Source organism: Panthera onca, chromosome C1 (genome assembly GCF_046562875.1).
Source record: "Panthera onca isolate mPanOnc1 chromosome C1, mPanOnc1 haplotype 2, whole genome shotgun sequence".
Classification (NCBI taxonomy): Eukaryota; Metazoa; Chordata; class Mammalia; order Carnivora; family Felidae; genus Panthera; species Panthera onca.
The window spans coordinates 80,790,945-80,935,123 of NC_138346.1; the positions used below are offsets into that span (position 1 = coordinate 80,790,945).

At 39.0% G+C, this 144,179-nt stretch overlaps 1 long non-coding RNA gene and 1 pseudogene across 4 annotated transcripts; one reads left to right on the forward strand and one right to left on the reverse strand.

Moving 5' to 3' along the window:
- Positions 1-12,033: 12,033 nt before the first annotated feature.
- LOC132673729 (uncharacterized) lies at positions 12,034-98,593 on the reverse strand. 3 transcript variants are annotated; one of them, XR_009608172.1, is made up of 6 exons: positions 98,504-98,593; positions 93,508-93,639; positions 85,122-85,243; positions 83,866-83,909; positions 57,694-57,827; positions 12,034-12,254 (listed from the first exon to the last, which is right to left on the reverse strand). It is a non-coding gene; the product is annotated as an uncharacterized LOC132673729 (long non-coding RNA). The 3 variants fall into 3 exon arrangements; XR_009608174.3 differs by lacking the exon at positions 12,034-12,254 and adding an exon at positions 34,180-34,270; XR_009608173.3 differs by lacking the exon at positions 12,034-12,254 and adding an exon at positions 36,823-37,266.
- On the forward strand, positions 89,809-98,508 carry LOC132673728 (ribosomal protein eL42-like; annotated as a pseudogene). Its single transcript, XR_013557299.2, has 3 exons — positions 89,809-89,995; positions 95,804-95,917; positions 96,461-98,508. The product of XR_013557299.2 is annotated as a ribosomal protein eL42-like (transcript).
- Positions 98,594-144,179: the final 45,586 nt, after the last annotated feature.

The window sequence follows — 144,179 nt, forward strand, 5'->3', positions numbered from 1 at the left end:
TGCATAACCCAGCCTCTGGAAGGAAGGAAGGAAGGAAGGAAGGAAGGAAGGAAGGAAGGAAGGAAGGAAGGAAAATAGTGACCAAATCCTCAATACTTTTTTGGTTTTGGCAATAATTACAGGTCAAACGGAGATTAGACTATTGAAGACATTCCATTATACCCAGAAGAACAGGATTCAGTAGGCTTCAGACTCATGGCTCCATCTGAAGACTAGAAATTTCCCTTTACATCTCCCCCAATTGAGAACTTCCAACTGAGAACCTCCTGCATTAACTCAAGAGACAGATCTCATTTTACCCCTCCTGTTTCACACACTCAGCTCGCAACTTCCACGTGCATGTGTAGGCAGGAACTAAAGGGAAAGACAGGGTGAAGTATTTTACTAGACTCCTGTGGACATGTTCTGATGAGAACACACTCCAGACCATCAGAAACACATGCTGGACAGCTGCTCTGAGCTCACACACCCAGGGTAGGTGTTAACATGCATTGCATGGTCTAGGCGTGGATCCATGGCAGTTGTAAACGTGTAGAAATGGCACAGAAGCCAAGAGGGGTGCAGGCACTCACTCTAGTATACACAAAGTAAAATCTGGTGCACAACGATGCCAAAAAAAAAAAAAAAAAAACAACTTCCCAGAGGTGTGTCGTTCTTCTTTGATAATCTCAGTTCCCCTCTGACAATTGGAAAAAGGTAATTTGCTCTAGTTGTGGGTTATAGTTTCCATTTTCCTCTGGGAAGCGACTCAGCACGTCTTACATTCCATTTCCATACCTCCTTGGCTGATATGAGATCCCAGATGCGGAGAGGGGAGAGGGGCAGGGAGGAGGGAGGAAGCTCTCTCTCCCTGCAGAACAGCAGGAACCACTTTGGGTTGTGGTTGGTGGGAGTGAAGAGACAGTGTTGTAGGACTGATTCTTGCTTGCTTGCTTTGTACTTGCCTTTGCTCTACCCTGGGCATTGATTCTCAACTGGCAAGTTGTCCTGGGAATGGGAGCCAATGAGCTCTAGTGCAAAAGCCAATATTAGTGAAAGGAGGGGAGGCGACAAGAGCAGAGCATGAAACTCCTCAAGCGTTGTATTCTATTTATTTATTTTTAAAGTTTATTTATTTATTTTGAGAGAGACAGAGACAGTGCAAGTGAAGGAGGCAGAGAGAGATGGAGAGAGAGAATCCCAAGCAGGCTCTGCACTGCTAGCACAGGACCTGATGCAAGGCTGGAACCCAGGAAACTGCGAGATAGTGAGTTGAGCCAAAACCAAGAGTCAGGCGCTCAACTGACTGAGCCATCCAGGCACCCCTCCTCAAGCATTTTAATTTTCCATGGTGATATATTTATTAGAGAATTTTGAGAAAGGATTGATTCTTCCTTTTATGTGAACTTGTCCCTACAGATGTAAAAAAGGGGTCAGTAAGAAATCAGTATTAACAGCCAGGATACGTAGTCTGATTCTATAGTTTGATTCTAATAATATATGGCCATTTCTATGCCTCCCACCACCATTCTGTCTTTCTTTTCCCCCAATTCTGTGCACCATGTTTTAGAACTGTGCTGTTTCCCTATTCCCTGTGTTGTGTATCTAATCTGATTATCTTCCTTCTGGAGCTTCAGGTCCTGCTCTGCCCTGGCCTGGCCTTTCTGGGTCTAGAACCCTTAACCATAGACCAGTGGCCAAAACCCTACCTTTGCACTAAAAGAAGGTTAAGCAGGCAAGAGAGCCAAGCACATTACAGATTTTGAGTATTTACTATCTGTACCCTGACAGCAGCACCTGCAATTGAGATAATCCATATTTGGACTAGTTGTTCCTCCTTTGGGCTGACTTACAGCTGGATCAGCTCCCTTTATCTTTTCTCCTATTCCGCTTTCTGTTCTGTCTCCAAACCCAGCCTTTCTGATTCCAGACCTGATTCTGCTGTTAACATTGAAGACACACAGTTCCTCACCTTGAGTACCTCTATTGTATTAATGGACCCAATGTTTTTTTAAAGTCCTTTCTGTGTGTAAGAAACAAACAAACAAAATCTCCAAAAAGTGTTTACAAGACAAGCATCGGGATGAAAATATTATTTCATAAAGATTTCACAAAGATTCACAGACCTCAAAGATTATATCCATGCGAACATGGATATTGTAAATTGTATTTAGCAAATCAATTTTGGGGATGGCCACATCTGTTTCTGGAACAAAGTGAGAAACAGATGTGGAAGCATCAGGAGACAGGAAGCTTGTCAAATGTGAAAACTGAGCAAGCTATCTGAATCCAGAAATCAGAGTAACAAAGGGTGGTAAATCCAAAGGAGCTCTTGACGAAACCATGCAGTTATCTTTGGGGTGCTTTTTGGTACAAAGAAATAAGAATGTTATCAATGGATGTGATTTTAGCAGATGTGAAACAGATCTCATTAAAATCTCCTAGGTTCATTATGAATGAATAATAAAAGAGGAAATTTAATTTAAGTCCCTAAGACAGATGTTTTACATAAGGAAATGTGTTGTATTACTGCAGCTCCCAAGTACTCATCTTCTTGGTTGTCTTTGCCCAAAGAGAATCTGAAGATAGTCTCTCTACTGAAGTATGAGGAGCGTAGTGCCATCTGTCTCCCAGGGACACTTCTGCCTGATTTTCGGGACTTTGTCAAAGGTTTGTGGAATGTTGTGGAAGGAACTCTCTGAAGTTGACATGTAAGAGAGCACAGGAGAAAGAAGCAATCCTGTGGATAAATGAGCCACATGTGTCTCCACTGAGTCACACAAAGTCTCAGGCGTCTGTCCAAATTCAGTATCCCCAAGGACCTACTCTGAAGCTTTTTCCTGTGTTTTTCTCAGAGGTTCATGGAAAACTGTCAGAATTAGTGATTATATAAAAGTTTCTCTAGAGTCTGAAACCATGGAAGAGGCCTTACTTCCTTTCATGCTCCAGGAAAACAAAGAGAAAGGGGCAGAAACTATGCATGTCACTTTATTTCTACTTTAATTCTATTCCCACAAATGGACACGGCATGGTTAGAGCTATTTTCTGTGGATATTTCTCTAGCAAACACTCATCTTTGAATACGGTGGAAAAGTGTGTCAGATTCACTTTTACATGGAAATCTACATAGAGATTTCTGGATCATATGGGAGTTCTATTTTTAATTTCTTGAGGAACTTCTGTAATGTTTTCCATAATGGTTGTTCCATTTTATATTCCCATCAATAGTACACAAGGATTCTGTTTCCTCTACACCCGCCCCAACACGTTACGTTTCTTTTAGATGGCTGTTTTTGACAACAGCCGTTCCAACAGGTATGAGATGATATATCATTGTGGTTTTGATTTGCACTTCCTTAATATCTAGTGATGTTGTATGCCTTTTCATATAAATGTTAGCTGTTTATATGTCTCCTTTGAAAAATATCTATTCAGACCCTCTGTCCATTTTAAAACTATTATTTTTATATTTTTGCTATTGAGTTGTATGATTTCCTTATATATTTTGGATTTTATATACCCTCATCAGGTATATGATTTGCAAATATTTTCTTCCATTCCGTAAGTTGTCTTTTTATTCATTGTTACCTTTGGTGTGCACAAGCTTTTTAGACCTAATTCTATATTTTTGTTTTGGTTGCTTATGCTTTTGGTGTCATATCCAAAAATCACGACCAAGAGCAATGTCATGAGCTTTTTCTCCATGTTTTCTTCCAGGAGTTTTATGGTTTGAGGTCTTACATTTAAGTATTTTTAATCCATTTCAAGTTCAGTCTTTATATATGGAATACTTTTGACATGCATTCCAATGTGGTTTTTCCATACCAAGTCTTAGCAAAAGAGGAAAGTCTGCCTGTTGCCAAGTTGCGTAAGGCTTACAATATCCTATGTCAAAATTTTAAGGACTCTGTCATCTGGATATAAACGAGATTCACAAAGTTGCTCACACCTAGTTACATCAAATAAAGACATTTGGAAAAAAAGTTTGCAGCATTTCAATAAAACAAGAGAATCTTTATTCAGACACATATGAAGGGTAACTTATTTCTTTACCTTTCAATTCATATTTCAAAGAAATTAGAGATCATTCAGAGAAAAAAGTTAAAATGAAATAAAAGCAATACATAGGAGCAATAAAATCAATAGAAATTATTTTGACTTCAGAAAGTAAGCTGCAACAAAACCTTTTTTTTCAAATCATACCAAAACCAGTCACTTCTTAAGAGGAAATAATAAAGTTTGAAAGGAAGAATTAAAGAAGTCCTTGAATTATTTGGTAATTCCATTGGTGAGGAAGAGGGAGCCATATGAACACATTGTTTTAAAGCTTCATATTATGCATCTGACAAAAAAGTATCAAAAAACATAATACTTATCATTCCACAAAAATGAGGACATTGGTGACAAACTGGTTAATGAATATTACCAACGCAAATAGTATTTATGGTTAGTTACTGTAAAAGAAAGTTGTGAAATCTTTCCACTTGTCCAAGAGAGTAACAGTGAAGAGATTTTCTCCCATTTGACAATCTGAAAAACACAGCATTACCAACGTGGAGTCATGGAACGGAAACTTTTCTAAGCTATCAGTGAAAACAAAATCGACCATGTTAAAGGTAGAATTATCTACTTGTTTTTTGTGGTTTTTGTGTTGTTGTTTTTTTTTGTTTTTGTTTTTTTTTGTTTTTTTTTTTTTGTTTTTTTTTTTTTTTGTGGTAAGAATATGGGACTGTTTTCTGGTCCTCTCTTTTAACAAGGGCAGATGTCCTGCCTCATCACAGGCCTTAGGAAGAGACAGAACTGGACACATTTATACTCATCTCAGCAGAGACCAAGACAGCAGTTTGCACCAAGACATCTCAGTCTTCAGTGCTTTTGGATTTGGACTTTGCATCTACATGGCTACAAAGACTGGCTAATGTAGTGCCCCTAGGAAAGAAGGAAAGATCTACCACATGCCAAATTTTATTTCAACAACAGGATGCAAAATGTTATTTCTCCTGCATTAACCATTTTTAATTGTCTAACTTTACTCTACTTCATGCAATAGAAAAAATACTCTTGTCAGCTTTAAAATAGTAGTTTGTCCCTGGTTCACACTTCAACTATTTTTATGAACATCAGTACAAGTAAACATTGAAGTCTGGGCTCAGGAGTGGCTTGGATAATGCTCTTCAGATCTCATTTTCACTGCACTCTTGGCTAAACTCTGGCTGGGTCTGCATGACTCCACTAAAGTTTATTTCTGCCGTGGTCAGATGTTTTGCACTCACCCAATAACCGGCAAATATCTGAGTCAACAGGAGCAAAACAGGACTTGCAGAGGAGAGCTGTCTAAAAACAAAACCCCACCGACTCACTTCAGCTAGATCTGGGGCTCATTTTGTAGAGCATTTGCCCTGGGGAGACATTCACCGTATATGGAAGTTGTGGGGTCCCTTGGCTTTACCTCACTTTCTATACTGAAGGAAGTGCAAGATGGCTAAGGTCTTTTGGAATGTTAGGTTCATTTTGGACATTTGCCTAAACCATCTGAACTGTTTTCATGCTTTCAAATAGTCATATCAAAATTTGATTTTTCGGGGAGGGGGAGCACATCTCTATTTAAAAAAAAAGTTTATTCAGGAAAATTTCTTTTTCAGTAACATTTAGGCAGGCCATTCATACTGTGCCAGGCACGGTATGTATGTAGCCAATGTATTAAATCACTTGATTGTTATAATAACTCTATATGTAGTAACTGTTAATATTTCTATTTATAGATAAGGCACAGAGAATTTATGTAACTCACTCAACATCAGATAGTAAGTGGCATAAAGCATAATTTTTCAGAGGTAAAAAATGACTCTCAAATATATGGTGAGAACATATAAATGATATATTTAATTCATTAATGAGGAATCTGGCAAAATGGTTCAGTGGATTCAAAAAAGCATTTGATAAGCAGGTTTTATAGTTACTCGGTTGACATAAGCTTGCCAAATTAGAGACGAACTAGTTTATGACTTAGAAAACAATAAACCCACTACTTTGGGGTTGTGTTTTCTACCCCACAGAAATCATTTGTTACTTTACTGGACCTACACGCTGACATCTAAGTCAACAAGTCTCAAACTGTGGTCCATGAACTTTTGCAGAAACAGCCTTTTTCAGGGGCCCACAAAGTCAAAACTACTTTTACAGTAATAATGACATATTATTTGCCTCTTTCACTCTTTCGCATTAATGATACAAAAGCAGTGGTAGGTAACATTGATAGCACGAAACTGTAATAGTCTCTATGAAATCCTTGATTACTAGATAGTCACACATTTAAAAAATTAACAGTTTCTGTAAGATGTCCTTGATATAACAATAAGAGTCGTATTAAATTTCAACCTTTGAGTACCTGTCTTCTTAACATCCTTTGTGACAAAATGTGCACTTCTACTGCCTAGAGAAATGCCATGGTAGTCTTAAGGAAGCACACTTAGGCAGTATTTTGTACTGTCAATTGAACTAGCTAACTTTTTTTCATGAAATGTCACTTGATTTGAAAAAAAGAGGAATAAACTATTGTTATTCTGACTTGAATATTTCACAGGGATTTTCTCAACTATAAACAAAGCAAGCATAATTGTTCAAGAAAAAAAGAGCTAATAGTATTTGTTGACTTGATAAAATTAGAGCTTTCAAAAGGTAAGCAAAGCTGGAGGCATCACAATTCTGGACTTCAAGTTATGTTATAAAGCTGTAGTTATCAAAACAGTAATGGTATTGGCACAAAAGTAGATACATGGATCAATAGAACAGAATAGAAAGCCCAGAAATGAACCCACAACTGTATGGTCAATTAATCTTTGACAAAGCAGGAAGGAGTATCCAATGGGAAAAAGTCTCTTCTACAAATGGTGTTGGCAAAACTGGACAGCAACATGCAAAAGAATGAAACTGGACCACTTTGTTAGACCATACACAAAAATAAATTCAAAATGGATGAAAGACCTAAATGTGAGACCTGCAACCATTAAAATCCTAGAAGAGAACACAGGAAATAACTTCTTTGATATAGGCCATAGCAACTTCTTTCTAGATATGTCTCCTGAGGCAAGGGAAACAAAAGCAAAATAAACTATTGGAACTTCATCAAAACAAAAAGTTTCTGCACAGTGAAGGAAACAGTCAATAAAACTAAAAGGCTATCTAGAGAATGGGAGAAGATATTTGCAAATGACATATCTGATAAAGGGCTGGTATCCAAAATCTGTAGAGAAATTATAAAACTTGACACCCCAAAAATGAATAATCCAATTTAAAAAGGGGCAGAAGACATGAATAGACATTTTTCCAAAGAACATATACAGAGGGCCAGCAGCCACATGAAAAGATGCTCAACATCACTGATCATCAGGGAAATGTAAATCAAAACTACAATGAGGTATCACCTCAAAAATGTCAGAATGGCTAAAGTCAACTAGAAACAACAGGTTTGGCAAGGATGTGGAGAAAAAGGAACCCTCTTGCACTGTTGGTAGGAATGCAAACTGGTACAGCCACCGTGCAAAACAGTACGGAAGTTCCTCAGAAAGTTAAAAATAAAACTACCCTATGATCCAGCAACTGCATTACTAGGTATTTACCTAAAGAATACAAAAATACTAATTCAAACGGATATGTACACCCTAATGTTTATAGTAGCACTACCTGCAATAGCCAAATTATGGAAACAGCCCATATTTCCTTGATTGATGAATGGATAAAGAAGATCTGGTGTATATATATACACAATGGAATATTGCTCCACCATAAAAAATAATAAAATATTGCCATTTGCAATGAAATGGATGAAGCTAGAGAGTATTATGCTCAGCAGTATAAGTCAGGGAAAGACAAATACTATATTACTTCATGCATGTGGAATTTAGGAAACAAAAACAAATGAGCAAAAGGAAAAAAGAGAGAGAGAGAAAAGGCAAACGAAGAAACACACTCTTAACTATAGAGAACAAACTGCTGGTTTACCAGAGGGAAGGTGGGTGGGGGAGGGGTTAAACAGATGATGGGAATTAAGGAGCACACTTGTTGTGATGAGCACTGGGTGTTGTATGGAAGTGTTGAATCACTATATTGCACACCTGAAACTAATATTACACTGTATGTTAACTAACTGGAATTTAAATAAAAACTTAAAGAAAAAATTTAGAGCTTTCAAGCTAAGATTAGAATTTTTGAAAAATTGCATCTGCACCTGTGAACTTGGTAGCTTCCTGATATTTAAAGGCTTTCCTGATAAGATCAATGGTGATATTAACAGATGTAATTTTTTGATATCATATAAAAATGTGTTAGCATTTGGGATATGTGCATAATTCAATGACCCAATACTTTCCAAATGACAGTTCATCTTGTTACAAACTATGCATAGGTGAATAATCCACGTAAGCTGCAAATATACCAGTGCACTTTAACTAAATGGAGTACAAAACGTTCACTGATATAGTTTCAAAGTTCACATTGCAACTAACCTTTAAAAACAACCCCTGGCAGAGGCACCTGGGTGGCTCAGTCAGTTAGGCGTCTGACTTTGGCTCAGGTCATGATCTTGCGGGTTTGTGAGTTTGAGCCCAGCATTGGACTCTGTACTGACGGCTCAGAGCCTGGAGCCTGCTTTGGATTCTGTGTCTCCCTCTCTCTCTGCCCCTCCCCCCACTTGTGCTTTGTCTCTCTCTGTGTCTCTGTCTCTCTCTCAAAAATAAATAAATACTTAAAAAATTAAAAAGACAAAACAAGCTCCTGCAGAGTTTTGGTGTATAAACAAAGGAGAATATCCACAATTGTCAGAAAATGCTGTTAAAGACTTCCCTTTCCCAGTTGTATATGTGTATGATGACAAATTTCTTTACATACTTGAAACAAACAATACATAGGAACAGGTTAAATACAGAAGATGGTATGGATATCATTCCTCTATTTGGCCCCAAATTAAAGTCCGAAAACGTAAGCAATGCCATTCTTCTCACTTACTTTTTTGTTTGGAAAAATATAGGTTTTTTAATGTTATTTTATTAACATGTAACCAGCTCTTTGTTCTTGTTTCCTCTTATTATTATTATTTTGCATGAACTAATAGATATTTTAAATTTTTCACACTTTAAATTTATAATATGATAAATATCCACAAATATATCTACACAAACAAAAGTTTTTTGCTTCTGCCATAATTTATTAAAATGTAAAGTGTCCCGAGACCCAAAGTTTGAGAGCAGCCGATCTAAGTTATAAATGAAAGTACATTCCTTAGTTAATTAAATAATTCTTGGTTTATTGTCTTTTAGACAATAATATGAGGCTGAAAAATCATTGTGATCCTTTTCCCCTATCTCTCATAATTATTATATATAATAATTACATAGTTATTCTTATTGGTAGTGGATCCAGAATTTGAATCCAGGCAATCTGGCTTTGGAGTCCATGCTCTTAGCCACTAAGTCATGTTACGTGTAGAGGAAACATATAAATATCAGTGAGTAGAATCATCAAACTCAAATATAAAATGCTGCTTTCCTAGAAAACATGGCAAACAGAAAGGTAAGTTTAAAAAAACAGAACAAATTTCGCCCAGGGGTGAAATTGGCTCCTTATCATGGAGCCAATGAGTCACTTTGGACTGCTTAATTTTTGAAATCTCTGGCATTGAAAAAATCTTATTAAGTAAACCCACTAATAGAACATTAACTAGTGATTTCAACCCCAAAGAAAGAAATTCTATTAACATTCAAGTTTTCTCTTTGATGGTAGCAACAGAGTTCTCAGAAATGTTCAAAGGTAGAAGAGGTTTCTCATAAAAAGTACTTTCCTACCCAGAGAACTTTGCTTTAACAGCAGAGAAGAAAGATACTTCAAGGAAGAGTGGTATTCATTCGAAGGAGTGTGAAAGCTTTTGACCAGTTTTGTGGGGTTATCCTGTGCTACTGCAATGGGATGGGGACAGATTGGTGGGAGACTAATCCTTCTTGACCTTTTCAGTGTTAAGCCTACAACCTAACACAGGAAAATGAACTGCACTGAACATGTGTTAACGTCTGGACATACAGGTCACCAAATTTCTTGGCTTTTTAAGTGGAATTAGCATAGAGGCAACCTTTAGTCATGAAATGGTCTTCTCTTACACAAAGGCAAAGCCAGAGCATTTGACACTGAAGCCTCTACTCAGATCAGTGAATTCCACGGCCACCCCCCCTTCTTCTCAGGAGGTGGTCAAAGAAGAAAAGACTTCCTGCAGTCTGTACATTCTCAAGATTATTGGGCTTTGCTAAGAAACAAAAAACATCCAGGATGTTATCAATTTAGTCATCAAAATTAAAACAACAAATTAAAATTGTTCCATGTACTGTAACAGGCATTGAAATTAAAGGAATACATTAAAAGACCAAGACACAGAAGCAAATACATAAAAGCATTTAAAGTATGATAACAGTGGAACTTTAAATCAGTAGGAAAGGGATCTATTATTGAATAAGGAGTGTCAGGGCTGTTGGTTAATAATTTCTTGGAAAAAAATAAATTCTATCCAATAAGTTACATCACAGCACAAAATATAAATTGGCTGGAGGTTTAAATGTAAAAACAGTGGCACCTGGGTGGCTCAGTCGGTTAAGCTTCTGACTTTAGCTCAGGTCATGATCTCACAGTTGTGACTTCAGCCCCATATCCGCCTGTGTGCTGACAGCTCAGAGCCTGGAGCCTGCTTCGGAATCTGTCTTCCTCTTTCTGCCCCTCCCCTGCTCATGCCTCTGACTCTCTCTCTTTCTCTCAAAAGTAAATAAACATTAAAAAAATTAAATGTAAAAACAACATTTAAGTGAGTATTTATATTCTTTGTATCAGGGAGGCTTTGTAAGCATGAATTCTAAAATATAACCGTAAAGCAACTGCTTGATATAATTGACTTTAATACAGAAAGGAAGGAAGGAAGGAAGGAAAACAAAAAAGAAAACAAAGAAACAAATCAAAGCAAAAAAGAAACAAGTTTTAAATCAAACTGAAAAAGCATTGGATATTTTGTGTTATAACACAATTACAACAAAGTGTTACTCTTATTAATATAAAGAGAATTCTTTCAAATCAAATGAAAGACGTAAATAATAATAGAAATGGACAAAGGGTATAAAGAGATTATTAACAAATGACCAGTGGGAAAGAAATGCAAATTAAAATAACAAGGAGGTAACTAGTTTTTTTCCTTTTACAATGGCAAAGATTTTTTTTAATTTTAAGAACATAATCCTAAATTTTGAGGAAAGTATAAAAAAAGACCATGCTCTTATAATGCTGGAAAGTGTATAAAATTGCATAGCCATTCTGTAGGGAAATTTATCAATACATATTAAAGCCTTTAGAAAGAACATACCCTTTAACTGAACAAATCTACTTGCAAGATTTTAAACTATGAAAATTCATTAATATGCCTACAAAGAGTTTGGAGGAGAAAATCTAAAATTTAAATATCCTTCAATAGGGGGATCGGTTACATGAATTCTATTACAAAAGTACAATGGAAGACTTTATCACATTTAAATATTATAATAAAGATGTCTATTTTTATAATGGATTGATATTCATAATATATTTTTATACAAAAGAAGTAGATTCAAAGTGGTACATACAGTATGGTCCTAATTTGGGGAACATAAGCATATAAATGTAAAAGGCCATACCCCCAAATATTAAGTGGTTAGTTTGAGTATTGGAATTTTAATGGTTATTTTCTTTTTGCCTATAATTATTTTATAATTTTTGTTCATTGACAAGGCGCTACTTATGTCCTTTTAAAACATTAAAGGCTGACAAATTTTAACTCCAATAGTAATTTCAAAAAAATAAACTTTATTTTAGAGAAGTTTTAGAATTTCAGAAAAATTATAACAGTAATCTGTACAAAGCTCCCCATATACTTCACACTCAGTTTTCCTTGTTGTTAAAAATATTATATTACTATGGTACATTTGTTACCGTTAATGAATGGCCATTGAAATAATATTACCAAAATCCATACTTTATTCAGATTTCCTTAGTTTATACCTAGGGTCCTTTTCCTGTTCCAGGATCTTTCTAGTATGTCACATTACAGTCATTCTTCATGTCTCCTTAGGCTCCTCTTGGCTGTGGGTCTCAGATTTGCCTTGTTTTTAACGATGTTGACGGTTTTGAGGAGTACTGATCAGGTATTTTCTAGAACATCCCTTCTTTGGAGTTTGTCTGATGTTTTTCTCATGATTAGACTGGGACTTTGGATTCTGGGGAGTAAGAGCACAGAGGTTAAGTCCCATTCACATCCCATGGTGTTGATGATACATACTATCAACATGACTTCACTGTCAACATTCACCTTGACCTCCTGTCTATTGTAGTGTTTGTTGGATTTTACCACTCTAAACTTACCCTCTTCTCCCCCTTTCTGTAGCCTTTGGAAGGAAGGGGGGAGTTGTGCTCCACCTCTATGAGAGTGGAATATCTACATAAATAATTTGGAATTCTCCTGAATGGGAGATTTGTGTGTTGTTGTTGTTGTTGTTTTTAGTTTTTTTTACTTATTTTGATAGAGACAAGACAGAGACAGTGCAAGCAGGAGTAGGGCAGAGAGAAAGCACGCGCGCGAGAGAATCCCAAGCAGGCTCTGTGCTGCCAGTGCAGATGGGGGGCTCCAACCCATAATCATGACCTGAGCTGAAACTGACAGTCAGTGCTCAACCAACTGAGCCACCTAGGTTCCCCTTGTCTTTTCTTTTCTTTTTTTTGTTTATCTATTTAGTCACTTATTTATATCAGTATTAACTCACAGATATTTATTCTATACTTTGGGTTATAATCCAAAACTACTTTTTTTTTTTTTTTTGCTCAAATTATTTCAGTTTTGGCCTTTGTGAGGTCTTTCAGCTGGCCGTTTTATCTCTGTGACATACTGTGTGTGTGTGTGTGTGTGTGTGTGTGTGTGTGTGTGTGTATAAGCACTTCCTTACTTCCTGACACAGAAGGATGTTCTAGGTTTATTTTTCATGTTTATTGCCCTAGTTCTATAATCAGACATTTTTTCAAGGAGCCCCCATTCCTTTTACTGGGACATGGTGTTAGAAACCAAAATGCAGGTGCTAGTATGCCTGTTGCTACTGGGATGTTATTGCTTGGACGCCACCTCAGCTGACAGAGCAAAGAAACATATTTGTTCCATCTTGAAGCTTACTGACCCTTTCATTAGCCATGTCAAGTCTGCTGGTAAGCCTGTCAAAGGCATTTTCTATTTTTGTTACAGGTTTTTTTATTCCTAGAATTTTCTTTTTGTACTTTGATCCTCCATCCCTGTTTATATTGCCTATCTGTTCTTACATGTTGTCTACATTTTCTATTAGAGTCTTTAACATATTAATCATAATTATTTTAAATTCCCTGTCTAATAATTCAAATCTTTGTTTTATAGGTCAGTCTGGTTCTAATAGTTACTTTCTGTCTTTAGAATTTTTTTTTTCTTGCTTTTTGGCATGGCTTGTAATTATTTGTTGAAAGTCAAACATGCTGTTCCAGGTAGTAGGAAATTATTAAATAAGCCTTTAATGTGAGGTTTTCTGTTAATCCGATGAAGAATTGGATACATCTGATGGGTGGCAGAAGCTTCACATTCTTCTAGAATCTTTGTATTGGTCTCCTCCATTGACTTCTCTAAGTATTTCCATTCAAAGAGAGTCTATTTTACAGCTCTTCAACTGTAACCCAATGTAATTTTACATTGATATGGTGGTAAAGTATGGGAAAGGGGAATGTTCTCTAAGCTTCCAATTAAATCTCAGTCTGTTAGTGGACTGTGTCTCTGGACTCTGACCTTCACAAGTTGTTGCTATTGTTGTAGCAGAACCCTACCGCCTGTATTCACTTTGCCACTTCCTTAGCTGCAGTATTCCCGATCTATTTCCTTGAGGAAGTAGAGTTCATGACAATGTTCCATTAACTATTTCTTGACTACGTTGCATTCCTCCTTTGGTGAGACAGGAGGGCTGGTAGGGGATGGAGTGGGAAGAATGCCCTTTCCATGGGGGATAAGGTTTTGAAAAAGTCTTTTCCTTGGAGAGTATGCCTTTGTTATGAAGAAAGCTCTGGTTGTATTTTGCAATAATTATTCTTCCTCTCTGTTTGTCAGAGCCCTGAGATCTTAGCTCTTCACCATGAGAACCTAGCAGGTTCCAGGAGTTAAAGTCCTCAAACGTATACAGCTCCCTAATACAACAGCCCCAAGAAGCTTCTCACTCTCAGAGTACTTCTTCTCAGCCTTCAGCAAGTCATCAAAATTACCATTTAAGTGTCTTCTCAGTTTATGAACTCTAGCTTTTCCTGTTCCTGGTCAGCAGATCTCAGCTATTTTTCTCTCTATGTAACTATTTCTCCCAATTTCAGGGTGTTCATTTGCCCTAGAACCTCAGTCTTCTGATGGGTTCAAGAAAAATTATTGATTTTTAATTTTTCCAGTTTTTTCTTGTTGTCAGGATGGGAGCGACCACTTCCATGCCATTTACATTTCAGAGATGAAACCAGAAGTCTCTAGTAACCATTTCTAAAAATTATATTCACAGCTACCTTCTTAGAAAAGTAAGTAAAACTTGAATTATAGTTTTTTATCTCCAAATAATATTTGGCATCCTTTTTTCAATACTTAGATGTCATTTCAATATACTTAGCAGTTGGTTGATGTAAACCAAAACACCTTGATAAATATATATATTTATATTATATATATATATATTTATTTATATATTTATATATTTATAAATATATATATTGAGGTGAAGAAGTTTCATGCTGTATTTTTGACTACTGGTTTCTTACTTCCTGCCTCTGTGTGAGTTATAACGATGATGATGGTGATGACAAATCTAAACTAAATGACTTGTCAGTACTCTTCTGAATGACAGCTCCACCAAGCCAGTTATATTAGACCTGCCCAGAACTAGCAGTTAGCTCCTCATAGCTCCTCAGGGATCCACTGAGGACCCCACAGACACCAGAGTCGTACAAGGTGGAGCTGAAGAGGCAGAATGTCTCTGAAAGATTTCCTTCTTCTTTTTTTTTTTTTTTTTTTCAACGTGTTTTTTTTTTTTTTATTTATTTTTGGGACAGAGAGAGACAGAGCATGAATGGGGGAGGGGCAGAGAGAGAGGGAGACACAGAATCGGAAACAGGCTCCAGGCTCCGAGCCATCAGCCCAGAGCCTGACGCGGGGCTCGAACTCACGGACCGCGAGATCGTGACCTGGCTGAAGTCGGACGCTTAACCGACTGCGCCACCCAGGCGCCCCAAGATTTCCTTCTTCTTAAAGAATAAATATGGGATTAAGCTTCTTGCTCAGCTTGCTTGGGACCCCCCTTTCTCTCCTTTGCTGCAAAATATCAAACCGATAAATGTTTTCTCACTTCAGAGCTGGAGTAGGGGTCGAGTGGGATGGAAGGGAAAGTAGAGAGTATTCTGGCATTTATCCACGCCTCAAAAGGCTGTGTTGCTGGAGCTCCACATTCAGACACTAATGAGTCTCTGCAATTGAATAGCTTTGGCTGTTTTTACCCTTTCCTTTGTGTCTGTCCAGAAAGACTGTTGGAAAGCTCTCTCATGGCCACCACCACCACTCCAAATATGACATTTCTTCTGTGAATAGAAGCATTGGCTACTGTAACCATCACCTGTAATCCCCCGTTCCACAATCTCTGGAAAAATAATAATAATAAATATATTTTTTGACACATAAGAATTGGCTTTTTAAAAGGCACGCCATTTATTAGTTCTTTGGGTTTTATTTAGTCCAATGAGATGGGGAGTTTTATTTGTTTTTTTATTTTTATTTTTTCCTCCTCCTCTTCATTCTTCAATAAATACTAGGATAGTCCAGAAAATCAGGAAGTCACTCCTTTATTAGAGATTGAATTTATTCAGTTATTTCACTTTTTTTTCCTGTGAAACTTTCAAAACATCAAGCTAATTAATATCTAATGCGTGGGATAACCAACAGGATAATTCTATCAAGATATTTTCTGGTATTGCCTAAAATGTGAAAGAAATTTTCAATGAATGTATCTATTTCTTTCTCTTCACTTTGCTCTTTTGTTATACTGTTAACATTCTTTTAGGAATATGCAATTCCTGACATTTTCAAGGGATCAAATAGCCTTCAGATGTTTTTGGGGGGTCTCCACTCTGCTCACACTGTTACAAATATCTTATGCGGTGCACACGGCTCATTTTCCACATATTGGTTACTACTTTTAACAAAAGTATCCTTAATGAGCAAATGTGGATTTATGTGTGTGTGTTTCTGTGTGCAATTTATGTGTGCGTGTGTGTATGACAGGGAAAGAAATTAGAGGTTAGAAATCCCTGCCTTGAATACTTATTCTAATGAAGTTATGACTGTGTATGTTTGGCACACATGGGTTATAGTCATGCTGAATAAGAAGCTATACAAATTATAGTTTTGCATAAATGAATAATTTCATATATGTTGATAATTCATGCACTGTCAAGTGATCTGAAATACACTGATGCTTTCCAAGTTGTTTTTTTTTTTTCTAAAAGGGACATGATTAGATACTTTCTTTGATAGGAGAGGCAAATAGAACAAATGCCCCTCCTCACAAGCTTGCTACAACTTGACAGACTGTAGAGTTGACCTTCAAGATGTGCCTGCTTCATGTGTCTCAGCAGAGCAGAATGCCAGTTATTTCTTCTCCTCCCTAAGGAACCACTGATAAATGTTATCTAGATGAAGGTAGAGAAGATTCTATTAAATGGGGTCTTCAGCTAATTCTGCCAGGCATTATGATGCTTTAGCAAGAAGCAGCATCATTCAAGTTTTCCTGTAGTCATTTGTCCTCCAGGGCTCACCAAACTGGACCTCTCTGCAACATGCAAACTCAGAAAGTTATTAGCTTAGTGGCCATTGATTCAGAAAGAGAAGCAAATCTTTTATATCGTATTAATGTCTTCCTCTTTAAACAAAAGTGAGCATTTGGTAACAAATTTTATATAAAATGACAATTCCATGGTTTATTTGTCAGAACTTCCAGTTTGGTTTGGGGACAGGTCTTTGCATGTCTGATTAACCACTAGCATGGACCAAACAGAAGCTGTGAGCTCAGAAGCTGGAAGATCTTCCCAGAGAATAACAGTATATTGAGGGAAGAAGGAGTTAGGCACTGGGGCACTGAGTCAGCTACAAAATCATATTTTTGGGGTTCTGAGCTCAATTTGATGGCTCCTTTGTAAACCTGTGCATTGCTTGATGCAATGGTTACATGTGTGGATCCTAGGAATAGACCTGGTAAAACAAAACAACTCAAAATTGAGGGAGCTGTTTCACCAAATACCATAATACCTTGGAGTACAAGAAGTACTGATTTGAGTATTTAATAGAATATGACACAGAATAGGGAAAAAAGCCATACTACATCATCACAAAACACTGTTATTCAGTTTCAGACTTTTTTTGAGCACATTAAGAAATGGAGAATTGGATGCACTTTGGCACGTATTCATATTTGTGAGCATTCATAAGACTCCCTTAAGGACACCAAAAAATATATACGAGGGACTTTACAGAGGTCTAGAGTTCTCATGACAGCTAAGGTAGTGCTAATTGAATCATTACTTTGTGATTTCATTAATTCCTGTAGGATAGTGAACACTGAGAAAAGACAGGTTATGTTTTTATATTTGAGCTACTTCTAATCAGACCCTCTGATCTCAATGCCACCTTAAATATTTGCCACTGGCTGAGGAAATCAACTTGTGTGCCTATGTTTAAAACAAAGAATTTCTTAGCCCTGATACATATAAACTGGAAACACCATAATGGAGATTGTAAAAAACGAATTGAGGACAGGAAGCAGAAAAGAGTAGGGAAGATATGTAATATATTTTAGAACAATGTATTTTCCTTAAGTCTATCTACTTGATTTGGAGTATTCTATGATATTTCAGAATTATGTTCACTATGTTTAATATAAATTGTGCCCAGACAAGCAAAACAGGGGAGTTTCTGAAGGAGGATTTAAGCATTTTTAAATTTTTAAATTCCCTGACTCTCTAAGAATTTAATCAGCTAATGAATCAATCAGCTAATAGTTATCGTGTACTTTTAGAGTACTTAGTCCTGCCCCTCCATGTCCCATCAAGTGGTAATAACTGGTTTCTCCTTCAGTTTTGCTTTTGTCTTTCAGCTCTGCAGTAACTTGTATAAGATGTCTGTGCAAAATGTATCCAGCTGTGATTGAATTCCTGGCTTCAGTGCTCTGTTTTTGTTGTGTTGTCCACCCCACCCTCTCCTCCAGCTCAAAAATTAAAGGCAAATTTCTGTGGATGGAAATACCTAGAAAATTGTTACAAATGTAGATAGCTCCCAAAAGGCAAAACTTTAATATCATACTTTTAGTTAGAGTCCCAAATGTTTAGAGACTCTTTCTAGGAGCACACTAGTAACTGTTATCTTTCCAACCTAATTAAATACTTGACTTCATGAATGGGTCTAATTCTTCCTCAGATTTCTTGGGAAAGGCTCTTGAAGGGACTGCTTATAGATTAAAATGAATTACCCTTGTTTTACTTGCTATATTGGGCTTTCTTGCTACAGAGAGAGAAAAGATTGGGAAAAATACAAAGTCTGTATCATATTCCTAGAATTTAGGGCCACCTAGTAGCTCTCTGCTCCCAATATGGAAATTGGCTTAAAAATGCAGTAAGAATCACTGCCACCAAATTCCTCTCGATTCCTCCTTCCCGTCTAACAGATCTTATAGTAATGTACAAGGAGAAGAGAAATGTATATGCACCCTCCCAGCTTAACCCATAGAAAGGTAGGCTGTTCTCACATTTAACTTGCTTGAGTAATCAATTTCTGGGTCACAGTCTAGGAACGGTCTCCATCCTGCCATGGAATGGATTAATGTATGTAAATCCATTTTCCCATAAAGAATATTTCATTTTACCAGGCTTGCTGCTTATAACTTGTTTGCTGTGAGTTGAAGGACTGAGTTTAAATACATTCAAGGTTTATCTTGGTGCATTTCTTGTTCACAAAGCCAGAAGCACATAAGAGGTAAAACAGCATTTTGGCCAAGTCTCCACTACAAAAATACATAAAGGTTTATTGTAGCAACTGACTAAATAATGTGGGCCAAAGAACCACCAGCTTTTAGTGCTAATTATAAGTGCTTTAGACATATTTTTTTCCTCACTAAGAATTAACACTTATTCCAATATATGCTTTCCTGGATTAAACATGTGAATGGGCATGACTGTTTCTTTTCAACTGGCAGCTGAGCTGTAATGCCATTTAAAACTCTAACAAGTTTTTCTAATACCACTTCCAGTCTTACAATTACCAGCTGGATCTTAACTGGAGATTGAGCCCAATGTTTAATTGAAATTAGGATATCTATCAAACTTGAACTTCAGAGTGCACATGTTCCTTTCTTATGAAAAGTCCTGAGGCCTTTGGCCCCATCTGTGCCTGTGGAACTGCTGTCTGAAACGTCAATGGGAAGAGATACTTGAATGGCACCCTGTCCATCATTCTGCATCGAATAATACTCTGAGTAATATACTGGTATCTCTTACATCCAATAGCTTTGCCTTTTGAGCCCAACAATATTTATTCAAGTGTTGGACTGGCTGAGTAATTGAGGCTTGTAGACCAGTTCTATTGGGATTAAATAACCAGTGAGAAATTTCAGAAAAAAGGAAAGGGAATACAAAGAATCAAAACTATTTTAAAAGAGAGAGGGAAAGAGAGAGTGAGAGAAAGGGAGGGAGAAGGGCATTAATTAAAGACAAGGTTGCTTTTAAGATGACACTATTTTTGAAACCCATTTGTAAACCACCCTTAATAGTTTTCAGGTTCTACTGTCTATTAGGTTCATATTTGTTGAACCTGCAGGTCTCAACCATCTGTAAATTGCTAGAAGTAACTTTTGAGTGAAACAGGATCTGTTTGTATTTTAATGTCCAACAACGTAAGACCCGAGAAAGTTAGGATACATTCTTTGATTTTTTTAAAATACAGATCTAGTGAAATAGATAAGAAAAATGTTGACTCGGATAATTATAGATTTTGATGCTTGATGAAAAGGATGAGTCTAGCTCTGGAGGCACACTCTGTGTCCTGAATCCTGCTTATGCCACATGGAATGGGTATGTAAGACTGAGCAAGTCCCTCCATGTCCCTCTGCTTCAGTTCTCTTACGTGTGACATGGAAAGAATAACTGTATCTACCACAGAGTATGTATTTCAAGATCAAAAGAGTTCAGATATTAAAACCCTTAGTTTTGGTATAATACTAAGGGCTTACTAAATATCAGTTATTGCTATCGTTATCTCAAGTTATGAAATGTGATCATTCTCTCACTTTTAGAGTAAGCTATGCTGAACTGGTTGGACCTGTAGGAAGGAAGGTGACAAAAAAAAAAAAAGGGTAGCTAAAACACAAAGTGCTAGAAAGTGGAGTTGAGAGTGCATCTTGGGCGCCAAAGTAAAATAACTCCTTTAGGCAAATATCCTGATAATTATGCTCAATGTGCCCTTTCGCGAAAACTGAAAATTCATTGAACTTTCAGCAAAGATGTAGGCATTCCCGCTTTAAATACAGTCACAGGGGGGCGCCTGGGTGGCTCAGTCAGTTGAGCATCCAACTTCGGCTCAGGTCATGACAACTTCCGCTCAGGTCATGATCTCGCAGTTCGTGGGTTTGAGTCCTGCATCAGGCTCTGTGCTGACTGCTTGCTCAGAGCCTGGAGCCTGCGTCAGATTCGGTGTCTCCTTCTCTTTCTGCCCCTTCCCCACTCACGCTTTGTCTCCCTCTGTTTCTCAAAAATAAATAAATGTAAAAAAAATTTTTTTTAAAGAAATAAATAAATACAGTCAAAGGAACACACAAATAGATACATACAGGAGGGAGATAGACTGGGAGTCTCCCAGTGCATCAGTGCTGTATTTTATTTCATGTTTAGAGGCATAGCAATAGATCCCCAGAAGGATCTTATAGAAACAATAAAATATTTTCCTGTGAAATAATTCAATGAGGAAGTCATTGGTTCTGTCTATCCTGTACCAAACTGACTTTGGCTAAGGGTTTTAATTTTGTTTTTTAATGTTTATTCATTAATTTTTTTTTTTTTTTTTGCAGGGGCGCCTGGGTGGCTCAGTCGGTTGAGCATTTGACTTTGGCTCAGGTCATGATCTCACAGTTTGTGGGTTCAAGCCCCACATCTGGCTCTTGTGCTGACAGCTTAGAGCCTGGAGCCTGCTCCACATTCTGTGTCTCCCTCTCTGTCTGCCCATCCCCCTCTTGTGCTCTGTTTCACTCTCTCTCTCTCAAAAATAAAGATAAACATTTAAAAAAATTTTTACATTTATTTATTTATTTTTAATGTTTATTTTTGAGAGAGAGTGGGAGTGAGAGAGAGTGGGAGAGAGAAAGGATCTGAAGCAGGAGCCACGCTCTGAGCTGTCAGCACTGAACTTGTTGCGGGGGCTTGAACTCATGAGACAAGCCTTAAGATCATGACCTGAGCCAAAGTCAAAGGCTTTGCTATCCAGGCTGAGCTATCCAGGTGCCTCAGGGTAAGGGTTTTAAAAGAATAATAGAAGCACTGAAAAACTAAAGAGTGTATTAACTAACATACAGTTAATTCAGTTGCAAAGGTAATGGAGACTGTGCTCCTCTCTTCATTCCTTCCTGCTGACCACACCTTTGTAGTTTCCTTCACTACTTCCTTTCCACTATTTCTTTATGTGCAAGCCTTCCAGGAAGTTCCTAACCCGCTTACGACTGTCCATTCTATTTCAGTAATCTAATCCACACTCACAGCTTCATTATCAATAGCTGTTTTCCAAAAATCTATCTAGGAATGGGCAATTGCCTGATGGATCTAGACCTTCCTTATGAAGCATTACTATTTTATCCTCATAAAAACGAATATCCAAATACACTAGCTTTCCTCAACCTGGAGCCTTTATTTCAGGTCTGTATTTCTTACCATTTCAATCAGAACGGTGGCTTAGGAACTAAATGTAACCTTTAATTCTTTATTTTTCGTCCCTTTCCTCATTCAATCCACTATCAGGCCTATAGAATTTTCTTTCATAGTATTTTCTCCTCACTTCCTTTTTCCCATTCAAATGTCATCATTCTAATATAAGCCTTTATGGAAACATTTGTAATAGCTGTGCCTCTTGGACAAGCTGCAGTGAGAGAGCTGATAAGATATTTGATTCAATTTTGGTAGCCTCTTAATCTGTTACCTTGTTCCCAATCTGATCACTATCAAATTCATATTCTTGTGGTAGTTACAAGAACTGCCACATTCATGGTGGTTAAAATAATGTCCTTTCTTTGTTTGAAACCCTTAATAACGTCTTGTTGTTTATCTTAGAAGTGCTAAAAATGTTACCAAATGCCACACATTGATATTACAGGTTCCCTCCAGTGATACATGTCCATGTACTGTTACAGGGAGAGTACTATACATCCCTCCCCTCTCTTCCCCACTCAAGAAAACAAAGCCAAATGCAATTCACCCTGTGAATCCTCCCCCAGCAAAATAACAATTTAACTGATAAAAGTTTAAAAGAGAAATCATTAAAAGTCTCAAGAAATTTTCCCAAGGGTACACGGCATATGGAGAAATACTCATTCAAAAAAATCTGCTGAACCTTAGTGAGAACAGCAAGAATCCATGGCAAGAATCCAGCTGTAATTCACTCTGTTACTCTCCAACACCCCCAGCTCTGTGATATGGACAGAGTAGGACAGGGGTCTTGCTCAGGGTAAGTGTGGTCAAGAAGACAGAGGCTGCTTCTCCCTTCAGCTCCTAGTCTAGGGCTATAGTTCCATCATGGGAGGGGCAAACTGCTAATATTTCTCATCTCCCCCCAGAGCCCTTCACCCCCATCGCAGGAACCCTATTCTTGTCAGGCACAGCCAACTGGACCGGGTTTCTCTTGCCCCACCCAGCCCTGACTTGCTGATCTATCCCAGGCACGGCAGGCTGAGTACAGGGCTCCTGATTGCTCCTGCTTCAACTCCCTAAGTCCTGTGCTTAAGGATAAACCAATATAACCAAGGGCTGCCACTCCCTTCCATGCCCATTCACCAGTCGGACGCCACTCTTGAAAAACCAGTCTCCATTCCCAGCCCCAGGAAAGTGATGCAGGATTTCTGTACAAGAGGAAGAAGTCAGGCCACAAGGGCAACAAACTTCTGCCTGTAGGGAATGACTTTATTTGGAATAAAAGCAGAACTCCATTCTTAAGGTCATTGTCTAAAATAATGGAGATTTTTGTGGAGAAAAATGTAAAGGTTAGTTGATCTGATAAATGCAAAATGTCGGGGCATCCAAAAGTTTAACAGAGGGAAGCAGGTGATGAGACAGTCACGAACAACCTTCCTAGGATCAGATACAACTTGTAGTTCGTGCCCTGGCACCAGGCTGCACCTACTCAGGGCCAGTGAGAGCAGGATGTGAGACCGACTTGAAAGCATCCTCCAAGCCACACATAGACCCACAAATACGAAACAGAAGCTTCACTGATACAAGAGGCTTAAACACAACATATGACGAAACCCTGACTGAACAGTAAGCTACTCTCACCCAGAAGCGACTCCTAGAACGTGAGCTTAAAAATATTATCACGACCTGATAAAGGACATCTATGAAAAACCCACAGCTAACATTATACCAAATTATGAAAAACTAAATGCCTTTCCTCTTCAGACCAGGAACAAGACAAGGATATCTACTTCTGGCACTTCCGTTTAATATTGTATTGTATTAGAGGTTCTATTCAGGGCAATTAGGTAAAAATAAATAAGTTATATATATATATAGTATCCAGATTGGAAAAAAGTAAATCAATTCCTATTTGCAGATGCCAAGAAATCCTAAAGAATCCACACCCCTTCCCATCCCCCCCCAAAAAACACAAAACTATAAGAACTAATTAATAAATGAGTTCAGCAAAGTTGCAGAACACAAGATCAATATACAAAAATCAATTATATTTCTATACACCAGTAATAACGTTCTGAAAACAAAATTAAGAAAATTCTCTCTTCAAGGCAAGGGCTACTAGTTGTCTCATTTTATAAAGGAGATAGTTGAGATTGTGGGAGCCATAATGGCTGCCACTTATGCTGCTGAGGGACTTGACTTGACTGTTTTGTTACTGTCTCTTCATGGCTCAACCCAACTTTGGTGGGAGCCATTCTTTGATTTGGTTTCCTTTTTGCCCTGTGGCTTTGGCACATTCCCTCAACATGTCCTGTTTATTTCATCCATATGGCAGTTTTCATTTGATGTCACACAGTTTGCCATGTTAGAGGTTGGTTCATGTTTGCTTTTTTGCTTCACTCGAATAGGTCAGGGTTCTGATATCCACCACTTAGTTCTCCCAGTGGGGGAATAATCAAGGGGCCGTGGGAGAAACAGGGATTCTTACCATTGGCCTCTGTGGTCTTGGCTGCTTCCTGTGTGATGAAGAGTGAAAGCTGGATTTGATAATAAAGAGTCTCCTTTGTGTTCTTTCATTATTTATGCCACATCTGCCTCTCAGCATTTGTGTCAATGAGTCAGTATAATTACAGCCATTGGATAATTTCCTTCGCTTTCCACACGTTCCCGACTGTGTGAGTGCCACATCAGAGAAAACCAACCTTCACACCCCAGCAAGGTCCACTCTTCCTGTGGGCATGGTGAATAGCCAAGTCAGAGGAGATGCATCTATGCCTCTCACCCTACTTGAAAGGGAGGGTCTGTGCAGCTTGCTGACTGTGAGATCACAAAGGACAGAAACTTCTTTTTCTATATAAAAGCCAAAATATTGACCCAGAATGTTGCTTTAAGATGATTTGCATAACAACCAACTGTCCCTGAAAGTAGGGCAGGAAGGAACCTGGAAAATCATATCACTCTCCCCTCTCTTGACCAAAGACGTAACTCCCCGATCATCTAGCAAAATGTTATGAGGCAAATATCTGGTTGGATTAAATATGAAAGGAATTTCTGAAACAAAAAAATAATTATGCAAAAAACTACACTAAAGGTGAAGAAAGTTCTATGTGTGTGTTCAGCTCATCCACAGCATTACTGCCTGGTCACAGAAAGGGCTGGGAAAGGTGGGCCTGGAGCAGAAGCTCCCCCTTGCCATAAGGCAGCATCCATCATGTGATTCTCCTACATTACAAGAAAATAAAAAGACCTCAAAGACCTCATACATTATGGTTTTCTTTTCTGATTAATGCTGTGGATGTTCAGGGACTGAAGCACCACATATAGTTTTGTTTTGTTTTGTTTTGTTTTGTTTTGTTTTGTTTTGTTTTGTTTGTGATTCACTAGATGAAGTGGGTGACATTGTAAATGAGCTCTTATTTAGTTGTGTTTTATTTTTTTTAAGGAAAACACAAATTTCCATTTGTACCGAGATCACTGTATTAAAGCAAAGACTGTGCAAAACAAACAGGGACACAAAGAAGTGGGAAGGGAGGAAAATGTTAGATATCTTCTATGATAACAGAGAGAATGCTTTCCTTGTTGCTACTGTCTCAGCAACGTTTGTCTTCCTACCTCTACGCTGGGCAGGCTGGCTGTCCATGTGATTTAAGTTCACATAAAAACTAACTGACCGTAAATGTCCATCCTTCACTTCCACTGTCTTAGATCCACAAGGTTAAGGCATTGCCTCTAGAATGTCATTGTGAAAATTCTACCTGGAAGGACTCGCAGACTAATGCCTACATTTCCATTAATATGGATAACTTTTGTGACTTTCCAGCTTTTCTTTTTTCTAAAGCAGAACATTTGCTCAAAAGAAAGCTTACAGTAGAACTCTAGTATTATAAAATACAGAAGTAGGGATGCTGTGTTTGAAAAGGAAAAATAAGACTGAAGTGTTCCTCGTTACACTGAAGAAATACTTCCCAGCAATGACCCTGAGACCTGTCCGTGAACTTTACAGCCCTATGGAATGAACATTCTTTAGAAAGCAATTAATGATTGATTTGAAAAGGACACCTGAGCCCTGTGGGAATGCAAACTGATTGGTTATCTTGTGGTAGGGTCAGAATCAGGTAGGGAAGAAAGAAGGATGAGGAGTGGAAGCTGATGGCAATGGGGCAGTTCTCAGTGGGAGCTACCATGGGGCAGCTGGAGCTGGCATTCAAGCATCATTGCAGATGTAAGCAGTGGAATTTCATTTAGTGTCCTAGCAGTCCTTCAGTGTTTCCAACTCTTAGTGTCATGTCCAAGTTTTGGATGTCAAAGATCTCCAGTGTACATGTGATCATCTTCTCAGGGTTCCGGGTGACCCTTTTTGATGACCCATGCTTGGGGAAATTGAGACAACAACACAAAAAGCCTACACACCAGGGAGTATATCATAGAGCAGTTTGAATGTGAGCTATGCCAGTGTCACGATACGCCTTGCTCACAGAGAGGCAGAAAAGCAAGAGAGGTATGAGACATTAGGCCATACGTAGACGACTCTCTGTTGAGGTGGGAATAAAACCTCAGGAAGGGTTCTCAAAGCCCCGAGCAACTCACAGCATAGGCCTGAAGTCTACAGACCAAAATCTTTATTTGTTAAGTGAAAGGTATCAGTAAACACTTACAAATTACCAGTAAATGAAAACAGTGAACAAATCATTTTTTCTCTCTTTCAACATTGGTTTGGCTTTTCTTGTTGGAAGCTGATAAAAGCCTTCTTGTGATCATCCTGTTGTAGGCAAGAATTATTTTTCATGGTTAAAAAACAAAAAAAAAAACTGTTTTAACTGGAGCAGTGTTGACAAGCATTGCTCCAAGCAATTTTGTATAATAGAATTTCAGAGTAAAAAATTAACTACAAATCACTGACCTGGCCCATTGTCTTTCTCAATACTACAATTTTGCTGCTGAAAAAGAGGATTTGCTATTCAAGAATGCAAAAGTGTGATTCAAGAATCAAGCCTTTTCATCTCTCATGGGATATTGTCCTTTATCAGAGCATGCTTGGTGGATAAATATGTAAATTATTATGCAAAGCAGGATGGAGTAATTCAAATTGACAGTTGCCCTATTTTTAAAAAAAATTAAAATGTGAAAGCCTCGATAATGTGTCTGCTGACAACAAAGGAAGTTCTTGTTAAGATCAACATTATTTGGTATCATTTTCATATATTTTTCAAACAGATGAATTCTTCTTGCTTTACTTTCTGTTTTGAGTTTTTTCCCCACCAGTGTATTTGATAAAGATGGTTTCAGTGGGAAAATTTACATTATATATAGATATAGATATAGGTTATAGATATAGATATCTATATAGAAAATAAGATAAAATATATAAAATAAAATATATCTATATAGATATCTATATCTATAATCTATATCATCTACATCTGTATCTACAGAGAATAGATGATTTTCTTTACTATTTTCCTATTCTCTTGCTTTATTGGAACTTTATAAAGAACATCTACAGCCAGCCAGTATTTACAAAAGAATCAATCGTTGTCTTTGAGAGAGCACACCATTACAATTTGCTACTGAGCTGCCACTAAGTCGGTCCATTTTCATGCTAGTAGTTATCAACTCTGCCTTTCCTACTGTAACAACTGACGAGGTGACACTGTTCTTACCTACAACAAACCCTCCATTTAGGCCCTGGATTCTTTCGCCTCGTAACTTGGTCTTTGCTTTGCCAGGATTCCCTTTTTTCTTTAGTATCTTTCTTTTCTCCTTAATTTTTGGATCATTCCCACAACTATGAGTCTAATATCACCTAAACACACAATACACTAACTTCGCTCTGAACCATTACGTTTCTCTACCCTCTCTAGCAAGACTCCTAGAAAGATTCTCTATATACTTGCTGTTTCCACTTCTTTACCTCCTGTTCTCTTACTCCCATCCAAATCAAGCATCCAGCAATGTGGCTCAGTTTGTTGAGGTCTCCAATGATCCACATCCTGCCCAAACTATTGGTTTTTGTCTTCCTTTTACCTGGTCTCTTGGCAGCTCTTGGCACTGGTTTCTTGGCATTCTCTGCTTTGATGTGTTCTTCTTTGGGCTTAAAGAAAGCCACGTTTTCCTTCACCTTCAAGGTCTTTCCCAGCTGTCTAACCATGGATGTCCCCAGACATCTCCTCTTCTATTACTACACTCACCCTCTGAGCTATCTAGTCTCATGGCTTTGCAAATCATCAATTGAATATTTCCAATTCTGACTTCCTTGATGAATACCAGACTCACATTTAACTGCTGACTTGACATCATCAGTTGGAAGTCCAGTAGTCACCAAAAACTTAATGTAGCCAACAAAGAGCCATTGGTTCCCTATCCCCTCACCCCAACACAAACTCCAGAATCCTTAGCCTACCAAGTCTTCAACATTTAAGTAAATGGCAATACTATTCATCTAGCTCTAGGGTCAATATCTTATCTTTAATTTGTCACTTTTCCTTCCACATCTAATTCACTAGTATAACTTATTGCTCTACCCATAGTATCTATTTTTTTTTTATCTGAACACTACTGTTACAACCAGAGTCAAGAATATCATCCATAATCTGGCCTTGGATAACAGTTTTCCTGACCACAGTCTTTTCCACCTCATCATAATCAGAATAATTAAAAAAAAAACTGTTTTAAACCATGATCTGCTAGATACATGATCTGGCACTTGTCGACCTCTCAAGCCCATCCCCCTGTACTATCTCCCATATCTGTCTGCTCAGCCACAGTAGCTTAGAGCATTTATTCCCCAGCACATGATGGCTGCTTCTCCAAATTCAAGTACCAATTTAAATGCCACCTCCTCAGAGAAACTTTCCCAGACCAACCTGTCTAAAAAAGAATCACTGAATACCCACCCCTGCTTAACCGTTTCTCTTTCTTACATTATTTTATTTTATTTGTAGCACTTAAACATTACCACGGAGTACATTTTTTAAATATTTCATTTAATTTTATTTTTCCCTTATCTACTTCCTCATATATGAATACAAACTTTTTGGGAGCAGAGATTTTGCTTTGTTTCCTGCAATCTGGGCGAGTACCTAGCATATGGCATGTGATCAATGAATATTTGGTAATGGATATTGACAGACTTAATCATTCACACTGGAATTTCACCTCTCTGGTTGTGTCTTTTGTACCTGAGTGAGGCTCACTAAACCAAAGATAGTAATTGGATTGTGTTAGATTCTTTCTCTCCCTCTCTTTGTGTGTGTGTGTGTGTGTGTGTGTGTGTGTGTGTGATTTCAGATAAAAATAAGTAGTTTTAACTTACAGCAATCTTTAGGAGCCAATATTAAAATGCCCTAACATATGTAAGTGAGATCTTTAGATGATGTTTATCTGCATAATAAATGAAGGTACACTAAGTAGATGAACAAATAAAGTAAAACAGCTGTTAGTAAATTTGAGAGATGTTGGATGCAGTAGATAACGCAATTCAGCAATGTGCGGTTTATATCATGACAACGCGAGTCATGTGGCAGACGTTGAATGGATACCTAAGTGACTGGTAGGTGACAACAATGCTGCTGTTGATACACTGCCTTTACTTCTTCCACTCCCACTCTTCTCAAAGTATATATGATACTTCTGCTTACATTCTGTCACCTACAATTAGAGAAGCCAATGGATAAAGATGGTGGCAGGCAACACTGTTATTGTTTAAGATATAGGGGAAAAAATGCAGTATTCTGAGAGGATTCAGAGAAAAATAGCTACCACTGACTAAGAATGAGCATAGAAAAACAGTGGCAGCAAACACAATCATGAAATTAACTGTGTCCATATTATGGGGAAGATGGGATATTATATATATAAACATATATGTACATATATGTATATGTACACACACATATATGTATATATATACAAATATATATATGTATATATACAAATATATATATGTGTGTGTGTATATACATATGTATATATATATACATGTGTATATATATATATATACATATATATATATATACACATATATATACACATATGTATATATATATATATATATATATATATATATATATAAACCAGGACAGTTTCTTCTAGGCAGTGGTGAATTGGGACAAATTTTACAGAATGTTTACTGTTTCCAGGAGGAGCAAATAATTTTAGAAGGTGAAATATGGATTTTCAATGTTTCTTGAACCAGTTTTCAGGAATAAAATTGGACCCATTTATCCACATTATGTTGAGACACCTCTTTCTTGTCTATTTCTCCTCCCTCCTCCTCCTCTTCCTCCTCCTTTCTCCTTCTTCTTCTGTCAATACTGCTGACTAATCCTGTAATTTTCTGAGAATTAGTTTTTAATTGTATCAAAAGGTAGAGAACAGAAATGTTCACAGGAAATGTGGGAGAGGGGAAATCTTAGAAGGATTCTGCAGAGTATTTAAATTCATATGATTTTCTTATGTGAGTGCAACAGCAAAGCTCACACACGGACTGCAGAGCCCAGCTAGGACCCATTATGCCTGATGATATAAGTAAATCCTAACAATCATGCCATGATACTTATTTTGTTGTTCTCTTCTCCCTTTGTATGGATAAACCAAGGCAGATCAGGCGTGAGAACAGGCTACTAAGTATGCCAGAATTAGTTCCTGGGTGAGCTACCATTATCTACTTTTTAAATCACAATGCCAACCTGTTAATCACCTTCCTGTTAAGCCCTTTGCTGTAAGTGAAAAATACATCAAGTATGGTGTATATGCTAAATACCAAGCACATGCTGTATGGGCTAGATGTCTGCCGAATGCCGTGTGGGACCTTCAGGTGACAGAAGACAAAGTGGGCTCTCATTAGGACTTCAGTTTGGAGGGTGGAAGGAGGATGGAGAAGTACCTACTTAAACACTAAGAATAAATATTTATAGAGCATTTTAGAGATTTGAAAACATTTCTACATATGTTATTTCATAAAAACATTAACACAAGACATCATCCAATTAAAAACTAAACTCTGTAGTACATTTTTATTTCTCTTAAGTTTATTTATTTATTTTGAGAGACAGAGAAAGAAAGAACAGGGGAGGCGCAGACAGAGAGGAAAACAGAGAGAGAGAGAGAGAGAGAGAGAGAGAGAGAGAGAGAATCCCAAGCAGCACAAAGCTTGACATGAAGCTCAATCTCACAAACCACGAGATCACGACCTGAGCCAAAATCAAGAGTTGGATCATTAACCGACTGAGCCCCCCAGGTGCCCCTGTAGTACTTTTGTAAATGGTTAGAGAGAGAATGAACTGAGGTTGACAATAAGTGGGAAATGAAGTAGCTAGAATTTATGAGGCTTAAGTTGTAGGCAGGAAACTCTGCCTATGCATTTAGAGCTGAGAGAAGGGTATGGGTGGTCCAAGGCAGGTTCAGAGTACCTGAAGTCAGGCAGTTCATCTCTTCAGGTACAGAGATGTCACACGATACGAAGCAGGACTGCCACTGGTGGAAAGTGACTCAGAAGGATCTCTCGGCTCTGCAGCTGTAGAAAACTTGGGATCAAGGTTAACTGTGATAGGGAAGAGTAAAGTGGCATGTAATTGTATAGATGAATCTATGCTGGTTCTCTTACTGAAAATACTCTGTGCTCGTGTTCTTGTGTATGTGCGGGAAGGGATGGTTTTTGTTTGTTTCTCAGAAAGATTGCTATCAAATGTTTGTTATGTCTTGAAATGGAGGACATGTTAGAATTGAGGAAATATGGACTGTTTTTTTTAATTCATGATAACTAGTTTAATCTAACCCCCTTCTTTTTCAGTTCTGCACTCGGGAGTACCCACCAGACACTGAATGACATGTTTGGCCTTTCCGATGCACTGTTTAGTGTTCTTGAAAAGCAGTTCCCATATAATTTTTCTGGAGGTGAATTGGCAGCAGTATGACCCTTCTTGGTAGAGAAGCCACACGTACTCTGGTTACCTGAGGGGTATATCTGAACTTAAGGATGCCTCCAAAGTGGCCCAGAGAGTCAGGTTCAACTCAGCACCAGCTTTACTTCCCATTTCCTTCGCTTGTTTGTCAAAGGGAGCCATATTTTACTTGGGTGGCTGTGTTTTTCACATTATTTCCAACAACCAATTCGTTGCTTAAGCTATCATTTGAAAAGAGGTGACATTTTATTTGCCATATTCAAATCTTTGCTTCCAAAGCTGATGCAAGTATCTGAAAACAAACCACTGTATGTCTTTATCATAAATGTAGTAATAGAAAGATAGTCTCAATTGAATGGTTAATAAAAATACATATATAGTGAGCCTTCTGTTAAAAACAGGGTATTGGATCATTCCTTAAAGTGTTTGGGAAATGATTTTGAGCTAGACTATGTTTTTAAGTTTAGAGCGGAATGTGTTTAATTTGGATTAGCCTGGGAGGAATTCCTAAGTAAAAATTTGGCATTTTTTCCTAAGGCAGGCAAATTTCCTAAGGAAAGAGGAGAATAAATTAATGTTTGGTGTATTCTTCCAGTGGTGCGCAGTAGCTAGCTCTCTACTTCCCCTCAGTCATAAATAAATCATCGTGTTTGCCCTTCTATACTGTGCTGTTTTGTGCTATAGTGAGTTGTGATTCTAATGATGTACAACTGAAATCGGGCACATACGACCCCTTGCACAATAGGACAGTAGTCATTTAATTGCACGTCTTTTTCTATTTAATTTCCACAACAAAATTGGCTGCTAACACCCCCATTTTACAGAGGGGACACTACGGATCGGGAGCTAAAGCATCTTGCTTGTGGTCATATGACGAGGGGGAGGCAGAACTGAGATGCAAGTATTATGTGCTCTCTCCAACGCCGAGATTCCCAGACCTCAGAGAATAGGTCTGAAGGACTGTGGGACCCACTCTGAGAAATGCTGTGTTATTTTATACACACCTTGATTGTACCACAATTAAATATTTACTTTTCTACTTCTCCCTCTAAATTCCTAGGTCCCTGAGTGACAGGCATTCTGGTTTCTTTGCACCTAAGTTCAGAGCCCAGTTCAGCATTGTTGAATTAATAAAGTCATTTAGAGACATCTGGGTGGCTCAGTCGGTTGAGCGTCTGACTTCGGCTCAGGTTACGCTCTCACAGTTCCTGAGTTCAAGCCCTGCACGGGGCTCACTGCTGTCAGTGCAGAGCTGGCCTCCTCGGATCCTCTGTCTGCCTCTCTCTCTGCCCCTTGCCTGCTTGCTCTCTCTCTCTCTCTCTCAAACATAAACAAACATTAAAATAAATGAATGAATGAATGAATGAATGAATAAATAAAGTTGTCTAGCAGGCCTGAGAGGGCTCCTCTAGATTTCCTTAGAAAATATTTATTACCTCCTTCCTAGCAGATCAAAAAGCAGTTAAGAGGTAAGAAGTAAACAGAACACAAACAATCAAGGGTCAGTGACCTGAAGTCCATGAAACAAGAAGGTTGTTCTAGGGCAGAGAGGTGTAGTCTTTTCAGAGACACTAACACCAAAGGCTTTTTGACTATTTGAGCCTTGAGTGGATCTTCTCCCCGGGAAGTAACAGGGTGAGAAATATGCCCCCAATCTCTCCTCAGCCTGTGTCCCACTTTCTTAAGAGCAGTTCCTGGGATGCCTGGGTGGCTTAGTCGGTTGAGCGTCTGGATTCAGCTCAGGTCATGATCTCGTGGTTTGTGAGTTCGAGCCCCGCGTTGGGTTCTGTGTTGACAGCCCAAAGCCTGGAGCCTGCTTCAGATTCTGTGTCTCCCTCTCTCTCTGCTCTTCCCCCACTAGTGCTCTCTCTCTCTCTTTTTCTCTCTCTCTCAAAATACATAAACATTAAAAAAAAAAAAAAAGCACTTCCTAACACCTAAAGAAACTTGGTGATGTTTCTTGAATAAATAAGTAAATGTAAAATGAAGTAGGTGATAATCCAATCTGTAAGTTGTTAACCACATGGGATTGGCACCCAGCACCTGAGAGCAGAACCCATGGAGCACACACCCATGGACTGGGCTCTGGGTCATTTTGGAATCCTCCTGAGTGGACCACATGGGTCAATATGGCAGCCTTGAGCAGATGGGCCCTGGGCCGGACTGTGGGGTGAACACAAGTGTCCCAGTGTGTCCACATAAGAGACACAACACCAATGCCAAATCATTGGGTGTTATTTGGTGAGGAGAACTGGATGCCCAGGAATTTATCCTCTTCTCTGGTTTTAAGGGGTAGAGTCCTGAGAGGCATACTATGCTCTAGGAGGCAGCTCACACCTTTTGTTTTACAGTTGCTTCCAGCATTCTAATTTCTAAAAGAGAATTTTACAATTACAAAAAGTAAATTCTACCATGTGAAAAACTCTATTGTTTGCCTCCAGTGACATTATAGAAATGAAATCCACTCCCCCTCCCCGCTTAGAGATCTGCATACATGGCTAGACGAAAGTGACAGATATTGTAATTTAAATACAATTGTTCACTTAGCAACCCCTTTGGAAACCTGTCTCTTGCAACTTGCCTTTGGGTAGAGTTCTCAAGACAATTCTCTAAGAGAACAAAGCCCAACAAGATTTGAAAACAGAAAATTATAGTGGTCTTATCAAACCAGTCTTCTCCAAACTTCCCCTCCTGCCCTTCTCTGTTGTCCCAGGCTCAGAATCCTGTGTCAGCAAAGTCAGAATCCTGAGTTTATCCATACATAAGGAATAGTGATGTTCCAAATTTTTTACCCGTGGAACTAAAGAAAATATGCACACCTCATCCATTTTTCATTCTTAAATCTCTGTGTTGTCTTCAGGAGAACTGATATTTCTTCCTCTTAAATAAACTATCTTCTTCATTATACGTTTAGCAAAGCCCCTGAGTATATCCACTGTGAGCTTTCGTCACAGATCACTCTGGAGAACAATCTTTGTAAATATTATTCTTTTGTCTTCATGAGACACCTATTATCTGATTGGCATAATCCTTTGCCTAAATACAAAACAAGATCACTTCCCCAAAGCCCACCCATCTTTTCAGGTGGCCTGTGGATAGCTGATGAAGGGATGGCTGAGGTGTGGAACAGTGAAACTCTAAAGCAGAGCTGGGAGAATTAGGAAAAACCCAGGGCTTTTGTGTTTGGGAGGCTGGGGGTGAAAATACTCTTCTGTAAACTTAGAGAAAAGTCCTCAAGTCATTCCTGAATATTTTCGCACCAAAAATGTTTGTAGCTTTCATGAAAGCGATTTATGTGCAGGTGTGCTGTGCTCGGATAGCTCCGTTGGTTTAGTGTCTGACTCTTATTTTGGCTCAGGTCATGATCTGACTCTTATTTTGGCTCAGGTCAACTCAGTTCATGAGTTGGAGTCCCGCATCAGGCTCTGTGCTGACAACTCAGAGCCTGCATGGGATTCTCTCTCCCTCTCTCTCTGCCCCTCCTCCTGCCTGTCAGAATGAATACACAAACTTTTGTTTTTTAAGCAATTTATGTGCATGCAATAACCTGTCTTTTCTTTACTGGAGAATCTCAGAAGCTTGATTCACTTTGGATAATCCAAACAAGGTTAAATACATTGGGCATCTTTTTTTCTTCAACTTGCCTTGATTTGTGTTTGAGGACTATTATGTGGGGCCAAATGACAGATAACATTCATTCTTGCTTCCCTTTAAGATAGGCTCAGTCTTTATACCAAGGGATCTTTCCTCAAGTAGTACACGCCCCTCCCCAGCCTGTGACCCATCTCTAGAGACTAGGAAGGAACAGCAGCTATTTCACACATTTTTATCTTTGAAAGCTTGAAATCAGAGCCTAGGGTGTAATGCAAATAAAGACCTAAGCACGTATTAGGGAAAGCAATTTGACACTTTAAGAATTTCATCTCCTTCAAGCCAGCTCACACACAGATTACATACAGAGAGGAACAGGTTAATACTTACATAACTGATTGAAAATTGGTGCTAATTGGCTTGAGGTTTAAATGAGCAAGCTCTGTCAGACAGCTGGGCTAGTGGAGGTTCTGTATATGAAAGAACTACACAGAAATATAATTGATCTCTATGTAATGATGTTTATTCTCTAAAAATTAGGTTAAAATTGAAGAAATCATTTCCCTCATCTTCAATTAAAACAAATAGCTAACATTTAGCTCAATTTTAGTCTCCCTGGCCTTCGAGATGAATCTCCTCCATTTTGCAAGTAAGTCACTGCCTACATTTTGCTGGGACGAATGGCCTGGAGGGTCAGAGTATTTTTTAAAAGGTTAAAAGAAATTGTACCACATCCAGGAAGGCTAATTTTCATGCATCAAGGTTCTTTGAGCTGAATTTGTGTAATGAGTGCACTGGAAATTGAAAGACGAGATTAAAGTGCTGTTTGTCGTGTACAGAGATTTCAGAAATGCTTATCAGCCCTTCGCAGCTGAACACAGCCCAGATTAAAAACCGATCTGACAGAAAGGGAAGCTGACTGCAAATGTGGGGCTTTACATCCACACTAATTACAAAGTGCATATTAAACATGAGGCCTATGATGAGAGCAGCTGCAAAGGTCTTTATCTATATTAAGAGACTGTCCACCTACATAATAAGAATAATTACCAATGAGAGAATTCTTAAAAAGAAATTGCATTTAATGACACATCATACAATTTCTTGTAATTTCAGAGGTCTATTTTACCATCCCCCAATAAGGTATGACTTTGTCTTCTCTCTGGAACCAGGTGACAGATCAGATTTTGAAGACAAGATCCATTCACTTATATTTCTATTAATGCCAGCCCGATTGCTCTGAAAAGTGCAAGTGTGGAAACTCTTATAGAGTCCCCAGTCCCTGTCTCTAATGAACTGACAGGGAAGCAACTACAGTTTTTCCAATCCACTGGAATTTCTTGAGGCAAATGATACCTAAAGCCATTTTACTCGGAAAGTTGTCGATGTCACCAGAACTGGATGCCATTATTTTTTTTCTCACTACTAATATATGGTAACATCAGAGCTGTAATCTGGGAGCAATCAAATTGAAGGGCTACAAGAAACTCTCCTGGAGTTTCTTTTCCCCTTGGTAAAAAAAGAGCTCCCATGGTTTGGGGAAATAAATCTAATACTTGAATGAAACCATCTAGCATGCATTGAGCACTCTGTACATAGTTTTATTCCCTTAAACCTTTCTCTACCTTCTCTTCCATCTCTTTCTTCCTTTTTTCTTTCTTCATCCTTTTGGGCTGATATAAATCTGAGTTATACAACTGCTGCTTTTCAATATCTCATTTTTAGAATAAAATAGTTACACATTTTCTCTTTGCTTCTTATAGTTGCTCCTGAAAACCTAGGCACATAATAAACAACTAAAATCTAATAAATGATTACTGCAAGATACCAAAAAAAGCACTCAAGAAATTCAGCCTGTTAGGAAAGGTGCAGTGAGACAGCAAAGGTCATAGAATTTACAGAAATATGCTAATAAAAGACATGTTATTTTTGTCTTTATTATTATTAAAAAATTTTTTTTAATGTTTTATTTTTGAGAGAGACAGAGCGTGAGTGGGGGAGGGGCAGAGAGAGAGGGAGACACAGAATCTGCAGCAGGCTCCAGGCTCTGAGCTGTCAGCACAGAGCCCAATGGAGAGCTCCATCCCGTGGACTGCAAGATCATGACTTGAGCCGAAGTTGGATGCTTAACTGACTGAGCCACCCAGGCGCCTCTGTCTTTATTATTATTCATATAATCCAGTCAAATTCTTTAAAATTTTATACAGAAATTCTAAATATTAAATAGCCATTTAATTTCTTACAAGGCTCTAAAAATATGAAATAAAACATAGTTGCAAAAATGTTTATAAAAACATATGTATCGTTCACCAGTAGTTGAAAGACAAATACTCATGCAACCCCATCCAGGATAAGATATGGAGGGTGATGGCACCTAAGAGGCCAGCATCTCTTGTATGTATCCCTTCCATGAGCCCCTTCTTCTTCTCAAGAGTCACCCTCTCATGAATTTTATGATAATAATTTCCTTGCTTCTATAAAGCTTTTCTGTATGGTGAACTGTACTTTCTCATCCTGTATTCTAAATCATCTCATGTCCTGAATTTCACCTGTCATTAATGGAAATAAAATGTTGATTCTTAGACTTGTTTTCTTGAAGTTTCTCAACTTCAATTCCTATCTCAGTCAGCTTGGGCTGCCATAATGATCACCACAGTCTGGATGGCTTAAACAACCAACATTTATCTCTTATGCTTCTGTAAGCTGAGAAATTCAAGATCCTGATGCCGGTAGATTAGGTGTCAGGTGGCCTTCTTCTTTGTTTGCCTAGGGCCTTCTAACTGTTGTATCCTTACATGGTAGAGAGAAGAGAGGGAGATCCCATGTCTCCTTTTTATAAGGGCATTACATCTGTTCCATCAAGAGGGCCTCAACCTCAGGACCCTATCTAACTAATTATCTCCCAAAGCCTTATCTCCAAAGATCATCCCATTGAGAGTTAGGATTTCAAAAAGTGAATTTTGGAGATACATAAATATTCAGTCCATAATAGTTCCTTTATCTTTTCCCTTGATGGCAGTAGGGGTTAACATTTCCAGATGGGACCTTGCTCTATTCTTGGATGGTTTTAGTAATAGTTTAAATAAGACCCCAGCAAAAGGGGAAAGTAGAAACTTTGGAGGATCTTTCTCATCTACCAATGTCTGGGATTCCTATCTCTCATTTCCTTTCTGTGCCATAACAACCATAATAGCCAGTGGTACAAGAAGAGAGACAAATAACTCCACCACAAAGAGAGTGCACTGTAAGAAAGGAAAATCTATAAAAAAGAAAAACAAAGGGGAAAAAAGGAAATCTGGCATAGGAAAGGAAGTCTGGCATAGGAGTATTACTGGGAATTCTTGAAAAACTCTAGCCCTTAGAGAAAACTTTATTTCAAAGACAGCTTCACACAGACGTGTTTGAAGAGAAATTCACAGTGTAGCTCAGCATTGCTCCTAGACACCCTACGCTTTCCTCCCAAGTAATAGATACAATTTTCCTAATGATGATAAATGAAACGATGGTAGAGTGTTATTCTTTTTGTAGTGGCTAAGAACAGGTTGTGGATTGGAGCCAGTTGAGATGACCCTGCTATCCTAACCCACTGACTCACTACTGGGGCCTGAGGATCACAGGCAGTAGTTACCAAAACTTTTTCCCACAGTCTGGAGGGGAGGCCAAATCATTGTTTGGCAATAAGAGGCCAAACGGGACCCTAGAGAAGGTTGGTGATGGTTGTAGTCCAAAGAAAGAGCCTTACCCTAAGGCTGACCCACCCTCCCTGCCCTAATGGGAGTGAATGCTGCTGCCCACCCAGGTCCTCAAATACTCTCTCAGGTTTGTCTTCCAGACCTACCACAGATGAGCCCCCTGCCCCCCACCTCCAATCCAACACCTCCAGTGATTAGAACCATGAACTTGTTCCTGCCATGCCTGTCCCATGAGAGGACCCTACGGAAGCCAAATACAGTCATTTTAGACTTTGGCACATTGAGGTCAGGCTGTCTCTCCCTCCTGCCAACTTATGATTTAATAAATATATTGTTAAATAATAATAAGTTTTAAACATATATGTGAAGTTGTTTTCTGGAGGTGGTGGCACAGCACTAGGCTGGCTTGATCTGAATGACTTGGGATTTAGTCACTAAATAATTTGTGACTTTGGAGAAGTTTCTCTGTCTTTACAATGAACAAGTTGACCGGATAGTCTCTAAGATATCATCAAGTCAAAAAATTCTATTCTATTTGTAAACAGTGTTTGTCTGGATCTTATATTAGAGATTTTTTTTACATGAGTTTTATATCATGTATTTTTATTTTTATGGTGAGGGATTAAAATAACATAATAAAGGGAATAATCAAAATTATTTTTTAGAAGAATGGAGACCTTGGGAATAATCAAAACACAATGATCAAACAAAATGCAAACAAACATAAAACCTTCATATTTATCCCTGCCTGCATTTTTCTCATATATGGAGTGTGGGTGGTCTTAAATATTTCAGGGTTGCAAATTTATACACTCTGTGCCAGGGATTGGGCTAAGTGTATCTGTCTTCACAGATAATGATATTCCCTTTCAGAGACAAGCAAATTGAAGATCAGCTACTTAAAACAAGTTACCTGGTGATCAGGGGCAGAACTTCCGAAAGTGCCCCCCACCCACACACACGTCAACATCCTTGGCAGAACCTAGAAATTTGGTACAACTGCAAATTCTGAGGCCCCACTCAGACCTACTAAATCCAACTCTGGAGGTGAAACCCAGAGATGAGTTTTAACCCTCTCTCTAGCTATCAAGTTTGAAAAACTCTGACCACATGAGTTAAGAAACAAGTGATCCATCCTAGATCTGATATCCAAACCTGAACTGTTTGCAACACCCACAGTTATTATGGAATTCTGATTTGCCTGAATTATCTCTGATAGCTTTTCTTCAGCTTCTTTTCAAATGTTTTCCAGGTAGGGAATATTACAGTCACCTCTTTACCAAGTCAACTAGAGGCAAATGGGAGTGAAAACAAACTCATTTCAAGTTTGGGAGACAAAAGGAAGGCAAGAATTTTTAAGAAGACTCATGACAGTAGCGTATGTACTTGTAATTATGTCTAGAGGCAAGGGATGACTTGATGACCTATGAGGTCCCCCTCATTCTATACGTTGTCTGATTTGCTTTTAGAGGTGACTAACCACTCTTTTGTATTTATAAGTTTATAATAGTATGTGTCATTCAAGAAATGGATCTGAGAATATGTTACAATTTTTAAATCTCATGTGAAAAATAAAGCAAGAGAAGATTTTACTTACTTCCCCAGCTCCAATTCCATGGCAATTGTTAGCTGTGGGATCTGCACAATATTTACTGAACACATAAAGTTAGACCTTGAAATTATTTGGTAATTCCCCTTTCACTTTATTTATTTTTTTTTTAATTTTTTTAACGTTTATTTATTTTTGAGACAGAGAGAGACAGAGCATGAACAGGGGAGGGTCAGAGAGAGAGAGACACAGAATCCGAAACAGGCTCCAGGCTCTGAGCTGTCAGCACAGAGCCCGACGCGGGGAATCGAACCCGCAGACTGCGAAATCACGACCCGAGCCGAAGTCGGCCGCCCAACCAACTGAGCCACCCAGGCGCCCCTACCTTTTCACTTTAAATTTTATATCTGTTGATATAAAATTAGTCTGTATGAGATTGAAAACCTAAGTCAGTTTGCAATGGCTTTGCCGTACAATTACATGTGTAAACAAGGAAACTTGTGACCTCAAACCTTCAGTTCTTGCCAGAGTCAAAATAAGAAATAAAATTTTACTTTTCCTTTCTATTCTGCTTTCAGGATAAAAGTCTACATGTTTCCTACATCCTTCTTTGTCTTTTTCCTATACAACAAATCGCTTGGAGAGTACAGCTAATACTCATCACATTCATCAGTCCCATAGATGACAGGTCTAGAATTTATAAGGAGAGAAGGGGTAGTGATGGGGTTGTAAGTCTTATACATTTAAATTAAAGTTGCATAGTCAGTGGCAGTGAAGATTTGCTCATCACCGTGAAATTTCCAGTGCCTTTGCAAGAACTAAAGTCCAGGTGGGCATATAGGCTACGAGGGTAGATCAAGTTCACATTTTCAGAAATCATGAAATTTGCTACTTTTCTTGCTGAAATTTCTTCATAAGGCAAATGACATTTATCCAGAATTCTGAGCTGCCTGAAACCATCTTTTATTTACTAAAATATGTTACTTGACTTGCAAATGTCTTTTAGACTAACACATACTCTAACTCAGTCTTGTTATTGTGTTCACCAACTGCTGTTTTCTTTTCCTTTCCCAGTTATCAAGACTATCAGGGAAATAGAGGCATTTGGGTTTCATGAAGAGGTCTCATTACATAAGAAGTAACTTTAAGATTTTTGTAAATGTTTATTTATTTGAGAGAGACAGAGAGAAAGAGAGAGAGAGAGAGTGCATCAGGGGAGGGGCAGAGAGAGAGGGAGACACAGAATCTGAAGCAGGTGCCAGGCTCTGAGCTGTCAGCACAGAGTGAGACGTGGGGCTCAAACCCACGAACCGTGAGGTCATGCCCTGAGCTGAAGTCGGACCCTTAACTGACTGAGCCACCCAGGCTCCCCCTATAAGAAGTAGCTTCATACGGAATGCTTCAGAGAGAGTTTGCAAACTTACAATGCTGCAAAGTATTCATCCAATCATGTATTTCCTCTGTATAGCACAGCAAATAATATTTTCATTATTCAAGCTTTCTTGTTTTTTTGTACTGAATGTATGTGAAATTTGTTTTGGGGGTTTAACAAGATATTTGTTACACAAAATCACAAAATAACTGTGATCTAATCAGTTGGTGCTTTTTTTAAAGACTATAATGAAAATCGCCTCAAAACATTTAGTATTGGCTGATTGACACACTGGGTGTCAGTCAGACAGTCATTGGTTCACAGATTACTTCAACCACTTACTTGCCAGCTATTGAGATAAAGTTATGTAACTTCCATACCCCACTTTTCACTTCTATAAAATAGAGATATAAATAGGATATATGCATGCGTAGCATGTGTAAGAGAACTAAATTAGACAATCCATGCAATTTACTATCCCAGTGCTCACACCTGGTTAGACGTCATTATTACTAGTTTATATAGTGTTTTAAGGAAACGCTAGAACAATAAAATATTTCTAATCTAAATATATGACTAAAAATAGCCCAATAAATTCTGAGCACAAATTAAATATAATCTCAGAATGTTAATCAGAATGATGCTTGACCTAGGAAGGAAATACCTCCAGCTGGTTCTGGAGTTCTATGATTCCTCCCTACTAAGAGCTTGTCTTGGAATAAGAAAACCCTGGTGAAAGACTGTTGCTGTTTCTTTATACTTTAAGTAAAGTAACACTTTTAAAAAGAACATAGTAACTCCAGGTTTGCAGCTGTGAGGAATTCCCTTTCTGGTTAAAAGGTCACTGAGTGTTTGCAAAAGGAGTTGTTAGATACTGTTTGCACAGTGCAAATCAAAAGGAGTTGGGAGAAAGTCCATAGGTTAATGAGAACATTAGACAGCCTCATGATAGGAGGTGGAAAATGTGCTTTCCTTCTCCGTCCTCAGTTTTCTATCAAGTTTTATGTAAAGAAGTTGCTTAGGTAGACAAGGAGTCTCAAAAGCAAGCAATTGGGCAGCAAGCAACATGGATTTTCCAAGGAGTTCCATTGCACTATTAAAATTAATACTAAATCTTGGTGAGGCCAATTTAATGCATCGTTGCTTCTAATTGTGTGCTTAACATACACTCCTTTGAACATTTAGCCTGGGATGTAAATAAATGTTAACATTCACACATTCACACATCTAATTAATTTCCACCGGAAAATTCATTATAATATTACACCATATGGACTTATCGTCATTAACTGTAATGGAACCCTTTAAAATGAAATGTTTCCTAGAATATCATATGTTAGGCAGTGGTAATACAACAGGCTAAAAAAATAATAACAAAAAGCAAGGCTGTCTTAAAAAGAAAATTCTGGAAATTTCATATGGATTTGTAATTCAAGTCTCACTTGCTTTGATTATAGAAAAAAAATATGTAATTGCATAAGAGATGTATAATGTAATATACATCATAGTTCATAGGCAATCTTCCAGAAAATCATCAGTCTCTGATTCATCTGAATCTGTAAACACCTTTTAATTTCTAGCCTTGCTGAGTGTTTACTATGTCCCAAAAAATTTTAAAGAACTATGGTGCAATTTTATTTTAAGTTTTTTTTCTTTTTTCTTTTAGCTTTGTATGATGTTTCTTTAAACCATATGTTAGTGGTTATTCATTAGAAGATGAAGACCTTAGGGGCGCCTGGGTGGCTCAGTTGGTTGAGCATCCAACTTCAGCTCAGGACATGATCTCACAGTTCGCGAGGTCGCTGCTCTCAGCGCAGAGCCTGCTTTGGAACCTCTGTCCCCCTTTCTCTGCCCCTCCCCCGCTTGTGTGCTTTCTCTCTCTCAAAAGTAAATAAACAGTAACAAAAAATTAAAACAGAAGACAAAGATCAAGACCTACTTGCACAGGATTGCATTCTGCAAATAGAACTCAGGAATGACTTGGAATCCTGCGAATATCTATAATTCAGGATTTCTTTAAGTTTAAGCCACAATGTTTAGCTTCTATATCTCTTCTGGGTAGAAAATTCTATTTGACAAAGTACCACTGAATTGCAGCTGGGACATACTTACAACTCAATAAAAATAGTGTGACTGAATGCCATGCCTTCACTTGAAGGAAGGAACATGTCTTAAATGCAGGCTTCTCCTGAATGCTGTAGACGTTGTGTGTGGTTTTTTTAATTCTAAATTAAATTTGGAGGCATTTTCATGGAATATAATTTAGATCATGAATTTAAAATTATTTTTTTCCCTTTAGAAAAAATGTTCATTTTTCTTAATAAGTCAAGGTCATTTTTTTCTGTCAAAATTCACATTTTCTGCTATACACACAGCTTAGAAAAATTGCAAGATGGTCTTTGAGTATCATCTCTAAATCTTGCATCAAGCATTTATTCATAGCATGCCACATTTTTTCTGTGCTTTTTATATTAACACATTTTCATATATATTATATTTTATTAAGTTCAGTTTAAAGCCAAGTGTTGAGAAAGAAAGAAGGACAAGAACTAATGTCTTTTCCTGTTAGCATTTATGTGTGGGGAAATAAAACATACCTTCATCTAGATAATTCTAAACCATATATAATCAAGGTAGACAGTGTGTGGTAATCCTGTTTGCTCTGCAGAAATATAAAGCATTCTTCTTTGTTTACTAGAAGTACACAAGTTCCCACAGTCAGCACTGTCTTAGTCTAATATTGGACAAATTGCAGTCCTCGTATGTGAAAGAGCAGCTACGCCTAACCGGCTGATCAGTTGACAGAAGGATTAAATATCATATTGCACATGCCTGTCCTATGATAGGCTCTTAAACATTCAATTCACAAATCTTAATGGCCCAGCAGGTCTTTCTTGAGAAAGTGAGATTTGAGCAGAGACGTGGAGGGTGAGGAGGATTATCAAGCAAGGGGAGTGTGAGGCAGTGTTTCCAACAGAGGGATGTGCAGGTGCAGAGAGCCTATGGTGGGAGGAGCATGGCTCTGCCCAGACTCAAAAGGAAGGTCAGTGTGGCCCATGCAGGTTGTTCTGGCCAGAGGGCCTCAGGTGAGGCTCTATCAAGAGGGCAAAGATGGGGCCATGGTGCCATTAAGGAATTCAGTCTTTATGCAGTGAGAAATCAGAAACTATAGAAGGGTTTTAAACTGAGGAAAGGCATTTTAAGACATCTTTGCTTAGAGTCATGACCTTTCCTAAGTCACTGAGAGAGAAACTCAAACTCATAAAAGCAAATGAGGAGAGCTCTTATTTGTTGTTGATTGGTCCTTTTTTTTAAAAAAAAAATAACATTTATTCATTTTTGAGAGACAGAGACAGAGTGTGAGTGGGGGAGGGGCAGAGAGAGAGGGAGACACAGAATTTGAAGCAGGTTCCAGGCTCTGAGCTGTCAACACAGAGCCTGAAGTGGGGCTTGAACTCACAAACCTTGAGATCATGACCTGCGCTGAAGTTGGACACTTGACTGACTGAGCCAACCAGATGCCCCTAATTTGTCCTTTTTTAAGTTTTAAATTCATTAAATGTAATTTCATAAATATAGTCCTCAGCACAATATGTGGCCCATTGCAGGTATATTTTTTTCTGAAAACTCATATTCATCTGAGCTCCTCAGAATTACCTTCTTTTTTTTTTTTTTTTTTTTAGAAAGAATGTTTGTTTTTTTTGTTTTTTTTTTCAACGTTTTTTATTTATTTTTTTGGGACAGAGAGAGACAGAGCATGAACGGGGGAGGGTCAGAGAGAGAGGGAGACACAGAATCGGAAACAGGCTCCAGGCTCTGAGCCATCAGCCCAGAGCCCGACGCGGGGCTCAAACTCATGGACCGCGAGATCGTGACCTGGCTGAAGTCGGACGCTTAACCGACTGCGCCACCCAGGCGCCCCAAATTACCTTCTTTTTTTAAACGCTTATTTATTTTTGAGAGACAGAGAGACGTAGTGTGAGCAGGGGAGGGGCAGAGAAAGAGAGAGACACAGAATGTAAAGCAGGTTCCAGGCTCTGAGCGGTCAGCACAGAGCCCGACGCAGGGCTCGAACTCACAGACTGTGAGATCATGGCCTCAGCTGAAGTTGGATGTTTAACCGACTGAGCCACCCAGGCACCCCAGAATTACCTCCTTAAGCGGTTCAAATACCAAGTCAAATTGTTTTGGAAAATGTAGTAATTTTCAGTGACAACGATCACTGACGTTTCTACGTAAGTTCAGCAAAGGTCTATTATAAAAATTGGGCATTGAAGAAGTGGTTTTAAATTGCTCTATTCAATGTCAAAATACAGTCTGTGTACAATGTGTGGAGAGTCAATACATTACGATCTTTTTACTTCCTAAGCAATTTAGTTTTTCAGTATTTTCAGTAATATATTTCCTCTTGTCGGTATCAATATAGGAGAGCTCAATTTATACAATACTAGATATCTTCTGAATTGCAGAAATAGGAATTGGAACTTTCTTATAGCTCAGTTGTAAAACAAGGTTACCTTTTGCATGTTCATAACTGGCTTTTAAAAATAATTTTGGAGACTATTTTATTAGGAACAGCAACAATAGCTTTCAAAAGATTCTTGAGGTTCTTTATGTAATGGGCAAAGCCACGTCCAGTGGAGGAAAGGATACTTTCAAGGCTAACCAGGCAAATGAGCAATAGAGTCCATGAGAAACTGTCTGCCTCATGGACAGAAAATGTGTTCAAATCCTGAAGTAAGTTTTGTCCAACCCCAGGTGAGCTTAGCACATCAAAGGCTGCCAAATTGCTATTAGATGTGTCACCTCCACAAAGTTGTCAGCATATCAGCATCACCTGCATTGTTAGAAATGCAAATGCTCAGACCACACCTCGGGCTTTTTGAATCAGAAACTCTGGGGTGGGCCCAGTAAACTGTGCGTTAATAAGCCCTCTGGGTTCTCAAGTTTGAGAACCTCTGATCCAGGAGAAACAGTAAACTTCAAAAATCACATCATCAGCCAGTCAAGTCCTACATTATTACTAAAATAGCTTTTAGTGTTACGAAAGGTAATGTGGCAAAAGATAGAGCCCAGTACCTACTCCTTTCCTCCTGTCTAGTAGAACCCTTTCCCAGAGAGCTAATATGTCTCGGGAAATCTAACCGACCCCTGCTTCAGAGGTGGACCCCGATTAGGCTGAGCCAATGATGGCAATACCAAAACCCTTACCAGAGATATGTTTGGGGATATTGCAGGTCTGAACCAGTGTGAGCCAATGAGATACATAAAACATTGTTCAGGCTTTTGGGCAATGAATTTCATTATTCTTAAGAGGCAATTATTCTATTTCTTTCTTGCACTGCATGTGAATGTACATGTTACCAGCAGGCATCCATAAGCATTAGGGGAAGCAGCGAGAGGTGGAGTGAATTTATCATGGGGTGTGCAAAACGGAGAGTCAGAACTTGAGTTCTGGGAGACATTGCTGGGCCACTGGATCAGCCCACCTCAACACCCTTCCTGACTCTTTAGTAAGTTAAAAATGGTACCTGTAATCAAAAGCACCCTAACTTATACAGGATGCCCAGTAAACCATGAGATACCCTGAAGCAGAGGCCATGGCTTTAATCATCTTTAGATCTTGGGGGCCCAGTCCAATGCCTGGTAGATAGTGACTGCTTAACAGATTTTGTTGAATGAATGAAAATCTGAATGCATTTACATTTTACAAGTATATTCCACCCACTACAGCATCCAAAGAGATAGATATGCAATGTGAGTACCTCAAAAATAGTTTTATTCAGAAGGCAGTCATGTTGTACTATTTTTCAAACTGATTGATGTTGGAAAATGTAGTCAGGAATCCTTTTATCTGGATAGAAATGAAGTATCTCTACCTATGCTTTATTTTTAGTATTTTAAAACTTTTCTTGAACACGAAAATAACTGCTACTTTTAATGATCAAGAACATGTCTTTAAATCTACAGCTTAAAATGCACAAATGAGTCCCTTTCTGTCATTGATTCCATTACTCACGTACATGTTTTTCTTTCTTGTGATGGCAGATGCTCTTAATTGCTCACAAGCATGAGTGGGAAGTGATTATAAACTTCAGATTTAATAAGAACATCAAAAAAGAGGAGAGACAGATCAAACTGCTCCATCAATTATAGGGGTGTTCTGGTTGCATTTTGCATTTCCTTTTCCCACGTTTGTAAAAGTGCCAAATAAAAGTGATCTCTACCTATGTGGTCTTGTGTGCCAGAGCCTTCTCCCAGGGGCAGAAGGAAAACAAGAGACCTGAGCCCTCCCTACAGAGACCAGTGAAAGCTCATGCATGGGTAGAACTAAGGTTGAGACCCACTGCCCCATCTCATGAGAACCAGCCCACACCTTTAGCACCCCGATGTGAAATTGATTACTCCAGAAAGTGTATACCTAGCACTTGACATATCCCAGTGGTGACTTCAGGCACAAAATTTTGCCCACCCACTAAATGTGCCCAAGGAGGCGAGTTTCCCTCACTTATTCAAAGATAATTCTGATTCTTTCTGAGTATTTCAATGTTATTTCTAGCTATAAATGGCAAATGTTATTATTCCAGTACTTTCACTCTTCCTGAATCACACACCATTTTAATGCCGTGATGTAGCAAGATTACTCCTTAAATGCATTAGGCATAATAATCAGTTGTTTTTTGTTTGTTTGTCTTTCATTAGACTAATCAGTTAAAGTGGCAAACCATCACCACTTGAGAACTATGGAGCATGATGTTTTGGGGAGACAATGACTCCTCCCCATCTTGGCCTTTCTTCCCTATTTAGGCCTCCCTAAATTTTCTTCATGTTCCATCTTACCATTTTAAACTGAAGCATATCAGAATGTAACTGTCTGGAAGTATACAGGGGCTCCGTGTGTGTGTGTGTGTGTGTGTGTGTGTGTGTGTGTGTGTGAGTGTGTGTGCATGTGCGCGTATGTAGGGGCTGGGCATTTGCATTTTAACAGAGGATGAAGCTTTTTCCTCTGGAACTTCTGGCATCTGCAAGGAGCTAATGGAGGAAGGCGGTGCCAGTGCCCTCTAGGCTCTGTTGAATGACCCAGCCACCAGGCTGTCCTTTGAAATGACACCCAAAATGAAAGATTCAGTGGCAATGAAGAAAGCCTCAAGATTTATGTGTTGGGGTCATGATAAAATAGGAAGGCAATTTAATTTTGCAAGTGTTATTAAATTTGTTATCAGCCACCAGAAAGCAAAGCTGGGTTCTGCCTATTGAAAACGCAGGTGTAACGTGGGGAAATGAGAACTCCTGTTTGCTCATGGATTGCTCTGGGAGGCCATCATGACACATGGATATTCCTTCATGTGCCCTCTAAAGGGAATTATTTGCCTTTGCTGGTTGTGGGAAGAGTCACCACCCCAGGCTGATGAGAAGAGGCTTCTTACCCACTCCAGACCCCACAATTCCACAACACAACAAGAGGCAGTGCATGTTTTTCAACTGCCTTGCTCTGTGTGTTACACCTGGACCACTAAATCCATAAGAATCGAAGTTCCCCCAGTCATGTTCTGACTACACACCCACAGTACAGTGGGCTTGATAGCCATAAGCCAATTAAGGCAATTAGTTCTATTTAATGTGAAATGTTCTCCAATACACACACTGGCAGAAATAGTGAAAAATACAATCATCAAGAATTCTGATTTATTTTCCCACTTCCAGAGCCAGCTGCTGAGTGCCAACCAGTGCTGTATGTGCTTCTGGCATAACTTTATTAATAATCTTGGCAAACAAAGAATCCTTCAACAAATAGCAGTAGCCTTTTGATTATATTGTGCCACAGATAATAATTGCTTCAAATTGAGTGTAGTGAAGTCTATTTGCTCATGCATAATGAAAAAAAATCATATAACAGCTTGATTATGAAAACTAACGGCATGTTGGAAAGCTACCAAGAATTCCCCCAAATTGGACATTTTAATTGTTTTACCTCAGTTGCTGATCCAGGCCAAATTCATTTAGAACAAATTTAACCTACCAAAATCTCTATAAAACAAGTTGGTTTCCAAGCCTCCTGGCAATAATTTATTTAGAGTTAATGAATGTGAAAAATGTTTTTTAAAGCTACATAAAAATATAATAATAATATTATTATTGGAACAATATTTAAATCAGCAAAATTCCAGGGCACAGGAAAATTTAAATTGACTCTTGCAGGTCTCTGAAAGAGGATTTGACCTGTACTTTACTTTTAGAGATTGGAATTGTGCGGGTTTGTCTCTGCATATAGGTATTCTGCAATTATTCCCGTTTAAAACTGGATTGTGCTTTTTAACAAAGATGTGGAAATGTACCCTTGATTATTTCTGTTACCATAACAGCTACCATTTACTGAACAATTGCTATGCTTCAGACACTAAGCAGTTTACAAATATTATGCAGTTTAGTCTTCACCAACAGCCCTAGCAGATAGAGCTGTTTCCATGCCTTGCGCAGAGTAGGTACAGGATCAAGATTTGTTGCATGAAGAGAGAAGTAACCTGCTTCACGTCATTAAAGCCCAGCATTTAAACCCCAATGGTGGCGTTCCGTAGCTGTTCTCTTAGATCCCTTATTTATGTTTTTTTTTTCTTTTTCCTTTCAGCGATGTTTAAAGTTTCCAAATTCTAATAGTCCCCAGACAAGGCTAAACACAATCACATCAGGAATTCCTCTAGGTACAAATTCTTCAGGAGTTCAGGCAACATGATGCCTGTAGATAAGGATACTGGTTAATCGTCGTCAGGCTCTGCTGAGGGACCGGCTCTGGTGATGTTTCAAACACGGCTCAGTGTGACGCTGCCCACACTGCAAAAACCCAACGGCCAAGCAAGTTGAGTTGGCTGGACACAGTTTGCATTCGACCAGGGCTGCTAGACTCCTGCCCAAACAATTTTCTTACTGAATGAACATTCCACTTAGAATAGCCTGTGATTTTGACTTTTCGGCGTCTGGCAGATTGTGGTCCACACTATGAATGCTGATCGTGGCCAGTGCTAGGCAACATTTTGAAGAGAATACACTTCCTGTGGCACCATCTCTACACCCTTCCAGCACCCTGTTCCCTCTCCACCTGCTCCAAACGACACCTCCACCCCAGCCCATTATCTTACCTGCTCACCTTTGTTAGAAATAAACATTTTTACCTTCATTATTTTAGCCATGGAATCCTTGTCCAAATGCAATCTTAGTTGGAAGCACAAATGTAAGAAACAAGCCTAATCTTCTCCCTAGGGTATGGGACTAAAGGTCTAGAATCAAATTAACTCAATGTAAAGTCACGGACACTTAAACCTGAGTGAGGCACCTTTCTGGGTCTTATCCCAAGGCCCATGTCATTTCAAAGATCTCTCAGATAACTGCAGTGACCCTGTTGATCTCTCTAATGTCCTCTGTACTAACAGCCACTAACACAGTCTAAGCCAACTACATCTTTGTTTTTTACATGGAGGTTAGTTTTTCTGCTCAGTTAAGCTGTAAACTGCCTATGGCAGAAACCTATCTTTTGTGTTTCTCATTTAAGTAGAAGATCCCATGTATAGTAAATAATTCACCAAAAGTGCACCCTAGAAACAATTCTCATCAAGTCAAAGCAAAACAGAAGGAGAAAGATGAGGCAGGAGGTACTCAGTTTTATGCGACCCGTTGCTTGCTTTCTTTTATACCTCCCGCTCTGAGCACTGGTTAGTAATCAGAGAATCAGATTTGGAATCTGGCAGTTTTAGCTTACTGTGTAACTAGGCTATTTTATTTACCTCTCCATGCCTCAACTTCCTAACCTATCAAATGGGGATAAAAACCTTGTCAACTAATTGTGAGAACTTTGCAACCCATAATAGTAACTTTCAGTGCCCCTTCACTTTGTCATTTTGTATCCTTTGGGACATTTGGCCTAGTTAATTAGCCCACAGGAGTTAAGGAAAACTTCCTTTTACCAATACTGCCAGCCGGGTAGGCTGAGATTTAATTTCCCTTATCGTGTTATCCTGGATACAAATATTATGGACTTCATTGTTCTCTGTAGCTGTGTATTCATACTGTGAGCTGAACTTGTGCGTGAGTGGTGATTGGGGGTTGAGATAAAGGTGGTGGAAGAAGAGAGAAACAGAGAAAGAAACAAGAAACAGAGCATTGTTTGTATCTCCTTACCTAGGCATCCTTCCTACTCCTGCCCTCCCCCTTCCCCTACAGAGAGATGACTGGCTTTGACCTTTCCTCCTTTTGATTATTTCTAAAAATGTAAAAAGGACTATTTGTGATCAGTGAAGGAGTTCATCATGATTTTGTAGCCCATCGCTTCTAAAACTTTAATATGCATGAGAATCATGAGGGGTCTTGTAAGTGCAGATTCCAAATCAGTAGGAGTGGGTGGGGCCAGAGAGCCTGCATTTCTCCCAAAGCCTAAGAGATGCTGCTGATCCAGAAACCAAAATTTGAGAAGCCAACATCTACATGACTGCATCAAGGCAGTGGAAGCTAGTCGTATCAAACACAAGGAGGAAAACAACTAAAAACTCAGTCTCAAAACTCAGTTGCCACTGCCACAGGTGCATTATGGGAATAGAGAGAATGCATGTGCTTATTTACACATTCGAGTTTTTTGTTGTGGTTGCTGCTGCTGTTGCTTTATTTTCACCTTCTTTTTGCTTAAGTACTAGTTCATATTCTCATTCTTGATCTCATCCTGTTTATCATTGGTAAAAGCTCTACTCTCCTTTATACCCCTCATAAACACATACACCTACTCTAACTTGCTACAAACTTTGAGAAATATTTATACATATCCTAGAAAACTAACAAAATGGAGCAAGAATGTGTTTTAGAAGATTTTTTTTAAATTTTTTTTTAATGTTTATTTTTATTTTTGAGATAGAGAAAGACAGAGTGCGAGTGGGGGAGGGGCAGAGAGAGAGGGAGACACAGAATCTGAAACAGGCTCCAGGCTCTGAGCTGTCAGCACAGACCCTGATGCGGGGCTCAAACCCATGGACCGCGAGATCATGACCTGAGCCGAAGTCGGACGCTCAACTGACTGAGCCACCCAGGCGCCCCGTAGAAGATTTTTAACACTGGAGCACCTAGGTGGCTCAGTCGGTTAAGCATCTGACTGCGGCTCAGGCCATGATCTCACGGCTCTTGAGTTAGAGCCCTGCATCAGGCTCTGTGCTGACAGCTTCTTCAGATTCTATGTCTCCCTCTCTTATCTTCCCGTCCCCTGCTTGTGCGCGCTCTCTCTCTCTTAAACATGAATAAACATTAAAAAATTAAAAAAAGAAGATTTTTAACATTGATCTCCTATCTCTGCACACTTCAGTAACAAGCATGTGAAAAGTGCTGTGAAGGTAAGTGTGGCCCTATAATTTCCAGCACTGATCTGGAGCCAGATGGGTATATCTGAATCCTGGTTCCAGCACATGTTAGCCTGGGGCCGGCCGTCTAACATTTCTGTACATCAGTTTCCTCATCTGCAAATTGAGGCTTATGATAGTTTTTGTCAAGGGATTCAAATAGCTCTTCATATGCAGGAAACACCATATGAGCAGAAGGTATTATATAACACACTTATATAATTCTTTATGTTATGGAATTGGTTGACTGTAAGAAGTGAGTATATACTTTGTGAGCTGTGTTTATGAAAATCAGCATTTTGGAGGGCACTCAACTACTCCAGTATATATTATCTTTGAATAATTACATGCCATGGATCCTGTTGTTTTTTGTTTGTTTGAATGTGAGATTATAGGGGCGCCTGGGTGGCCTGGTTGGTTAAGCGTCCGACTTCGGCTCAGCTCATGATCTCGCAGTCCGTGAGTTCGAGCCCCGCGTCAGGCTCTGTGCTGACAGCTCAGAGCCTGGAGCTTGTTTCAGATTCTGTGTCTCCCTCTCTCTGACCCTCCCCCATTCATGCTCTGTCTCTCTCTGTCTCAAAAATAAGTAAACGTTAAAAAGAAAAAAAATTTGAATGTGAGTTTATAATTGTACTCAATATTTTAGTATTATAAGCCACATTTTTATTTTTCTTATAATAATAAGTATATCTATGAGCCAGTAGTTTAAGCGTACTCTAATCTAAGCAAATTGTATCTCACAAGCTCGTGGTGGAGAAAATCAATATATGTTTAAAGTTTCTTAACACCAAATAACTTGAGAGGCACATAATATAGTGGTAAAGAGTATGGGCTTTGCACTTGCACCATATACAAGTCTCAGTTCTGCCATTTACAAGCTGGGTGACCTTGGCAGAGTCACTTCATTTTAATTTCCAAAACAACTACAATCATAAACTCACCTTATAGGACTATTGTGAGGTGTAAGGCACACAATATAAATTAAGTCTTCAGGACAATGACAGTCTTTTAATAATTTTCTAATCAATGAAATGATAATAGCAACAATAATAAATACATTGGGGATCATGAGCCTAGGGAATAAACAAATCCGAAAGGCAGTGCAAGCACATTTAATATCAGTGGAAAAATCCATAGCATCATAAGAAAAAGTCATATATTTTCCCCTCCTTCAACGTACTTCAATCATCTTTCTGCCTCTTTTCAATCTCTAAAAGTAGGGTGATGGGATGTACCAGCTTGCCCAACATTGTCCCATTTTACCCTAGCACAGTTGCTAATAACACAGTCTTTTTCTTCCAAAAGCATACCAGTTAGGAAAATAAATGTCACTGTCACTCACCTAAAGGTACTGTCTAAGTTGGCCTTGGGCCTTATTAAGACACATTTTCAGATGATAAAAAATATGACCATTTTTTTCAAGTATTACAAGTCCCAAATTTCCCAGAAAATAGAATTGAAATTCCAAAAATATATTTTTCTTGTAACAAGTCTCAGTATATCTTTTCTACCACTATCCCCAAGACATTTATGTGACATCATTTGATTTCCCAAAGGTGAAGATCATTGAGCTATGAAGAATTAAACATGAGAAGAATTGAGATCTGACGGAGAGAACCCAAGGTAGACAACATGGAAGGGACCAGAATCAGTGCTACAGGGGAGAGGTGGGGCTAAAAATATGGGAAGGGAAATATACTGCTGGTGGTCCATGTTCCAGCATTGCCTTTGATTTTTACCTTCTATTTCCCCTTCTCTCAGTTAATGGTATTATGATTATTATACATTGAACAGGCATGGTGGTAAAAAACATAGAATCCGAATTTAATAGCCTCCATTCACCTTCAGACAGCAACGCATACAAGCTGTATAACTTTGGGCAAGTTACTTAACTTCTCTGGGCCTCATTTCTTCCTGTGGTAAAGTGGGACGACTAGCCTATCTCATGGGACTGATATCAAGATTAGATGAGGTAATATGTGTAAAACTCCTAGAACAGTGCCTGGTGCTCAGTAAGTGCTTTTGTGATAATTTTTGTCTTCCTTCAGGTCTGTTATAATGAGAAGGTCTAGGATTCATCCTGATACTCGAGTTTTAAGTCAAATAACAGATCCACCTCACAGTATTGTTATTACTCTCCTTTTCTTTGGTTTCATCCACCCGAATTTTTTTTATGTTGATGTGTTGTCTCATTGAATTTCATCTTTCAGTGTTTACTTTCACACTAACAATAGCTCAAAAAGGATGAGCACCATAAAAGCGAAAGATGAGCTTTGAGTTGAGTCGTAAGAGAAATGAAAGTAACCAGTGATAAAGTGAAAAGCCTTTAATGGGTTCTACTGTTTAAAGGGAGTGGTATTTCTATCACGATTGCATGCTATCTTCAATCACTACTCTGGACTGATGTTATATATACATATTTTGGTGACAGAAGAAGAAATGAGATGGGCCATTCAAAATTGGTGGTTTGGAAATAATCACATGTCATGGATAAAATAATGTCCCGTTTCCCAAGGAGAGCAGGATGAGGAAATAATTGTTTTGAAATGTAAGATTCAAGTAAGGTGGCTGATTTAAATTATATAAAGCATAATTAGCACCACTGACATAAATTACAGGTATAAGACCTGCTGGGTCATGCACGTGTCCTTTTAACCAGGTGCAATGGAGACAGGTACCATAGAAACAGGTAAATCTTATATTTTACTTTTTGAAGACATTAAACTTATTATGCAATTGCTTTAGCTTTCTTTTTACGTATAGATCTGTAGGAAAATTATAAACTAGATAATTCAAAAATTTAAAGTCACACTTCATTTTCTATTTAGAAAGAGTATGAGTTTTATTCAACTTAAGGGTAATTGTCTCAGTTCCTCAAAAAAAAAAAGAAAGACTATAAAAGTGTGTTGGCAGATGTTAAAATCAGGTACTTTCTGTTGATTATTAGTCTTTAGGGAGTAGAATGATAAAAGAGGCTCAAAATAAGTAAATCACAAGTTATGTCCTGTTCCCTGTTTCAAGCCTTATCTAATTGTAGAAAGTACCCTTAAAACATTCAAAAAGCCATACTTCTCTCCTATGGACATTTAAGATGGTGAGTACTGAACACAGAAAAAAAAAACAAAAACAAAAACAAAAAAAACCCAAGATCAAAAGTGCCTCCTGAATAATCAGAAAGAGATAAAAGAAAATTTAATATCTTTCCATAATGTGAAGTGCTAAATTTAGTTCCTTGAAAAGTGATAATCCACAGCCCACGGCCAGATTTGTGGTGGAACTCAAGGCACTTTGTGGAACCAAACCAGCTAATATAGCTGATTCTGTAAGCATTTGCCACAAAGAGAAGTTGTTTTGTATTTTCTCAGAGTCCCATTTGACTGGTTTTTATATTTTACTCCTAGAACCACAACCATAATTTCAGAATAGTTCTGAGTTTCCTTCTGATTCTACTTTTTGATCAGATTAATCAATGGGTTCATCTATACCATAGTAGTCAGGTGCCTGGTGTTTCTGGGCCTCTGCTGACTGTGCCATCATGGAGGGGTTTAGCCTGAGGGGTCAGAAGGTTACCACCCAAAGAGCTCTTGGACTCATTCTCCTCCACCACAGCTGCCGCTTCAACTTCAGGAATAGGTTCTATATGCCATAGGTTTACATTTGTCCTGGCAGAAGTCAGTTGAGAAGTAATAGAGATCAATTTATTTTGAGGGCACTGGCCTTGTTTTGACATATACTTGTACATATATATAGAAAGTCAGAGGGAGAGAGAGAGAGAGGTTGTAGCAACAGTGTCCAAATCATGATGGATTCTATGTCTCATTCCCAGCCCTTCTGTATACATGGCTTTAGTCCTGTAATGATTTATTCTTATTAAAGAAAAGCAGTGCACTGAAACTGTAGCCATTGCTGTGAAGCAAGTTGGCCAAGGGTCACTGCATCCTTTCCTTTAAAATACCTGCTTTGTTTGCATTGAAAAACAAACAAATAATAACCCTGCTTGAAGCTCCTTTGTTTGGAAAGCCTGCTTGCTTGATATATGCTCTCTAATCTATTTAGGGAGGGACTTGTTCCTTTGTTTCATGTCCAATGGGATTTCCCCTGTGTGAAGTTTAATGGGATTAAGCCTTGGAAAGATTGTGAGATTTCATCATCAGCCTTCAATCTCTGCCCCAGAAAAGGTTATACAAAGAATAAAGGTATGTCGTTTTGTTAAAACACTCACCTGCATGTCCCTACAGAAGACCAGCTATGGGTTGTGAACCCAATCTGATTTTGTCTCCTCCCATCACCGAAGATGTTATTTGAGGTCTGAGTCCCAGGACTGCTTGAACTAGGATTTCTACTTTCTGAAAAAGACTGAAAGAAAGCACTGCAGTAAATTAAAACAAACAAACAAACAAAACCAAACAAACAAACAAACAAAAAACTTATGTTTTCTGAGTGTTGCATTTGAAAGGAAAGAAAAGGTGTATGAAATCACTTGACCCAGTTCTATATCTTCTTAGTGTAGTGAAATGTTTGTCCCTAGTAGATGTAAAGAAGAGAAATAGTCAATCATCCATGTTTTGGGTGGGGGGATGGGATAAATGGGCTTTTTTTCTGGATGGGGGGATGGGATAAATGGGTGATGGGCATATAAGAGGACATTAATGAGCACTGAGTCTTATACATAAGTGATGAATCACTAAATTTTACTCCTGAAATCATTATTACACTATATGTTAACTAACTTGGATTTAAATAAAATTAGAAAAATTTTTTAAAAACTGAAAAAAAAAATAAATAAATGTTGTAGAATTCACCTGTGGGGGTGGGGCAGGGGAAAGAAAGCTTTCCTAATTGTCCAAGAAAAAGTCGTTGTATTTTTGCCTCTAGTGCATTGCTAGCCTTACTCTCTACTGCTTTATCAAATACTTATTGCTACAACAACATCCATTCCATTGATCTCTGGCTTGACAGACCACAGAATAAAGTTGTTTCTTTTACTATTGTCTCAAAACCCACCAAAATGAAGAAGGGACAAAAATAAAGGAATGAAGCTAGGAAATGGGTATAACCATTTATCAGAGAATTATAAGAATACCTACCAAATCCTATAGGACAAAACCGAGGGCAGACACATACTCTGCAGAGTTCTGGCAATGTCTAGACTATGGCAGACATAGCCATTCCTACTGAATAGCCATTCCTTCAACCTGCTTCCTCCCTACACATACCCCTACCCCTGACTTTATTCATTGCCAAAAGACCTTGAGTTTTGTGTAACTATGGGGTGGCCATGAAGTTCAGAGATTGATTGTGATTAGTCTTAGCCCATCATCATAATTTGTCAGTGTCTGGTTTGAGATAGAGAAGTGGCACAATTCTAGAAAATGGACATAAGAGTGGGCTTCTGGGAAATTTTTGTTCACTTTAAAAAGGAACACAGATAAGTAGATAGGTGAACCCTTTTACTGACTCTGAATATTAGTATCTTGGAAATATAGTCCCAACCACCATGGGACTATGAAGGCAGCCAGCCTGAGGGGAAAGCGAGCACACAGAATTTGGCAGTCAGAAAAGATGCAAAAGATCTGAACCTTTAGAAATGTCTCTGTTCCACTGAATAAACCACCCTGCCAGTGCCTACCTGCTGATTCCTCTTATGTAAGATAATATACGTCCTTGGGGGGTTTAAATCCTCTTACTTGCAGCTAACATAATCCTAACTGATATAGCTTGGTCCTTAAAAGTAGGGTATAATGGACCCACTACTCCTGTATTATAATGACAAACTCTGGGGTTCAAGACGTTATGGGGAAGCATCCCTCAACTCTGCTGCATCATAGGAAGACATTGTGGGAAAATGCTGAATATAAATGGTCCATCTATTCAGAGCTAGCATTAACCATAAGCAAATGTATGGATTATGGCTTGAGAGCAGAATATAAATGTTTAAAATTTTGAAAATGTAGAAATAGCAATATAGTTAATAAACTCTTGAAAGTGGAGAATGGTGGAAACTAATATAATTAGGCTTAATTTTTAATCTTTCATATTAAAGCAGACAAATCAAGCAATAGAGGTGTAAATGCATTAGTTCATGATATAAAGCTATTCATAAGAAAAATTTTAATTAATAACACAACAACTAAAAGCAGGAGATAGAGTGAGAAAGAAAAGTGGGAGAAAATATGAATGTTCCAGTTTATTCACTGTTTAAAAAGAATAGTCAATATGCACTCTGTATAACTGAAAAAAAATGAGAAGATTTTTGTTTTTAAGATTATTGTTAAAATTTATAAACACTAGGTTTACAAGACCTAAAAATAATGTGTGTGCCCTCCAAGCCATCGGTTGGAAAACATACCCAAAATAAAACACAGGCATCGTATATAAAAAATAATCATTTAGAAAGCGGTAACAAGAAATCAAAACAACAACTAAGAACAAATGTACCTGTTATGTCAATAAATATAAATAAGATGAACTCAATAATTTAAAAACAGAGACTCTCTGAATGGAGGAAAGCCTCTTGTACTCAGGGTGCTAATGAGGTGCTGTCCAGGGGTAAGTGGGGGGAGGGGGAATACCCCTTCCATTGTGTTTTCAACTGTACCTTTTCATTTATTCTCCAAAGCAGCATTTCTTGAACTTAAAATCTCACAAAATCTTTCATATAATCATTTTCTTCAGCTTAAGGCTCTAACCCTTTCCGTTGATAATCAAGGCTCCATTTCAAGCTGGTTTAGAGATGTTATGCCATCCTTCTCCATTGCTTTGACTTTCCCTATCTTCTTCTGGTGCCATACAAAAATGTCTACCCCTTTCTTCACACCTTCAAAGGAAAATCTCCAGGCACATCAAGCCATAGCTATCAGCTGACCCTCTTATTCAAAAACATAAAGACTTCGTTTTTAAAATTGGGCAGTTGGGATACCCTGTCACATCAGTATCAGAAGAATTCTTGCGAATTAATTCAACGGCAATGTGCTACGTAATGAACCAATTGCTGGCACTACAAAGCTACATAAGTCACGATGAGGCTACAGGCTGCATGTTATAAGCTATGAGATTTGCAGTTAGGTTCAAAGAGTAACAAACATGTACCATGAGTATAAAAATGAATGTCACTGAGTTCAAATGGATACATCAGCTCTAATGTCTCAACAGACTAGAGTGGGTAAATTCATTAAAATAAAACACACTTGTAAAGAATGAAGCAGGTTGACTGATTATGAGAAATATTTAAAAGCTCAGTGTGTCTATTTTCAAGCTGGTAAATCATGATGGGCAGGTCAAACTCCATGTCAGTTTAAGAGCAGTTCTCTACCTCGGTGAAGGCATCTGGATGATGCAATCAGATGTTGAGTGTGTTGCAATTTGTTAGCAATAATAGTTAAAGTGTAGATGTTTGAGAATGATTTACTGAATAAAAACCAGAATGGGTTCAAGGCTACCTATATAACATTCTTCTAACTTGTATTTTGATATGCCTTATTGAGCTTCAATGAAAGATATTTAAATATCATTTCTCTTCAGAGAATCACAAATAAATCTGTATGCACCCATGGGAATATGTGTAAACCATTAGTTTAAATACTGATGGTTGGAAAACAACCTAAAAGAAGGATTTGCAAAGGCACTGAAACTAAATAATATAAGGATATTAGAGGATAAACCAAAACACCACCATGAGAATACTTGGATTTTCCTGTAATCTAAAGTAACTATGAATTTTTTTTTAAAGAAAATAAACACCTGGGAAAACTACCAAGAACAATGTGCAAATCCTCTTCCTTCATTTGTCCAAGTAACTGAGCTGGCCCACCCCAAGAGGCATAAAATCTGTGGAATTCTCGTTCCCCAGGAGGTGGAGTACAAAACGCTAAATGACCTAGGACTGCCGTCTTTCATAACCAACTATAATTTTATTGATTTTCATCTGTTACCCAAGTCTTGTTAGGAGACATGAGAGGTCTGCCAAAGCAAACAGAAAGACGCCTAGACTGCCATCTGAGCTTTATGTTACATAGGCTACGCCTATTGATGGAATTTCAAATTGGAGGTTGCCAGGAAACCAGAAGGAAAGTTCAGAATGATGTATGTTCTCAGAGAACAAATAATAGTTCTTTCTCTAATTTCTACCTTTTTTTTCCCCCATGGAACTTTACCCACCTTTTGGTAATAAAATACAATGCATGATATATTTATCAATGCAACTAGTGATTTTGGTATTATGGGATATCACTAAATATGATCAGTCCTTGACCTATGCCTTTTCCCCCCTATAAATTCCAGTGAAATAGTTTAGGTTTTATTACACTAAAGTTTTCCTTTTACGATTTATGTAGAAAATAGTGAAGACTTTTTTAAGTTAAAATCATTTAACATTTCATTACAAAAACTATTTTTACAGATAAAGCTGAATCTCTTTAAAATTATTCTTTAGTATTTCATAGATTAAAGGTCCATATTTAGAGGAATTCTCTACAAACCAATCTTAACTGGTGATCATCCAGCTTTGCTTCTGTTATTTCCATAACATCTACTCATGTATTTACTCTACAGTATGAGCCGTATTTTCACATTAAAGATCTCAGATATTTTAAAACATTGATCATGATATCCCCCCTTGACATTTTCTTTCCTAGTCTAAATATCTACAGCACCTAAACATTCCTCTATTTTTAAAAATCTTGACACGGTTCTACTTCTCAGTTTTAGGCATATCTTATCCCTGGATCCTGAGAACATTTTTTTTTTTTTTCTAGAAGAAATGAGAAACAATGTTAAGATTGAAACTTTAAATCAGGTTCAAATATTATGGCAGAAATATATGGGAGAAATATATTATGAATCTGTAAAAATACTTATAATAACAATAATTTAACACTGTGATTTGTCAGAGACTTTGCAAATGTTAAACAAGGATTATTTTGTATATTTATCTCACTACACCATGGATAGGGGATAGTGGTGGCTTTGCTGTGTGGGGGAGGAATGTCTGCTTCAAAGAATATCTGACTGAGGGGCGCCTGGGTGGCTTGGTCGGTTGAGCGTCCGACTTCAGCTCAGGTCATGATCTCACGGTCCGTGGGTTCGAGCCCCGTGTCGGGCTCTGTGCTGACAGCTCAGAGCCTGGAGCCTGTTTCAGATTCTGTGTCTCCCTCTCTCTCTGCCCCTCCCCTGTTCATGCTCTGTTTCTCTCTGTCTCAAAAATAAATAAACGTTAAAAAAAAAATTAAAAAAAAAAAAAAGAATATCTGACTGAAAGGACATATGTGAAAATGCTCTCAACTTCAGTCTCTACATAAGTGATATATATTTTTTATTAAATTTCAATCACTTAATAAGTATAATATGCCCATGCTTACCATATAGGTAGAAATAGAGAAAACAAGGTTATTTTAGTGATAAAAATGCATAATGCATAAATATGTTGAGAAAATACTTTGCTGCAGACACTCATTGGAAATGGACAGATGGAAAGACACCATCTCTGTCTTCAAAGTGCTTAGAAAGGATCAACAGATAATTGCAATGGCTTAGGAACGGTGATCTAGGTATTCACGGTTTTGTGAGGTAACAGAGAGACCCCTAAACCAAACAAGGAATCTTGGAGATTTCTATAAAAGCATGATGCCTCATCCTGAATTTTGAACGCTTCTTTTTTTATTTTTCTTTATTTTTTATTTTAGAGAGAGAGAGAGAGTGAGCAGGGGAGAAGGGTATAGGAAGACAGCTAGAGAATCGTAAGAAGGCTGCACACTCAGTGTAGAGCCTGACACAGGGCTCGATCCCACAACCCTGGTATCATGACCTGAGCCAAAATCAAGACTCAGACACTCAACTGACTGAGCTCCCCAGATGCCCCTGAACACTGTCTAAACAGGGAGACAAAGATTTGGAGGTGGACAGGGTGCTCTAGGGAAAAAGGGCACCGTGAATAAGTCCCTGAGGCCAGATTCAGTGGGTCCTGTGGGGAACTCTGAACAGTTCTGAGCTGCTTAACAAAACCATGGAGGGGAAGTGGGGGGCAGGGGGAGATGAGGAGAGTGAAAATAAAGGGAGAGCTTGTGCTTTATTCTGTACAGGGTAAGGAACTATAAAAATGTTTTCATCCAGAAAGGGTCATTGGTGGATTTGCATTTTCAGGTTTTATTAGGCAAGTCATTAACTATTTGAAGCCTCAGTTTTCTTATTTGTAAATTTGACTGGAGAAGGGTAGAGTAGATCATTTGTGGGATTCTTTCTGGTTCAAAGATTTAGAAAATCAATGAAAGCATTTTTCCCCCTTATGTAGTTGGCCATGAAGTTTAAAACCAGACAGAGCTTGTTATTAGGCCTTCCTATGAGACTGTAATTCCATTGTTTTGATGTTCCTTAACTGGAAATCCTGTGTAAACCAAGGGTGACTTCCAGCATGCCCTGTGAATGTGGGTGGGTATGTTGGGGAGGAGAAATGGGGGAAGGGTAGGGGAGCTGGAGTTTACTGTGGAAAGAGAAGCCATATATATATATATATATATATATATATATATATATATATATATATCAGTAATGCTAATGGACTTTCAGAGAAAATTACTCCTAGTGATTAAAGATTTAATAATCCATGAGTATATCTATCAATACTGGCTTAGGAAAATTGGCTACATGTTCTTGGAATATATTTTTATGCAGTCCCTTTGAGTTCAGAAATTTTTTTCCTGTTCAAACAACATCAGAAAATAATCGATCATCTGCCTCCCTCTGTAGAATTTATATGCAGGTCAACATTCTTGGATTGTTTCTCTTTTCTTCTGCCACTGCTTGACAAGTATTCATCTTCAAATACACCTTTGTCCTTCAGGGCAAGTTTTCAACAAAGTCCTGAAAGTTATTAATGCTTCAACCAAGCCTCCTTTGCCTTAACAAATGTATGTTCAAAAACACCAAAGAATGTGTTTTTCCTTTTCTCTCTTCCTTTCTTTGTTACACACACACACACACACACACACACACACACACACACCCCTCCGCAAGTACACTCTGGACCTCCCTTCCCATCCCTACTACCTAACCTTCTTTTGAGGTATAATGTAGTGGTTTATAATATTGATAAGAAATGCCTTGCGGCATGAATTGATGTTCTTTATAAACCGATCAAAATCACTTTAAATCAAGTGTGAATTGTCTGGACCACTGCCCTATACCTGCTCATTTGGTCCCTTTTGTTTAGTATCCATTATCGTGAGATTTTCCAGCGAGTTTATTGGGTCTTAATAGTAGCTGCCTATCCTTATCATATGTTGGCTTATGTAATGTTAGAGAAATGACTTGTGTACTTTGAAGGAAAATGCCATTTTTTTTGCTGAAATCGGCAATGAAAACACTTATTTTCTATTCTGTCCCTCTCTATTTGAATGTATTCCAGCTGATAAGTGTATGCGATGGATTTAATAGAGATACAAGCTACATATGCACCATATCACTGCAACAGTATGCATCTGCCTATTAACTATAGCTCCTAATTTTATCTGCAGAACCAAATGTGAAATCCCGAGCGCTCATGATTGAAGTACATGCTTACATGTACCTTTGTTAGGAAGGCACTGTGATGTTCAGAAATCACAAAAGAAGAAAGAATAAGATGGGGTTTAGTCCTTGCGCAGATTGTGTTCTGTATTTCGATTTCAGTACGCACACAGCCTATCTGTTTGCATCAGAACAATGGCTGTCCGGTTATGAACTCGGTATACAAATTATCAGCCATCCCGGGTCTGCGTTTGATCCACAGCCTTCCACTTCAGGCACTGAGCACAGTTGGTGCCAAGTAATATCAATCATTCTATTTTTGCTGTGTCCCTGGTAAGAGATGGCATTTGTTTTCCTGATTCAGAAGATAAGCCAGACATACTGGGAAAAAATGCGAATGTGGAAAAAACAAAACAACAACAACAAAAAACCCAAGCCTTGTTGAAAAATTTCTGAACTAAAAATGCATCGCGTTAAATATCTTGTATAAAGCAGAATTATAATGAAGCTTTAATTATCTGAAATAAATGGGAAAAGGATGACCAAAAATAATACAGAATCAAAAAGAAATTTAGATTTTACCCTAAAGCCAAGCGTGTTGTTTTTATAGGTAGCTGATTTAATTGCCAGATTGTTTTCTCGGGCAGAGCGCTCCTTTGCACTTGCTCGCACGAAGACCTTCTTTGTTCCAGTGCAATCAGGTCTATTCCACAGATCTCTTCAGGCTGGAAACAGGTTTCCATTAAGAAATTAAATACTGCGTTTTCCATTTTCATACATAAATTGAAATCTGCAAATAGCTTCAGTGGTTTATTTTTTTCTTTTAAAGAAACCAATTTTTTCAACAGATATTGAGCTCAACAACTTCTTCTACAGCCTTTTCTAAGCTGGAAATTATTCGTAAGCAATCCGGGTTAGACCACATCAATTTCCCAAACAAAAAGCCCACGTGATATGCGTGTGATGAGGGCCTTTGAACGTGTGACACCAGAATTCAACCCCTGACATTCAGAAGCAGCATCTGAAAACATCATTTATAGAAAAGTCTCTCTAAGTCTTTTGTGGCCACTGAATGGCCCCGGAACACAAACCATCTGCACTTTCCAACCAGAGTGCACCAGAAACAACCTACCTACAGAGAATGATGCTAAAGGAGCTCCAGAAGAGAGTTGTAATATACATTTCCCCAACCCGAACAAAAGCCGCACATTTCAAGGGGCTAAAAATTCCAACTAAATGAAATGTGAGTAAGAAGCTGCTTTTTCAAAATTGGACCAGAATGGGACATGACTGGAGACAGAATTCCTGGCCAAGCCAGTCACAAGACCAGCCCGGCTGCAAAGTGAGCGGAAATAGACTCTCTCCCTCTCTCTTAATGGGTGGTATGGCATGTTGCTATGGAAAAAAAGAACTGATAGACGCCATCTTTGGAGACTGTTTACCACCAGGGGTAAACAGGGCAATCTCACCAGAGACCTACTTTGCTTTTGCTTTTTAAAGGAGACATAAGCAAGGGCTGGAACCACATGGGTGGTCAAAAAGTATCACCAGATTTTCTTAAAAAGACTTTAACTGTGCCCCTTGCCTCAGACTAGTTTGAGGAGGTAAGTTGTAGGTAGTTTTTCTAGCTCTAGAACGTTGTTTCTAGAAGACAAACCAGTCTGCCATACAAGGTTTTGAACCTGATGTGTGCCAAGAAAAATTCACTCATTTGCTATTTATCCAGTGTTAACAGGGGGTTCTTCTAAGCTGCATGCCCATCTAGCTACAGTCAAGCTTCCCACTGCCTTCTCTTCCTCTCCATCATTTACTTTTCAGTGTATGATACATAGTTTCATCCCTACTACTCAACTTTCTATAGAAAACTTTCCTGTAATTTATTAGCCTGACTGTCTCACGACAGAAAATTGAGACAATGAAGTATGCCAATAAATAAAGAAAAAAAAGGGGAAAAAATTTCTCACAGTTGTATTCCCTGCCAGATATAGTCTCAGTTTCTGTTAACCACCAACCTCTCAAAAGAGAACAAAAACAAAAAAACAAAGAAACGCCCCAAAAACAAAACAAACAAAACCCCCAGTAATCTTTAGTTGATATGTCCACTTCATTTCCTATTTACTCTTCAGTTAACTGTGACCAAAAGTCCACCCTTAATCCTTGACCAAATTTGTCATCTCTGAGATCATCAATGATCTTGCTGCAAAATCCTGTTCCTACTTTTCAATGCTTAATCTTACATGATCTTTCTCTTTCCTTAGATGTTGTTGGGATTCTCTTTCTTCCAACTCTGCAATCCTTGGCTTTTAACATAGCATTCTCTTTGGCTTTCTTTCTCTTTGCTCACCCTTTCTCCGTTTCATTCACTGATGCTTTATATTCTAATCACTCCTACACAGGTGGTCCCTCATTGTTGTGTCTTTCTCTTCTCACTTTCTCCAGTGAACTAAACTATTATTAAATATTATTAAATGTCTAGTGGATGTGTCCACCAGGATATAACCACGGCATGGGCTCTCAATATATGCAGTCATTTCCTCCTCTGTTAATTCTTTATCGCATTGAATAGCCCTGCTTTCTAGCTGGCCCCCTAAAGCCATTATCTTGAATTTATCCCTCTCTCCATCAAATTCCATTTCAAGTATAAGCACTACCAATTATAGCTTTTCTCTTCATCTTCACTAACACAGCAGAGCTTAGGCACCTGTAATCCCTCATCTGAATCATAGAAAAAGTACTAATTGTTTTTAAATTTTGATTGCATCACTAAGCACATCCTATCCCTCCTTAAACATTTTTTAAGCAGCTTGTCATTGCCAAAGTCTCAAATACCCTATGACTTTGTGTGGTCAACAATCTAATTCATTACTTGGCCCTTGACAGTCTATCTCTCCCAAGGTCTTCCTCGTCTCACTCATGCTCTAATTTGCAGTCATACAAAAGTACTTGACTAAACATACTGTGTGGTCTCGCACCACTCGCCTTTGGGTTCCAGATCTCAGTTCAGATGTCATGTGGGCACCTAGATTTTAGTCCGAGCTTACCACATACCAGCTGGGTGCTCTTGGGAGAGATATTTAACTTTTCCAATTCTTCCTATCCTCATCTATAAGACAGTCATAATATAAAACCTACTTCAGATCATTGTTGTAATTATTAAAGGAGGTAATATCTCTAAAATAGTTTTAATAGTGCCTGACAGATAATAAGCACAAATAAATATATTTTTATAATATTCCGTGCAGACCTATGCAAAGGGATTTTATTCAACTATCAGCAGAAGAAAATATTGTTGGTAGGAATCACATACCCTAGGTTGTAAGCAAAGACCTGTAGACATGTGGCATTTGTTTATGTCATGGGACAACAAGAGGAAACAGCTCATTGGTCATCCTTCTGAGCTGTAGAGAAATTAGGTTGATGTCTATTGCTCTTTTGCTCCGATTTGTTATTCTCTCTAATAGATGAAATGGAGCATGATGGTAGCTTTAGGGGCTAAAGAGCACAGTCAAGTATACCTTTTACCACTTGGACACTGAGATCGATCAGAAAATCTGGAAGATTGACTTTAGGCATTAGAGGAATTCTGGAGTGGAGTAGTATCCAGTCTGCTGTGCAAGATAGGCCTCACTGTCAGTTGAATGATACATTTTCTCCAACTTTTCTTCTCTCACTCCCAGTTAATGTCAAGTATTTATGATTAAACTTTAACAACTGCATAGTTCATGCCCATTTATTTACTGCTGAAACTGATATTGCCGCTTACAATGGGTGTTATGTACTATTTTAACCCAGTTTGTTCCAAATACACTTTATTGTTTTAAGTGTGTTTATTGGCCGATTGCTTTATGACCATTTTTAGTATTCTTTACAATAACCATCTGTAGCTAAAATGAATTTGAAGTTTTCCATTTCAAATACACCCTAGTGACTATCAAGTAAGGAATACAGGATTTTGTGCTAAGCTGACTAGTTAGGCAATTAAACCAAAAGTAAAACTTTAAAATATAAAGTTTATAACTTTAACATTTAAACAAAAACATCCTATTAATCTATTGGCTTTTTTTTTTCTTATATAAACATTTGTTGGCAGTATTCAAAGCTTTTCAGAAAATTACTTCCAGTTCCCAGATTTATCTTTACATGAATTTTTATATAGCTTAATGGATTCTAAATGTATACAAGTAATAGATAAGGTGTTATAAAATTGATACTTATGCTAAGTTTATAGAAACTTGGATATTGCCAAAGTATGTGGTGTCTAGCCAATATTTATGTTCAAAACAGACGAGTATTAAGAAAAGAGTAAGATAAATATAATAATGTGAATTAGTGTTTAGAAAATTTGAGAGTATGAGAAGTTAAGATCACAGGGGCAAAGTAAAATTGGAGAGTTAAAAAGTTATATCTATGCTATTATAGACCTATAAAATAGTGGCATGTGAAATTGTAACTATTTCAAATCGAGGTCATGTTATTTTCCCCTCTTTTCCATAGTAAAATGGACCTGTTTTTATAATTACTCAAGGCATGCACTCAGAACAATCAGAAATATTGTGAAATCATTCCTAATGAATAGATTAATAGGCATTATTAAACTCATAACCAAAAACTATCTGTAGTAGCAGTTCCAAATAGTGAATCTTTATGTAAGTTTTGTAATCAAACAACCTGGGTTGTGATCCCCCCTCTGTCATTTATTAGGTAAGAAACACTGAACACATTATTTAACTTTTAAGCTATTGTTTTATCATTTCTAAAGTTAGGGATAGTAATTGCTGCCTCATAGTATACTGTAATGATGTAAAATCCACATGTATATGTAAAGCATATCCATATGGTACATAGTATCTTCTATAGAAGTTAATGATTCACTCTATTATAATTTAAGCTTTTATATTGTTAATATATAAAACATATTTTACATATTTTATATGATTAAGCTTTAAACACTTAAAGACATAATTTGTCTTTATATTTAACATGGGTTTATTGTAGGCAGCACATATTTGAGTCTTGGTTTTTGTTCGATCTGACAATCTTTGACTTTTAACTGATGTATTTAGACCATTTACAGTTAAAGTGATTATTTATATGATTGGATTAATATCTAACTTCTTGTTAGCTATGTCTCTTTGTTCCATTTGTACTGTATTTCTTTCTTCTCTTTGTCTTTTCTTGGGCTAAGCATTTTTTATTACATTTGATCTTTAGTGACTCATTAATTATACCTCTCTAAAAAATGTTTTTAGTGATTACTCTGGGATTTACAATATGTGTTTCAAATTAATCTGAGTTTACCTTCAAATAATGGTACACTACTTTACATGTAGCGCAAGATCATTACAACAGTATATTTCTAATTCTTCCCACTCATCCTTTGTTCTATTATGCTCATAAGTTTTACCTTTACATATACTATAGGTATTAGTCAGTTATCTCTTATCACATTTACAACTAGAAAATAAATTTTATCTATTTTCATTCATTTCGGTTCCTATTCACTTCATTTTTTTATGTGTAGGTCCAAGTTTCTATCTCATACGTCTATCTGAAGAATTTCCTTTAGCATTTCCTTTAGAAATGAATTCTCTTAGTTTTTGTTTGAAAATTAAAAAACAAATTCTATTTCACTCCTTTTTACTACATCCTGCTTAGTGTTCTGTGAACTTCTTGGATCCACGGTTTCATGTTGTCACTAATTTTGTAAAATTCTCTGACATTATTTCTTCAGCTATTTATTTGGTTCCATTTTTTCCCTCTTGTGTATATGCTACTCTGTTTGAAATTGTCCCACACTGTTGGGCGCTCTGTTTGTTGCTGTTGTTTGTTCTTTTTTCTTTGTGTTTCATTTGGGGTAGTTTCCACTCACCTATCATCAATTTCACAGAATCTTTCCTTGGCTCTGTTGAATCTACTGAGGAGCCTGTTGGAGGCCTTCATATCTGCTACTGATTTTTTTTTTCTCTTCTAGTATTTGCATTTGATTCTTTTTTATAGTTTCATCTCTCTGTTGAATTACTTATCTGATCTTGCATGCAGTCTACTTTGTTCTATTAGAGCCAGTAACATATTAATCATAATTACTGAAAACTTTCTGTCTGATAGGTCCAACATCTGTGTCATACACAGCCAGTCTGATCCTGATAATTGCTTTGCCTTTTTTGTGAGTGTGTGTGTGTGTGTGTGTGTGTATGTATTTTACTTTTCGTATGCCTTAGAATTTTTTTTTTGTTGAAAGCTAGATATCTTGTGTAGGGGTATAGAGACTGGGGTAAATGTTATTTAAAGTTGGAGATGAGCATCCCTTTTCTTCAGCCTGATCTTAAGCGAAGGATTTGTGATAATCTTTTGAAGAGTTAGGCCAAACTTGGGGTTTATTGTTCTGATGGTTACCCTGAGTGTACCTCAATCTTCAAATCCTCCTAGTGATGCCCTGTATTTACAGCGTGGGCTGGTTTGTTGGAGTTTCTATCATTACCTGTTCTTTCTTTGCTCAGAACTCCATTTGCACTGTTGCCCAACAGACATTGGTGTCTTGCAGCTCTCCCAGCTATATTCCACTGCTATTTTTCTCTAAGCACGTAAGGCTGGTTGGGGATGCCAGAGAAAGAGAGCATTCCCTCATGTTTGATTATGTCTCAGTCTCAAGGCTCTTTTCTTGGATCTGGCCAATGGCCTTCGCAAGTGCTCTGCCCCTCCAGCTATAAAACTGGACCTTCTGGGTGTTTCTCCCATAGCAGATATATGGGTATCAGGTGGTATCCCTCCCATGGGAGGGATGCAACTTCTTTTTTTTTTTTCCTTCCCTGCTCCCTTCCCCCAGATGCAGTGGATTTCTACCTTACCCTAAGGTGATGGGTTTTGTTACTCTTCCCCCTGGAGATTAAGCCTTTCATCCCGTAGTGGAGATAGAGGAGGTGGGTTTGGGAAGTTTGGGCAGTGACTGCTATTCCCTTTCTCAAGTCAGTACCATGAAAACAAGCTTTCTCAAGAATTCTTCTAAATCTTTTCTATGAGTGCTGCCAGCAAGAATGTGCAAACACCTCTGTATCTTCAGCATCTGGGGGCTTTACACTCTCACACTAAGCTCACTCTCAGTCTCTAGCAATTTTTGAAAACATTTTAGCTATATCTTCTATTCATTTTATGTAGAGTCTAGCAAAGTGCTATTTATCTTTGTAGGCATCTGTCTCTCCATATTTGAAGTTTCTTATTTGCCTTGAGACCTCAATTCTTTCATGGGTCCGAGTTTTTCCAGTTGCAAAGGCGAGAATGATATCCTTTTTTAAAAACTATGATTTATTGTCAAATTGGCATCCATACAACACCCAGTGCTCATCCCAATAGCTGCCCTCCTCAATCCCCATCACTCACTTTCCCCTCTCCCCCACCCGCCATCAACCCTCAGTTTGTTCTCTGTATTTAAGAGTCTTTTATGGTTTGCCTCCCTCCCTCTCTGTCTGTAACTTTTTCCCCCCTTCCTTTCCCCCATAGTCTTCTTTTAAGTTTCTCAAGATCCACAGATGAGTGAAAACGTATGGTATCTGTTTTTCTCTGACTGACTCATTTTACTTAACATAATACCCTCCAGTTCATCCACGTTGATGCAAATGGCAGGATTTCATTCTTTCTTGTTGCCAAGTAGTATTGCATTGTATATATAATTTTTTTTAGTGTTTATTTATTTTTGAAACAGAGGGAGACAGAGCACAAATGGGAGAGGGGCAGAGAGAGGAAGACAGAATCTGAAGCAGACTCCAGGCTCTGAGCTGTCAACACAGAGCCCAACGTGGGGCCTGAACTCATGAACCACCAAGATCAAGACCTGAGCTTAACCGACTGAGCCACCCAGGTGCCCCCATTGTATATATAAACCACATCTTCTTTATCCATTCATCTGTTGGCAGACATTTAGGCTCTTTCCATAATTTGGCTATTGTTGAAAGCACTGCTTTATACATTGGGGTACATGTGCCCTTATCAATCAGCACTCCAGTATCCCTTGGGTAAATTCCTAGCAGTGCTATTGCTGGGTCATAGGGTAGGTCTATTTTTAATTTTCTGAGGAACCTCCACACTGTTTTCCAGAGTGGCTGCACCAATTTGCATTCCCACCAACAGTGCAAGAGGGTTCCCGTTTCTCCACATCCTCTCCAGCATCTATAGTCTCCTGATTTGTTCATTTTGGCCACTCTGACTGGCGTGAGGTGATATCTGAGTGTGGTTTTGATTTGTATTTCCCTGATAAGGAGCGACGTTGAGCATCTTTTCATGTGCCTGTTGGCCATCCGGATGTCTTCTTTTTTTTTTTTTTTTTTTTTTTAATTTTTTAATATATGAAATTTACTGTCAAATTGGTTTCCATACAACACCCAGTGCACATCCCAAAAGGTGCCCTCCTCAATACCCATCACCCGCCCTGCCCTCCCTCCCACCCCCCATCAACCCTCAGTTTGTTCTCAGTTTTTAACAGTCTCTAATGCTTTGGCTCTCTCCCACTCTAACCTCTTTTTTTTTTTTTTTTTTTTTTTTTTCCTTCCCCTCCCCCATGGGTTTCTGTTATGTTTCTCAGGATCCACATAAGAGTGAAACCATATGGTATCTGTCTTTCTCTGTATGGCTTATTTCACTTAGCATCACACTCTCCAGTTCCATCCATGTTGCTACAAAAGGCCATATTTCATTTTTTCTCATTGCCACGTAGTATTCCATTGTGTATATAAACCACAATTTCTTTATCCATTCATCAGTTGATGGACATTTAGGCTCTTTCCATAATTCGGCTATTGTTGAGAGTGCCGCTATAAACATTGGGGTACAGGTGCCCCTATGCATCAGTACTCCTGTATCCCTTGGATAAATTCCTAGCAGTGCTATTGCTGGGTCATAGGGTAGGTCTATTTTTAATTTTCTGAGGAACCTCCACACTGCTTTCCAGAGCGGCTACACCAATTTGCATTCCCACCAACAGTGCAAGAGGGTTCCCGTTTCTCCACATCCTCTCCAGCATCTATAGTCTCCTGATTTCTTCATTTTGGCCACTCTGACTGGTGTGAGGTGGTATCTGAGTGTGGTTTTGATTTGTATTTCCCTGATGAGGAGCGACGTTGAACATCTTTTCATGTGCCTGTTGGCCATCCGGATGTCTTCTTTAGAGAAGTGTCTATTCATGTTTTCTGCCCATTTCTTCACTGGGTTATTTGTTTTTCGGGTGTGGAGTTTGATGAGCTCTTTATAGATTTTGGATACTAGCCCTTTGTCCGATGTGTCATTTGAAAATATCTTTTCCCATTCCGTTGGTTGCCTTTTAGTTTTGTTGGTTGTTTCCTTTGCTGTGCAGAAGCTTTTTATCTTCATAAGGTCCCAGTAATTCACTTTTGCTTTTAATTCCCTTGCCTTTGGGGATGTGCCGAGTAAGAGATTGCTACGGCTGAGGTCAGAGAGGTCTTTTCCTGCTTTCTCCTCTAAGGTTTTGATGGTTTCCTGTCTCACATTCAGGTCCTTTATCCATTTTGAGTTTATTTTTGTGAATGGTGTGAGAAAGTGGTCTAGTTTCAACCTTCTGCATGTTGCTGTCCAGTTCTCCCAGCACCATTTGTTGAAGAGACTGTCTTTTTTCCATTGGATGTTCTTTCCTGCTTTGTCAAAGATGAGTTGGCCATACGTTTGTGGGTCTAGTTCTGGGGTTTCTATTCTATTCCATTGGTCTATGTGTCTGTTTTTATGCCAATACCATGCTGTCTTGATGATGACAGCTTTGTAGTAGAGGCTAAAGTCTGGGATTGTGATGCCTCCTGCTTTGGTCTTCTTCTTCAAAATTACTTTGGCTATTCGGGGCCTTTTGTGGTTCCATATGAATTTTAGGATTGCTTGTTCTAGTTTCGAGAAGAATGCTGGTGCAATTTTGATAGGGATTGCATTGAATGTGTAGATAGCTTTGGGTAGTATTGACATTTTGACAATATTTATTCTTCCAATCCATGAGCAGGGAATGTCTTTCCATTTCTTTATATCTTCTTCAATTACCTGCATAAGCTTTCTATAGTTTTCAGCATACAGATCTTTTACATCTTTGGTTAGATTTATTCCTAGGTATTTTATGCTTCTTGGTGCAATTGTGAATGGGATCAGTTTCTTCATTTGTCTTTCTGTTGCTTCATTGTTAGTGTATAAGAATGCAACTGATTTCTGCACATTGATTTTGTATCCTGCAACTTTGCTGAATTCATGTATCAGTTCTAGCAGACTTTTGGTGGAGTCTATCGGATTTTCCATGTATAATATCATGTCATCTGCAAAAAGCGAAAGCTTGACTTCATCTTTGCCAATTTTGATGCCTTTGATTTCCTTTTGTTGTCTGATTGCTGATGCTAGAACTTCCAGCACTATATTAAACAGCAGCGGTGAGAGTGGGCATCCCTGTCGTGTTCCTGATCTCAGGGAAAAAGCTCTCAGTTTTTCCCCGTTGAGGATGATGTTAGCTGTGGGCTTTTCATAAATGGCCTTTATGATCTTTAAGTATGTTCCTTCTATCCCGACTTTCTCAAGGGTTTTTATTAAGAAAGGGTGCTGGATTTTGTCAAAGGCCTTTTCCGCATCGATTGACAGGATCATATGGTTCTTCTCTTTTTTTTTGTTAATGTGATGTATCACGTTGATCGATTTGCGAATGTTGAACCAGCCCTGCATCCCAGGAATGAATCCCACTTGATCATGGTGAATACTTCTTTTTATATGCTGTTGAATTCGATTTGCTAGTATCTTATTAAGAATTTTTGCATCCATATTCATCAGGGATATTGGCCTGTAGTTCTCTTTTTTTACTGGGTCTCTGTCTGGTTTAGGAATCAAAGTAATACTGGCTTCATAGAATGAGTCTGGAAGTTTTCCTTCCCTTTCTATTTCTTGGAATAGCTTGAGAAGGATAGGTATTATCTCTGCTTTAAATGTCTGGTAGAACTCCCCTGGGAAGCCATCTGGTCCTGGACTCTTATTTGTTGGGAGATTTTTGATAACCGATTCAATTTCTTCGCTGGTTATGGGTCTGTTCAAGCTTTCTATTTCCTCCTGATTGAGTTTTGGAAGAGTGTGGGTGTTTAGAAATTTGTCCATTTCTTCCAGGTTGTCCAATTTGCTGGCATATAATTTTTCATAGTATTCCCTGATAATTGTTTGTATCTCTGAGGGATTGGTTGTAATCATTCCATTTTCATTCATGATTTTATCTATTTGGGTCATCTCCCTTTTCTTTTTGAGAAGCCTGGCTAGAGGTTTGTCAATTTTGTTTATTTTTTCAAAAAACCAACTCTTGGTTTCGTTGATCTGCTCTACAGTTTTTTTAGATTCTATATTGTTTATTTCTGCTCTGATCTTTATTATTTCTCTTCTTCTGCTGGGTTTAGGCTGCCTTTGCTGTTCTGCTTCTATTTCCTTTAGGTGTGCTGTTAGATTTTGTATTTGGGATTTTTCTTGTTTCTTGAGATAGGCCTGGATTGCAATGTATTTTCCTCTCAGGACTGCCTTCGCTGCATCCCAGAGCGTTTGGATTGTTGTATTTTCATTTTCGTTTGTTTCCATATATGTTTTAATTTCTTCTCTAATTGCCTGGTTGACCCACTCATTCGTTAGTAGGGTGTTCTTTAACCTCCATGCTTTTGGAGGTTTTCCAGACTTTTTCCTGTGGTTGATTTCAAGCTTCATAGCATTGTGGTCTGAAAGTATGCATGGTATAATTTCAATTCTTGTAAACTTATGAAGGGCTGTTTTGTGACCCAGTATATGATCTATCTTGGAGAATGTTCCATGTGCACTCGAGAAGAAAGTATATTCTGTTGCTTTGGGATGCAGAGTTCTAAATATATCTGTCAAGTCCATCTGATCCAATGTATCATTCAGGGCCCTTGTTTCTTTATTGACTGTGTGTCTAGATGATCTATCCATTTCTGTAAGTGGGGTGTTAAAGTCCCCTGCAATGACCACATTCTTATCAATAAGGTTGCTTATGTTTATGAGTAATTGTTTTATATATCTGGGGGCTCGGGTATTTGGCGCATAGACATTTATAATAGTTAGCTCTTCCTGGTGGATAGACCCTGTGATTATTATATAATGCCCTTCTTCATCTCTTGTTACAGCCTTTAATTTAAAGTCTAGTTTGTCTGATATAAGTATGGCTACTCCAGCTTTCTTTTGGCTTCCAGGAGCATGATAAATAGTTCTCCATCCCCTCACTCTCAATCTAAAGGTGTCCTCAGATCTAAAATGAGTCTCTTGTAGACAGCAAATAGATGGGTCTTGTTTTTTTATCCATTCTGATACCCTATGTCTTTTGGTTGGCGCATTTAATCCATTTACATTCAGTGTTATTATAGAAAGATATGGGTTTAGAGTCATTGTGATGTCTGTATGTTTTATGCTTGTAGTGATGTCTCTGGTACTTTGTCTCACAGGATCCCCCTTAGGATCTCTTGTAGGGCTGGTTTCGTGGTGACAAATTCCTTCAGTTTTTGTTTGTTTGGGAAGACCTTTATCTCTCCTTCTATTCTAAATGACAGACTTGCTGGATAAAGGATTCTCGGCTGCATATTTTTTCTGTTTAGCACACTGTAGATATCGTGCCAAGCCTTTCTGGCCTGCCAAGTTTCAAAGGAGAGATCAGTCACGAGTCTTATAGGTCTCCCTTTATATGTGAGGGCACGTTTATCCCTTGCTGCTTTCAGAATTTTCTCTTTATCCTTGTATTTTGCCAGTTTCACTATGATATGTCGTGCAGAAGATCGATTCAAGTTACGTCTGAAGGGAGTTCTCTGTGCCTCTTGGATTTCAATGCCTTTTTCCTTCCCCAGTTCAGGGAAGTTCTCAGCTATAATTTGTTCAAGTACCCCTTCAGCACCCTTCCCTCTCTCTTCCTCCTCTGGGATACCAATTATGCGTATATTATTTTTTTTTAGTGTATCACTTAGTTCTCTAATTTTCCCCTCATACTCCTGGATTTTTTTATCTCTCTTTCTTTCAGCTTCCTCTTTCTCCATAACTTTATCTTCTAGTTCACCTATTCTCTCCTCTGCCTCTTCAAGCCGAGCCATCGTGGATTCCATTTTGTTTTGCAATTCGTTTAAAGCGTTTTTCAACTCCTCGTGACTGTTCCTTAGTCCCTCGATCTTTGTGGCAAGAGATTCTCTGCTGTCCTGTATACTGTTTTCAAGCCCAGCGATTAATTTTATGACTATTATTCTAAATTCACTTTCTGTTATATTATTTAAATCCTTTTTGATCAGTTCATTAGCTGTTGTTATTTCCTGGAGATTCTTCTGAGGGGAATTCTTCCGTTTGGTCATTTTGGAGAGTCCCTGGCGTGGTGAGGACCTGCAGTGCACTTCCCCTGTGCTGTGGTGTATAACTGGAGTTAGTGGGCGGGGCCGCAGTCCGATCCGATGTCTGCCCCCAGCCCACTGCTGGGGCCACAGTCAGACTGGTGTGTGCCTTCTCTTCCCCTCTCCTAGGGGCGGGATTCACTGTGGGGTGGCGTGTCCCGTCTGGGCTACTTGCACACTGCCAGGCTTGTGTTGCTGGGGATCTGGCGTATTAGCTGGGGTGGGTAGGCAAGGTGCACGGGGGCTGGAGGGGCAGGCTTAGCTCGCTTCTCCTTAGGTGATCCACTTCAGGAGGAGCCCTGTGGCAGCGGGAGGGAGTCAGATCCGCTGCCGGAGGTTTGGCTCCGCAGAAGCACAGAGTTGGGTGTTTGCGCGGAGCGAGCAAGTTCCCTGGCAGGAACTGGTTCCCTTTGGGATTTTGGCTGGGGGATGGGCGGGGGAGATGGCGCTGGCGCCTTTGTTCCCCGCCAAGCTGAGCTCTGCCGTCCGGGGGCTCGGCAGCTCTCCCTCCCTTTGTCCTCCAGCCTTCCCGCTTTCCGCGCAGAGCTGTTAACTTATGACCTCCCAGACGCTAAGTCGCGCTTGCTGTCGGAACACAGTCTGTCCGGCCCCTCCGCTTTTGCCAGCCAGACTCGGGGGCTCTGCTTGGCCGGCGAGCCGCCCCTCCGCCCCGGCTCCCTCCCGCCAGTCCGTGGAGCGTGCACCGCCTCGCCGCCCTTCCTACCCTCTTCCGTGGGCCTCTAGTCTGCGCTTGACTCAGGAGACTCCCTTCTGCTAATCCTCTGGCGGTTTTCTGGGTTCTTTAGGCAGGTGTAGGTGGAATCTAAGTGATCGGCAGGACGCGCTGTGAGCCCCGCGTCCTCCTACGCCGCCATCTTCCGGCACTCCCCGGATGTCTTCTTTAGAGAAGTGTCTATTCATGTTTTCTGCCCATTTTTTCACTGGGTTATTTGTTTTTCAGGTAAGGAGTTTGGTGAGCTCTTTATAGATTTTGGATACTAGCCCTTTACCCGATATGTCATTTGCAAATATCTTCTCCCATTCATCGGTTGCCTTTTACTTTTGTTGATTGTTTCCTTTGCAGTGCAGAAGCTTTTTATTTTGATGAGGTCCCAATAGTTCATTTTTGCTTTTAATTCCCTTGCCTTTGGAGATGTGTCGAGCAAGAAATTGCTGCAGCTGTGGTCAAAGAGATTGTTGCTGGCTTTCTCTTCTAGAGTTTTGATGACTTCCTGTCTCACATTCAGGTCTTCCATCCATTTTGAGTTTATTTTTGTGTATGTGTAAGAAAGCGGTCTAGTTTCATTCTTCTGCATGTTGCTGTCCAGTTATCCCAGCACCAATTGTTAAACAGACTGCCTTTTTTCCATTGGATACAAGAATGATATTCTTTATAAGTCTCTACATCTCCAACCTGACACCAGAAGTATTTTAATCTTCAATTCAATAACAATGGAGAATTAAATTAAGGAAAGTTTATTCTATGCAACAGGTATTATTATTATTGTTGCTACTATTATACTTATATTAAAATGGAATTCATTTGAATATGTTAAATGAGTAAGTAATTATAGGAACAACGAAGAAATATCAAGACATATTTTGGGAATTTTTTTCAGTTGCATCAGAAAGTATAATTGGAATTTATTGCCTTTGAGAATTTTGTATAGAATTGTGAAAAAGTAAAATTAAACTGATACACAAATCAATTAAAGTCAATCAATTACCACATTAATAGAATGAAAGAAAAGAATCATATAGTCATCTCAATAGATGCAGAAAAGGCATTTGACAACACAGAATATCAATTCACATTAAAAATGCTTCATAAATTAAGCATAGAAGGAAAATTCCTCAAAAAGTTAAAAATGGAACTACCATATGATATAGCCATTTCACTTCTAGGAATATACCCAAAGGAAATGAAAACACTTAACTCAAAAGATATCTACCCACCTGTGTTTACAGCAGCATTATTTATCATAGCCAAGACATGGAAACAATCTAAGTGTCCACTGATGGTTGAATGGATAAGGAAATTGTGATATACACACATATATATAATAAATTAGTTATATAATTATAAATAAATTATATTTTATACCATATAGATTATATTAATATTACATACAACACTAATATTAATATATTCTATTTAGTTATGTATACCATAGCTGAAGAAATTATGAAATCCTTTTGTGACAACATAGATGAACCATGAGGACATTATGCTAAGTGAAATAAACCGGAGAAAGAAAGATAAATCTCATTTAAATGTAGAATCTAATAATAATGATAAAAAAGACCAGTCAAACTTATACAAAAAAAAGGTCAGATTTATGGTTACCAGAAGTAGGAGAGGGAAGGGAAATTGCAGGAAGGGGGTCAAAAAGTACAAAATTCCAGTTATAAGATAAATAAGTATCATGGATATAATGTACAACATGGTGACTATAGCTAACAGTGCTGTATGATATATAGGGAAGTTGTTAAGATAGAAGACCCTAAGAGTTCTCATCACAAGAATTTTTTTCCCCTTTTTATTGTATCTATATGAGACGGTGGATGCTACCTAAATCTATTGTGGTAATCATTTTTTAATGTATATAAATCAAAATATCATGCTATATACCTTAAACTTATACAGTGATGTATGTAAGTTATTTCTCAATAAGACTAGAATAAACAAGGAGACTTCTATTGTTACATTACACCTATCAAAAAAAGTGTGATTTAATGAATTCTTACTCTGATCGAGGAGGCCCTTATTTCCTTAGCATATCATATTGGATAATTTTGGCTGCATGTAGCAGAAAATTATGACTTAAATCATTTAAACAATGGAAAACTTGATATCTTGAAAGATGTCTGGAGATGGTGGTTCTAAGTTTGGTGAATTCAGAGCCTCAACCAAGACTCATCTCTAGACTGAAATAACGTAAAGAGAATCATTTCCAGTGAGTCATGGAAGCCAAGCCAGAGCAGACATGGAGCCCAGGCACTGGCACGTGTGAATGTGTCCCTCAGAAATATCAGCCCAGGCCCTGCACGCATCCCAGAACCGACAAAGTGGAGATAGTACTTTCCAGGTTCCACATACATCATTCAGATGGTCTGTGGCCATTTGTCAACTTCCTTTCTGCAATTCTGACTTTGATAACAGTGGCATGTGATGAGCCAGGATTATTCTAAGTACTTTACAAGCGATAGCTCATGTAATGCTCACAAATGATGCTCTGAGGCAGTTCCTGTTATTATTCCCATTTTACAAACGGGGAAGGTAAAGTCCAGTGGAGCCTAGTTTCTTGCTTAAGGTCACAAAACTAAGAAGAAATGCACATGGGATCTGAATATGACTTCTTAATTCAAACTCGCATGTAATATGTTGTCCTGCCTTGAATATTTTCTATCCTTGATATTTCTTTTTTTGGGCTAATCTTTCTCTGTTCCACTCATCAGTTCTTCTCCTTGCTCCAAAGATAAGAGCTCTCCCCAAAGTGCTATTTTCCTCTTCCTCTCTGAGCTCTCTTGATCCCAAGGCTAAACTACCATACTACCATTTAACACTTTCTTCTCTATCTTCAAACCACCAACACATCTTCTCTCAACGCCATTTCAGCTGATGCATTGCTTCTTTTTTTTTTTTTTTAATTTTTTAAAAATTTTTAAAATTTTTTTTTTTTTTTTTTTTTTTTTTTTGAGACAAAGAGAGACAGAGCATGAGCAGGGGAGGGGCAGAGAGAGAGGGAGACACGGAATCCCAAGCAGGCTCCCGGCTCTGAGCTATCAGCACAGAGCCCGACGCGGGCTCAAACTCACGAACCGTGAGATTATGACCTAAGCCGAAGTCAGACGCTCAACCGACTGAGCCACCTAGGTGCCCCTGATGCATTTCTTCTTAGCCCATCAGAAAGAGGAAAGTACTCACAAGAGAACCTCCACATGCTTGCCACCAATCCTCCATACTTTTTTTTTTTTTAATTTCACTGGTTGCTTCTTCTTAGTGTCTTTTATTGTTTCCTGCACTCTTCAGATCTCCAAACATGAGGTCCTCATGCTCACATCTTGAAACTTGATGATTCCCACATCCATTTCTAGTCCAGACCTTCCCTCAGAACTTCTGTATATGGCCTCTTTGGTGTCTTTCCTTGTATGTAGGCATTTCAAACAACAAGCCCCACACTGAAACCCAATTGCACTCACCACCAAAACCTACTTCCCTGCTTCTTCTCCAACTCTTTAAAAGACAAGTGCTCAGTGCTCAGACCCCAAAACCACGTAGTCATCCCTGATTCTTCCCTGACTCTCCATTTAATTAGTCAACAAATTCATCTGGGTTTAACTTCAAAATATATCCAGAATATATCAGAGCTACAACGCCTTCCTACCTTGAATTTTATAATCACTTCTTGTGGCAAAGAGTGTCATCTGACACACAATGTATCTGACACACAATGTATCCTTTATCGTTAAGAGAGCCTGCCTTTTAGCTGGCACGTGACTTCTCTGAATAAAAACTATACTAGTCAGGCTTCCTTGCATCTCAGCAAGGCACATGTCTAAGTTCTGGCCAATGGGATGTTAGCACATGTGTTATGTGAGCTTTGAAGAAACACACCTAAAGTGAGGAAGCATGCCTCTGTTCTGCTCTTTCCTCCAGCTCGAATGCCCCAAGTTCTGCTTCTTGCCATCTGGAATGTGGACAGAATGGCTGAAATAAAACAATCCCCAGAACCAACCAGGGAGGATTGGAATTTTATAAGGGGAGCTTATAGGTGTCCTTACTGAATGACGTTCTTTCATTCCATCCACTTATTAGGGAGGTGTATAAGAAGACCCCCAGAACCTTTCTCTGTGATTTGTATCTTTAGGACGCATTTTATTCATTCCTTTTATCTGTATTAGATAGCATAATTAAAACTGATTTAAGGCCAAATTGGAGTATGTTAAAAAGGTGACTATCCCCTATTCTGTCAAGAAGGGAGAAAAGAAAGGGAGAAAGTGGCATTTAAAATACTAGGAACTGTACTCTGGTCTTTTATCATGTTATCAAGCTGAGCCCTCACAACAACCCTGCTTGGCAGGGTTATTACCCCCTTTAATGGGTGAGATATTCAAGCCCCAGAGAGGCTCCCTCAACATGGTGCTGAAGTGGTAGGGCTAGGTTTGACCTCAGTGACTGAGTATGAATTTGCTGATTTAAATGGTATAGTATAGTGTAGAATATGTTGAGCTAGTGCTAAAGTTTTATATTGTCTTGTCCCATAGAAATAAGGAAACCATCAATATGCCATCACTTTTTAGTGACGGCATCACGATATGTGGAGAGCTAGGACATGGCCTGGAACATAAAGGATGCATAAGAAACACTAATTCCCTGGCTCATCCCTTCCTTCTCCCTCTCAGTGAGATGATAGAAAGGCTTTGTGATCTATTTGAAATAAATATTTGAATACTTAAAATATGTGAAATAAATAATTATATGTAAGGCATGGCCTAGAAATGGTTCCTAGAGTACTTACTGCTTAATGTTTGATCCAAGTATCTGCTGGTTTGCACGGTAGGCCTGAGGAACAAGTTATCAAGGGTTATAAAACAACCTCAAGAATCATTGTAACCACAGTGTTCAGATCAGAATGCTCAATATGGTTCATCTGCTGATGGAAAACCCGGAGCAGTACCATTGTATATTTCTTGGAGCACACCTCCAAGATGCTCAGACCTTTTGTCTGCTTTAGCCTCAAATTATTAGCAAAGAGAGTTGGCATTTATGGGTTGTCTATTTGTAGGCAACTGCAGTGAGGCAGCAATTTTCTCCTGTCTGTGGCTTTCATTTGTGCACTATTATGTGTGGCCTTCCTAGTTCCAAGGAATTAGTTCAACTATATCTCGTTTATAACAAAATTTGTTTTCAATTCAAATCTCATCAACCTGCCCAGACTCGTAAAGAAAGGCAACAAAATAAAATCCTCTATTTCTAGCTTCAATTTTTATATGTGGAATTTTTTTTAAAGAACTCTATAATAATAAACAGTAAAATTCCATTTGGCAGCACTTAGGATCGTACTTGGGAAATATTCATTAACATTCAGTAATTTAAGAATCCTCAGTGTCTAATTATCAAAGTGAGTTTAATTACCACAGGCACCCATTCATTTAATTGGCTGGAAACACAGAAGAAATTAAATGATACCAATGCCAATTTGGCCCCAAAGTCTTCATTCCACATTTATTTATCGTATTTATAAGAAAGGTGTTCATGGTGATTGTTGCTAGTTCTGTGTGCTGAAAACAAGCCCACAAAACTACAATAGCAGCTCAACATTCTCTGTCCTAATCAGGAACCCAATTAAAATTAAAAGGGCCTTGCATCTTCATATTTCACATGTTATGAGGTGTAAATACTCTCTTGCCATTTGAGGACAACAGGATAACTGGTTTTATAACAAATCACCATAAATCTACAGGATATTTACCACAGGGCAATGTGACAGGTAGTGGATACCAGACTGAGTATAAATGAGCATATACAGTATTGTTATCATTTAACTCTGCCTAGAAATACTGCTGTGTCATTGCTTTGTTCCTTCTCAAAGCTTCAGGGAGTTCTCTGAATGTCAGTTGTCACTGATACTGATTTCACTGGCCAGAGATGCTGACTACTTTGGCTCTTTCCCTCAGGAGGTCAGCCAGAGGTCAAAAGGGGAAGCATGTCCTGTTTACCCAAAGAGGACCTCCTGTTCTGTCCCTTGGCATGGTCACTTTCATGGTTACCTACTTGGAAAGCCCTGTGCCCCACTGGTAAGGAGTACGCCGGTCAGTTTCACTGCCTTCTCATATGTTCAGCTCTAGGAACATCAGTTAAGACTTGCTTTTCAGCAACTTTTGGAGGGATAAAGTCTGGAAAAGGGGAGAGGAGAGCCTCTTAGAAAGTATGATGAAAATAATCACAGGATCTGAAAAGAATATAGATCACGCTGGCAACAAAGCTTGGCAATGTGATGCCCTCACAATGGATTCTGGGGTGGAAATGACTGCTTTCTTCCTACTACTGCACATTTTGCTTTCCAAATCCAGTTTTTTTCCTTTTGTTTTTCATGTAAGTTGGTCTCATTTTCATATTTCCGATTTGGATAAATCTGTTACCCAATTTTGTTAATGTATATCACAACTCCTAGGAGGTGTTCAAAAACTTCCAATTGACTATAATTTACTACCTAGAGATCTGATGAATGAAACATTATTTTTTTTAACAAAGTGCTTTTCTAAGCTTTAACAAAAAGCCACAAATTGTTGAAAAAGTATCAGCTACTTAATCAATAGAAAAAGCTGAGGATGATCTCCTTCCTCCAGCTCAATATGAAAACAGAGTCACAATTTCAGTTTCCAAGGCTCAACATTTACCAGAGTAATTGCCTGCATCATTGTGGAATCCTGTTCATTCTGTCTCCTTGCTGGCAAACTTTTTGATTTATATAGCATTGAAAAGTCAATGGTGAGACTTACATTCTTTCTAGCCCACTTTCAAAATCTTGGCAGATCTTATTTTCAAAGTGGTCTGATGGAATGAAAATAAGGCTGTGGAAACCACCTGACTTTCCAGCAGGGATCCTGTTTAAATCTTAACCACAAATTAGATAACATGTATGTCACTGAAGGATGCAGCCAAGCCTTTCCCACTATTGTTTGGGAAAGTAAGACTCTCAACATAATGTCATCCCCAGTCCACCTCTGGTCTTATGTAGTGGCCCACTAAAGTAATTTATTTTGGGTTACAGTTTCTGTGAGTTCACACATATGTCTCATTTTGATGTAAGAACAAAATTTAGGGCAGGGCTCCTGGGTGGCTCAGTTAGTTGGGCGCCAGACTTTGCTCACGTCATGATCTCACAGTTCGTGAGTTTGAGCCCCACATCAGGTTCTGTACTGACAGCTCAGACCCTGGAGCCTGCTTCAGATTCTGTGTTTCCCTCTCTCTCTGCTTCTCCCCTGCTCACACTCTGTCTCTCTCTCTCTCTCAAAATAAACATTTAAAAAAAAAAAGAACAAAATTTAGGGCTTTGGCAAGAATTTTAAAAAGGTGAAACCATCTTGGATAAAGTATTGCATTATCTAGTGCTAAATTGCTTGATAATACACAATTTTAAAAAAAAACAGAAAAGAAAGGATGATCAAGAAGGCCATGGCCATATTAGACCCACTAAGACTATCACTGAAAAAATTTATTTGTGGAATAGAGTCAATTTCTGCCCTAATGCAAGCTTGCTGCGTCTGGATATCAGATTTATTCTTATTGCTCTTCATCTTCAATCTGAAAAGCATCTCTTAATAGGCTGCTTCTACAGCCAAGAAAATAACATCTCAAAAAGTACCCTTGAACATCAGTATTGCATTGGGTTGACTGATGCCCCAGACTCGTCACCTTTGAGTATAATATGCAACTGTATTTTCTGGAATCCAGAGTAGCAGAGTAGAAAGGTATTTGTGAATAGAAATGGAGGTAGAGGTAGAGGAAGACTGAGAAAGGGAGGAAGAGTAAGGGTGAAGGCAAAAGACCCAAAGTGCTGGCTGTTGGTAGTGGGGTAGATGGGTAAGCAAATTTGTTAATTACACCTTCCTACTTCAAATAGCAAGCTAATTGTTTGTTTACCTGAGAGTCAATAGTGCCTTCAGGCTATAGACAATAATAAACACCAACAAAGGCAAATATGTTTGCCAAAGTGTGAGCGTATTTAAATTTCAAAGTTTATATCTATCCTCCCACAGAGGAAAGTTCAGACAATATGTTTATGTGAAACACCAAAACATAAGGCACAGTCTTTGCAATATAACCTTATAAAAGAAGCAAACACATACCAAAAAATTTTGTTCTTTCCCACCTATCAAGCAATTTAGTGAAAAATATTCATCTGTTTTAGGTTGTCAGACTACATGTATATGTCATTATCAAGAAACTAGATATAGGGGCATCTGGGTGGCTCAGCTGGTTGAGCGTCTGACTTCAGTTCAGGTCCTGACCTGGTGGTATGAGAATTTGAGCCCCATCGGGCTCGCTGCTGTCAGTGCAGAGCCTGCTGCATTTCTTCTGTTCTCCTCTCTGCCCCTCCCCCACTCTGTCTCTTTCTCTCTCTCTCTCTCAAAAATACTCTCTCTAAAAAATAAAATAAAAAACCTTTAAGAAAGAAAGTAGATGTATAAAAAAAGGACATCGATTTTCTGTGTTGTTTATAGTAAATTATCTTATATGTATGTATTATAATGATAAGTGAATATTTATTGAATATATACTATGTACCTGGTACTTGTAACTGGTTTATTATACATGAATAATCATGGAGCAATCAAAAGACTTGTTTCATTTTTTTCTTTTTGGTATTCCATTTTTTTAAATGTTTAGTATCTTCCCCTGCTCCTAAATGAGTACTCAGGTAGGACCATGAATTTCTCTCCTGGTGTCCTAAGACTACTTTAGGTAATACAGAGATTTGCATGTCAAAAATTAGAATAGCCAGTGCCTAATGATAATCAAATTCACTGGGTGATTTAACATGAAATATTCCCCATATGCCTGCCAACTCAAAGTGGGGAAGTGCTGTGGCCAGCTTCTGACTCATATCCTTGCTCCTGTCCTCTCCCCTGCACCCCACCTATGATGGTTCATTTTATGTGTCCACTTGGCTAGGCCAGGGAACTGAGATATTTGCTCAAACCTTATTCTAGATGTTTCTGTGAAATTATTTTTTGGATGAGATTAACACTTAAATTGGCACATTTTAAGTAGATTGCCCCTTATAGTATGAGTGGGCCTCTTCCAATCAGTTGAAGGCCATAATAGAACAGACTGACCACCCCCCACCCCCCACCAGCAAGAAGGACTTCTATCAGCCGACTGCCTTCCGACTCCTTGAACTACAACTCGGCTCTGGGTCTGCAGTCTGCCACCAACCCTGCAGATTGTGGACTTGCCAAGCCCCACAACTGTGTAAGAGAATTTCTTAAAATATATAAATAGATGATTAGATAGATAGATAGATAGATGGATATCCCTATCTATGGCCATATCCTTATGACCCTGGGCTGCAAAATATGGAGACACATTCAGACATCCCTATCTATCTCTATCTCTATCTCTTTCCACACACACACATCCTATTGGTTCTGTTTCTCTGAAGATCCCTGACTAATGCAACCCACCACTTGCTAGCCAATTTCTGATCCTTTGAGGTCAGAATTGTGGTGAGGAGAGGGGAAAGAGACGACCAGGAAATATCTTCCTTGAACAGCCCTCTATGCCTAGCAAATGGTGGAAAAGCTGGCATTTCTCTTGGGAACACTTTTTTGATTCTGTGTAGAACTCAGTGTGGAGGCTGGATGGGCCTGCCATCTTGCAGTAACCTTGAACTAACACATGCATTTCTGTATGGAGTGGCCACATGTGAGTCCTTAAACAACCTCTGACCCTTTGACATTCCTTTCCAGCTTTAGCTGCTGGGGCCCTCCGCCCCTCCCAGGCAACTCTGTCAGTACTGGTAACCAGGTGATCTTCTCTTTGGTAGTCACCATCTGATCCATGGGGAATGCTGCTACATCCTTTGCCTTCACGAATGCTGTCTCTGCAGCTGCCCCTAACCAGGAAGCAGGAGGTCCTTCCTCTGCTACCCAAGCACTGAGCGCTTCTCTGACTAGTCAGCTCTCATGAGCATTGGAGCGGGAGTCAGGTCCTGTTACACAATGCTCTCCAGGCCAGGGCAAGCAACATCAAGGTCTCAAAGCAGTCCCATTGAAGACGTTTCTCACTTCGAAGTTAAAAAACAGTAGATTAAATCATAATGAGACCATACCATCAATCATTCGAAAGGAGTTGTGAGAACTCAAAACAGCCATGGTTATCTCCAAAGAAACCTCTTAATAAATGGTTACCCTTTTTCTCCTCTCCTTACATTTGATAGTTTCAAAGAGGCTGGGAGTTCTACAGCTGTGTAGCCAATTCATTGCACTTTTATTTGCAATTTCTAAACATCAGTTTCATAATCATTTTGATATCTGTATCTATTGCTCAGATACCTCAGTGAAAACAGCCATGAGGAGTCACATTTGGATTTTTTTCTAAACACTGTTTTAAGCACTAAAGAGTAATTGTCCCATTTCATTCCTGCAACAAACCCACAGGGAAGGTACTTTATTAGTCCCACTTCACATATGATGAAACTAAGCCAGACATATTAAATAACCTGCCTTGGGTCACCTGGTTCATATCAGAGTTGAGTTGCAGACCCAGAGAATCTGATTCTGATTCAAAATCCTAACAACTTGCAACATAATGCTGGTCACTGAATATTTACTTGGCATTGATCCAAAATGCAAGTGTACATCCTGACTGGTGAGTTTATAATTTAACAGATTTTTTTTTTTTTCCAGGAGGAGACAGATGTACAACTCTGACTTTCAGATATCAACCAATGCTCTATAGGACCTGGGCACTGGGGTTTCTTATAAGAACTTATTTAGCACCTATTAGGGAGTCAGGGCTGTGCTGTGATCCATTTGGAGGACAATTAAAGAAGCATAAAGCAGTATTAAACCAGTACTCTGGATTGGAAGAGGAAGAAATGATTTTACTTGGATCTCATCCATTTTAATTCTTCTATTCAGGTAAGCTAGTCTAGGAAAGGGGGGAATGAATAGGAAGACAGCATAGGGAGGCATGTTATATTGCATGATTCCAAAGGTTGGGGAAGCGTCCTGTCCTCCAAAGATAGATTCTTTACTGACTTGTGGATGATTAATAGCCCACAGTCAGAGACACTCTTGCTTTAAGCTTTCTCTGCTGAAGATTGTGCTGCACATTAAAATGTCATGCCTCTGGGAGCGTTAACACTTTACTGCTAGCTTTCTTTTACTCTTTTCTCTGTAGGTTTTCGTTAGCTTCACTACAGAAAGCAAGTGAGGTAAAGGAAAAGAAGGAAAATCCATGATAGAGAGGAAGGAATGCTTTCACCAAAACTGAGCTGTGTCAAAGGCCAGTTGTACTCACTGGATAGTTTTATGAAAGTACAGATCAGCTATTTCCAAGCTGGTGTAGCTGTGGCCCACTGCCTGGGGCATGCCCTGGGGGATGTCAAGGGGTGCATCAAGCATTTCTGTAGGCCTGATAAATAATTTTCAGCCCTATGTGTGGCAGGGAGGGGAAAAAATGGGATGTTACAAGTAGACTAAAGTTTGGGCAGATTACTCTGGGAGAGCAGGAAGAAAGAGACTTAATGGGACTTTTTAGATTAACCGTAACACTCAGACTAGTAAAAAGAAGGGATTAAAGCTTCTATGTCTTGGAATAGAGATTTTCATTTTACCCTGATGCCAAAAACAGGTAGAGGGAAATCCTGCTCGCTATGGTGGAGGACCTTCCCGAGGAGGGAGGAAGGTTGTTGAAGGAGAGGTAGTGGAAAGGGGAGAAATTCTTGGTTAAAAGAGAACAGATTCAAGCAAAATAGATTCAGGCTGGTTCTTGAGAGAGAGAGAGAAGAAATAATACCTGCTAAGGAGTGCTGGACAAAGGACAGAACAGAGATGTTTGCTATTCAGTTTTAAACTGCTTCCTTTGCTGTGGTGTGATTGCACCCTTCTATACCCCGCAGATCTTGAATGAAAGCTGTATGTAGTGTACTGGTGATATTTTAGCAAGTGAAGAGGAGGCCGCGTCCGTGCATGTGGTGATGGACTTAGATGGATGGACAGTGGCTGTGAAGGCAAAGTGAGAAGTGGAAAAAGGAGAATAGAGTCGGAAGGAAAAGCATCCTTCTCAGGAAACTTCAGAAACGTGGTGGGAGGGGCTGGACATTCTGCAGACACCTAAGATGAGGACCTGGGGAATTTTCTGGCCAACAAAGGAAAGGATGACCAGGGACTACAAAATATGGAGACACATTCAGGTGACCTGTGTGTATCCTATTTTTCAAATGTATGCAAATACAATTGTGCTTAATTACATATATACACACATATGAAAAGATACATGTAAAATGTTATGTATATATAAAAACGTGATAAATATATAACATTACTGAATGCATAGGAGTTTGATCATTAAGTACTTTTTCTGAATCATGGACACCACAATTATGTAGGAGATGGCAACAGTTATTAATATTAAAAAGGAAAACACTTGAAAGGGACGAAAGGGAAGGCCTGAAAAATCTCCTTCAGAGTTTCTAATACACCTACAAAAAATCGATCCAGAAGAACTTGATTTAAAATCCATAGGAAAGTATGGTTTTCCCATGCAGAGGGTGGATTCTCCCACACTAACTTGCTATAATCATGTTTTTTCTCCGTACATGTGTTTTGAGAAACATTTCATTTCACTTCCCCACTCCTATGGTGCTCTGGGCCTTGATGTTAACAAAAAATTGTCAGAGACAAGAAAAATGTATTAATCCGCTCCTCTTGCTTTTGATTATTCCCCTTTTAATTTTAATACATGCATTTTCTTTCATAAATCGGGTATTTAACTGTGATTGTCATTTATTAACTTTTTGCCCCAATTACAACTATCCCATCAAGCGCAGGGTCTCTAAGGAAACAGTTGAGGGAGCGCATATATATATATATATACTGCACACATGTGACGAATTATTCTGCAGGCTGAGAAATTAACTAAAAATGCATAATATGCTCTCAATTTAAACCTGGCAGGGGGTATTGTACTTTCATCCTCAAATTGGAATCATACTTCCTCCAGTGGGGCTTCTCCAGCTTTTAGTGTAGCCTATTAACAAGGAGAACTTGGTTCTTGGTGGTGCAATGACAACACTAGACTGGAGACAGAGCTCCAAGTATTTGAGCCAGGAAGCAGAGGTGATGATCTAGCTAATGGGAAAACCTTGGATTTTGCTTTTATCACCAAACAGGCATTCACAGGGCCTTAACAAAACCCACGATCAGTTCTGAATGTCGTTTTCACGATTAACACACTCCCTAAGATCTATAATTATTATTAGACACTTGGAGGGCACATTTCATTTCTCAAGAAGAAATTCCCTTTCTGTATGACTAAAGATATCTGGGACGCATATTATTAAGATATGTATTAAGATGTGTAAGCATATTACTAAGTGCTCTTGATTTTTATACTTTTTATTTCAAGGTGTGATTTTTCTATTTCTGCGAACTGTAACCATTTTATTACTAGAGGGAAAGAGAGAGAGAGAGATACAAGAGAATAGGAAGATAAAGGAATGTGTAATTTATCAGTGGTGGGTCATTTAAGACCTTTTTAAAGTATGTCAATGAACTTTAAAAGTATATTTTTCTTAAGTAGAATCTAAAGCTCCTTGAGGGGGGTTAAACGTTGTTTGTTTCATATTCCTCTATCACAGTAATATCGCAGTAATGCTCCATCTTGGCTGCAGACTAGAAATATATTGAGAACCTTTGATCATCAGTGTTCAGGCCCCACCACAGACCCATTAAGTCAGCATCTCTGGGGTGAGGTGTGGATAGGAGTCAGTTCTGAAAGCTCAGGTGATTCTAACATGCAGGCAGGATGGAGAGATAGCAAATACTAGCTTATTGTCTTACGTAGGACAGGTGTCATTTGCTATTTAATAAGCTACTAAATCATTTTAATCACTACACAGTTCCCATGAAAACAGGGAACAATTCATACATACAGTGCAGCTTTTCGGTAATAAATTATCATTAACCTATTTATTCCATGGTTAATTGGATAAATCTTGTGTTGAAAACAAGCAAACCAAAAAAGAAGAAAAAGCCACTAAATTCTTTGGGTCTCTATTTCATCCTACTTGGGAAAAGCCCTTGAGATAATACAGATTGGAATCATGAGATGCCTATAGCTATATGACATGTTCCTGCACTTTTACTTTAATACATATTTTTTAATGAAAGGGGTACAAAAGGAATAGGGTGTTTCTTTGAATAGGGCATTTCTCAGAGTGGTCAGAATATGATCAAAGGACATTTTGTCATGATCAAAATTATAAAAATATAGTTCAAAGAGATATTAGTTTAAAAACAGTTGAAACCAATTTTTATATATGTCTAAAACTACCTTTGGCACAATAGATGTATTAAAAAAGTGCAAAGCAGCATTCCTACTTTTTGTTTGCTTATGGACTCCTAAAGATTGGCCTTAGTTTCCTCACCTGACACATGAAAATATAGAACCACAAGCTTGATTATGAGCAGTAAATAGCATGATGGAAGAAAAACTGATTTGTAGATTGCAGCACAATATTCCAGTCTGTTGTAGTTTTCTTATTATTCGCTCTATTAACCTGAAATTGCATATGCAAATAAATATTATAGGACATGATATAAACATGATCATGAGTTATAGCTTTTATTAAGCAATTACTAAGTACTCAACTTCTTATTTAGTGCTTTATATGATCTCATTAAACCAACACTGCAACCCGGTGAGGAGAGTACCGTTATTGTCTCCAGTTTTCAGGTTTGGAAACTGAGGTTTATCAGTTCCAAGCCTCCCAGCAATTTCAAGTGAAGGTTTCCTTCAAATCTGCAAATACTTAAATTCTTTCTGCAGAGACTGGTCTAAGAATCCATGTTGATTTGCTTCTCTTTATTTTCTCGGATAGTTTGATATCAGATGCCAATTCCATTTACATGTAGATGTGCAGTCAAAACACTGAGAGAAGGAATATGAAACTTCCTTTGTCTACCAGAGTGATACGCATCAGGCATGCTGGCTTCTAGCTCAAGGTGAAAATCATTCTGTCCACGGCCTTTCCTTAAACTCCACCAGACTCTTAAAAATGAATTAAATGCCTTCTTTTTATATGTCGATTATGTGATACACGTGTCATTTCAATTTAAAAGATAAACTCTAGATGTAAAGCTTCCTAATTCTCCAAAGGGTTTCAACTCATTTTCTTCTTGTATTTCATTTTTGGTGGAAGTATGATGATGTGGAAAAGGTTTACGTTAGATGTTAGAGTTGTGTGCATTTGTACTATGGAGGAAACTCTCAGGGGAAGGGCAGAGGGGGAAGGAGGAGGTGATCTGAATTGCTGTTCTGACGTATCCACCAGGCGCCCAGACCCATGTTAGAGTAGAGAGTGCATTTTGTCCAGACCCTGCATCGTACCCAGCTCAATAGATAAGCAAACACCTTTGCCACCATGTGCTCTTCCCTTTACAAGGCCATCTTTGCCTTGTCTCTGTCCCCCAGATTCTAATGATCTTAGTGATGCTTTACCATTCTACAAAATTAGCAACCCACTGGCCTGCTTCTCAGGTGCAATGTATGAGAGAATCAACTGTGAAAAGCAAGAGAAATATATTCATTTTGATGCTGACCGGGCCCTTAGTTTTGGTTTCATTTTGGCTTATGTTTTATTTTTACATTACCAAAACTTTTAAGGAATGCAGACTTTTACCTTTTACCTTCCAAACTCAAAGTATCAGTACCAGGAACGGTTTCAGTAGACTTCCACAGTTTGTGGAGGGTATCATGAAAAATAGTTTGCTTAAGTTTGCAAAAGCTTTGAGGACAGGACTGAGATAGAACGATGATATTTGTTCAATCTTTTCCTATATCCTCTGTTGCAACCACACGAGGGCCCAGAAGCAGTATTGCGAACGGTCGACTTATTGGCATCGAGGGCAGCGATATGAAACAGTCAAGGTCTGCTCACTTTCTCCGGCATGAAGTCCAAACAGAGATCTGACTATGTCTGTTTATCCGAAATGTTTTCCTAAGTGATTCATTGCTTTGAGTTTGTAAAGAACTGGGGTTTGGCGTGGAGGGTGTAAGTATTTAGGGGGGATGGAATATCAACCACATGGAAGAAAAGCAGAGAATTTTGCTAAACACTACAAACCATCACAAGCAATATGAATTTTGTTTCGATTGCACCGTGGGTTCAAGCCTTACAAAATACAAACGTCCTCCGATTAGCTTACCATGTCTGTCTTCTGCACAGCCCCTTGGAGTCTGCTGGCCCTCAGCCCACGGCTTGACATCCCGAGTCTGAGACTTTTCCATCACACCAACTTAGTGCTACTGAGTCTTCTGCTACTGTGTGTTGGTGTCACCACATTTACCACTGAACTCCATTAAAAGTCACTGCATTCGGAAACATAGTTTCCAGTTCTGGCCCTGTCTTTTCCTTAACTTGACACTTTGGACAAGTACCTTAACTTCTCTGTAGTTTAACAGTCTCACCAGGAACATATAAGGAATAGAGTCTTCTCGCAAAGTGAGGTTCCAAGGAGACCATGTGAAAAGCCCTTTGGAAATGCAAAGTGCTGTCTGTTTGCTCACCACGCTCTTATACCTCCACCGGTCTCCAGCCACTCAGCAGCCTTGGGGGAGCTTGTCTGTGGCAAAGCTAAATACCACATTCTCCACGTGGCCTGACCTCCAGGCAACAATTAAGATTTGTTGAGCTTTTTCATCATATTCTTCTTCTTTTCCAGAATCTTGGATTTCAGCAGAAAATGCCTTGACTAAGACTTTAGCTGACAGGCTGGAAATCCGAGCAGGAAAGATTATGTGAAAAAACCTAATGAAAACATACACATTTCTTCAAGGTGAATTAGAACAATTTATGCTTCCAAAGCTTCTATGGGTTCTTTTCTTTCCTTTATTATCCTTTATCTTTTTTCAAAAAAAAATTCTTTAAATTATTTAAAATATTCTCTATATAAGAAATTATAATGAATAAACATATAGAAAATAAAAATATAAACATCCATGAAACCACCATCCAGCTTAATAAAAAGAATGTCACCAGTGTACTGTCACTGGTGTATTAGAAGAGCCACAACACCCCCCCCCCCCGCCCCCCATCCTTCCCAGAATGCTTCTTCCTAATCATAACTACTTGCTTTCCCTCTTAGGGTTAACCACTATCCTAAATGTTCTGGTACTTGCTATCTTGGTCTGCTTTATAGTTTTACTACCCAACTATGCATCTCTAAATTAAATAATTTAGTGCTGACAATTCTTTTCAGGATTTTCTATAAAGGGAATCATAGCATGTATACATCCCTCTTGTCTTTTTTTTTTTTTTTTTTTGATTCAACATTATGTTTTAAAAAGTCATTCAGATTTATTCCTCCCTTTCCTGTTAGGTATGAGCAAGGGGAGGCAAGGCGAGGAGTGTGGATGCCAAATTTCCCGTTTTCTTTGTGCTGACAGTGCTACTGCAAAGATCATCAATGTTCCTAAAACCCAAAGGACTTTCTGTAAGAAGTGAGGAAAACATCAGCCTCACAAAGTGACCTAGTATGGGAAGGGCAAGGATTCACTGTGTGCCCAGGGAAGGAGGCGCTGTGATCAGAAGCAGTGTGGCCAGGAGGAGCCAATTTTCCTGAAGAAGGCTGAAACCACAAAGAAGATTGTGCTGAGGCTTGAGTGTGTTGAACCTACCTTCGGGCCCAAGAGGATGCCGGCCGTTAAGAGATGTAAGCATTTTGAACCGGGAGGTTATAAGAAGAAAAAGGGTCAAGTGATCCAGTTCTAAGCTTTGGGATTCTTCTGTTCTGCTTTTGAGAGGAAGATGTTGACACTGTAGAAACATTATGTGTATGAAAATAAATACAGTGATATTTTTACTCAAAAAAAAAAAAGTCATTCAGTTAGTTGCAGGTAGCTGTGGTTTATCAATGAACATCCGCTGTTGAATAACATTCCACTTCTAAGTATACTGTACATTTCACGTATCGATATGCTGTTGATGGACATTTGGATTCTTTCCAGTTTGTGCCTACTAGGAACAATGATGTTTCTAGAAGTTCCTGCACTTGTCTTCATGTGCAACAGTCTGTCTCCTTTGCAGTGGCCATGCTCAGTGAAAGGTTGTGCACATCTTCAGCTTTACAAGATAAAGTCATACTATCTTCCAAAATAATAGTACTAATTGGCAATCTTACCAACTTTTGTCTTTTCTCTACGTACGATTACTTGGACTTTTGCTTTTTTTTTTTTTTAATGCTTATTTAATTATTTTGAGAGAGAGAGAGAGAGGAAGAGAGAGAAAGAGTCCCAAGCAGGCCTGCACTGCCAGCACAGAGCGTGATGTGGGTCTTGAACTCACAAACCCTGAAATCGTGACCTGAGCTGAAATCAAGAATTAGATGCTTAACTGACTGAACCACCAGGCACCCCTGGACTTTTGCTTTTACCTTAGTCTAGACTTAGAAACCATTCCTGACTATGATATCAGTGCCTTGTTTCTCTGACCTGGCTTTGGGGTATGGTCTAAATTAAATATTGTTGGTGATCTGGATAGGTTTATGGGATTGGTCAATGCCTTACTTTCCTAGGGCCACCATAACACATTACTACAGACTGGGTGGCTGAGAACATCAGTAATTTATTCTCTCACGGTCCTGGAGGTTATAAGTCCCAAACCAATGTGTCAGCAGGGCCATGCTCTGAAGACTCTAGGGGCTGATTTTTTCCTTGCTTCCTCCTAGTCTGCTGCTGTCTCCTGGCAGTCCTCAGGTGGCCATGGCTTGTAGTGCCACCATTCCAGTCTCTGCCCTTCTCTTCACATGGCTCCTTTTCTGTTTCCTCTCCTCTTATAAAGGTACCAGTCATTGGGGCACCTGGGTGGCTCAGTCAGTTAAACATCCGACTCTTGATTTCGGCTCAGATGACAATCTCACTGTTCATGAGTTTGAGCCCTGCATCAGACTCTGCACTGTAAGTTTCAGACCCTGCTTAGGATTCTCTCTCTCTCTGCTCCTCCTTGCTCACACACCAGGTCTCTCTTTCTCTTTCTTTCTCTCTCAAAATAAGTAAATAGATAAAAAAAGCTTTAAAAAATTCTATCTTATAAAAAATAAATAAAGATACCAGTCATTGTATACAAGGCTCACTCTAAATCTAGGATGATTTTGTCTCAAGATCCTTAACTAATTACATCTGCAAAAACCCAATTCCCACATAAAGTCACATTCCCAGATACCGGGGATAAGGACTTCAACATATCTTTTTGGAGGACACAGTTCAAACCACTATGGCCCGTACTGAGGGAGGGGAAGAAGAGGAGGGAGAAATTATCAGTTTATGAAACAATTACCATACATACTATATAATTTTTGATGGCTTAAGATGTTAACATTTCCCACAGGAGAATGGTTAAAGGTTGCCCACTCAAAACAACATACCTGCTTTAAAACAAATCGTCCTTTGATCCTATTAGGTTTCTTAACAGACAAGCAAATAGTTGAGAGAAACAGGTCTGGGTCCTGCGGAGCCCTACCTATGACACGTGAGCCCCATCTTTGCACCTGAGTCTTTATTGAACCTCATGATCCAGACAACAGAGGGAGAATTCAGAAGTGGTCGAGAAAGGAGCCATTTTCCCAAAAGACACTGATTTTGTATGAGTTGAATTCCTAGTTTTTAGGAATTCAAAACTCATCTTATCTACATAAGATTTTCCTTTCACTAAAAGTCTTGGTCTGCAATCATTTATGATTTGGCAGGGCTAATCTTACTGTCAGAGAAAAGGGCATCTCATGGTTTTAAGAGCTGAGCCAAAACCTCCACTCACCAAAGCCAACCGTGGCCTTGAACCCAACTGTGCCCTTCTGCAGTCACAATGCAATATTATTACATCACAGTAAAGAGTTCTCAACTGTGGGTTCCACTAATGAGCATGAGAGCACCCTGTTGAAATTCAAAGGTGTAGGGAAGCCTGGGTGGCTCAGTTGGTTAAGCATCCAACTTCAGCTCAGGTCATGATCTCATGGTTTGTGGGTTCGAGCCCCGTGTCGGGCTCTGCGCTGACAGCTCAGAGCCTGGAGCCTGCTTTGGATTCTGTGTCTCCCTATCTCTGCTCCTCCCCTGCCTCAAAAATAAATTAACATTAAAAAATTAGAAAAAAAAAAGAAATTCAAAAGTCTCAAATGCAGGGAGTGAAGAAGGCATTAAACAATTTTCAGACATCACTCCTTGAAACATTAGGTTAGCAGATAATATCTAAAATTTACTTGGCAGTGTTCTAAGGTATTAACCTCAGACCCCATCACTTTATTGGGGATAGGGAGCATAGGGAGGAGTTAAGAAAGAATTGGATCAAAGGATACAACTTGATCAGATAACATTTTTCATTAGGGACACCAGAACCTTTGAAGACATCAGAGTCAGAGCTGGTAAGTTGCCATCTCTTACAATTAGATCCTAGGGTATCATTCTTTCCTGTGCCTTTCTTCCTGATATTCACTAGCTAGCTCTAAATCTTGGCTCCCATCCCTTATTCCAACTCTAGTGTCTTTTTCTCTAAATCCTCGGTGACTCTCTCCCGAACAACAGGTAAATGACTGAAAAACAACAAAATTGTGTTGCAGTATAATCTGTGGACAATAAACTACATACATTTAATAATTACAATTACTTGTGTTTGGGTATCCATAGACATCCAAGAAGTATCACTACTGTTGAGACATGGAACATTTCTGTCACCCCTCTGCCCCTAAATTTCATTTCAACCCTTTAAAAATCCATTCTACCCCCTACTTTGTCACCAGGCAACCACTGGTCCAATTTCTATCATTATAAATTAGTTTGCGTTTTCTCAATTTTATACAAATAAAAAATGAGGTACTCTTTTGTTTCTTTCAATCGACATAATAATTCTGGGATTCATCTATTTTGTTGCATAAATCAGTAGTTCAATCTTTTCTATTGCTGAGCCATATTTCTCTGTATGGGCATATCACTGTATCTATTTGATGGACATTTTGGACCCCCACCCCATCCCCCCTCCCACGCAGTGTTTTGCTATCATGTAAAATGCTGCTATGAACATTTGTGTACAAGTTTTGGGTGAATATATGTTTTTCTTGGAGTAGAATGGCTGGATTTTAGAGTAGGTATATATTTAATTTTATAAGAAGTTGCTAAACATCTTTCCAAGTTGATTTTATCATTTTATATTCCCAATAAAACAGCATGAAAATTCCAGTTGCTTCATATTATACATGCTACATTTGATTTTTCTAGTCCTTTTAATTTTGGCTATTTCAGTGGATATGTAATGTGTATCTCATTATGATTTTAATTTTTGTTTCCCTAATGACTTAAGATGTTGAACGCTTTTCATATACTTTACCGGCTGTCATATGTTCTTTTCTGAAGTTTTTCTTCAAATCTTTTGGTCAATTATTAAGCAGGTTGCTTGTCTTGTTATTGACTTGTTACGTCTTTATGTATTTTAAATCTACATATTAGAAATATGTTCTTCCATTTTGTGGCTTGCTTTTTGTTTTCATAGTGATGTCTTTCAAAGAGCAAACTTTTTGTTTTTAATTTTGTTTTAATGTTTATTTACTTTTTAAAGAAAGAGAGAGACAGAGGTGTGAGCGGGGGAGGGGCAGAAAGAGGGAGACACAGAATCTGAAGCAGGCTCCAGGCTCTGAGCTGTCAGCACAGAGCCTGACACGGGGCTCGAAGTCACAGACCGTGAGATCATGACCTGAGTCGAAGTTGGACGTTTAACAGACTGAGCCACCCAGGCGCCCCAAAGAGTGAACGTTTTTAATTTGATAAAATAAAATTTATGAATTTTTAAAATTTATGGTTTGTGCTTTCTGTGTTCTGTCTAAAAACATTTGCCTATCTCAGGGTACAAAGACTTCAAAGATTTTTATTCTGATGTGTTTTTTTTTTTAAGTTTTATAGTTAAGTTTTACCTTTAAGCCTGCTATCTATTTCAAATTAACTCTTTTATATAAACTGTGATATAAGAGATGATGATCTTTTTTTTCATACAGGTATCTGTATCTCTTCACTGTCACGGTGTATCATCTATAAATATTTCTATATGTAACTATCTGCATCTGTAGTAAGCTAACCAGGAGTTCATATTTTAATGTACAGCTAATAGTATGTTTTTTCCTTTTTTATGCAGAGAAGTACAAAAAAGAAAATAAGAGCTGGAGTACAATTTTCCTACTTAGATAACCCTGTTGGTATTTTTATAAAATAAAATTAATAGGGCACTTGGGTGACTCAGTCGGTTAAGTGTCTGACTCTTGATCTTGGCTTAGGTCATGATCTCAGCATCCTGAGATCGAGCCCTAATTCAGGCTCTGCATTGACAGCGGGGAGCCTGGCTTGGGATTCTCTTTCTCCCTCTCTCTCTCTGCCTCTTCTCTGCTCTCTCTTTCTCTCTTTCTCAAAATAAATAAATACGTAAGCATTTAAGAACTAAATACAAGTAAAATAAAATTAATATAGTGTCAGGCTAGAAAATGTAAAAAGGGACAAAAAAGGACAAAATGAAAAATAAAATTCTTTTTTTTGCCCTCACCCCAACTCCCAGGTTTTCTCCAAAATGCAACTGATCGATGGTTTGTGATGTATCTACAGTCAGGAGGGCATGGCATATACTTGCATCTCTCTCCCCTGTACATTTTCATCTTTACTTTACAGCAAAACAATCATATTACACATACTACGCCACACTTTGCTTTCTTTACCTACATTATCAAATATTTCCATATCATTCCATGACAATTAAACTCATTTTCAATGACTTTACAAGGATTAATGGTATCACATCCTATAATTTGTTTAACCCTGTTGATGGATGCTGGTTGTATCCAGTTTTAGTCTTTTACAAACATTGCTACAGTAAACGCCCATTTGTATAAAGGTACAATCACACCACACATATCCCTACACAAAATTACACGTTTATTTATTTATTTATTTATTTATTTATTATTTTGTAAGTGATCTCTACACCCAACATGGGGCTTGAATTCATAGCCCCTAATATTAAGAGTCGCATGCTTTTCTGACTGAGCCACCCAGGCATCCCAAATACACACATTTATATAAATTTTTTTCATGGATATCCAGGGAATTTCTTAGTGGCAAATTTTTTATTTGCGTGTGTGTGTATGTAGTAAAATTACTAGTTTAAAAAAGCATGTGTGTCTTAGATTTTGATAGATACTAGCAAATTCTCTTATCATAAAGTTGTAGCAAGTTGTTGTCTCACCTACAATATGTGGGAGCCCATATTTCCCAGATCTTTGACAGTACGAGATAACCTCAAACTTCATTTTCCATATTTCTGCAAAATGAAACATGGTATCTTACTAATGTTTAATTTACATTTTCATTAACGAATGAGACAAGCATTTTCCGTATGCTAACTGGCTAGGAGAATTGCTTTCTGAAAATGGACTCTTTACATCCTTTTTCTACCAAAGTGTAAATCATGTCCCTGTTGGGCTGCTTTGAATAAGCTATTTATAAATAGAAAAATATAGCCTTTGGTTGCTCATAAATATGGCAATAGGTTTTTCCTTTGCTCTTTTGAGGTTGTTTGTGTTTTGGTACAGAGGTTTTTAATTTTCCTGTTATGTATCACTTTAGAAAAAAATTTACATAATCGTATAACCAAATGCCTTCCAAGGGGTATCTTCATTTTTTCCCTTACAGTTATAGCTCGCTAGGTAATGATCCTACTCCCGTTCAAAGATGGCTGATTCTTTTATCAGAGAAGAGAGAAGAGAGAGTGGCTTCAGCCAGGGGCCAGCTGCCCAGGTGGAGAAATGAGCCCAGAGTGCCCCGTTACCTCTTCATGGTTGGATAGAGCGCTGTTTACTTCCCTTTCTCAATTAATTTCAGGCAGAGGAGGTCTGAAATACCCACTAAGAGAAAGAAAGGGTATTTTTGCTTTGTGTTCACATTTAAAACTTATTCTTTTAAAAAAATGTTTAATGTTTATTTATTTTTTAGGGAGCGAGAGAGAGACAGAGCCCGAGTCGGGGAGGGGCAGAGAGAGAGAGGGAGACACAGAATCCCAGGCAGGCTCCGAGCTCTGAGCTGTCAGCACAGAGCCCCACGGTGGGGGGGCGGGAAGGGCTCAAACTCACTGACTGGGAGATCATGACCTGAGCCGAAGTCAGACACTTAACCGACTGAGCCACCCAGGCTCATATTCTATGTATTTAAAACTTGTTCTATGTATTATCCTAAATACACATTAAGATTCTCAATTCTAAACTTTTAACACTTTTTATTTTGGGTGCATGTGTTCAAAACACAGGTCACATTCTGTATGATTTTTCTCCATTTAAAGCAGCTTCAGTTTGGGACATTTTTATTTAAATAACACTTTTACCTTTGCCATTTCAAGAGGTTTGGAGAAATTGCAGACGGCAGGTTTATCTTAGGAACTCTTTGGTAGAGAACAAGATTCCCAGTCTTTCTTTGCTTCCTCCTAGCCCCAATTGTGATGAAAGATTGCCAGAAATTTTTGAGAATGTAATACAACTTTCAAAACTAATGAAGTAAGATTTTTTTTGACCAGGTGATTACATGAAGGGAAGATCATTGTTTCTCACGAGACAACAGAGAAATCCACTGAGTCCCAAGGTTGCTTCCCAGCTGGCCAACTCTTGGCCATGCATTTGCATGACAGGCATGTTGGGAACTCCTTAGGGTCCTGGCAGTGCTTCTAGTCTTTTTTTCACAAGCTGTCTTGCTGGCTTGAACTCCTGCATCATGAGGCTCCAACAGTTGTTTGGCCAGGCTCTCTACCCAGCTTGGAACCTTAGGAAAGGCTTTACACAAAAGTCCTCCTTAGCTAGAAGAGCCGATCTGCAATTACAATTTCTGGAGGTCTGCAAAATGTACAATTAGCTTAAGGCATGCAGTCAATTGAACCCTTCTGGAAAGAAATTTGTAGCTTCACGCTTCCTCTTACAAAGCCTCAAAGCTCAGTAGAATAGAAACTGTAGGCAATTTTTCATATGAGCTTTATGGTGACTTAGAAATTGTTGTGATATTTGTAGCCTCCATCAGGACTGACTCAAAGCATAATTTCCAAGTTAGCAAAATATGCCCTTGGATCCTTCCCATCTCCTCTTCTAACTTAACCCCTGTGGCTTTGCTGTCCCCAGGCTTGACTGCACTAAGTCCCTACCCAAATGTGTTGCTTTCCATGCTAAGTTTCATATGTTCCAAATCACCTCCCTTTTTCCCATCAGAATTTATTACCAAAGTCTCTCTTTTCTTTTATTTTTTTTAATTGAATTGTTGCTGATTTGGTATTGAAATCTTCCTCTTTCTCCTCTGGCTTTGCATTCCATTAGCTGTGCTAATTAGCTATGGAAGAGTAAAGAATGTACTTGTGGCCTTAAGCGTGTTGCGGAATTGGCTCCTTTTCAATGTCTATGATGAGTCAGCAGAACAAGAAGGAGCAGTGCGCAGCGGGGTCTGCAGTGGCCACCCTGTGAAACTAGAAGAAACATGGCCTAGCACACCGGAAGGGCAGCTCCTTGAGAGCAGGGGTTTTCCACATCATTCACTGCTCTGTCCCTGGCACCCAGAATGAGGCTTGGCACGTGCAGGTGGCTCACAGATACTGATGAGTGAATGAATGATGGTTCTGTTCTTGCTTGCCTGTTTTGTAAACAGCCAGGCCTCCCTATTCCCCAACTTCACTCAACCCCTTGTCCTATTCTTCTCATCATGGAACCTGGAGAGCTGCTGGGTCCCCTGGATGTTCTGTAAGTCCTTCCATGACAATGTAGCCTAGTAGTTCATAGGGCCCACCTCATGGATTTATTTTGAGGATGCTTACATTAATACATGTACTGTGCTTAGAATGATGCCTCATCCACAGTAAATGTTAATTTTAAAAGTAGTACTAGCAGTAGTAATTCAGTGATTATCTTTTATTAAGACCCCCTTCTTCCAGAGCTGTAGGGTTACTTACCTTACTGTAAGGTTCACAGTAAAATCGAGAGAAAATACAGAGATCTCCCATATGCTCCTAACCCCAACACACGCACAATCTCTCCCATTACCAACAGCCCCCCACACCGGAACGTACATTTGTTACAACTGATAAACCTACACTGTCACATCATCATCACCTAAAGTCCATACTTTACCTTATGGTTCGCTCTTGGTGTTCCTATTATTTTTAACAAGCCTACTGATGCATTATTGCTCTAGCACTTGTAATACCAAATGGAAAAAATGTATTCTTGAACAACCGATGGATCTCCAAATTAGGGAAAATGAGAAATAGGTGAGTTGTGGTTACCTGTTGCATTATAACAAATCTCCCCAGATGCAGTGGCTTCAAATAACAATCATTTATTTTCTCACACAGTCTCTGTGGGTTAGGGTTAGGGTCTGGTTAGTTGGTTGTGGCTCATAGTCTTACAGAGGCTGCAGTTAGGTATCAGCTAGTGTTAAACTGGGGCTCTCGGCCAGAACATCCATCCACTTGTGGCCTTGGCCTGGACATGTGGTGGCTGAGTTCCAAAGGCAGCCTTAAGAGAGAGAGAGGAGAGAGAAGGAGAGAGAGGAGAGAGAGAGACAGAGAGAGACAGAGAGACAGAGACAGAGAGAGACAGAACACGTGTTGCCTTTTATGACTTAACCTTTGAAGTCATGCAACACCATTTCTGTCACATTTTATTGGTCAAAGAATTTACAAAGATTCTCCTTAATTTCAAGAGGAGGAAACAAAGAACCTGCATCTTGATGCAGGAATGCTAACATTTCATTGTAAGAAAAGCTTGCAGAATGGGATATAAACATATACCGCCGTAACCACTTTCGGACAATACAATCTGCCAGGAGCGGTGACCCCAGTTGCAGCACACAGGCATGTGCACAAGAACCCGCAAGTCCTGATATAGTGAGGTTGGGCCTCACCAGGGCCCATCGTCAATTAGCCAAGGGTTATGGGGGTCCTTCTGAACTGTTTGCCCATCGGGATGAGAACTGCTGTGTGCCACAGCTCACAAAGCACGCATTGAATTGCCGTCTGACACCCATTTGAAGGGTGTTTAAAGAGAAAGAAACCTAGGAGTCAAAATTGAAAGTGCAAATTGCAAATGCTTCCCTTCTAGAGTGATAGGGCTATAAATACCGAGGCTGTTTCTGTTAAACAACAAATGGAAATGCTCCAGAATCAATGAGAGGTGTTAGCAGCAGGGAGAAACAGCATCTTAAATCCTTTCGCTAACAATTAAATCAGACACATTTGACACTTTATCTGAGACACTCCTGGCAGTACTTTATTCTCCATGGCATGATTTGGAAACTCACAGCAGGAGACAAGCAGATTTTGGAGTATTATCGGTTTGGCTTTCTCAGCACTCTTCCCAAACATAATTCAATATATTTTATTTAAGCCAGTGTCATGTTTTTTTGAAAAAAAAGGCAATTGGTGAAAATGAATGGGTTTCCAAAAACGTACGCCATGGCCTCAAGATGCCACAGGACTGACCTGCTCAATAACAGTTGAATGTTAACACGACCAGAAAAAGAGTGATTTATCTGTAAGGCCCCAAGGACACTCAGTTACAGTCCCTATGAATCATGAGAAATTTGTCTGGGAGAGCATGAGGCCCTGGAGATTACTCACCTCACCATATGTCATGCTTCTTCAATTAAAAAAAAAAAAAAATTTTGTCCTGTGATCATTGTAACTGGGCTGTTTGTATAAGGTAGCTAAGCTGTTAAACAAATGATAAAATGGAAACAACATAACTTCAGAATTTTAAGAATCTCATTGCTTGAAAGTGTTCCAAATGCCTTAAGCCTGCCAGAATAGAAGTCCTAGATTGAGACCCTTAGAGCGTTGCTCTGCCATAACTGGATGGTGAGGGGTTTTGGTTATTGGAGGTATTGACACCAAGAGCGGCCACTATTCAGAGCTTACAGGAGGCACCACGGCCAGTTCCTGAGCAGAGCAGCTGGCAGTGGGGCAGCCAGTCTGGCGGATGCCGTGCAGTAGCCGAGAGTGCAGCCTGTGACATCAGATGGAGCAGTGTCTGAATCCTGACTTATTCACCCATTAGCAATAGTCTGGGAGACAGGAGGAAAATTGTCGGCCCTAAGTCTTATCTCTTAGTCTTTGGGCACTATGCAGCTCTCAGAACAGAAACTCCTTACCTTCCAGTTTCAACCCTCAGAGTAAAAGCCAACTTTGTGCTTCTGTAACCCCCAGGATTCCTGGTTTTTTCTTTTGTTTTGGATGCCTGTAGCTTAATACCTTCATGATGGCTCAGAAAGTTTCTTGTTTTGTTTTGTTTTCAAACTATCCAGAATTTTAGTTGACTTTATCAGGAAACATATCAAACGTACTCGAAACAAACAGAATAGAAGTCCACTGTATAAAGTACAATCCATCATGACGTAAGTATTCAGACACCTTGAAGAATGCAGTCCCTGAGATGGAATCTAGCTATTACTGACTCACGAAGCACCTGCTGCTTATTCCACAGCTGTCCCGTGCCCTTTGTGTTATTGACCTCCTTATTTGGCATTCTTCTACAAGACTTGAAAAGGATGAGATTATTTTCATACGTCATTGCCTAGACAGGGAGCAGGGGATCATCTATATACACATGGTGGGAGGTGCCTGGAAAAAGACTAGAAAACAATTCTCTAATCACATGATCCTTGAGTGACTCAGAATAGGCCATAAAATGTAACAGAATGGGGAAAACCAAGATGCAACAGTTTAGGAACATTGCCTCTCTTCTCATTGTCCTGAACAATGCTTTCTCCTTGGGCCATCTGACTTTTCCATGTGTTAAGCATGACAGTCACACATATTGGTAAGATTGCCTTGCTCTGCCCTTACTTCTTTGTGTCAATGCTAATTCTACAGCTAGACTTTCTCATGGAAAACTTCTGAACACTTAACTGTTTTTTTCAATACCTCATCAGCCCTTCATCTAGATGGCCTTCTTTATTTCCTGGCAATTTATTGTGCTACAATGATCTCTTGTATCAATCAGAATTTATTGAGTGTAGTGTCTAAGAACAGAGATTGGGCCTCAGATTCATGTTGAAATCCACATAGTGTTATTTACGAACTGGGTGGCTTCGGGCAAAGGGTAAAACATATTTTCCTTATACATTAAATAGAAATAATTACTGTATAGCTCCTCAGATTTTGAGGATGCTAAATAAGGATACCTCTATTAAAAAAACAAGGAAACCTATATAAAATGTTTAGCTCACGGACTAATACATAACAGGTATTTGGTAAATGAAAATACTTATGTTATAAATCAGTTTTCTTTTTCTGATATTGTGAGAGCAGTGCATAAAATGTTTGCCAACGACTTTCCCTTAATTATCTGTTACCGGACTTGAGTTAAGAGGAATAATTGTGTTTTCCATGAAATTTAGAGCAGTGTTTTGGAAACTAGGTGATACCAGGTCCAGAGGGACAGAGATTTCATCTGTCTTATTCTCCTCTGCAACACTGATCCTGCTGCACTGTCTGGCATAGGGTAAACACTCAATAAGTACATCTGTTGAAAGAATGAATAAATAAATAAATTATAGAAGGTCAAAAATATGAATGGACTGTGACAGTATACATAAGATAATAGAAACTCAGGAATGGTTTTACCACAGGTGACCAAACAAACTCTGTTCCAAAAATAAATTCACCCTTTTGGAGAATTTTATACAACAGAGCATTAATTTAGTCTAATGCTTTTTATACTTTAAAGTACTAAATGTACACAATGTGTACCATGTTAAGATAGAGAAAGCGTTTTCTTCTGGTAATCAATATTCACTCACTTCCTTTGGAATCATGCTTTGCAATGTTCTTTCTTGAGAAAATTCTAAGTGTGTGGTTTTGGTTTGGATCTACATAGTAGGAAACATCTCTGATATCCTAAAATGCACAAATGATTGTGAACAGAAGCTTTTCACTGTTCTGATAATCTGGGATGTCAGTTCCAGACTGAGACAGCAAAGATACATTTTGCAATTTGATTTCTACTTATATTTCTAAATTTTGTTTTCTGCCTTGTAGAAGTGAGTATTCCAGGACTAAAAATTATCATTTTCTATGATGAATTAGGTTCATTATCTATATTAGTAAATTTTTTAAATCACAAAATCTATCTGACATAGTTTAAATTTTAAAAGCTAGTGGAGGAAACATCATGGCATGAGTCAGTTGTAGTTATATTGGCAATTGTTCTATGGGGAACAGTCTTATATAAGCAAAAAGGAGCCATAAAACCATATAATAGGTCATAGATGCATCTCATTTCCTCCCATGTGGGGAACCACCAAAGGAAGTCTTTAATACAATGGAAAATAGCACTTTTTTTTTCAATGCATGAAAACAGTAAATAATGGGGTTTGAACATTAGAATGAATACTGGAAAATCCTAGTTCACTTTTTCTATGTTCCAACCATGAAGTGCTGAAGAATTCAAGGCGTATCTCAGAAAGATTTTATTATTATTATTATTGTTGTTGTTGTTTTATTTTAGAGAAAGAGAGAGAACAGGAGCAGGGGAGAGGGACAGAGGTAGACAGAGAATCCTAAGCAGAGTTCATGCTCAGCTCAGAGCCCAAAGCAGGGCTCGATCCCATGACCCTGGGATCATGACCTGAGCTGAAATCTAGTTGGATGCTCAATCGACTGAGCTATGCAGGAGGCCCCCAGAGAGCTTTTAAATGTTGTGGAGATAAGACTTTAATGCACTTTGTGCCCCCATACATAACCTAGCACATGATTTGTAAAAATACTTGTGTACTAAATATCCATGCATATCTAGAATCTTAGTTCTAAATCAAGGTAGCGAAGACATGGCCACATATTTCCTTCAAGTTCAATTAATAGAAGGAATAAGACCAGCTCAGGTGGTCCATGATGGGGTTTGGGGTGATGGTGGGGTTCAGAGCTGATAGCCAAGAAAGAATTCTTAAAGACATCTTTGGTGCAAAAAGGTGATTTTATTAAAGCATGGGGACAGGACCATGGGCAGAAAGAGCTGCACTGGGATTATGAAGAGTGACTGATTATATACCTTCAGGTTGGGAGGGGTTAGGGATAGCATAAGTCTTTAAGGAATTTTTGAAGCAAGGTTTCCAGGACCTTGAGGGGCTAGCTGTTGTTAGTAAAACATCGTTTATTATTGTTTAGTAAAACCTCAGTCATGAGACCCTTCAGATGTATATCAGGGGCCATATGGTTGGAGTATAATTCCCAACATATACTTGGAGGTTAAAGATAAAGGAGGTTTGCAAAGGAATTTTTATGTGTTTAAGGAGACTCATAGGATCCTGAGGGGTCAGGATAATAATAAACCAAGATTCCCTTTTGCCCTAGGAAAGTGTCATCATCGAGGCAGCTGAGCTCCTAGAGGAAGGCCACTCTGCCTGTTTCAAGAACTCATCAATGGGCTGTAGGCAGTAAGGAAACTTAATTTTGCATTTGCCTTTGTTTCCCATATCACAATGGCAAGCACTTAAACCCCTTTACATCTTGATGAGGGTGATATTAGGGCTCCAGGAAACAGAGTCTATAGGTTTCTGGAGATTAGGCTATAGATAAAATTGCTTTTTTCTTGCAGTTTATGAAGTTATCCATAAATGGAAGGAGATTCCTGTCAGTTTAACCATTTGTTTTCTGTTCTTTCCTTTGTTCTTAGGCAACCAGGAGTGCCTGAGGAATATCACACATATCCCACCTGGTGTGTGTGTCAGGGGGTGGAGGTGTGGGGGGGGTGCTGTTAGTCTGTACTTTGCCCTCAGCTTGTCTTATGCTCCCTCATCACATTCACCCTTGCTTTTCAGTAGAAATTGAAGTAAGTGATGACACAAGCTTTTATAATTTGCTTCTTCTTGCCTTCTTGTAAAACGTGAAGTAGGTCCATGAGAATGAAGGTTAGAGGCAAAACTGGTAAGCGGTTATTTGTTTTAACCATTTTTGGATAACACTAACATTTACTAAGTGTCTACCTCTTTAAGAAATTTTGCTTCAAGTGATTTATAGAATCTACTCATTTAATGTTGAGAGAACTTCATTATCATTAGAAAGATTTCCTCATTATTCTCATTTTACAGACCTGGAGGCTAAGGCATAGACAGGTGCTTGGTTTGCCCACAGCCACGCAGGAAGAGATCAAGCCTGGATTCAACCCCCAGCAGCCTGGCTCCTTTGCTCAGCTCTTCCTATTCTGTACTGGCTTCCATGTGGCTGCTAAATGACTTGTTCATCTCTCTCCCCTGACTAGGTTGAATCTGGCTCTTTTCACTATTTTCAGTTTAGCCCTATCTCTTGGAATCCAGTAGTTATTCAGAATGTAGATTCTGACTTACCTCTTTATCACAGCGTGGCATGTGCAAGCCTTCATCTACTTTAGGCACTGAGTATATACATTATTTTGCCCTTGTTCTCTAGAAGAATCTGGACTGGCTTTTTATTTAAAAAAATTTTTTTTAACGTTTTATTTATTTTTGAGACAGAGAGAGACAGAGCATGAATGGGGGAGGGGCAGAGAGAGAGGGAGACACAGAATCGGAAGCAGGCTCCAGGCTCTGAGCCATCAGCCCAGAGCCCGACGCGGGGCTCGAACTCACGGACCGCGAGATCGTGACCTGAGCCGAAGTCAGACGCTTAACCGACTGAGCCACCCAGGCGCCCCTGGACTGGCTTTTTAAAGCGTGCACACAATATGCGTGTGCACAAAGTGTGGCAGCCACATTCACAACATGGGTCCTTACAGCCCTTGTATCTTTTCCTGTTGAATTCGTGCCCTCCAGTCTTTCTGTATTTTCTATCAGTGGTTTTTGGGTTGTTCCCTGGTGTCTTGACTAGCACTTGTGCCTACTAAATCAAGCTCTCTTTTGACAGATAATTTGTATAATTTATTGGGATGTGGGAGTCTTGAAATGTTTTTGTATCTCCAGTGACTTGGTGTAAACCGGATGGTGATGGGCCAGAAAATCATTCTCCCAGCCCTGCAGAAATCGCTGCGTGACTCACACGATGATTAAGTTGGAGGCAGCTTAAATGTTGTGTTGGACCTCTCATGCAGTTTGCTGTCAACCCATTCTGGAATAATTATAAGAACCTGCAGATCTGAAGTGTACTCTGTTCGGTGGGTGGCAGATCTGTTTCTAAACATATTTCTTCCTGGAGCAAGTTCCTAGCAGGGTTTATATCTCTTAACTACTCTTTATAGTAAACACCATCCCATAATGGTCGCATTTGCAAGTCAGTAGTAAAAGTTGTATGTGTGTGTGGGACTGAGTAAACCCCAAAGCACAAATCTACTTTTATTTTTGTTTTTATTTTATCCTTCAAGATTCACTGGATGGATTCACTTCAAGATTCGGTGATGCAGAGTCATATATAATCAAAGTATCAACATACTAGATAATGATTTTGTTAATTTCAAGGGAAATTCCTGGCTATCTGATTCATTCCTATGGTAATGTAAAAATGTTTAATTAACTGTAGAGTTATCTGTTGCAATTCCTGACGTTACAACTCCAAGTCCAGAAAAAAGGTGTGGATTTGGGAGGTATACGTGTAGACATATGCCAGTGATTAGTAACTGGTATGCATTAAGTTAACAAAGTCAACATGGTAACTTACCATATCCTTTAGGTCTTAAAATGCTTAATTTGAATGTTTCCCTCTGATGATTTTTTCTAAAATTGTGGAAGGCATAGATGCCATGATGTTTAGCCTGTATGGTATCTATCCACTTCACAATCACACACTCCAGCAGTTGTTTTGTGGGTTCCTGAAAGGTTTTGAACGATAATAAAATCTAGGCCAATCATGGTTTTTAAAAAAATGATCCTCATGTATATTTTCTCTGCTGCCAGAACTTCAGAGATGTTACATGAAGTGAAAGCCCTATAGGGCTTCTGGTTACCATCAGGCCTTTGGAATTTCAATAGAAACCAGGAACAGTCTGTGTAAAAGCTTCTTAATATTTTATGAACATGTCCAACTTCCTACAGTTTGTTTTTTCAGAAGGTGTGTTTATTATTTCCTCTCTGATTTTCCTCACAATGCAGCAGTAAATTCTGAAAATGAGAAGGATCCATAATATTTATCCCAGGTCTCTCTTCTAAGTTCCAGATGCGCAAATACAGCTGCCTGTGTGATGTGTCCACTTGGGTGACTCAGAAATCTCAGTGCTTCTAGGCCAGAATGGGTCTCTTGATTCCTCTCCCAACCCCCAGTGAAACCTTTCCTATTCTAGGCCTTCCCACTTGAGAAAAGGATGCTGATATCCACACAACCGCCAAGCCAGAAACCTTACCTAAGTATTTTTCTTTGAGTATAGTCTATAGAGTGTAAAGTGCATAAAATACACGCATCTGAAGCATACATTTCAAGAGATTTCTACTTATGAAACACTTGTGATCGTTGTCAAATTGCCAGAAGGTTCCCTGGTGACCCTCTGAGAGTCATTGATTCCTCCTTTTTCAAGTCTAAACCTTCATCAAGCCCTGACTATTCTTTCTCCATCATTTATCTTGAGCCTTTTCACTTTTCTCCATCTCCACTGTTCTCTCCATGATCATCAATCTCCCTCAATCTTGTCTCCCCACTTCCAGTGTTGCCAATTCCTTATCTTTACTGAGTGATCTTTAAAAAGCCATAAGCGGGAACATCACATTCCCCTTCTTCATTAATTTCCCTTTACACTTAGAATCAAGTGGATACTTATTATTGAAGCTTAAAGTGAATGCCCTTAAAAAGTAGCCCCTTGAAACCCCCAGCCTGTGCCTCCCTATATTCATCTTTGTCCCTCACAGCTCATGGAAAATACCCTGAGGGCCTTGTGCACATACAGAAAATTGGTGTGAATGCTTTCCTTCTTTCCTCTCTTTCTACCCCACTCATACCCACGCCCACACCCACACCCGCACCTGTCTCTTCTCTTCACATGACCAATTCCTCCTCATGCTTCTTTCTTAGATTGTGGACAACCTGTCCATAAAGCATTTTCCTTCCCTCAATCTAAAGGATGACTCCCATTTGGTCTCAGAGAATCGTGCCTTTTTCCTTTATAACAGTTTGCAATGTATGTATTTAAGAGTTCCTTCTGGTTGTGTATGTATTACCTAACTTCCCTGCTAACTGAAACTCCATTAGGGAAGGACCAAGAGTGTTATTTTATTCCCTCTTCCCTAAGAGTTAACAATGCACCTGGCATATGAGAAGTATTTAGTAAGTAATCGTTGAATGAATGAATAAGTCAATGAATGTGTACTTGTCTCTGAGAACAATGCAGAAGGGAAGAATTGAGAGGAAACAGAGGCAGGTGTGGACAGTCCCTCTGAGAAGGAAAACCTAAGAAAGGATTATTTTTTCCTCAATTGAATGAGTTTCAGAAACAGTTCCTGGACAGTTCCTCTTTTCCTGAGCTGAGTATCACTCTGAGAAAAGTATGGCTTCCTTGGATATCCCTGGAGAAGAATTCAACTGGCAAAATTCAGTTTCTCTCCTGATTGACTCGTCTGTCCTTTGACCCCCACAGCCCACCTTATCCCATTGGGTCTGGTACCAACTGGGGGAAGATTTTTGCAGACATCCCGCTGGTTCATTTCTGTAATTTCTGTAGAATCAGTAGATGATCCAATCCTGGAACACAGTGGTAGGCTAAGGACAAGGGGTAGGATGGGGTGGGGAGATTAAAAGAGAGACGGTAGGAAAATCATTTTGGAAAAGAGTATACGGTTGGATTCTATGAGTAGTGATTTTGAATTTTGTTTTCTTCTTTTGCATTGAAATTCACTTCTTCTGATAGTCCCAAGCCTTAACACAACTTTGTGAATACTTAACCTGGTGTCTGTTGTGCTTTGGAAAACTCAGGGAGGATACTGAGTCACTGTTTAGTGCCTAGTTCTATAAGGCAAAAGGGCAGCAACCCAGAGCATGGTTGTGATGTAGAAAAAGGTATTTGGCAAAGATGTTCAGAGCAGCAGATCAGAGCCGGAGCTGACAATTAACTAGAGGATGAATTTTCCCAACATGTCACCATTCCTTAGGAGATGCAGAAATACTAGGGGGAGAGAGCTGACATCCCACGGCTGTACAGGACAGGGCACATTCCACATTAGCTGGTGTTAAATAGATGAGTGAGCCCTGAAGCCTAGAGATTGTGGGACATTTGGGTTACTCTCTGTGGGTCACATGATTTAAAATTCTCTCACGTAGACCTTCCTACCTCAAAGCAGACCACAACTCAGAAAAAAAAAAAAAAAAAGAAAATCAATTGTATTTTGGCCTGAAAGCTTCTTGTTTAAAAAAAAGGTAAAAAATCTGGCTGAATCAACTGGACCGTCAATCAGGTACATTTTGGACTGAATTAACTCTATTTTCTTTCCTCAAAATGCTTAATCTGATCTTTCAACTGAAGAAATGTGAAATTTGGGGGCACCTGGGTGGCTCAGTCAGTAAAACCTCCGACTCTTGGTTTTGGCTCAGGTCATGATCTCACGGTTTGTGGGTTTGAGCCCCACATGGGACTCTGTGCTAACAGTGTGGAGCCTGCTTGGGATTCTCTCTCTCCCTTTCTGTCTGCTCCTCCCCCGCTCATGTGCATGCTCTCTCTCTAAATAAATAAATGAATAAACTTAAAAAAAATAAAGAAATGGGAAATTTAGTGGACATGCAGGGGGACAGGGCAGGGAAAGGTCATTTTGGCCCCAGTGCTCTGTCAGAGTGTATGAAGGTGACAGGGTTGGGGCTTTTAGGAGTCAGAGAATGTTACAGAAATAAGGTTTAAGCTATGAAGTGGTGAAAGAAGACAGAGAATGAGAGGTCAGATACTGCCAAGAAAATGCTGCTGACCTTGTAATTTTGTTCTTCCTATATTCAATCATCTTTGAATGAGTCAGTGATGTAATTGGAGGCAGTTATTAAAATAGGCCAAATAAAACCAGCCCCACCACATTTGAATAGTTTGGAAGGTCAGGAGCAAAAGAGAGATTTATAATCTGTGGCCTGACTTCCCACACCACTGGTACAGCCTGCTCTACAGGTTTGACTTGAGTTCTGAGTAATAAGGATGGGGTATTTTGCTGGCTTTGTTGGATAATGAACCGAAATCATCTATTTCACGGAATATTTCTTTCCAATCAGAGACGCCTATGTGCGTTGTTTTTGGTTAGAATACAAGCTCAGTGGAAACAGGACTTCCCTCTATATTCACGGGTTAGGACAGTGGCCTCACTATATGCCAGGGCCTGTGCATTTTTCTTCCCCCTCACTACAATCCCTTATTTCACAGATGAAGACAGATGCCCCGAGAAATTGGAAGCTGCCCTAACCTACCCAAGTCCTCATACTAGTGAGGGGTTGGGCCAGAAATTCAATAGGTCAGAAAGAGTCCAAAGTGCATGAGCTTACTCACTAGGCATTATCGCTGCTGCAAATCAGTCGTACGCATCACTATTATTATTTGCCATGGATACATAGTAAAACCATTGAGAGAAGAAGAGGGCCTTTAGTGTGAGAAATATTAATTAAGTGGATTGTAGTTCATCTGCAGCCACACACGATCAATCTCAATTTTAATATCTGATTGTAGCGAGATGTGGAACAGTGACCCAAGCCTCGAGTCAGCACGCTGATTCTAGCCCTGGCTCCTGCGGTGAGTCCTCAGACAGATTATTTAAGATCCCTGGGCATAAGTCTCCACCTCATCTGTGACATAAAAAAATTAGATGATTTTATCAATAATACCAGCTTTACCAGCTCTAACATTCCAAGAGTCTACAAGTCTTACGAGAAGAGGAATCACTGGACCCTCTTAGCACGTGGAATTAATTTGCAACATGTACTGTGGCAAACTCTGATGTAGCCTGATCCATGATGTAGTCCACAACTAATGGAGGTCTTGTAAATGGACTTGGGCCAAAGGAAAAGAAAAATGTGCCAGCTGGCCACTTGGCAACAGAAAAGACCTTGCAATAAAGGTGGGCAAGAAAACGTATTATCTACCTCTACTCTAGCACCTTTTCCTCTGATGTCCTTTCTCTCACAGATTGTCTCGAGGGGCAAGCCTCAGGGTGTCTAGATGGAGTCTGCATCCTGGCTGGTCACAATGTTCCCAGTGACCAATCTGCTATCAGCAATTCCCATAGCTAGGAAAGTTTGCCAAGAAGTGTGAAGTGCATTTTGTCTGTGTATATGTTTATTGTTTGTAAATACCTTTATAAATTCCAAGATACGGGACCTGATTCTCTCCTAGCTGGGTTGCCAGATAATATGCAGGATGTCAAATAAAATTTGAATTTAAAATAAACTAGTAATAATTTGAATGTCCCCCAAAGTCCATGGAACATACTTAGAACATAATAGATTGTTCTTTATCTGAAATTCAAATTTAACTGGCGTCCTGGACTTTTGTTTTCTAAATGTGGCAACCATACTCATAGAAGGAAGAATATTTTATTTAGCTTTTTGGGTGGGATTTAGGTCAAAGGCAGTATTAACTGGAACACCAACTATTTGGATTTGTATTTACTACTTTACCCATTTCAATACTCTGGTGTGAAACATCTGCTATGCTATCAATGTGTTTTCAGTGGGTCCATTTGTGTTTAAATTTCTCAGGTTATAAGTCTCTCCTTTCCAAAGAAAAAAAAAACACCCTCTATACATACACACAACATGAAAGTCATTCATGAAATCAAAGAGATCCTAACCATTGATAGAAGAACTTCTAAAGGATATAGCATATTTTGGCCCACATCTGTGACTGTGCTGTTTGAACTAATTGGGAAATATTGTATGCTGGCAGGCTTTAATTGAGAAATATGTTTCCCCTTAAGGGTGATTTGTCTAATTGGCTGTAGAAATGCTTTTTCTTTGCCTCAGAAAGCTTTTTTCCCCCATTTGCTAATGGCTCAGATTCTCTACCTTTTTCCCACCCAGAAGCTGATGTTACACTGAGTTCACGGAACTCAGGAATTCTGTGATTAAGCCAGACAAGGTTTCAGGCCTGAATTCAACTTGAACAAGGAATTTCACCTTTCTGGGCTGCAGTTACCTCTTCTAGAAAATGTGTTGGAAGAGATCATCTCTGAGGTTGCCCGGTCAACCATTTACTAATCCAAAACAGGGCCAGTTCTGGAGAATAAGAAGACAGTAAATCAAGAAAATAAAAAAAAATGGGGTGTCAGTTATGGTTTCATTTCAAGACCCCTTCTTTCCCAGGTCCTTTGGCCATGGTGGGACTAAGTTGCCCGAAGAATTTTTATATGTGTTTCCTCATTCAAAGGTAAATACTTTCTGGATTCCAAAGAAGGTAACATTTGCCATGAAAACATAAAACTTAGCAATGACGTTATATCCAAAGAGATATTTTGTCTATGTGGTCCCAGTACCTGGAGTTTGAATGCATCTTAATGTTTCAGTCAAATGTTCAGCCTGATGCTTGACAAAGGAAAGGTGAACAAAATCCATGACGTCATGCAAATGAGCAGAGAAGCGAGTTCAGGTAACACTATTAAATATGGAGAGTCAAACAATTGGTTCGGTCAGGAAGCCAAATGAGTCACACTGACTCATATTTTCAATCATTGCAAAGACAATAAGTATGGAAGGACTGTGTGGGATCTGCTCTCAGCCTCAGTTCATTTCTAGTCTTATAACCTTCATTACCCTTCATGCTGTAGATAAGACAATGATGTCATAACAGGATGTGGTAGAAAAACAGATAAAAATAAGCACTGATGTCCTTCCTCCATTTAATAGTCGAACCTCAAAGCAAAGAGATGTGAGTCCCATTACTTCCTTTCAAAGGGTGAAATCAAGGTTGTGTCATTGTGTTTTCCATACATTTTTGCTGGTGAGAAAATGGTTTTGGTTTCAAACTCAAAGGCCTATGTTTAATGTCATTGCAAAATAGAAGGCATATGACAGCTGCTAGACATAAAGATTCTATGGGACAGCTGGGTGGCTCAGTCAGTTAGGTGTCCGACTTCAGCTCAGGTCATGATTTTAGGTCATGTTCTCACGGTTCTTGAGTTTGAGCCCTGCACTGGGCCTTCTGCTGTCAGCACAGAACCCACCTCAGATTCTCTGTCCCCCTCTCTCTCTGCCCCTTCCCTGCTTGTGTGCTCTCTCTGTCTCTCAAAAATAAATAAACATTTTAAAAAAGGTTCTAGGGGTGCCTGGGTGGCTCAGTCCGTTAAGGGTCTAACTTTGGCTCAGGTCATGATCTTGCGGTTCACAGGTACAAGCCCTGAGTTGGACTCTGTGTTGACAGCTCAGAGCCTGGAGCCTGTTTCAGATTCTGTGTCTCCCTCTCTCTCTGCCCCTCCCCCGTCTCTGTCTCTGTCTCTGTCTCTGTCTCATCTCTCTCTCAAAAATAAATAAAACATTAAAAAATTTTTAAAAAGATTCTATATTGCTTTATCTAGAGCAATGATTTGTAGCTCATTTTCATCTAAAAACAGATTCGTTTATTCGTTTTTTTAAAAGTGCATCTCCACTTACACCATTGTTTTGTAGAAATTCAACGATATTTAAAATGTAAACTGTGAGCACAATAACAGTTCTTCCATCTAGTGAAGTCTCTCATAGTCCTTTTTATGTTTTTAAAGTGCATGGAATGGATTTGAGTCCACCCTCTGATGAGGAAGAGGGGAGGGCACTTCTTGGAGGGGACACTCAGTGGACAGGGTTGCCATGGGGAAGGTGGGGAGCTCTGAGAGGCCCAAGGTCATCCCTGCTAGGCCATGCTGGGCCTTTGAAGTCTCTTCAATTGAATTCACCTACCTTTTTGCTTCCTCGCTCTTACTTCTCCTTCACTGAAAATAATGGACAAGTGATTTAAAGGAGGGGGTGAGAGCCTCTCTGAACCATTCCAAGTAGAACTTATCAATTACTGAGTGAGTGGTTTGTTGTTAGAATTGTTTCATTTTTAGTTATTGTATCTTGTGGTTTTCTTCCTTTGGAAAGGCAAGTTTAAAAAAGGGTGGGGGAAATGGATGATTTCCAAATAAGTGTGCTCCTATGGGCTATTTCTGTCATTAATGCTGTAAAGGTCTAATGCGGTCTTTAAAATCTCAGTAAAAAAATAACTCTCTGCTATCTAATTTTTTAGTTTATACTGAATTTTTGTCTTTCTTTTAAAGATAACCCCTCTTCATTTTAACTTACTCCACTTAAGGAAAAGTAAAAGAAAACAATAGCATTGTATTTTAAGTTTTGAGTCTTTTTTGGGTCCTGATTGCAGGATTCAGTCCTTCATGAAGAAGCAGTATTTTCTCACTGTCACCAATTAGTTTTGTTTAACAGAGGAAGTTGGAAACACTCAATATGAACACAGTTCTTCTTCTAAGGGTTAGATAGTTCATAAATTCTTAGAGAAACAATGGCCATTTCAAAATATTTTTATTTGAACATTTACAATTTCGTATGGTATTGAACTTTTTAAGTATAAGCCTATATATTCTTTATTGACTAAGCCAGTTATGGATATATACTTGTAAAACCCAAAAAAAGTCAGTGTGAACCTAATAGAAGAAAAATTAAAGCACTAAACTTTGTCTTCATTGTATTTTCATTCAGTATTACTGAGTACCAATATTTGATAATAGAATTTTGAGGTTATACCTAAGGAGAACAATGTAATGTTTTGATAAATGAGAGCTACTGAAATAAGTGGAAACTAAATATTTTTAAGTGGCAATGCTATTATTTGAAAACAAAAAGATAATCAACCCAGCAAGAGATTTATAGGTACAAATTTATTTCTGTCTTACACACAGATTTATTCTTCTGATAGATAGGGATAATCACTAAAAAACCTAAGAGGGAAGTAATTATGTTAGTTCTATACCAGCAAGATGAAATGGAAAGCTGAAATAGTTATCAATTTGAATCAACCCACCCTATCTTCTACTTACAAAAATAAAAACAAAAGCAAAAATAAGTACACAGACACCAAAATTTAGATCTCAATCATCAAACATTCCAGCCGGATGTCAGACATTTTAGAGACCTTAGTTCTTCTTTTTGCTTTCATAGGAAAGTAAATGGCCTTGGAAACAAAATTAAATGCTTTACTTCTTGTAAAAGAATTCTTGTTAAGACCAGAAGAAAGCTAGTAGCTACAATTCAACAACATACAAGTATTTCCTGTCACTTCTAGATCATATTTATATGTATGTTCATTTGCTTTCCTGTGATAAAGTCCAGTGAAAAAATGTGAGACTGACATGAAAGGCTGATGGAACACTAGGCTTCCATCTTCAGATTGTTTTATATACATTTTCCCTTGGTAATTGCTTGAAAATACGCTTCCGCAATTTACAATGAAGATCTATTAACGGAATATGGACTGCTATCATCGTCCTGTATTGCTACATTTGTTCTTTGCAAATCCAACCCTGACTTCTCTATCTCATGTTCTTCAAAACAAAAAGAGGTAAGAAGGGATCATTTTGTCTCTTTTAACATTGGCCTGAATGAATCTTCTGAAAAATAATCAGTGAACTGCAAATTCAGTTTGGAGGGTCATGATTCCCAACATAGGGACATCTTCTGAAACACTCATTGCCTGTATTTTATGGCCTGATGGTCTTTGTCTTTCATTCTAATAATTCTAGTAACTCACATAATGAAGACATAGGCCCCTCTCTTATCTTGTTAATTTCCAGGCCTTAGAAGTCAGCCATACTGATATTAGTAAGTGCTGGCTTTGAATGCAGTTTGATCTTGCCCTAGCCTCAAGCTGTGAGCAGCATGTGAAACATCCTAGACATACCAGTTCTTGTCTCTCTGGAAACCTGGTGTGTAACACAATTCATGCCTCAAATCTCTTCTCATGTACCCCAACTTTACACTTGTCCCATCTTTTACAAAAAACTCTGATAAGTTTCAACTAAGATGATACCCCCTCTGGAACTGAAATTGGCTTGTTCTTACAAATTCCCTATTTTTATTTGTCCAGATATTAGCATCCTCTGTGTTTATTATGCTCCACTGTTGTTTCACTCCCAATTTATTTACAATCCATTAAAAAGACAAACCTTTGGAAGCAAATCTAATGTAAATATTGAAAGGACTCTTGGTCCTAATAGGGATGTATTGACTTAGTCTTCACAACTCAAGTCATGCGTTTTGGAATTTTTCTTTTTCTTTTCCTTAAGGACTTTTTCTAAACTGCACACACACACACATTCAATCAAGAAAATGGGTCTGTGTTCAAGCAGCAAAAGTCAGAATAGAAGCAAACAGGGTCCTTGAGGAAAGGCCATAAGAGCATATAACTCTCCAATTTCACCGATCTCAGGATGGCTTTAAAGTTTTTGGACTGAAAAAAAACTTTCTTTTCTTTTCAGATCACAAAAGTAATGCATGCTCATAAAGAGACTTTTGAAAATACAGTGGAAAAATCAAGAAAAAATTTATGTACAATCTCATCCCTAGAAATCCACTGTTGAAATACAGCTATATTTCCCACAAATAATACAGTAGCTTAAAAAGTATAATTACTCTAGATATACAATTTGTAACCAGTTTATTTTTTTCCTTCTAGTGTTCAATAGCGAGCACTACCATTGTACTGTGAAAACCTATGGAAACTGTGGCATAGCTATACTAACATTCACTGAGCTATGCTGGGAAATTTGGAAATCAAATCTTCTCTCTAGGATAATAATTCCTTATATATGGGTAGTTCTCTAAAGGCTTTTCCGATGCTTTATCCAACTTAGATCCTCAACAGATCAGGGAAAATACTATTATCATCTCCATTGAACAGATGAGGAGCTGAGTCCTGGAAGATACATATGCCCAACTCAAGACCAGGGGAATCTGGACCATTGCCCATGAGTATCTACCCCTGTACTGCTCATGGTGTTATAAGTACTCAGAGGGGCAGATCCTAACCAAACCTAAAAGCAAAAACTGAAGTCCCAATCTCTCTCAAGTCCCCTGCTTCAATTAATGGTATCTCCTAGGACCCACTTGGGTACCATCTTTAAGGCAACTCTCTCCCTTATCCCATATCGAATATTAAACTTTCAGGAAAAGTAACTCTTTGTTGACCACAAAATAATTATAAATTCCATCACCCGAAATCAAAGCTATCTGTAACCTGAACATGCCACCTTTCCTATATCTATCCATGTACACACAACGCAAGTTTTGCTCAAAGTAGGGACTCCAGTACCTCTACAATAGAATCACTTGTAATGATTAAAAGATAGGTTTATGGAGGTAGACCGAGGGATCTTCAACCTTAAATAGTAAAGGATTCTTAAGTATGAGAACTCTAGTTACTCTCCAGGCAAACTGAACTGTTTCCTTAGTAGCCTGCCCACATTTCTCTGTTTCCATGTTTTTTTTTCTTGTTTTGTTTTGTTTTGTTTTGTTTCAGATTGTTTCTTCTATACTGAAGACTCCTTTTTTTCACTTCCTACATGTTCAGATCCTGCTCACCCTTCAAGGCCCAACTGGAATGGCATCTCTGTGAAGCGTACCTCTCCAGGGGCCTCTCCCCTCTCTGGGCTCTCATGCACTTTCTGCTTATTAGAGAAATCAGCCTTGCATTCCATGTCTTACTCTCCCGCTGCATTTCAGAAATTGTATTTATCAGAGTAACTCTGTCACACATCCTTTAAATTAGTTATGAAACTCTGGGCAACATTGTTTATCTGGAGGAATTATTGAGCCTGTATTTATTATACACAAGAGTCTTAGTTTGCACACAGTTTGTCATTCTCTTTGGGTATGTAGACATTCATTTGAAGCTAGTGCCAAATTTACTAGATATCTGAATATAAATTCTTCACGACGAAGTAATTCACTACTTCTCAAAAGTTTCTCATGGATGTTTTAGGAAGTAAGAGATACAAGACTCCCAAAGCAACCTCATGATTGTGCTCTGTCTGGCAGTCCAACTGGGAAGTGTTTTGTGGAGCAGGTGCACCGAGGCTGTACTTAAAAGGTTCAGGCCGGCCATCATGCACAGCAGGGGAAGTGGTAAGTGGTGTTAGAGGAGACTACACGGCTTAGAGCAGGGGTCACAAGTTCAAATTGATATAGGCCAGGCAGGTCATGTAACTGAAGGAAGGCAGCTCCGGTGAAGGCACTACATATAGCTCCTATCACCAGGCATTACATCAAACTTATACTGGGAGACAGTGGGGACATGATGACCAGAGAAGGTATGCCCCATTAAAGAGTCACATTGATCTAGCTGATGGGCGCCTGAAGGAATGCAGGCCCAGTGTGGCCAAATAGTCAACATTTTCAGGAGAAACCACAAATTGATTTGTATGGGACACCCCCTCTCTTTTTTTTTTTTTAAATAGTAAAGGATTTTTTTTTTAACTTTGACACCTAATTCACATTTAAAACACTGGGTACTCCGCATAGGTCAAATACATTTACAGGTAATTTATCTCACACGGTAAGTACAATGCCAGCTATGACATAAACCAGAATTCCACTGCTCTCTCTTTTTCTGCATCATGAATCAATGTTTGAGAGTCAACACTCTCCACCTAGAGAGTCTGAAAGGAAGTAGAAATTATTTCAATAGAGTTCTCATTCCAGTGAGAAGGAAAAAAAAAATCTGGAAGGTCCTATAGTTGGATATTCCAGAAACTCTGAATTGTAGATGCTGTTAGTAGTTAGTGCATCCTCACTCAGAGTCTCTGAGGAGGAGAGACAGGGTGTGGTGGAGGTGGCAGGTTCATTTGTCTCAGAAGATCAGGGTAGGTGTGCTGCTTTGTCATGGCTCACCCCTCAGCAAGAGGGAAGTACTGAGGAACAGCATGTGGCTTCCGGAATAAGAAGTAGAGGCTCTTGGGAAGCAGACCAGGGGGAAACTTCTGAGGTGGCCCTGACACATTTCAGCTTCAAGCTGTGGCCTTAAGATTGCAACTGTATTTTGTAGCTTTCATGATAAAATGCCAGTTAATGACTAGAGCATTGTTAGTAGTTTATTTTATAATTTGATTGACACATTTACGAACAGTGTTTATTAGTAGAAGTGATGTGCATTACTAGTGTATTGGTTAAATTTGTGGAAGAAAATGCTTTGTGGGCCTTTTAAGCCCCAAGAATTCCAATAAACGAGAGAGAAGGAATTGGTTTCAGCTTGTTTGATGTCTGTAATTAGAGGTCATTATAGGAGTTCCTGTTCTCCTAAGGATTGTCACCGCCATGTTTTTGTGACCACATACAGAGACAGCTGTAATCTGCACAAGGTCAGTAACATCTGTGCCCTACATGACAGGGGCAACAGCAATGTGTATAGTGAGTGCAGTTACATTTGTGTGTGGTGTCCATTGCTAAGGGAGTCCTTCCCTCCACGACATCTGACCGGCTCATGACACAGTTCACCGAAGTTCAGGAGTCCCTCTGAAGACAATTTTTGAGGGTTCACGAGCTTTTATTTTATTTTAGTTTAGTTTAGTTTAGTTTTAATTTTATTTATTTATTTTGAGAGAGGCAGAGAAAGACGGAGAGAGAGAGAATCCTAAGCAGGCTCCACACCGTCAGAGGAGTCCGATGAAGGGCTCAAACTCATGAACTGTGAGATCATCACCTGAAGTGAAATCAAGAGTTGGACGCTTAACCAACTGAGCCACCCAGGCATCCCGAGGGTTCATGAGCATTTTAGTAGCACTCTTTTATTATTTAGACATATACTAATTTTTAAAACATCCTATTTGTTTGTTTGTTTATTACTAACCTGAATTCAAAGCAAGTAGGCAGCTTCTCTTTATACTAGATCAAATCAGAAAATCAAGACAGGATGGGGCGCCTGGGTGGCTCAGTCAGTTAAGTTCTGACTTCGGCTAAAGTCATGACCTCACGATTCATGAGTTTGAGTCCCACATTGGGCTCCGTGCTGACAGCTCAGAGACTGGAGTCTGCTTCAGATTCTGTGTCTTCCTTTCTCTCTGCACACCACCCCCCCACCCTGCTCGTGCATGCTCTCTCTCTCTCTCTCTAAAAAATAAATAAACATTAAAAAAAGAAAAAAAGAAAAAGAAAATCAAGACAGGGCTGCCATCATCAAATCTTAACCTTCAGAGAACAACAGCTCCATGAGGTTGGCCTGAAAGATACTCGGATTCTGCCAGTTTTTGAAATGTTCCATATTTAAGAAGTGTAGGCACGGTGGTTACTTTCAAGTTTTTTTCTGAAGCCATTATTTGGATCCTTTTAGCAAGGTTTGTCTCCTCCTTGGCAGGAGGTAAACACACATCCTTCACTGACATGCATCAGCCCCTTCTCCTGGGCTGGTCCAGCCTGTACATCGTCGGGGCCCCAGCTTTCTCCCCATGTGTCCTTAGAACACATAAGCCAGGCAAAACCAGTCTTGCCATTGTGCTGATCCACAGCCCAGTTGAAATCCTCACTTCCTCATCTTTTGGAATAGGAGGCCAGGGCAGGGCAGAGCTCTCCTGGCAGGCTGGAGGGCACGACAGGAGGCTTTGGTGCCCTACACAACAGGCCGGGGACACAGAGCCCTTAGCTAAAGGAAGCTGAGTAGCTACCATATCCCATAGGTGTTCCAATAGCAAAGAGTGAGGCCCTTTACTGCCCTACCTCATAAGCCTGGGAGTAGTTGCATGATCCAAGAAAAAGGGGCACTTGTCAATGCCTAGTAGTTGCCATGACCTGACTTGCATGTTGAGCACTAGAATCTCCCTGGGATTAGTGGAACAACTGTCAAGTATCTATTTTCTTTGCTGTTGCCTAGATGATCAACTAAACATACTATTTTTAATTGGAAAAACTAAGATGCGTAATTAATAAATATCTTTAATAAAAATTTAAATGGTAAGTAATACAATATTTTTAATAAACTAAAGGTTTTTGAAATTTCAGTTTTTAATCAAATCAGAAATTTTTCAGAAAAAAAAATTCACATCTCTCAATTATGGTCTCTGCAGAACATCCAGTGAAGCAACAACACAGACTAGTTTATTAGGAATGAGGAACTTCAGTCCAGCTAAACTAATCTCAGTCTGCCCCTCTCACCTTTGGGAAGAGAGCCATACTGTTCGCTTTGTAGCATCTAAGGCTCTGGTAGCAAATTGGCCAATTTTGTTTGTTTCCTTTGTCTCATCTGTGAACCTGCCACATTTTTCACACAGGGAGGGAAAGAGGAAGCTCAGATTCCTCCGGGCACTTCAGGGCGCCAGGGCTCAGAGCCCACCTTTCACTGAGGGTGGGAGGCACAGTTCAAAGCCTCTGTCTTTGTAATTGTTAACAAATGTCCTCCTTCCCAGGAGGGAGACTGAGAAAAGACCAGGAAATGTGAGAAATAGCTCTTAGCTGGCCGGGGACCTCAGGCCTGGGTGCACATCAAAATGTTCACCATAGAAGTTTCAATGCCAAGCCGCTGTTTCAAGACATTGTCCAAATGCCTGGCTTCTGAAGTGAACGGTGGCCAAGTAGATTCCAGAAATCTCATGGGAATAGCATCTGCCGCTGCTGCTGCTTCTCTGTGGCTCCTTCAAAGCCCTGATACATAAAAGGAGCATAAAAAGATAACCTCTGAACCACGAGAGTGAGGTGTTTGTCTTGGGCCTGGGATAACCACTCAGGCTGCATATGTTTTTGTTTTGTTTTCCTCCTGTTATCTATGCACGGAAAGCACTCAACTCTTCCACAGCATTCTCTCATTCTTTTAGCAAATGTTTTTAAACACCTCATGTCCCACGAATGCTGGCATGCAGCCGTTTGAGGCTGGGGCTAGTGCAGTGGCTACTGTATATTACTAACTGGTTAGACAACGGACCTTCAAACTCTCTGTCTGGATCACAAGCTTCGACTACTCAGAGCAACAGGGATAAAGACAACAGACCGGATGTTAAGCCTGGGCTAGTAGTTTTTCCACAAAACAAAAAGGAATCACGGGATCCTGGGGGACTGGGTAGGGAGACAGAATTCTGGAACCCTCCCATTCACTTCCATCATGATTATTTTTGCTACTTTCTTTTCTTTTACCCCTTTCATTCTGTGAGTCACTTCTCTCGGACTGACTTTGACTTCTTGCCCTGATTCAACAGTTTATACCTACACAGATTGCAATTGTTCTCTCCAGGTTTGTCCTCAGAGCAGAGAACTGTGGAGTAGCTACAATGGCATTAAACTTTAAGGGGGTTGGGGGACACGTAGCCCTCCTGTAAGTGTGACATCCACCAACCTAGGGTCCCCTGAGTGGGAGGGCAGGGGGGCCAGATCCCTTATGGGATTGGTGAGACCAGGAGACCCCACCACTCCCCTGTTCCATGATGGTAACCCCTCCAACAGCCAAGGGTGGGTGTTTCCACAATGTTCCTACTAGAACATGATTCAGAGAGACAGCTGTTCTGGCACTTGACTCCAGTTCTCAATTATACCTCTCTAGTACCATCCTTTATTGGCCCATCCTTGAAAGCTGTGCTCAAGCTGTATTTCCTCAGTGAAAACAGCTTTTGTAATGTTGCCACTTTCTGACTTTTCCCACTCCACTTGTGCCTTTCCAAAGAGCCTCTCAGTTCACAGTGCTTCAGCCGTTCCTTCAGTCAGCATTTTACTATCAGTGTTCAGTGCAGACATTTTAGGAACTGTTTCACTGTCTCTCAATGATATGAGACAGTGAACAGGGGCTGTCCCTCCTTCTTTTTTTCTTTTGTGTTAGGTACACAGAAGATAGCCAAGAAACATGTGTTGTTAGATTAATTTGTGTTTGACCCATTAATTTAGAAGGGATGGTGCAGAGAGAATCTGGTCCTTGCCACTTTTTTTTAAAAAAGTTTTTATTTATTTATTTTGAGAAAACAGAGAAGCAGAGGACGGACAGAGAGAGGGAGAGAAAGAGAGAATCCCAAGCAGGCTCCACACTGCCAGCACAGAGCCCAACACGGGGCTTGAACCCACAAAGCTGTGAGATCATGACCTGAGCCAAAACCAAGAGTCAGACACTTAACCAACTGAGCCACCCAGGCTCCTCGAGTCCTTGTCACTTTTGAATAAACTCACATGTCAGTTCAAAAATACAGGAAAGCTTGGGGCGCCTGGGTGGCTCAGTTGGTTAAGCGTCCAACTTGGGCTCAGGTCATGATCTCACGATTTGTGAGTTCAAGCCCCGTGTCAGGCTCTGTGCTGACAGCTCAGAGCCTGGAGCCTGCTTCAGATTCTGTGCCTCCCCTTCTCTCTGCCCCTCCCCTGCTTGCTCTCTGTCTCTCTCTGTTTCTCAGTAATAAACATTAAAAAAATAATTTAAAAAATACAGGAAAGTTCTTCCATAAATGAGGAACTATTCATCAAAGAGCATCTACTCAAAAATTCTTTGTGGGGTGCCCTTGTGGCTCAGTCAGTTAAGGTCTGACTTTGGCTCAGGTCATGATCTCACGGTTTGTGAGTTGGAGCCCCTTGTTGACAGCTCAGAGCCTGGAGCCTGCTTCAGATTCTGTCTCCCTTCCTCTCTGCCCCTCCTCCGCTCAGGCTCTGTATCTCTCTCTCTTTCTCTCAAAAATAAACATTAAAAAAATGCTTTGTTGATTTAGCTTGCTTGGAAATATTCACTAGTCTTCCATGCTCTGTGTTTGTGTGTGTGTGTTTCTTCTTATACTATTCTTAACAGAGTAAAGTCTTACAATTGCTTCTACTCCCTTTGAAAGATAGAGGAATACATCTATCTTTTCCCTTTCATTTATGTTTAAAACTTGTTTGCAGCAATTTGAATATGAAAATTCTGTCACTCTTGAAATAATAGAAAGAGCTTTCCATGGCTTTCACTTCCTTCCACAGGATGGTTAGGACATCACAACAGAGGAACACTGTCATGACCTTTAATGTTTCTCTTTAATAGGGTGGGAGGAATTTCAAAGAATGATATACCCAATAACTCCCACTGAGAACTCTGAACTCATGAGTTTTTCAGTCTTTCAAGTTAGGTGACTCTATTTTGTTGAATACAAAATAATCTTACATTTATTTGTTACCAAAAACAAAAAAAAAAAAAAACAAAACAAAAACAAAAAAACAAAAAAAGAAAAAAGTCTTATATAAGAAATGTGTCTGGAGATTTAATCTGCAGTTTGTAGCTGAGAGAAGCAAACTTTAATGTTGGTTTGGTGTTCCAATTGTCTCCTCCACGACTTCAAAATGTTTGCAGTCACATAGGGTTAAGATAATGGCCATCAGGCCATTCTATTCTTCACAACTCTGGTCTGAGATAAATGAGAATACGCTTCCCTGCTGTGCAAACATCCTTTTTATTAATACTGGGTGAACAAGAATGTAAGCACATTTGGCTGCAGAGAAAACGAACAGAATTGGAAATGCATAATATTAAAGCTCAGAGTCTAAGATCAGCCTTTCAAAGTACAAGTGAGTAAAAAAGAAAAAAAAAATATTACAGAACAAACAGCAGAGCTGAAATGAAAATGGACCAGTATATTGAAACCCAAGTGTAACACCAGTGTGGGCCACTGGCGTGCCCAAGTGGCCAAGGTATGTTTTGCTCACATAGGAAATAGTTATGTTGCTTCAGAAGTGAGGACTGCTGGCACTGTCTCCAAGGTACAATATTTAATTTGAGCTCATGCTATTCATCTGAACTCATAACACTCATTGTTTATGCAAACATTTGGCAGTGAATCCCCCTTCCAATGTCTTATGACACGTATTAAAATCTCATATGTTGTCATTTAGCTCTTAAATTATTGTTTTATCTTGTATGTACATATGGCCTGGCTTCCCATTTAGAGTCTAAATGATTTGAGGCCAAGGACTGTGCCACACTTACGACCACAGCACCTATCCCGATTCCTTGCATATAGCGGGCCCCAGTACTACCACATTGCAGACTCCAAGAGCACTGTTCACTTGTGCTGGGGGCACTCCTGGAGTCGCGTGGTGCAGCCCTGGTAGGCACACAGGGAGTACTTGTCTATTTGATGCAATCCAAGGAAGGGTGGTGCAATAGAAAAATTCTTGCCTATTGCTTCAGTGGTCTGGGGAAAAGGAAAATCCCTGAAACTTAGCTGAACACAGTGTTGCTGCTTTGAATACATTTTGCTCTTTGGATTTTAAAATATTGAGAAGAGTCATGCATGTTTCCACTTCTGGGTGCGGAAGTAGTCTCCATACCTGCATTCTTAAAATAACCAGAGACGTGAAGTTACAGTGGCCAACTACCCAAGAAGCAGAAGCCTAAGAGGATTGCTTAGATTTAGAAAAAAAATTTTTTTTCATGAAAAAATTTCATGAGTGTTATGTAGCTAGCTTTCTACATGACGAGGCTAGCCTCCCTGACCTAAAGATCAGCTTGGACCTAGTGAGAATTAGATTTAATAGAGATTCAGTGACATAAATACTGCATCTGGGCAGAGAGAGAACACAGAGATTTCTGAGTAGGAGGATTCTGCCCATTTTTCATACCAGCCGTTTTTTGGAGCTTCAGAAGTTTCATTTCAACAGCAGGAAATGATATGAATTCTTTTGTGGATCCATAAAAATGTATAGCTTCTATTAAACAATATTAAGCATGTTCCCTTTGAACAGATAGCTCATGTTAAAACTGGAAATACCCACCTGTAACCATGGATTTCAACGATATCATTAATGGCCGTTGGCTTACTAGGAATAAAGCAATGTGTTCAAAGTAGACCTTATAATTAGGAGAATGTGCTGTAATCAAGGGTCCACATCCAGAAAGCTGAAAGAGAAAAGGGTCCATTTGGTGGAGAATTGGTCTTGACTCTTTTGATTTTGCAAAGCTAATAATGTTGGCTCAGTTTGACTTCTCAGGGCTGGAAAGAGACCAATACATTAGCAATGCTGATTGGCTTTTAGGAGAGGTTTCTGAAAAGATATAAATATGCAAAAGTAAATTAAAACCTAAAATGAAACTTGATTTTCATAGGTCAGCTGTCTGGATTTGAAATCATTATCCTACCTGATCATTCTCTGTGTCCATTTATCTTTGTTTTCTTTGTTCCTTTTTCCGCTTCCTGCTTTCTCTCTCATCTTTTTTTTTCTTTTTTGTAATATGCTTCTGTTAAAATAAGATTTTCATTTTCAAATGCTGCATTTTTTTGAGAAAATGTAGAATTTTTACAATACAATAAGCTGATTTGCAATCAGTGAATGCACACCAGTGCAGGGCATGCTTTGAATTGTGCTCACATTCCACTGATGTGAATGGAAACATGCAAGAGCCCTGGTCTTTGTAGACTTCCGGCAGTACAAGGATAAGTAACAAAATAAAGAAAGTCTCTCCATGAACAGTGTGATCTGCAAAGATGAGACAGAGACCTTGGGATCTGAGTGACTATGAAATATCCCTAATGAACTCTCTCGCTCCGTTTCCTCTGAGCTCCCTTCCAGAGCACAGCAACTACAAAGCAAGCCATCATGCTTGAAAGTGTGGCTACCAGGAAGAAGAAAGACAAAAGTCTGAGGCTGAAGGGAGATTCTGAATTAGTGATAAGCTGCTGCATGCCACATGCAGGGGCGTTCTTTCAGTTCCTGGGGAAAGTGTTTTATTAAACACACCATACTCCTTTGCGGTGTCCTTCATTAACTTTTTTTTTTTTTTGCTAATACAGTTCCTGGGAATAAGCAGATGAGTTTTCTATTTATCCATATGTTATGTAAACAGCTACTACAGACTGGTGAGGCAAACAGCAGGGTCATATTTGAAGGGTCTTGTTATTTTTATGTTGAATCCAGGAAAACACTCATTGGGCGCGTTCAGAGGCTGTGGAAGCTACTTACAAAAGATGTGAGCTGGAGGGAAGCTGCGGCTGGAGCATATTAGGTGTGAATACAGTCTTATTTATTTTGTTCCATCTCTCACCATTGTTCTTTCTCTCTCTCTTTCCTGTGCTTCTGATTTTATTTTGCTTCCTCTCTAGACATTCTTATACAAAGAGAATGTGACTAATTAATTGGATCAGTTCAGGATCCAATTGACAATTTAGATTCATGTAACCAACAAGAAAACCCACCACCACTACCACCATCACAAGGATCAGACATTTCACTGGCTTTCCCTCTTTGGATAGTTGTGTCCATGGTACTTGGGAACAGCCTTTTTCAAATGTAAATTTTCAACATCAGGAATGATTGATTTGGACCAACCTTGGTGGAGCAACCCATTCATACAGTCAGGCACTAGTGCACAATGAGCCCCCTCTGTGCAGAGAACAGCCTCAGGACTGGGGACCGGGGGTGAATTACTCACTGGAGATAATACACAGTAGCCAGTATTCTTGCCCTGAGAAATCAAGTGTCTGATGGTGGAGAATGACACGCACAATCCATTTTTCTTTTTACAGTATGTGCACTCAGGCATACACACACACATACACACACTCACACACGGTAATTTAGAAAATTGATTGTTCTTGACAATTGAATATCCCATCTAACAAAGGCTTGGCAATTCTCAGTGAATTAAATAAATTCTACAGAGCCTCAAAATCTACTACTACAGTTCTACTGAAGATAATTTTGCTTTCTCTCTGGTGATTCTAAGGTCTGTGAAAGCTTTGTGACATTTATTGGCTGTGGGATCTGGGGTATGGCCTCATCTGTAAAATAGGGATAATCACAGTGTTTACTTCATACGTACATTGTAGGCATTAAGAAGGATTATATAAAGATCCAGTACAGTGTCTGGCATAATGTAAGCAGTCAAGATATGTTGGTTATTAATATATTCTTGTAAAATCTTTCATTAATAAAGAATCTGGTTGTCAGAAGTAAAATAACATTAACGTTTTTGTTTGTTTTTAAAAACCTTTTGATTTGGGTGTAATTTAAGATCTACAAAGAACTTGCCAATCTACTACAGTGTTTCCGTACATACTTTACCCAGTTTCCCCTGTGGTTAACATATTACATTGCTGTAGCACAGTAGTCAAAACTAAGAAAGCAAAGCCAAGACATTACTATTAACTAAGCTCCAGGCTTTATTTAGATTTGACCAGTTTTACCATGAATGCCCTTTTTTTCTGTCCCAGGACTTCATCCCGGGTCCCACCTCACACTTAGTGGTCATGCCTCTTTAGTTTCTTCTGGTGTGTGAGTTTCTCAGTTTTTCTTTCTTTTTCATGACTTAGACACTTTGAATAATACTGGTCTTTTGAAGACCATTCATTTTGTAGAATGTCCCTAAGTCTGGCTTTATCTCAAGGTTTTTCTCATGATTAGACCAGAGTCATAGGTTTTGGGAAGACAACCACAGTGGGGAAGTGCCCTTATCATCATGTCCCATCAGGAGGTACATGATATCAGTCTGATTCAGAGCTAGTGATGTTGACACTGATCGCTTCCTTAAGGTAGTGTCTCTTGGTTTCTCCACCACAAAGTTACTATTTTCTCCTTTAAGTCCTAGGAAGCTAGTTCCAAAGTCCAGCCCAAACTTAAGGGAAGGGGAATTAAACTACCTCTCCTGGGGCTTATGTTTTTGTTTTTTTTGAAATAATGCTTGGAATTCTAAGAAAGATTTGTCCCTTCTACCTCCCTTTTATGTATTTCTTTATTCAATAATTTATTTGTATCAGTATAGTACGTTGTTTTGTTCAAATTGCTTCAGTTTGGCCATCAGGAAAATAGTGTTAACTCGTACGACACTTATGACAAACTCTATGGGTGTCTTTTGTACATTGGCTTCAATAATTCCAGTAATTGAAGTTGAATGGAAAGAATCTTTGAGCAAAATTCTATAAAAGAAACTCCTAGTCAGGGTACAGCCGGAAGGCTGCACAAATCCAGATCGGTAGAGATCAGTGGGGGAGCGGCATTTCATGGTGATGGTTAGATATGTTAATGAAGGTAATAAAGAGTGTGGTATTTTATGCAGTGGAGAGCTGATTCTGCTTGACTGCATCTAATCACTTTGGGAAGAGGCTTTGTGTCAACTGATTACAAGTTTGTGTTTTAGACTCTTCTGCTTTGGAGAGGACGTGTCTAAATGGATCCGAAAAATTAACACAGACAGTACATAATGAAACTTGTGATTTGATGATCACTCACTATAACATAGTGAGAACCAATAAAATTTTGATCTTTGGGACAAAGAAGACACTAAACTATAACTTACAGGTCTACATTTGAACCATTAAATATAGGAAGCTAATCAGATGTGGAAACAGGCCTTGTAAACAACATCCATGCTTTGGTTTTTATGAGCAAAAAAAGGGAAGACATGTAGACAGTTGGATGTTTATTGGTGTAAAAATTACATTAAATGCTGCCAGAGGGAGATGAAAGTTACCAGAATCGGCCTAATTTCCATATAAACCACATTGTAATGTAAGTTTCATACATACTGGATGTACACAATTCGAGAATTAATCCATATAGAGTAAGTACCTCCCCCCTTTATCTCACGTGTCCCTTGCTATTTTTGAAAGTCTTAATGCAGCCATGATTTTATTTATTTATCGTTGAAGTACAACTGACATACAATGTGATATTACTTTCAGGTGTACAATCAGTGATAGGACAATTCCATACATTATGCAATGCTCACAATGGTAAGTGCAGCCACCAAACAACATTATCATACCATTGACTATATTCTGTACAATGCAAACAATGTTTTCAACACCACGGGGAAGATTCTGAAAATGTTAATGCTTATAAAAATGACTCAACAAAAGAGGCCTTTAAGAACAATGTATACACTATTCCCGCGTTATTTTACGGCACCGAGAACATTCTTGCCTCAAAGATTTTTAACGATGTTATGCCTCTACTTGGGTAGGGCTCTCTCGTTCCCTCTCTCTCTCTCTGTCCCTGTCTCTCTCTCTTTCTCATGACCTGGTCTCTATTCATCATTCAGGACACAACTCAACCTTCACTGTTCCCTCCTTTCTCATAGAGTGTTTCCTGTGCTCACTTTTAAATAGGTCATCCCTCTCATTCTTTCCTAAAGCACTCTATTCTTGACCTTGGTGGCATTTCTCACAATTTTGTTAGATTATTACTAGACCATAATCTCTTTGGGTCAGGAATCTTGTCTATTATTCATCACTGTATATAAAAACCCAACACAGAAACGTGCCCCATATATTTCTTGATAAATATATGTGTGAAGGAGATAGATAACACTGAAGCAAAGAATGCTTTTCGGTGCAATAAGATCATCTTTTCCTGGTTTGAGATGTTAAAACAGAACTGAGATACTTTGTTGAAGGAAATGATGATAAACTTTAAATTGTTGACATTGATAAAACTACTTATGTACTTTTTATAAAGTGTTTTATAAGTAATTTTCTACACGCAGATTCCATCTGCCCCTGGATTTCTCTGAAAAGTTCCCTCATTTCTCAAAAGAGGAAACTAAATGAGATTTCAAAAGGTTAAACAAATTAGCAGCACAACAAAATCCTTGGGAGAATAGTGAGGAACTGAGCACTGCCTTCTGGTTAAAGACTTAGCTGGTCCACATAGGGCAGCTGGCATCTGGTTGACATGACTTGATAATGATGAGGCATCATAGCGTCACCCCATGATATGTAGGCCTGTAGTTTATTTTTTTCTTGTCTGTGGTTTTAGTTTTATCCCTAAATTCAGAGACACATTGCACAAGTTCATGCTAATGTTCATTAGATACAAAAGTTTCCCTCAATTAGATTGTATCACTCTTCCTTCTGTGGTTCTAGAGTATGTCGTAATCATTAGCACTAGAAATTGGTTTACTGTATCGCAGCCAAATGTTCGCATATATAATGGGTTTCACAAACTTATTTTTATAAGAAGCAGGATTTTTTTTCTTTCCTTTAAATTTACCTAAGCCTCTCTCACTCAGCCCGTATAAAGTTCTACCTCACTCCTCAGTGGAAAATCCTTCCTGTCCACTACTGTGCAGAAGTCCAACTGACTGACATCCCTCAGAAGGTGTAAAACAGGTTCTATGGACACTAGTTATTCCTACCCTGTCAATGTTCCAGCCCAACTGGCTGCTACAGGGAGAAGAGCTCTGTTATTTCCATGCTGCGGGGAAGCTGGGAGCCTCACATGACTGCAGCATTGAACCATTTGCTCTGGGATCGCCATCTTGCCGGCATGCTGCCAAAGAAGGGGAAAGATCACTACCCCTCCTTGGAGCCTCTGCCCTTGTGCACACACTTCCTCCCAGCTGGAGGAGACTCTTCCTCTTTTCTCTTGTTTTCTCAGAGGAACACCCCCTCTTAATTTCCCCTCTGGGATACATACAACATCCTTTCGATGAGTTTAGGCATTTACAGAAGGCAAAAAGAAACACTGACATCTGCTTCTTCTGTGTTCTTCCCTGGAAAAATCCCCAAGGCAATGAAGTAATAAGAAACTTTTTAAAAAATGTTTATTTATTTTTGAAAGAGAGAGAGAGAGAGAGGGAGAGAGAGAGAATGAGCAGGGGAGGGGCAGAGAGAGAGGGAGACAGAGGATCCAAAGTGGGGTCTGCACGGACAGCAGCAAGCCTGATGTAGGGCTCGAAGCCACAAACTTTGAGATCATGACCTGAGCTAAAGTTGGACGCTCAACCGACTGAGCCACCCAGGTGCCCCAGGAATTAGTAAGTTATATGAAGCAGGGGAAACAAAAATATCAGGAGAACAAACACATGATATTTTTAACATAACATCTTACTCTGGATAGCTTTTCCCTGTTAGAATGTGAGCATCTTGATGGTACTAGGTCTTTTCTATTTTGATATTATGGTGTCTAGCATAGTATCTGACACCATAGATCTTTACAGGTTGTGCAAGGAAGGAAAGAAGGAAGGAATGGAGGAGGGGAGGATGAAGGGAAAGAGGGGAGGGGGAAAAAAGGAAGGATAGGAGGGGAGAGGAATATAATCATACATATCAATGCACAAGCACAAGCATACACATCAATGCCAAAGTATGCCAAGTATGTTGCTACATACCATCAGTAATATTAAAATGCATCAGCTCCTCTGGAGATCAAAAATTAAAGATGAGATGTGTGTAAATATATATAAGTAACTCTAAGACTCAGCGGATGTTGACACATGCTCTACAAGATACCAAATCTCTGCCCTGTGCATGGCTTCTCTAAGAGACTGCTCTGAGACACATATTCTTTGGCCAGTGTGACTGCCAACCTCCAGTCCCAGATGACTGCATGAAAGGGGGCACCTGACCCCAAGGGATTTAGCCAGCAAACTAAGATGTGGCCTTTGTGAAAAGATGGACTGAGCCAATCAGATTCTCTCTTAGGAGTGGAGCTACAGCAGCAGGAACTGAGGATGATAGGTCATTATAGCAAGAGTCTAAGCAGTTTTCCCGGATCAGGTAGAAATTGAGGTAATGAAGAGCAGAAATTCAGAGGAAGTAGGGGCTCTGTTATAGACAAAAAAATGAGTGCATCAAGAATGAGGAAGCATTTCTATAGAGAAGGGAAAGAAAAGCAGACATGCCACGAGATGCTGGCATTTTTTGAGAGCAATTTGGTGAGGGAGAGAGATGGAAAATGTGGCTCAGAATAGTGAAGGAACTTGGAGATATGAGGTTGCCTCATCTTGTGACAGGTTTCCAGTTCCAGCATCTATGTGCCCTTATTATCAACTCTTTTTTTTTATTAAAGTAAGTTGTGTGGGATCTTCTGTTCCTCCTACTGCAGATCCTGAACCAAAGGCAGGTGATGAAGAGCAAAGGGAACCAGTCAAGAAGCTTCCTCTCCCTTCCCAGAAACAATGGCTGCAATAATTCTTACCAGGAGTCCTCAGGTCTGGCAATCTTAAAATATACAGTAAAACCTTAGACTGGAAGTAACTTGTTCTGTGAGTGTTCTGCAAGACAAGCAAACATTTCTAATTAATTTTAACTTGATAAACAAACGATGTCTTGCAATATGAGTAGTACCTGACGCTGATCACATGATCACAACTGAGCCAATGGTTCTTCTGTCCTCTCTTGCTGCAGAGGAGGAGGAAAAAAGGCAGAGGAATCCCTCGCTTCAAATGAGTTTAGGGAGATGTGTAAAATATGGGCAACAGTGCAAAATTTTGTAGAAAACACCACCCGGATAAGGCTGTAGCAGTGCGAGCGATGAATCTGTTTCATGACAATGCAATGTCACATTTCCACAAAATCCTCAAAAGGGGGCAAAAGCAAGTGTCATTGGGTACGGTACGTTCCTTGTTAAGGTTGCACGAAAAGAGAAAGGTTCCACTGAGCCAAAAGATGGCAGTGATTCCTTTTGTGATAGTGAAAGTTGTCCGACACAATAACCCTCCTCTCTCTTGTCTCCCTCACACCAGCCACAAAGGTTTTCAAAGGTGAGTGCAGGTTAATGTGTTTATTTTTCTTTATGTTTTGTATTTTCTTTATTATTTTGTATTCTATAACAGTATTGTAATCATTTTTATATGAATATTTTTGGATTGTGGAGTGGATCATCTGAGTTTCCGGCATTTCTTACGGGGAAATTCACTTTCATATACAAGTGCTTTGGATTACAAGCATGTTTCTGGAACGAATTATATTCACAAACCAAGGTTTTACTGTACTTTAAAATACACCGAGGTCTGGAAATTCTGATAAGTTTAAAATCAGCAGATCTAAAGTGAATTCCAGATACCCACTTTTTTATGACATCATGGGTGACCCTTAAGCCCAGCTGGTGGTGAGAAGACCATAGTAACTACATTTTTGTGTATGAAGGCAGCCTTCAGCATCATTATCCTGTACAAAAGCTCAAATTTTTGCTTTATTTTGTGTGCTTGAAAAACTTATAGTCCCTGACTCTTTCCTCCAACTTGAAAGATGTGTCATGATGTGAACTGTTTTGGTGTTTATCATGTGATTAGGTGTCACTACAGCTCAACTTATGAGCCACTGTTATTTCTAACTATCTGCCGCACTTAGTATCCCCCTCTGTTTTCTTCCTTTCTTTTTTAATTTATCGAAGTGTCTACTTTATTCTAGTAATCAAACTTGCAACCTAGCTTTGGAGAGGATGACACGTATGTATACATAATTACAAGTCAAAGTAATAGATGATATACATTGTGAGAATGATGGCATCTTAACCTTAATTGAGCTGAAGCTGCAAACTAGTATCTGGTGAAATTTCAAGATTTCTTGGTTTGCTAACATGGTTCTCGATTTTTAATTTTCTCTAAATCTTCTTCCCTGAACTGTTGCTCTCTGACTTCAGCACTGTCTGGTGATGTATATAAAATGTTTCCCACTCTGAGATACTTCCCATATGCTTCCGTCATCAAAATATTTACCTATTGTCATTATAATTGAGTAACAAAGGACAATAACATACATTATCATTTGTACCCAGTCCAAAAGGAAGGCATAAGTTAAAAATATACTTAGGCGACAGGATAACCCTGGAAACAAGTAATAGTCATATCGAGTCCTGATTCAATTTGGTAAATATTATCTGACTACTGGGAAATCGTGAGACATATTGTAGCAACAGAGCAGCATGTCTCCTACAATAACCTTTTTATTTATTTAATCCAGCTCATTAATAAAGATCTTTTCATTTTCCTGATGTACGAATACTCCAAAAACCACAGGCTCACATTTTGACAGCTAATTTTGCAGGATATAATTTTCCTGCTTAACCCAAGAGGAAAAAGAGACGGATGATTGAGATTAATCATTTGTAAAATTATAATTCTGTCACAGATAATAATTTGCAAGATCTTTCCCTTTTCTGAAATCCCCAGAATGCACCATAAATTGTCACACTTTGTAACAGAACGTGTAACACATTAGGGGACTCCTAATAAAGCAAATCTGCTAGAAAAACAAACCAATTGCCTTATAATTGGCATGTTCCCCACGTGACTATTCTCCTGTGAAAGAACATTGTGCCTTGGGTGAAGAAGGGTTTACAAATTATTATTCAAGAGGTGGTTATCTCTCTCTCTTATTACCCTTTGAGCTGTAATATATGGTATTTCTTTACCTCGTATAAGCCTGTGAGAACATACGATTATGTGCCCAAAGGATGAATTGGCCCCTTGTGAAAAAGTAAGCAAATTTAGAAATTTTTAATTGTTTTTAATAAAAATACTATCAAAATGGACCTATAAAAATGTTGACTTTTTGAGAATGGCTAAATGCCTGCAGGATGGACAGGGTTTCCTGTTTTACTGGCAGACCTCTCTGTAAACTTTGCTTTCTTTTCTAAATCCATTTTATAGGCATTTAAAATGCCTGTTCCAACAACAAAGACAGAACAACACTGTTCCAACAACACTGTTCCAACTACAAAGACAAAAAACGTCAAGGATTTTATGTGAAGTTGGCAGACAGTGCTTCGACTATGTGGGACTCAATGGAAGTGGGGGGGGCATGGATTTCTATAGTTTCTTGGCCCACATTTAGCTAGATTGATTAGGGCAGAAGCTAATGAGATTGGGGTCATGGGTTCAATGCCTGTGTGGGCCAGCTAGCTTTGTTTTGTTCACATCTGCAGGACTACACTCAAATCCCATCACCCCCAAGAATACATGCTGAAGGATACAGGCTAGAGAGGGTTTAAATGGATCAGGACATTCCCATCCCTAATTCTTATTAAAAAAATAGCACCCCAAAGCCTGCGTTCCCAAGGGTTGACCACTTCTCGCCAGTCTCACAGCCCCCACTTTGGTATGAGCTACTATCTCTCACCAAAACTACTGGGTAGTCTCCCACCTCCCTCCCTGCTTGCTACCTGGTTTGTCTCCTTCAGATTACTCTCAATAAAGCAGCAGAGCAACGCTTTTAAAATGAAAGTCACAATATGTCACTCTTATGTTCAAAACCCTCTGCTAGCTTCCCATCCAACTTCAAGTTAGAGCCAGGAAGACCCTAGACAATTTGCACTTCCCCCCTCCCCCATCTTTCCTCAACCCTGTGGGAACCCTCCCCTCCAGTTCCCCCAACACCTGGTAAATGCTCCATAATAAGCTTATTCTTTCACAACACTTAGGGCAAAGGTTGTTTACCAGAAGATCTTGCTTTCTGAGACAGCACCTGAACAAAGAAGGGAAAAACGGCCTGGTGTCTTTTTTTAAAAATTGGAAGAAGGAGAAAAAGAGAAGAAAACATAAATAGATCCCATTTATTTTGTTTCTTTGAGGACCATAAAAGCAGAATACAAAAGAATATCTCAAATACATCTGTTAATACAAATTGTCCCAATCAATACACATAAAAACTAGTCTCCTGATTGCCACAAAAAAAAGGGAAACACTTTCCTGAATTTTTTTAAAGGATGCAATACTAGGAAGACACTAGTGTTGAGTGTAATACAATTTAAAGAAGTAAGTTTGCTTTGGTCCTTAATGCTCAATGCCTGCTCAGGGAGGGCAAAAAAATGTACAGGACCAGAATTAGGATCTCCAGAATTTTTGGAAGGAAATCATACAAATCTTTCCCGAAAATGTATTGATAAACTTACACAGTCAATTTTAGTAGTTAGTTCTCTAATTAAAAAAAATAATGATTGACATGTACAAACTCATATAATATCTCATTTGAGCATGTGGCACACATAAGGCATTCATGCACTTAAAAACAATATAATGGGCATCTACTATAAGGTAAGCAGTGTTCCAGGTGCTGGTGGTAGAATAATGAACAAACTAGAGAACAGTACTCTCTTCACAGGGCTTATCCTCTAGTATTACAAGACATTAAAAAAGATAATAAATAAGTACAGTAAAACCTTGCTTTGTGAGTATAATTCGTTCCAGAAACATGCTTGTAATCCAAAGCACTTGTCTATCAAGTGAATTTCAAGAACCATTGGCTCAGTGGTGATCATGTGACATTCGGCATCATGTACTACTTGAATTGCAAGACACCACTCGTTTATCAAGTTAAAATTTATTAGAAATGTTTGACTGCAGAACACTCACAGAACAAGTTACTCATGATCCAAGGTTTTACTGTACTTTATATACTATATCATAAGTTGGCAAGTACCATGAATTAAAGGAAAAGTGGCCTTCAATAAGGGAAATCAAGAATGTTGGGGGTGGGGTGACACTGGAGGGCAAGGTATGTAGCTAAATGTCATACATGTTATAATACAGAACAAAAAACATTATTGTCCCCATTCCATGGATCTTGAAGAAAACAATTTCCTGAGGGATAGTTGACACTTAGCTAGCAGAGATAGATCTGAAGTCTAGCTTAAAAAAATCTTTTATATGTTTATCCATACCTTGCTGCCTCCTTAGATAACAGAACAGCATAATTTTGATCAGAAACTCCCTTCACTCATACATAACACCTTGCTTTAAAAGTATGGTTCCATACCAAGCACTTGGGGCCGGACCTAAATCCATATGCTATGATTTTATCTTTGCCTATCCATGATTTTTCCATATTTCTCTACCCAATTATGCCTGCAAAAGAAGCAAGCAATGATGAAGAGGCAGGTGCTGATACTCTATTGACACTTGTGGATTATCAGCTCAGTCTCTCTGGCCATGTACTTTATATAAGATTTTTTTTAAAGCTTATTTACTTATTTTGAGAGAGATAAAGAGAGAGAGCCTGAGTAGGGGAGGGCAGAGAGAGAGGGAGAGAGAGAGTCCCAAGCACGTTCCACACTGTCAGCACAGAGCCTGATGTGGGGCTCAAACTCACAAACTGTGAAATCTTGACCTGAGCTGAAATCAATAGTTGGACACTTAACCACCTGAGCCACCCAAGTGCCCATCCATAAGTGTTTTTTTAAGACAGGAAAAGTGATAAGCAAATATGATGAACAAATATATGACAGTATTTTATTAAGGTGTGGCATTTCAAGAAAGGTCTCTCTAGAATTTCTCTTTTACATTTCTAGAAAGTATGGACTGCCAGGGTAGAATCCAAAAGTATTTTAGTTGATTGGGATTAACACATCCAATTCCTTTGTAGTTATCTGATAAAAGGTTCACCCAATAATGCCTATCGTTTTCTTTTAGAAGTAGTTAGCTTCTAAAACAAGAATTCTCAGGAAGAGTCTCTGAATTAATGACACATTTCCTTTCAGATTTACATTCAGTAGAAGACAGAGCTTCAAAAACTCCTGTCTCTGGATAGTTTCTAATCAATATGCATTTTTAA